The sequence below is a fragment of the Ylistrum balloti genome, unplaced genomic scaffold, assembly GCF_031769215.1.
Source record: "Ylistrum balloti isolate Yb309-2 unplaced genomic scaffold, AGI_CSIRO_Ybal_v1 Utg371224, whole genome shotgun sequence".
Classification (NCBI taxonomy): domain Eukaryota; kingdom Metazoa; phylum Mollusca; class Bivalvia; order Pectinida; family Pectinidae; genus Ylistrum; species Ylistrum balloti.
The window spans coordinates 1-134,840 of NW_026782663.1; the positions used below are offsets into that span (position 1 = coordinate 1).

At 34.5% G+C, this 134,840-nt stretch overlaps 9 protein-coding genes and 1 long non-coding RNA gene across 10 annotated transcripts; 5 read left to right on the forward strand and 5 right to left on the reverse strand.

Annotated features, from left to right (window-relative positions):
• Positions 1-22,983: 22,983 nt before the first annotated feature.
• Positions 22,984-24,610, forward strand: LOC132561521 (carbohydrate sulfotransferase 14-like). Its single transcript, XM_060226223.1, has 3 exons — positions 22,984-23,128; positions 23,404-23,438; positions 23,750-24,610. Exons 1-3 carry the CDS (start codon positions 22,984-22,986, stop codon positions 24,608-24,610), a joined length of 1,041 nt encoding a protein of 346 aa, XP_060082206.1.
• Positions 24,611-32,057: 7,447 nt separating this feature from the next.
• LOC132561537 (uncharacterized) lies at positions 32,058-40,805 on the reverse strand. The gene is made up of 3 exons (XM_060226239.1): positions 40,723-40,805; positions 33,560-33,864; positions 32,058-32,529 (listed from the first exon to the last, which is right to left on the reverse strand). The coding sequence occupies exons 2-3, from the start codon at positions 33,858-33,860 to the stop codon at positions 32,189-32,191; spliced, it is 642 nt and encodes a 213-aa protein (XP_060082222.1). The 5' UTR covers positions 33,861-33,864; positions 40,723-40,805; the 3' UTR covers positions 32,058-32,188.
• A 2,460-nt stretch (positions 40,806-43,265) lies between these two features.
• On the forward strand, positions 43,266-63,787 carry LOC132561518 (threonine synthase-like 1). The gene is made up of 10 exons (XM_060226219.1): positions 43,266-43,412; positions 44,908-45,048; positions 54,836-55,632; positions 55,933-56,003; positions 56,653-56,757; positions 56,901-57,000; positions 57,719-57,884; positions 58,224-58,475; positions 58,854-58,944; positions 59,499-63,787. Exons 1-10 carry the CDS (start codon positions 43,293-43,295, stop codon positions 59,813-59,815), a joined length of 2,160 nt encoding a protein of 719 aa, XP_060082202.1. The 5' UTR covers positions 43,266-43,292; the 3' UTR covers positions 59,816-63,787.
• Positions 63,788-63,802: 15 nt separating this feature from the next.
• Positions 63,803-69,541, reverse strand: LOC132561520 (pseudouridylate synthase RPUSD4, mitochondrial-like). Its single transcript, XM_060226221.1, has 9 exons — positions 69,492-69,541; positions 68,840-69,051; positions 68,477-68,521; positions 67,978-68,077; positions 67,367-67,474; positions 67,084-67,168; positions 66,434-66,572; positions 64,854-64,993; positions 63,803-64,142 (listed from the first exon to the last, which is right to left on the reverse strand). The coding sequence occupies exons 2-9, from the start codon at positions 69,048-69,050 to the stop codon at positions 63,903-63,905; spliced, it is 1,068 nt and encodes a 355-aa protein (XP_060082204.1). The 5' UTR covers position 69,051; positions 69,492-69,541; the 3' UTR covers positions 63,803-63,902.
• Positions 69,542-69,642: 101 nt separating this feature from the next.
• Positions 69,643-72,707, forward strand: LOC132561534 (18 kDa learning-associated protein of slug-like). Its single transcript, XM_060226234.1, has 4 exons — positions 69,643-69,686; positions 70,531-70,699; positions 71,640-71,684; positions 71,900-72,707. Exons 2-4 carry the CDS (start codon positions 70,555-70,557, stop codon positions 72,073-72,075), a joined length of 366 nt encoding a protein of 121 aa, XP_060082217.1. The 5' UTR covers positions 69,643-69,686; positions 70,531-70,554; the 3' UTR covers positions 72,076-72,707.
• Positions 72,708-73,264: 557 nt separating this feature from the next.
• Positions 73,265-82,293, reverse strand: LOC132561519 (actin-related protein 8-like). The gene is made up of 12 exons (XM_060226220.1): positions 82,206-82,293; positions 81,355-81,525; positions 80,834-80,944; positions 80,223-80,327; positions 79,065-79,238; positions 78,685-78,795; positions 78,087-78,202; positions 76,706-76,859; positions 76,241-76,471; positions 75,504-75,765; positions 74,734-74,897; positions 73,265-74,387 (listed from the first exon to the last, which is right to left on the reverse strand). The coding sequence occupies exons 1-12, from the start codon at positions 82,260-82,262 to the stop codon at positions 74,244-74,246; spliced, it is 1,800 nt and encodes a 599-aa protein (XP_060082203.1). The 5' UTR covers positions 82,263-82,293; the 3' UTR covers positions 73,265-74,243.
• Positions 82,294-85,559: 3,266 nt separating this feature from the next.
• Positions 85,560-99,333, reverse strand: LOC132561545 (cilia- and flagella-associated protein 100-like). The gene is made up of 15 exons (XM_060226244.1): positions 99,267-99,333; positions 98,680-98,760; positions 97,984-98,078; positions 97,347-97,527; positions 97,050-97,117; positions 96,682-96,845; positions 96,354-96,510; positions 95,746-95,924; positions 94,582-94,639; positions 94,112-94,263; positions 93,463-93,561; positions 91,202-91,318; positions 87,690-87,786; positions 86,688-86,807; positions 85,560-85,676 (listed from the first exon to the last, which is right to left on the reverse strand). Exons 1-15 carry the CDS (start codon positions 99,331-99,333, stop codon positions 85,560-85,562), a joined length of 1,752 nt encoding a protein of 583 aa, XP_060082227.1.
• A 3,047-nt stretch (positions 99,334-102,380) lies between these two features.
• On the forward strand, positions 102,381-106,898 carry LOC132561542 (probable imidazolonepropionase). The gene is made up of 8 exons (XM_060226242.1): positions 102,381-102,529; positions 102,953-103,059; positions 103,768-103,832; positions 104,384-104,661; positions 105,172-105,397; positions 105,827-106,045; positions 106,317-106,477; positions 106,811-106,898. The coding sequence occupies exons 1-8, from the start codon at positions 102,381-102,383 to the stop codon at positions 106,896-106,898; spliced, it is 1,293 nt and encodes a 430-aa protein (XP_060082225.1).
• A 4,010-nt stretch (positions 106,899-110,908) lies between these two features.
• On the forward strand, positions 110,909-115,498 carry LOC132561527 (uncharacterized). Its single transcript, XR_009554712.1, has 3 exons — positions 110,909-111,044; positions 111,814-112,326; positions 112,868-115,498. It is a non-coding gene; the product is annotated as an uncharacterized LOC132561527 (long non-coding RNA).
• Positions 115,499-117,773: 2,275 nt separating this feature from the next.
• LOC132561546 (uncharacterized) lies at positions 117,774-121,197 on the reverse strand. The gene is made up of 5 exons (XM_060226245.1): positions 120,944-121,197; positions 119,999-120,207; positions 119,214-119,378; positions 118,684-118,786; positions 117,774-118,494 (listed from the first exon to the last, which is right to left on the reverse strand). The coding sequence occupies exons 1-5, from the start codon at positions 121,195-121,197 to the stop codon at positions 117,774-117,776; spliced, it is 1,452 nt and encodes a 483-aa protein (XP_060082228.1).
• Between the last annotated feature and the right edge of the window lie 13,643 nt (positions 121,198-134,840).

The following is a 134,840-nucleotide window of genomic DNA, read 5'->3' on the forward strand; positions in this document are numbered from 1 at the left end:
ACCTCGGGGTTGCTAAGGTGTGAACACCGGAACTGCAAGTTACACGAGGTAAGGTAAAAACGTTTCCGTATCGCTCCTAAATGAGTTTTTTTTTCTTTTTATACCGCATGTTTATTTTAAACACTTTGACATAGTTTCGCCAGCAAATTCTGACATTTCAGTTTTGAAATGCGTATTTTTCTGGTAGCAATGACATGTATAAACATAATTCTATGTTGGGCATACCTACTTATTGATAAAGAATTCATTTCAAATAGTTATTCACATCAATTATTTAGCAGATAGGTTTGTTTATATTCACAAGGACACCGTGGACTGAGCATTTTAGCCACAAGATGGATTTCGTCTTGGCCATTTCACGCTGAAAGAAAACCCGAAATTAAATTTGACGCTTCTGTAATAGATCGCTCAAATTTACGGCATAATGTTAAATGATTACGCCATAAGTTTTGGTCGTAACATTCATTTTTTTCATTCAGAATAAAGGCTTTATTTTGCTGTTTTTTTTATTAATGAAGAACGAGGACATGCTTCAGCCCTAAAAAACAAATTTCGGGGTATTTTTGCTAAGGTATTTTTTGCATACAAGGTATTTGTTCCTCTCCCCCCCCCCCCCCACCCTTTCCCTCATCAGTCCATGAAGAACTGAAATCAACCTTCAATTCTTACATTTACAAATATGCTTAATGAAAACAATTAAGACAGTTCACATACCCCTTTATTATCTATGTAATGTACAGCATTGTTATCGCTTCGCAAATCAATGTCAGCCATATCGCTATGTGCGTTCGCTTCCAGAAACAACCATTGGCATTAACTTGAATTGTCTCTTCCTCAGTATCGGTTCAAAGCATAATACTTGTGAACTATATTAAACTTAAATTATATACAAAAATAAAACTTCCTTGGTAGCATGACATGCCTTTCGCGACTCGGGAAATACTAAGTATACCATGTCCTCGGATCTTTTTGTATTTGACGCTACTGCACATGGTCTTCCTATGAAGACATTATATATCTGTATATACTACGAATGTAGCAAAGAAAAAATACAGTAACAATAAAAGTGAAACCAATTAACGGAATTCACAAGTATGTAGTAAACGATACAAACGAATAATGAACAAACGTATAAACAAATCATAATGGTTAACGATTTACGTATAATGGTAACAAGGGACCCGAAACAAATGTGTTGGCATCCTCATTTGTCATGTATAATTAGGGTCTGAGGTTAAATAAAATAAAGAGGAAAGGAAAGAATTTACTCCGACCAGCGAAATTGTGTCGAAGTGTTTGGAATGACCTCGTAGTATCGCTAGGGTCCATGCGCAATATCAAAAGTCAAACAAACATTAATGAAGACCACTAAAGAAACATTTTCTTACCTGACGCTTTTCAAGCGCTTCATACTGCAGCCCCCTGTGCTCACACCTTAACAACCTTAGTTCGTAAATTGTTCGTTAATTAAATAATATGCCTTGTATTCCACATGTCTACAACTGTTCCATCCCTCGCGGGAAATAACGAACTAAGGTCACGGTCGACAAACAAAGAAAAACACAGAACAGGACATTATCTCCAGGGTACAAATTCCACAAGTAACACATGTACTCATACTGTACAACGTCATCAACTTTCAAACGTAGGACAATAACGGATGTTAACTCATTATGTTCTGATATACACAATAGTTAACATTAGGGTTTATAAAGGTACAATATCTACTCTCTCTCTAAGTCTACACAGACTGTATGAAAAGATACAGGTAAATAGACCAATTGGTGACCCTGGACCCTCAGGTGTGTCCTCGTGTGTCTAGGTGTTCACCCAAGCATACGTATGGCATGAAAGGGTCATCAGAACTTTTCGAAATTGATATGTATCTGAGGTTACATGTTGGGCAAGTATTGAAGAGTCCATCCAGTTGATTCTTTCCTTGTTCTTCTCATCTGTGTTGGGTTTCATATTATTTTGCATATCATTTTGTATGTAAGAAGCATAGATATATATGATTTTTCATTTGTTTTTAAATACCCCTACACAACAAAGTGTATCATCAGCGCTGAAATAAGACCAATTATAAAACGACCATATCATGACACTTCAACTGTGCTTACACCAGCCACCACCGCCTGGCGGAATTGACATCACAGATTTTGAGTTCTGAAAATTCCCGAAAGCTGTCGGGAAAAGCCGAAGCGCGGACAGGTAATCAAACTGACATCTAGCCAAACTCACTCGGCTACAACCGTATCGAGAGGTGAAAATGGATTCAAAGTATTACCACGAACTTGATATCTAAGTCCGTGGTACTATCATAATAATACCTATGTCAAAATATAGAGACCTGCAAAATGTATTGTCGGTGACCGTATTATACATAAATAGAATACATGGCACATATTTCTATTAGAAATGATGCATATGTAACGGTGAACTTAATCATTGGAAAATTGTTAGTGGTTTTTTTTCTTTACAAAACGCACGTAAATATATTGTGTACAGTGTTGTCAACCTCTCAGTAAAATATCGGGTCATGACCAAATAAAACAAGAGTGATAGTGCAAACACATGTTTCATGTGCTTCACGACCTTTGATCAATGACGTATTGTGTTGATTTTTACAAAATGATATTCTTCTGTCCGATCTGACCGCTCTGTAACATCACGGACTTAAATATATCAGCCAACGAAACAAGATTGATAAGGTGAAAACAGGTGTCATGTGCCTCACGACATTTTTCGCGCCATATTGTTTTACATGTACACAAATAAATAAACTTTACCTACCTACCTACCACCCACTTACACCTACCTATCATTTTCACATGATTTCTTACTTCATTCTTACATACATATATACATTTGTATCTATGTTATGAATCAATGTTGATTATATCTTAAGGTGTAATTCATGAACTATTTTGATATTTAAGGCTGTATCACTCTCCACAATGTTGTATAATTTATGGATCAAGTTTTATCAATATATAAAATCTGATTGGTCGAATTAAAGTCAAAGGAGTAAAGAAATCACATGTAATGTCTCGTAAAGACGTTTTCAGCAGTGTAGTGTGACGGTCCAGGTCGTGACGTCATTCGTGTGTCGTAACGTCAGTATATGTACATGTGTTATCATGTAAAAATCAAAATAATACTTCATTGATGTTGATGCACGTGCTAATATTGATGGCTATCACATTATGAAATATTACGTAATTTATTTTCCTATTTCTTTCTTGTTAATGAGGATAATACCTACAAATCAGGCCTTTGCTTCAGTATGTAAAACGGTGTAGTATTCAGTTGTCAAATTACACAATAACATATATTAACATTCTGACCGTGGCTTCTCTTAATTAATTTAACCATTAAAAGTGACAAACGTTATACCCTGAGAAACCCAATGAAAACATTGAATACAGTCGTCAACGAGAAACGATCAATTGATATTACACACACAAGATAGTCAGATGTATTAATATGACGAAAACTTTTTTTTATAGTAAGAGTGAGCTCCCTTCGTCCAACAACACCAAAAGTGATCAATACCACTTACTGTCCCTAAAAAAGTCATCAATCTAGACAAGTAAGAAGCCATTATTTAAAATATCTCGCGTTGCCAAATGACAGATCGACAGGATCACTTTTGTGATTTTATTCTCTGCGGGACAGTAAGAATTAAACTTTTAAAATAAGATGGAAGCGATAAGGTTCGTGCAAACAGATAGTTGACAAGTTTACCACCAGAAGTATACAGGTATAGCAAACACGTTGCAAATTGGGTAATCAATTTCCTGTCCATCGGAGGAATCAGTCGCATGTTTCTCGCCAATGTCGGCAATAATCGTAAAAACAAACAGCGTGTACCTTGCGTAGGCTTGTCGTGGATATTCAACTTTGATCGGTCTTATTTTGGAGGTAAGGTGTTTGATTTTCAGATCAATTGATTTTTAAATAGAATGTTAGATCTAAATCAATAGACATGCAAAGATTTTTCGTACATAATTCTCGCATTATCGCCTAAGGATACCAGACACACTATATATCTTTAAGCTTTTACTATAGCAGCTTTCATTATAATGAATAAATTATGTCCGGTACCTGTTCATCCAGAAAATATCATTCGGACAATGAGCACGTCACCATTATTTATTCAAAGATTGGATTTGGTTCAATCGAGCGTGACTGCTTAAACTGGTTTGTTCGGTAGGGGGCGTTGTACTGCTATGAAAACTTCTCTTTCGTGTTTTGTTCATTCCACATTCCTTAAAATGATTTGTAAATTAATCTGATAATTGAATTAAATATTTTATTATTATACCATTAAAACATGGCTTTCTGTTTCTGACATGCTATTTACACGCAAGATGTCTTCTTTCCCTCCATGGTAATCGTTCATACCGATATGTTATCGATGATCGTGGGGTTTAAACATTAATACTTTGATAATTATTTTTCTGCCTCCTACATGTAATTAAATTGAAAATTAAAGTATTTTTTATGCTTACATATTTTTCTTACGTTTTCTTGATGAGGATGAAATGTAAAAAAAAACAAACAAACAAACAAAACACAAAAACAAAAACAAAACAAACAAACTTTTACTGTGGACTTAATATATATTTTAGTCCGTCACTTTATAGAGCGGTCTGATCGAACAGAAGATTACAGAATTGTTATATACATACCCAGATGTCAAATTTATAATCCGACCTTTTTCCAATTCAGGAGTCAGAATATGAGTAACATGAAATAATTCAATTCCATATATCAGTTATATTTTTTCCCGAACAACAGACAGCCTCTGTTATATTTTGGCAATCTTTTTTTAAATAAAGTATTGCGAAAAATATTATGTGGAAATGAAAGTTTTTATTTGATTTAACGAGCCTTAAACTATATAGCAACCAAAAAAGGAAAATGTTCCAAACTGACATAAATCTTTGATTTAACCATCTTCTAGTATCAAACATTTAAGTTTAGATAGAGAAATGTTCGATGATACTTTTCAAGTTTAAAAAAGACAGAGTCTTTGTACTTTATTTAAACAAAAATTGCAATCATCCAAAAAGCCAGTTTTTTGAAAAATCAATTAAACAGCTAAAATTCCGAGAAAATTGTCACCAAGTCGGAATTCGTGAATTTGAAATTTGTCATTTGTGGTGATAATTCCTGTAAAATTGAGATGAAATCTACCGAAGACTTCCAAAGTACACTGTAATACCAAAACAAGTTCCATAGCATCCATGTACGGGATACCATGGGTCACCTCCCCTTAGCGCTTATCGAGTCTTAGGCACGCGAGCCCACGTGTAGAATGGGACCAATCATGATGAGTGTACTAATATCGAACTTTGTAGGTACTGCTTATATAGGTATCTGTTGTAGCCTACATATATGTTACACATCTGCTAATCCGTAATAGTACGGTACATATCGGACTCATTTTTAATTTGAATCCGTGATAGCATTAATCACGTGTTAACCAGTGTGAAGCCGCTCACCGCTACTGAAATATACCAAAAACTAAACATTTTCATTAAAACGAGTATCATTAGATTTCTTTTGCAAGAAAATATGTCACTGGTTTTAGATTTAAAACCCCGAGCACTCTAATTTAATTTACTTTAAGCCGTATGAACGAAAAAAACCTATTTTCGCACTTAAAACCAGAAACGTATGTGTTATATACGTCTCTGTTAAAACATATCTAATTGAGGGATTGTGCACAATTTATTGAAATTATGTATTTAATTACATATACAATGTACCTGTACCGATAATCTGCATTGTGTTTGGATATAATACAACTTGAAACTTGATGCAGCCATGGTTGTATAGGTACCTGTTGTAGCCAACATAGAAGTTATACATCTACTAGTCCGTAATAATACGGTACATCGCATGTCGGACTTATTTTGAATTTAAATCCGTGATAGCATAAATATCCATGCTCAAAATCACAAACAAAAAATAATCACCTTTAATTGTTATTATAAAAATCAGAGTGTAACAATTTAGTTCATCAATATCTGTTTAAAAACATTTTATTATATGAGTGCATATGGTCAGTTAGTTCGCGCGCCAGTAAAACCCAGAGTACCCCTTAGTTTACCTGGACAGGTGTGAACTATAGCCATCTCTTTAACGGGCTGATTTTGGTTTAAAACAATTAAGATCCAGAATTTGGAAAACAAAATATTTGAACAGACCAATTTATTATCACAGTAGCGATTAAAATTTGAAGATGAACAAACATCGGTTTTTACAACATCTACCGTAAACTATATCTTAAAGTAACCCATTACACTAGGGAAACAAGGACAGTGATTAGAAACTGATAAACCACATATGATCCTGGCTGTTGTTGTCCCCATATGATCCTGGCTATAGGTGTCCCCCTCAACATCCGCCCTCACGTAGTATCACTTGACGTTCACAATACTTAATTTGTTGAATTTAAACAATCGGTGCATCTTTGACGTATTTGTATGCATGTGTTAGGCTTCTTTTGTAGTTTGGGATTCGAGGGACTACCATTATATTGCACAGCGACTATTTTTCTCGTGTTGGTTTTGTTAAGAACATGGTCTCTTTCTCGAATTAGACATCTTAATTTTTAAAAAAAAATATTTATTCCATCACTATATAAATGTTTACATTTATAAGATTGGAGACTTCCTATTGGTCTGGTGTTATATTCCAACCGGTTTCGACAAACATTTCCTGTTCCGCATTTAGATTTATACGTAAAGAATAGTTTGTTTTCCTTTAGAAATGTTATAAGCGGACAAACTGGTATTTCTACATAATCAAACAGGCCCCAGGACATTTACATACGGTGTATGTGTATATAGATTTCAGCCATGGTATTGAGTACATGGAATGGTGTTGAGACTTCATCACAGTGGGCAAGTAGACCTTTAAACTATAGTGTAATACCTTTCAGTCAACCAGGTCGGGGGGCCATCGCAGAGTGCTATCTAAACACGCCTCAGTCGATTATCAGTGTGTAAAACGTACCTGTCAACCTGCCATGGATATTGTAGAAGGTAAAGGTAGATATAGAATATCAGTTAGTTTAGTTTAAACAATATTTTTATTCAATATTCAACAATTTTACACATACATATGATACGTATAGGAAGGGAAAATAAGCTTGGTGTTTATATCAATTCCTTTCCCAAAATTCATCTGTTAGTGTCAGAGGTGTCCGGATAATGCTGAGGTAAATTCACTCGACCGGAAAAAAGTAAACAAGGTAAGAAAACCTATCCATGCAATGCCGATATTTCCAAGCTAAATCAGAGGATACACTCTTAAGGGTAAAGTATGAACTGTTACTTCAACCTTGTCATTCTGTTTATAATGTACTTGATAATAATAATGTTAGATACTAACGAATCTGAAATCGTAAGAAGGTCTCAAGACGGGAGAGAGTACCAACAAGAAATAGCACGTGTGTATACATGTATTAGTTTTTATTTTCATGTATTGATCGCGTTAAGTAGTGGTGTCACGCTTTACGTTTGATGGATATTCATTCAACCGTATATTCTAGGTGATTCGCTTGGCTGTATCCCGATCTGCTCACTACTAAAAATAACATTGGCCGAAGAATGTTGTGATAAGGATTATAGTCTATTTCCTATCAATTTATCTGTTTTACCTGTATTTTACCTGTGCCATCTAGCCTTCTTTATGTTGATATATATGTCACTGAAAATTTTAACAAATTAAAGACTTTTTTTTCTTAAATACATAAATTTCAATTTATTTTAATTCATTATCATTTACGAGAGGAGGTAAACATCCACTTAAATATTACATTATATCAGAATTAAAGTATGTTAAGTTCTTCAGGTAAACCTGTCAAATATATATAGTGCTCAAAAGGGGACTGTGTCTCTTATGGTATCGAAATAGCTTTCTCTATATATCTCTGTTGATCTACACTTCATGATTAGATATTCTATTTCGTCTTTATAAACTTCATTACAGTAACAACATATTTTGTCCTCAGTATGAGGTATACACGTGCGTGTTTTTAACGCTTGTATAATACAGATAATATCTTTACCTGTGTTTCCGAGTCTAAGCAGACTATAAAGTTTACTGTATGTATCACGCACTTCTCTGTATCGAGTGAGATCTATATCACTGCTTATACGTCGCTTTAGTGTAAAGTTCTGTTTTTGACAAATATTTTCCGTTCAGGTGGGAAGTATCCAGTCTGTATGTAAGCAGTTAGATATTTTGTCAAATTGTATTTTTTATGTATTTCCGCTACATCAGGTACAAAGCCGCTGTGAGGAAAGCGCTGTCGTTGTTATAGTAATGTTGGCGAAGAAGGATATTTTTTGTTCGCCTGTGACGATGGCGGAAGCGATATAAGATGTTGTAAATGAGTTTTCTAATTTTGATCTCTGTGGTTATTGGGTATATTCCTAGTATACTTTCTGCTATGTCGGATCGGGTCCGTTTCCCAACACCGGGTATACGTTTTACTATATAATGCTGGAATTATATTATTTGGTTGTAGTCGGCGACCAGTACATTGTTCCAGAGCTCGCATCCGTATAATGCGATGGGAAGAACAACAAATCTATACTGTTTTGTAATAGTAATAGGATTACTATCGATGATGTCACTCCCAGTTCCATATGTGGCATGTAGAACGATTCTGCCTTTCCTGCAGCCTTTCTCTATTCCAGTAAATGGCCACAGTTTCGAATCCGTTGGAACTCCAAGATGTTCTTGTACATCTTTCGTGGATATTAGCTCGATATTCATCGACCATTCCATATTACATACTTGTTCTCTTTTACCGGTGAAAGCTAGGATAGAACATGTATTACTATTATATTGATATTTCCAAGTATTGCGTAGTTTGCCGTTACTTTCAACATTTTCTGGAGAGCGTTCGACTCGGTCCAATTAACGTCTTATCTCTTGTGTATGATTTCCACTGTCATTGGTGTACAAAGCAACGCCACACCTGAGCTCTTCTAGCTTAAAAAGTAGATCGTTTATATACGCCAGGTACAGAAATCCAGAGAATACTCCACCTTGTCTAACGCCGGATCCAGAGGTCGTGTAACTTTGGAAGCCAACACATTGTCACATAAGCGAAAACGTATGAATGTCATGTTTGGATTGTAACAATACGGATAATCTATGTGATTTCTGACTACATTAAGGCGTGCGCATTCTTTTTTTATGAGCTTCAATATCCGAATTTGCTCGAAATCTGAGCCTTTCATTGCGAAGCATAGTGTTAGTTCCGAAAACCATCGCAGGTAGACTCGACTGTTTGGTCGTAGAACAATGCAGATACTAAAGGTACTTCGAACACTGTAAATTCTGACAGGGGTTATACCTCTATTAGGCCTGACTTATCTCCGAATCGGCGACAGTCCCCCCACTCCCCTCAAAATGTGTGTAAACTACCTTCTAACGTTCAGTCCTATCCCTGTCATTCTTACTTTTTAATTTATCTATAAATCTAAGTAGCACAGTGTCGTATGTTTTGAGTCTATTTACGATAATGCGTCATTTAAATCTGTACTTCTGTATGTATCCTATCTGACGGAGAACCGTTTGAAACGAAATAAAAAATATATACACATTTATATATTTTCTCCTACATGTATCAATTTCTTATTTTTTTTTCTAAACAGAAGAATGATATTTTACGAATTTCGAAAAGGATTGCGCATTCCTTTTATTTCAGTTTTTACTTCACACCAATTGGTTCATCTGTACAGTGCATATATATAGTGTGTGGGTTTTGTGTGGTTTTTGTTGTCTTGATAGTTTACATCATACATGATTTGCTTCAATATTGAAATGTTATATTGTCGTTTATCGTGTACTTTTCTTCGTGTTAAGTGTACTTTTATCGACTATTTTCTGTTTATTGTGTAGATGCTGTATAACTGAAACGGAAAACCTCTGGTCAATGCCTATTGTTCAAATGTCTGAAGTTTACCGGGCCTCTGTAAACAGTAAATGTTGATTAACACGTGTAGGTGAGTATAACGACGAGAGTTTTCACGTTTAAGTAACGCTTCATAATAACAAAGAGCGCCCAGAAAATGCTAAGAAATTGAAAGTACCAATGTATCGACGTCAAAAACTCCAAAATAAAGGTACGAGTTTAGGAACGAGGACAGACACAAAGTAGGTGCTAAACAAAGAATACACAGACACACGGACTCTTTAGATGACATTAAGAATATTTTTATAAAGATAAGATCAGATACAACATACTTCATTAAATTTGAAAGCAGGATTATTGTGTGGTAGTGTAGTATCTGGATAGACCTCAGTATTACATGTAGTTTTCCTAAAAGCTGTACCAAATAAGGGTTTGTTATTTAAAATAATTCATACTCTGCCTCCTGTTTCCATTTTTCGGAACCAGGTACACTCCTATCTGCTTGCTAATGTAAAATTTCTTCTATTACAAATCTTAATCACGACAATAGATGAATGGACAATTAAACGCTCAGTATGTTTAATGCCACTTAAAAATGATATGTATTTTTCGTTTGTAAGATTGATATCAAATGATTCATGATTTCATATTACAATGAGCCTGTTTTGTTTGTTTCTAGCATTAATTTTTAACAAACAGCATTTGGGGAAAAAAGGCACACGAAAGTAATAATACTTAAAACCTGAAAATTGGTCTTGGTGCATTTAAGTAGCATATTTGATCAATGAATACAACCTGCCTTTATGTCCGCGAATACATGTTATAGGTTGATGACTTTAAGCTAAGACAGCTAGGACATTTTCTATGTTCAGTCAATCGTGTTAGGATCATGAACAAGTAATCCTACTTGATATTAGGTAACAAAACCAACCATCTGGATGGCTTCTTGTCCGTCGGTAATCTATTACAAGTGCTGATTCAAATATAAAAGTCAGTCGCATTAATGAATTCAGTTTTGAGCTTATCAACTTTAAAAGGAAGGAAAATAAACATTATCGTTTTTTCTGAAGTATTCTGCGTTGTTCAGTTCAGTCGTATACATAACTTTTAATTTATTTCTTTTCTTACAAAGATCAGGTTGATAATATTTCATTTTAAAACAGGATATTAACCTCCGGAACATAAACTTGACATTCCACATTCTGTCTAGAACCGTACAATATTCATACCTGCGTTATGTTTAGCCTAACAAGACGATTATTTTTTTTTCATTAAAAATTACAAAATTTTTCGTCCTGGTAAAAACACAGCTAATCTTTCACTCACATTAAGCATGTTTTATCTGTCTTAAAGTATCGGTATGTCCAGGTGGTATTCGATTTGATTTTTAAACATGTTGTTAAACGATTATGATGTTTTGGAGGCTTGTCATTGATTATATTAGTCATATCTGCACGAATAAGATTCACAGATGAATATTCGACTGGGACTGGGTATCTGAAAACTGTCAGTGAAGATAAAAAAAACCTAAACATTTCATTATTAATTTACAGCATCGATAATTGAGCTAAACAGTCAAAAATTTAATAGATGTATTACAAACAGATCTAGTATGGTATAAAGTATATAAAACCCAGTTTTTCTTACGTTCCATTACGCCAACAAGACACTGGATGGTGATGGCAAACTTTCAACACAGATCTACTGGAGAATTTGTTCAATGATCACAAAGTTAAGATGTTATCATGAAATTAGGTTGGAACAGTTCTGTGTAATATAAAGTTTTATTTGCACATGTATGTGTTATCATGGAAGACGATTTGGTTCTAAAGAAGAATTTGTCATTGATTACATCTTTTGAACACAGTAGGCGTAAACACACATACTTGTTGGTAATAACCATGTTTATTACATGTTGAATAATAATAATGTTACACGTACAAAAGCAACATCTCATTAACATACAGAGTTTATATACCCATAATAGTACTTCACATTGTGTCTCACAGAACTGTCACTGTATAAATACAGTACTTCTAAAGTATACACTAAAATAGCCACTCCTCATACCTTTTCATCATGGTGTATCCCGTCTGTCCATAGGGCTAGTGAGCTATCTCCCCGTCTGTCTCTCTCGCTCTCTCTGTCTGTCCACAGGGCTCTGTCCATAGGACTCTGTCACTGAGTCTTGTCAAGTCGAGCCATGTCCCCAGCCCCATTCATATTGCTATAAAGTAAACTGTGATATCGACTTTGAGTTCACTTTTGTCTGCGATACCAATTTAGTTATATTTACAGGAGCACGTCGCTTTATCGGTTTTGTTCAGATATCGGCAAAGTAATCAAAATTCATTCAAAACTTATTTCAAATGTTAAAGACACTTTATTAAAACGCGTTGGTTGTATATATTGATCAGCACGGTGGCTGTGTGTTATATGTATGGAAATTCAGCGATTGAGTGTGAAAATTATCCACAGCGAATAAAAGTTTGAAAAAGATATATAAAAGAATTAAATGCAAAATAAGGTGATAAAGTTGAAATTAGTGGCCTTGACCAAATTTTAACCAATTATTGGGACGAGCAGCATGCTTAGATGAATAGTTAATTTAATTCTTTATTTGTTTAAAGAGGATTGCAAACAGCCCTGGGACTACTAGTTGCTCTCCTCGACATGAAACACATAGTACAATACAAGAAAACATATTCGAAACTGACAAAACTTACTTACATTTACTCACTCCTTTCATTCATTAAATTGATACTCGCACACTCATCCACGCACACAGCACACACCTGCTCGCACACCAGACAGAGAGAGAGAGAGAGAGAGAGAGAGAGAGAGAGAGAGGGAGGGAGAGAGAGAGAGAGAGAGAGAGGGAGAGAGAGAGAGAGATGATTAGAATCGGTTTGAATTGATTATGAAATCGAAAACTTGATCAAATATAACTTTGTTTGATTGACAGTCTAAAGTTTCACATCCATGCAGTAATAAATTTACTAGAACATCAGGTATTAGCTCAACAACAAGAATCGGATTGACATTTGGAGCAATTTCATTACATACCAGACGCAACATCTTAAAACGGGATCCGTTATATATAGGGCAATATAAAAAGAAATGTTTCTCGTCTTCAGGAGAATGTATACACAAGTCACAAAATTTATTTACAGTTAAATTATAAGAAAATCTATGTTTGTTAAGGGCACTAAGTCCCATTAGTATTCTACCATGATTCACTTTGCCCTTTCCATGTCCATATGTATACAGGGATTTAGACAGAGGAGTCGTACTATTACACAAAGATTTTGAGAAAGATGCTAATGTAGAACTACAGCGAAAATGTACAGGCAGATTATTCCAGTCTCTTATTGACTTGGGAAAGAAAGATTGGTGGAAGAAGGATTTCCTAGATGTTATGGGAAGAATAGTATCAGAATTTCGAAAGCCATAATTTTGAGTGCGATGGTTAAGTAGGGGACATACAGATTTAAGATATGAAGGACAAAGATCATGCTTAATTTTATACAACATTTTTAGTCTACAATTTCTTCTTCGGTCACTAAGAGATTCCCATCCTAATTCATTTAACAGTTTAGTATATTTAGTTACCTTGTAACCACCAGTGCATATCAAAGCTGCTCTTCTCTGTACGCTTTCAATGAGGTCGGATTCAAATTGACTACAATTATCAAATAATACATTACCATATTCTAAGATAGATCTAACCATTGATTTATAGAGAGTTTCAAGACAGGCTCGTGGGATTATATACGATAGTGACTGAAGTATGTTTAAAATTTTATTAGCTTTACCGACAATTTCTGACACATGAGAATGCCAGCTCAGATTTCCAGACAATAAAACACCGAGATGTTTATGTGTATTAACATGTTTTATAACAACATGAATAGTTACCAAAGCTGTTCAAATTACTTATACTTACCTGGACCTTTTTCTTGGAATCTGGTCCAGTTTGATAAATACAGCCTTGACCTACTGTTTATGTACATATATTTACATTATTATGTTATCATTGATGTGAACATAGAGGCTTAATGCCTGCGTTCATTATGTATCATATTAGATAAAAAACAAAGGTGCCAAATAAAATTCAAACTGAATTAATATTGTAGGTCAAACTTTGAAAACATGTGAGGGTTGCAGACCCATTAGGCCTCTTCTTTAAATAGTCTCCATTCCGAGTCGAAACACAATGCTAGGTGCTTTATTCAGAGAAGGTTTTATTTTGTTTAAACACTGTTCCTGTATTGTGAGAGTTGTTCATTTACGTTTATATCCTCAGAAATAAATAGAGAGTTCTTCGTTTTGATGTGTGTAGACTCGTGAGATACTGAGTAGCTGTCGGAAACAATGGTTGTGTAGCACATATCAAGCTGTTACAACTTTCACCTTGTTGGTTTTCAAAGTATTGTCAACTTTCGAAATGAAATTTGTTCTGATACATTTTTGTCTACAGAAAACCCCCGTAAATGGTTTAAAGCTTAATTTCCTGATTCTAGATTCCTAATTAGTGTATTATATATATATATATATAATATAGGTCCGTGGCATTTAAATATCAGAGCGTGCTGATTTGGGATTGTTCAAATACAACACACATGTACGCTTTGACCCGAACTCGAAACAAACACCTGTACATGTACCCGATATTTTGAAACATATTTTAGTCTAAATTTAAAATCAATTATCAGTATGTATATATGTATTTGAAAAGTTCTATACGTAACACTTAATGGAATCCTTTCCACAAAGTGTGCATAATGTATCATTTTCAACTACAACAGTAAATGACAGTAAAAAATCAATTGTGTACTCGGAAGAGACAGAACGCACATGCGCGGCGCTCGGTGCTACCTTATAAATATCGAACACGTTCATTTGCTGACTACATTTAGCGGTATCTGTCATCCATGGTCACGGTTTAGGTTATACGGGATTTAAATTGTCTACCTATTGTGTTGGCTGGATATATCCTATGTAGACCGACTTCGATGTCGTAGTTGATGACAGCAGTCTAATTCACAAAATGAAAGCAGTAAGTAAAATCATTTTTCTTGTAAGTCAGCAGTCGCTATTTCTACCTTCTGGTGTCTGTCCCACGTCACTGTTAGTCGATCAGATATCACCGAGCAATAGAAGAACCATGGGCAGTAAAACCAATATCAGTATTTGTACATACACGTCTTACTGACAAGCTATACAAGACGGAACAGGTATAGACGAAAAAAGATATCATCTTAAAATATTTAAATAATGTTTGATTTATCATTTACTCCGACTGTTAAACAACATATTGATGTTTCGCTTGGATGGTGTTATTGATGTTAGTAGCAATGATTATTATAAAAGTTTTATTAAGGTCGTTGGAATTGTTCATCAGCGAAGTACCACCAGGCTTATAACCTTCTAGTACAGTATCATGTCCAGCGGCCTCACCCCTGTAATTTTCAACCGTCCGTTGTTGGCCTTCCGTTAATCATGGTGTTTGACCTCTTCATTTTGTTGTCTCTACTTTCGGTTACTTCGATATCAGAATCACACAGACGGGTGAATAACATCCCCTGAATATCAGGAATAAACTCACAAACCTACATGCCACTTTTTAATGACGAGTCCCAGAAGGGCGAAACAGCTGTATGATTAAATTTAATTCATTGTTTGGATGTACTCCACCTAACTCTAAACTTACATTAAGGCGCTATTCACTTGTGTGTCTTTTGTACAGTCTTTGAAGTCCATGTTCTCAGCATCCCTAAATTACTAGACCGCAAAACCTGAAAAATAGTTTGTAAATTAAAGGTGTGTTTTGATGTTCACTATTTCACCAAGATGACAAACGGATCTAAACACAAAATATTTCGTGTAATGTTGACCACGGCACCGTCACCACCGACGCCTCAGTCGTTACCGTCACCATCGTCGCCTTGGTCGTCACCGTCACTACCGTTTCCTTGGTCGTCACCGTCACCACCGTCGCCTTGTACATCACCGTCACCACCGTCACCACCGTCGCCTTGGTCGTTACTGTCACCACCGTCGCCTTGTTCATCACCATCACCTCCGTCGCCTTGTTCATCGCCGTCACCATCGTCGCCTTGGTCGTTACTGTCACCACCGTCGCCTTGTTCATCACCGTCACCTCCGTCGCCTTGTTCATCGCCGTCACCATCGTCGCCTTGGTCGTCACCGGTGTTTCCGCCGAAAAAGTGACAAGTTAACGCGACTCGAGAGACGAGACACTTATGTGTATTGAGTGCAATATTTTATACTGTAGCCCGCCTATGAACCACATGTGAATCAAGGTGTCAAAAGTTGTAGAATTTGGAAATATACAATAAGGAGAAAATGTAGGGCACGGTATCTTCATTAAGTAGAAATCCGTGAGGTCGAATGTTGACATTACACTGTCTGGTATCTGTCAATAGGACATAGAAAGGTTATCTGTTATTTTGTGTACATCATACCCTTTCTGAGGGTGATTGATATTCACACACCTTGTGTCTGTACACTGCGGGACGAATCTATTTATTTGGTGTCTATTGTTTGGCACGTATATTGTATTTTACCTCCAAATAAAAAAGCTTTATCTGTATACAATGATCATATTGAAAACTTCCTGGTCGTTCATTAAATCACAGTTTTGAAATTGGAAAACCAGAGTTTCTTAAGAGATTTTTTTTTCGAAATTGTGGTGTTTTCGTTCTAGGTGATAAAATGCCTTACTACTTCGTTTAATTATAGCCAATTACCAGTACGTATTCTTCATAATTTGTACTCTTTGACTGCTGTGGTTTTTGATTGTGTTGTCACACTGTACTGTAGATTAATTCACTGGTTCTTCCAATTATAATAAAAGCAGTTGTGAAATTGTGTTATTTGATCATATAAGTATATTGTTATTCATTTTGTACGATTATTTTTCCCAGTTTGCATCAATATTTTTAAAAATATCACTTCACCCAGCTTCTTTATCATTAAATATGTAAAACGGCTGAAGCGAAAGGAACCGGCACTCAGTAAAAGTAAAAAATATGTTAATTAGTTATTTGTTGTATGCATTAAGTGGTGTGTAATGTCAGAACTGGTCTGGTAACCACATATGAGACAAATTAAGCTAGAAAGAACAATTTATATTATGTTATTTGACAATGGTTACAGCTGAATTTCCAATGGCTTTACCAGTGATTAAGAATATGAGGATGCGCCGATTAAAACTGTATGATAATCTTGTAATCGAAAATTTCTGGTAAAAACATTCGATTACACTCTTTTCTTGACGGATACCACATGTGGTAACGGAAGACTTCTGAAGGGATACCACATGTGGTAACGGAAGACTTCTGAAGGGATACCACATGTGGTAACGGAAGACTTCTGAAGGGATACCACATGTGGTAACGGAAGACTTCTGAAGGGATACCACTTGTGGTAACGGAAGACGTCTGAAGGGATACCACATGTGGTAACCGAAGACTTCTGAAGGGATACCACATGTGGTAACGGAAGACGTCTGAAGGGATACCACTTGTGGTAACGGAAGACTTCTGAAGGGATACCACTTGTGGTAACGGAAGACTTCTGAAGGGATACCACATGTGGTAACGGAAGACTTCTGAAGGGATACCACTTGTGGTAACGGAAGACGTCTGAAGGGATACCACATGTGGTAACGGAAGACTTCTGAAGGGATACCACATGTGGTAACGGAAGACTTCTGAAGGGATACCACATGTGGTAACGGAAGACTTCTGAAGGGATACCACTTGTGGTAACGGAAGACGTCTGAAGGGATACCACATGTGGTAACGGAAGACTTCTGAAGGGATACCACATGTGGTAACGGAAGACTTCTGAAGGGATACCACATGTGGTAACGGAAGACTTCTGAAGGGATACCACTTGTGGTAACGGAAGACTTCTGAAGGGATACCACATGTGGTAACGGAAGACTTCTGAAGGGATACCACTTGTGGTAACGGAAGACTTCTGAAGGGATACCACATGTGGTAACGGAAGACTTCTGAAGGGATACCACTTGTGGTAACGGAAGACTTCTGAAGGGATACCACTTGTGGTAACGGAAGACTTCTGAAGGGATACCACTTGTGGTAACGGAAGACTTCTGAAGGGATACCACTTGTGGTAACGGAAGACTTCTGAAGGGATACCACTTGTGGTAACGGAATACTTCTGAAGGGATACCACTTGTAGTAACGGAATACTTCTGAAGGGATACCACGTGTGGTAACGGAAGACTTCTGAAGGGATACCACTTGTGGTAACGGAATACGTCTGAAGGGATACCACATGTGGTAACGGAGGATTTATGAAGGGATACCACATGTGGTAACGGAAGACTTCTGAAGGGATACCACTTGTGGTAACGGAAGACGTCTGAAGGGATACCACTTGTGGTAACGGAAGACGTCTGAAGGGATACCACATGTGGTAACGGAAGACTTCTGAAGGGATACCACATGTGGTAACGGAAGACTTCTGAAGGGATACCACATGTGGTAACGGAAGACTTCTGAAGGGATACCACTTGTGGTAACGGAAGACTTCTGAAGGGATACCACATGTGGTAACGGAAGACTTCTGAAGGGATACCACTTGTGGTAACGGAAGACTTCTGAAGGGATACCACATGTGGTAACGGAAGACTTCTGAAGGGATACCACTTGTGGTAACGGAAGACTTCTGAAGGGATACCACTTGTGGTAACGGAAGACTTCTGAAGGGATACCACTTGTGGTAACGGAAGACTTCTGAAGGGATACCACTTGTGGTAACGGAAGACTTCTGAAGGGATACCACTTGTGGTAACGGAATACTTCTGAAGGGATACCACTTGTAGTAACGGAATACTTCTGAAGGGATACCACGTGTGGTAACGGAAGACTTCTGAAGGGATACCACTTGTGGTAACGGAATACTTCTGAAGGGATACCACATGTGGTAACGGAGGATTTATGAAGGGATACCACATGTGGTAACGGAAGACTTCTGAAGGGATACCACTTGTGTAACGGAAGACGTCTGAAGGGATACCACTTGTGGTAACGGAAGACTTCTGAAGGGATACCACATGTGGTAACGGAAGACTTCTGAAGGGATACCACATGTGGTAACGGAAGACTTCTGAAGGGATACCACATGTGGTAACGGAAGACTTCTGAAGGGATACCACTTGTGGTAACGGAAGACTTCTGAAGGGATACCACATGTGGTAACGGAAGACTTCTGAAGGGATACCACTTGTGGTAACGGAAGACTTCTGAAGGGATACCACTTGTGGTAACGGAAGACTTCTGAAGGGATACCACTTGTGGTAACGGAAGACTTCTGAAGGGATACCACTTGTGGTAACGGAAGACTTCTGAAGGGATACCACTTGTGGTAACGGAAGACTTCTGAAGGGATACCACTTGTGGTAACGGAAGACTTCTGAAGGGATACCACTTGTGGTAACGGAATACTTCTGAAGGGATACCACTTGTAGTAACGGAATACTTCTGAAGGGATACCACGTGTGGTAACGGAAGACTTCTGAAGGGATACCACTTGTGGTAACGGAATACTTCTGAAGGGATACCACATGTGGTAACGGAGGATTTATGAAGGGATACCACATGTGGTAACGGAAGACTTCTGAAGGGATACCACTTGTGTAACGGAAGACTTCTGAAGGGATACCACTTGTGGTAACGGAAGACTTCTGAAGGGATACCACTTGTGGTAACGGAAGACTTCTGAAGGGATACCACTTGTGGTAACGGAATACTTCTGAAGGGATACCACATGTGGTAACGGAGGATTTATGAAGGGATACCACTTGTGGTAACGGAAAACTTCTGAAGGGATATCACTTGTGGTAACGGAATACTTCTGAAGGGATACCACATGTGGTAACGGAGGATTTATGAAGGGATACCACATGTGGTAACGGAGGATTTATGAAGGGATACCACTTGTGGTAACGGAATACTTCTGAAGGGATACCACGTGTGGTAACGGAGGACTTCTGAAGGGATACCACTTGTGGTAACGGAATACTTCTGAAGGGATACCACATGTGGTAACGGAGGATTTATGAAGGGATACCACTTGTGGTAACGGAATACTTCTGAAGGGATACCACATGTGGTAACGGAATACTTCTGAAGGGATACCACATGTGGTAACGGAGGATTTATGAAGGGATACCACATGTGGTAACGGAGGATTTATGAAGGGATACCACTTGTGGTAACGGAATACTTCTGAAGGGATACCACATGTGGTAACGGAATACTTCTGAAGGGATACCACATGTGGTAACGGAGGATTTATGAAGGGAAACCACATGTGGTAACGGAGGATTTATGAAGGGATACCACTTGTGGTAACGGAATACTTCTGAAGGGATACCACGTGTGGTAACGGAAGACTTCTGAAGGGATACCACTTGTGGTAACGGAAGACTTCTGAAGGGATACCACTTGTGGTAACGGAATACTTCTGAAGGGATACCACTTGTAGTAACGGAATACTTCTGAAGGGATACCACGTGTGGTAACGGAAGACTTCTGAAGGGATACCACTTGTGGTAACGGAATACTTCTGAAGGGATACCACATGTGGTAACGGAGGATTTATGAAGGGATACCACATGTGGTAACGGAAGACTTCTGAAGGGATACCACTTGTGTAACGGAAGACTTCTGAAGGGATACCACTTGTGGTAACGGAAGACTTCTGAAGGGATACCACTTGTGGTAACGGAAGACTTCTGAAGGGATACCACTTGTGGTAACGGAATACTTCTGAAGGGATACCACATGTGGTAACGGAGGATTTATGAAGGGATACCACTTGTGGTAACGGAAAACTTCTGAAGGGATATCACTTGTGGTAACGGAATACTTCTGAAGGGATACCACATGTGGTAACGGAGGATTTATGAAGGGATACCACATGTGGTAACGGAGGATTTATGAAGGGATACCACTTGTGGTAACGGAATACTTCTGAAGGGATACCACGTGTGGTAACGGAGGACTTCTGAAGGGATACCACTTGTGGTAACGGAATACTTCTGAAGGGATACCACATGTGGTAACGGAGGATTTATGAAGGGATACCACTTGTGGTAACGGAATACTTCTGAAGGGATACCACATGTGGTAACGGAATACTTCTGAAGGGATACCACATGTGGTAACGGAGGATTTATGAAGGGATACCACATGTGGTAACGGAGGATTTATGAAGGGATACCACTTGTGGTAACGGAATACTTCTGAAGGGATACCACATGTGGTAACGGAATACTTCTGAAGGGATACCACATGTGGTAACGGAGGATTTATGAAGGGAAACCACATGTGGTAACGGAGGATTTATGAAGGGATACCACTTGTGGTAACGGAATACTTCTGAAGGGATACCACGTGTGGTAACGGAATACTTTTGAAGGGATACCACATGTGGTAACGGAGGATTTATGAAGGGAAACCACATGTGGCAACGGAGGATTTATGAAGGGATACCACTTGTGGTAACGGAATACTTCTGAAGGGATACCACATGTGGTAACGGAATACTTCTGAAGGGATACCACTTGTGGTAACGGAAGACTTCTGAAGGGATACCACTTGTGGTAAGGGAATACTTCTGAAGGGATACCACATGTGGTAACGAAATACTTCTGAAGGGATGCCACTTGTGGTAACGGAGGATTTATGAAGGGATACCACGTGTGGTAACGGAAGACTTCTGAAGGGATACCACAGACGAATAATATTATAATAATAGGATACGGACATGACACGTTATACAAAATATACAGAAAATTAAAAAAAAAATCATTATCTTTCAGGGTGAACTGTATGTTCGTATTTAGTCTTCATGTTTAAGGAAATAACACACGAATATGTGTTCGATACTCGTTGTAAATCTGTATCTGGTGCATAATGAGGTAGAGAACACTAACCATTCTGGATCACCTTATAATTTTTTCAACGGTCTCCGATGTAAATCTTTCTTTTTATCATATTTCCCCATGTTCCATCGGATTTGAAGCTAAATTAAGATTGTTTGATGTAGGTTTTTGTTGAGGTTTTTGGTCTACATTGAACTTTCTTCGAAACGAATCTGATCAAACTATTGTCATGACGAATTCGAAATACGGGGCCACTTTACGAAATATAATTTTCTCCTATTGAGTGAAAGCAAAGCTTTCTCAAATTGTGTTAGTATTACATACCAGGTACCTATTGATACCACATTGTCTTTACAACACGCGGCACGATATTCGACATACCATAAGCGTCCAAATACAATTGTAAAACTTCGGAAATGAAATTTAAATGTCCCGAGTATATTTCTTTACAAATATAGTCACGATCAATCTGGTGTGTGTCTATTATATGTAAGATGAGAGATTCTAAAGCGGAAAAAACGTAATGTATCATTAACTTAGATCTTTTGTTGGAGTTTATTTGTGTAACACTTGTAGAGATCACTGGTAATGAAAATAGATCTTGTACTATTTTGGAAGGCATTTTTAGTTAAGAAACAGTTTTTTAAACCTGATAGTCCTATACATTGATTTTTAATTACTTCACAATATATCTACACTAATATCAGAACCATAACGTATGTATAATAGTCTTCAAATATTATTTGACAATACACACAAAACTTGTAATTATTATTTTGAATAACTGAATTATTTCCATTTTACAAATAACAACAGTTTTTAATTGATAATTGGTCCAGGTGGAATTAATGCATTAATTGATATGAAGATTGTAGAAAAGACACAACTGACTAGCTAACATCTTCAATACATCTTCAGAGTCAGATAGGGAGAATGAATTAAACAGCTGTTTCATCCTCCTAGGTCTCGTCAGTGATGCTAATGGCTTAAATTTCAAAGCCAAGGAGGAGACTGACGAAAGTTTATGTTACATTTATTGCACATTAACACCTACAAATACATATATTTTCTCACGTTTGTATCATTATAGATGCGCCGGAAGCTGTTTGACGTAATACCAGTGAAAATGATGAGACGGTGTAACGACTGGAACATTTTCATAGGAGTACTGTTGGTTTCCCTCACGCTGTTTATAGTTTCCTTACACTATAAATCGAAGCCTGTTATCAAACCCAGTATGTAAACATATTGTACTGGAATATCGTTTGTAATAGTTGTACTTGATAATTTGTCTTAACCAACTCACACCACAATAAACAGTTTAGAAGCGGTTAAAACGACATCAGTCTGGCCCCAAATATTACACCAGTATTTTCCATTTTTTATTTTGCGTTAATGTATTTTATGGCGGTCCCTCAGAAATTTATATAGATAATTATGGCAAATATATCCAGTTAATTGATTTTTAGATTGATCGGAGTTTAAACTAAATGGCTTTGTTCTTTTACAGCGGAGAAAATACCGGAGGGTATACCAGAAGTTAAGGTAGATATTTACTATGGAGGGATTGTTTCTCTGTAACGCTGCAGGGTGAATGTGGCTATATTTTGCAAAAATAAGACAAATGCATACCATGCAGGTGTATATTAAGCCATTATAAAATATCATTTACATTAGAATTCATTATACAACTACATGTATGATTGACATTAATTGAAATGGTTTTCTCCTGAGAGACTAACGTATTGTTAATTTTTTTCAAATTATTGAAAATATATAATTGTAATTATCTAAGATTGACTCAGAATGGAGAATGAATCTGTATCTAAACTGTTATTTATAAATATGTTTTTTAGCGGGACAAATACGGGAGGTCAGTGATGAAAGACTTTGTGTTGTCGAGGAGAAAAAGAAGAGCAATCTTGGAGGAAGCTTGTCTGAACTCAACAAGAGATAAAACACTGGACGTCAGCGATCTCGATCATATCATTGTCAGTGATAAGTATAAAACTCTGTTTTGTTACGTGCCTAAAGTAGCATGCTCACAGTGGAAAAAGGTGTTTATGTTGATGTCGGGAAACATAAGTGACCCTAACGATCTAGACGAATACAGTGTACATGTGACCTATAAACATTTGCTGCAGTACCTCAGCGAATATAAACCAGCAGAAATCAAACACAGAATTCAAACTTACAAAACAGTTTTGATGGTTCGAGACCCATTTGACAGATTGTTATCAGCATTTAAAAATAAGTTCCACGGTAGTGGAATCAAAGATGTTACTTTCAGGAATATCGCAAAAAATGTTGTACGTAAATATAGGAAAGGGTTCAAGGAACCAGTTGAGGGTGATGACGTCACATTCCTGGAATTTATTAAATACGTTATCGATGACAATGAAGCCACAAGTGACGAACATTGGAGACCTGTCACGAAACTATGCGCACCATGTCAAATTGGTTATGACTTCATAGGAAAATACGAAACAATAGACGAAGATGCTGATTTCATTATGTCACAAATAGCAGCTCATCTGGAGTTCCCGGCTAAACCTGAGGCATACGGATTGTCGAACACTACAAAACAAATACCGTTTTACATGTCACAGCTTCCTATGAGTTATATCGGGAAACTATGGGATATCTACAAAGATGACTTTACATATTTTAATTATTCATATGTGAAATTTATCAATGATATATCTTATCTAGTTTGATATTAATCGGTTTTGTTGCTGTTTTGAACAAGAACTATATTCAAAGCAAATATAGAAATGCCGACTACAGTTTATCGAAATATACAATATATTGGTATTGAGTACTTGTTACGAGTAGATACTGAAAGAAAACTTTTTTTTCAATTATCTAATATAATTTTTGATCAGTGTAAATTTTGTCTGAAGCATATATTGTGCCTTTGGTTGTAACTTGGCGCTGGAAGCAGTATATAAGCTTGTATAGTTAAAGATGGGTTGATTAACAATACAGTGTACTACAGGATCATGGGCAGTCGTGAAGCAACTGCTTAGATGGAATACTTGAAAATATTGCAACAGTATTAGCAAAAAGCTATTGCACTAGCCAATAGGGGTACCTCTCACCTACATTTGTTTATATGAACATTTTTCAAGACGGGTAAAACAAAAAAACTTGTATCTGTTGATGTTGTCGTATTTTAATGAAATGCTTAGATTCTAATGAAGCCACTAAGAGAATTGTAAATGATGATCGCCAAGGGACTTTGGTTTTAAACTACATACTGTTTGTATCTTTCATATGTGCGTTAAATGACAATTTATTCAACTTATGAATTTGAAACCGGCCATCTGATACCATAAAGTATCACTCCAATCGACAATAAGAACACTTATAGACGATGTCATTACAATTTTTGCAGGAAGAAAGCTGATATTAAATTCAGTGCATGTCCAAAAGAGCGTCATCCGGACCAAAATGCATGATGTCACAGCATGTTTTATTTATATTACGAAATCTATATTGCATGCACGAATTTTGTGCATTAAATCAAAATGCCATACAAGACATGATTTTGTTTTTAACCGATTTATTTAAACATGTTTTTAATGCGCAAAAAGCATGCTGTGTATACAACGGGTTGGGAAAGGGTACGATGATACAGGTTACCGGAGTAAGGAAACTTTGCCAGACAATAAGATATCATTATGTTAAGTTCAGATGTTAAGTAATTGTGTCTTTTAAGGTAGTGGAACATCAGTTAACCTCAATATTTATTATTCCATCAAACGTTAACAGAAACACAAACCCAACCATAATTGTAGAATAGTGAATTTTGAATAATTTCAATATTTATTGTTGTAAGAAGTTTTATTTGACTGGAGAAAACTTTTACATGTATACTTACTTACAGAAATAGTTTTCAAACATTTTCATTCAATTGTGTTGTGACTTATGAGAGAGATAGGGAGAGAGAGAGAGAGGGGGGGGGGGGGGGGGAAATATTAGCGAGAGGGAGGGTGAAGGATAAAGATAGGAGGGATGGATAACTGTTAATATTATATGAAGATAAACATAGGATTAACTGGATTCGGCTAATTCATCATAGCAGGGGAAACAAGTAAAGAATAATTTATAATGCAATAAGTTTTTCCTATTTTTTCCAATATTGATCAAACTTTTCCTTGGAGTTATCTCCCTTGTTTATTGCAATAAATCTTTGTACATTATAATAGTCTTTGATTGTGTTTACTAAGGCGTTGATATTAAGGGAGTTATGAAAACAACGCATTATATATATATAATGCTTAATAACAATTAGTATTACATTATCAATTTATTATATTATTCAATTTTTGTGTTAAGAAATAAGATAAGTAGGATTCTTTATTGAAGTTGAATGGGATAATAAGTGCATCTAATAGAACTTCCAAGCTACGAAGAAGATTTTGAACCTCAATGCATTCCCATAAAATATGAGTTATAGTTTCAATCTCAGAGTTGCAAAGAATACATAGCGGCGATATAGCTAATCGAGTTTTAAAAAGAAAAGAATTAGTTGTAAGAATGTGGTGATTAATTCTAAACTGGAACCATTGGAACTTTGTATTTATTGTTCTCAGAAAGGGTAATTAAACAATATGGTGCCATGTAGAATCATCAAAATCAAAGACTTCATTCCAATTTTTCTGACCTGAAGGAATAACCTTGCTCTTTATTAAAATGCTATAGAAATATTTTGAACCTTTGAGCTCTTTAAAGAAAGGTTCCAAGATCAAGGGGATAAAAGGATATTCTAATTTTATTTTAGGAAACTCTGGCTCAGGGTTAAAATGCTTCACAGCCTTTAGAACACTGAAAAGTATAGAATGTTCCAGAATTAATATCTTTTATCAGATCATTCACAACAACATCGACCTTTCTAAACCAGTCTTTAATAAAAATTGATTTCTTGTCAACAGTTATTTGATTGTTGAACCATATAGGGGTTGTCTATTCTTAAGTTATAAGCATAGTGTAGGTTTTCATATGCTTTAAAAACATCAGACCAGAACATGTGTTTACATTTATTTTGACAGCGTTGTATGTAATCAGTACCGCAATTGGCCATAAGGTCTAAGTTTAGATATGTTTTTAAAATTACTTGCCTCTTCGAAGTTGATTAAAAAAGTCTTCTAACAAAAAAAAAAAAAAAAAAAAAAGAACTGGCAGATATAAGAATTGCATATACAATCATCAACAATCATGAATAGTCATCTCTAAACTATATGAAAACAAGGATAACATAAATCCTACGCTGCTTTATTATCACAGAATTTTTAGTCATAGTCTATCGATGTACCATGATCATTCTAATTGATTCTTGCTTTACAATACCATTAGTCAAAACATGAATATAAATATTGTATTTTAAAGCGAATTGTAAATTTTTTATGCGACTCTGGTGTTTTGATCAATAACACTTGCTGTTAACAATAGAAGGCTGTTGAATACAACAGTTGATTGAACAAGTTGCATGATGTATTTGATTGTCTCGACGGTGTAATATTTATTGCGATAGGGCGTGTCGCCTAGTCAATTGAAAACTGTAAGGCTGCTATGTGTATATCGTGTAATCTTGTGACTGATAACAAAATTGCTTGTAAGGCGGAGAAACATATAGATAAATTAATTTCAGCAACAATGAAAAGGAATCATATTATTCAAAAGTATAGATTTATACCTCGTGTCCATTATGAAAAAAAAATTCAAAACCACTGATGTAACAGTAATGCCAAACGGACGCCAAACCTAAAAGTAAGAATACATCATTCTTTCACGAAAGAGTAATGTCACACCTATGTACCACGTTAATTCATTGCAACGCCGAATTCAAATGAGATGAAAGGAAAAAATTCAGCGTTTTGTTTTCGGCAGAAACAAGAGGTTCCAAAATTCCTCTGTAAACTCCCGATTAATCAGCGCCATCTTGCGTAGTTGTTTTTATATAAGTTTGGAATTTTTCATAACTGCCTTTTACGAATTTTGTTTTTAAATGTCTCCTTTGATGAAAACGTATTAACCATGATTCAGTAGTATATATGTGCAGAACATACAGGAATACCTGATTCTATAGGGCGGTCTAACACCTCGTTGCATCTCATTGTCGATATCGATGCAAAAATGTGTTTTGGTTGCGTTCTGCTAGAAATGGATACCTGTATATGTTGTGGCATGAATAATTTACTGACACTCGAAGCTTCGAGGCATTAGACCCAATGAATTATGTATGGAAATATGATATTAGGTATTGGGTGACAATCTACCGTGACACAACACTATCAATAACTGAAGTTTCTATACTATTTACTATTGTGAAATAGCGATAATATTTCGACGAGCAGAAAGTAACTGAAAATAATCAGCGATGATACTTTTTGGCGTTTTTGCGTTAAATGCCTGAGCGATTGTCTATTCTCAAAACACAGGTGAAAAAAATGTCTGTTACAATACGTTACAATAGTTGATAATTTGAATTAAATGTTAACATACTTTTTGATCGTAGTACTTGTTGATTTAGCGTTGCTTTACGTCATATTAACACATAATGTCATTTAAGGACGTGTTAGGTTTGGATGTTTCCGGAGAAATATCGCTGATCTGCGGCCTGGACTCGAACCGCGACCAAGAGGCTAGTGATAAAGACGGACAGGCGCCTTAGCCATTTAGGATAGAAAATGTGTAGTATGATAAATTCATCTCTAACTAGAATATAGAATATAGATGTTATTTTTTTAATGAAATATTTCATCTTCAATAATTTAAATATTAATCTTATTAAATTATACTAAATCCTATAAGGCATGTTTAGTTCATTTAAAAGTTTTTCATAATTTAATTAATTACAAATATACATTCAGTAGTTCGTTGACGAGTAAGAACAATTGCACATTAAAGTTGTAAAATTGGATAATAAAAAGACTATTTTATATGTAAATTATATTCTCGCTCATCAAAAAAAAAAAAAAAAAAAAAATAACAACATAGATTAAAAGAATAAGATAGTTCGCTTTAGGGGCAAACGCACTCTTTATGTTCACACTAAATGACTTTGAAGTAATCATAGAACAATTTTGCCATACAATAACAGTTCGAATTCTTCATGCTGTGATACTAATAACAGGAAAGACTTTCAGTATGAACACTATTTTATTCGAAATCAGCAAGTCATTGACATTGTCTGCATCATAAAATAATGATTAATTTTACGTTAAAAACAGTATTATAACAATATTGACTACATTTTAAAAGTTCTCCCTCTGGAGATACGTATTGATTTGCTGATTACTCATCCGTTGTACATATAGCCATCGTCAATGAAGGTACTAAATATTTATTGATACCTGGTCGAGAGAGAGGAGAGAGAGAGAGAGAGAGAGAGAGAGAGAGAGAGAGAGAGAGAGAGAGAGAGAGAGAGAGAGAGAGAGAGAGAGAGAGAGAGAGAGAGAGAGAGATAACAAATGTATGAGGGAGAGAGAGAGAGAGAGATATTTTCATTAGCTGGATTATTACAAATTTAAGATCGGGGTGAATTTTCTGTTGAATGTTACTTAGCTGACGTATATATCGCCGCAGGAATTTTAAGAAAGCTGTATGCGGTTGGGGAAATTGATCAAGAAAGAGAGAGAGAGAGAGAGAGAGAGAGAGAGAGAGAGAGAGAGAGAGAGAGAGAGAGAGAGAGAGAGAGAGAGAGAGAGAGAGAGAGAGAGAGAGAGAGAGAGAGAGAGAGAGAGAGAATTCTATTCAGAAAATATGGAGTAATACCGTTTTTCAAATTGCAAAGTAATTGAAGTTTCCTTCTTTTCCTTCTATCAGATAGTCTTTCTAATACTGTTTCGAAATAATGAGAGTCGTTAGGAGCATAGGATGGGAGATCAGTGATGATGCGAGCTGCCTCATGTTACCATTTTTCTCATCTTTCACTTTCAATAAATGTACATCCTGCCCATAATGATAGTGATAAAAAGATAAAAGACGTATAAGTTTTAAATGTTTTCAACATATATTTAAGACGCCTGAGAACATTATTTTCGTCATGACAGATGTATGAATAGATATTATATGATCTCCCTATTTACCTTCTGCGTTGAGAACTTCTCCCAAATATCTATGACTGTCACTAACATTAAGAATTTTTCACTGACATATAATTCAAAATTTCGATCAAGATCTACAGCGTTACCAATAGATAATACATCAGCTTTGCTAGCATTAAAATCAACTAAACAAGTCTTTGACCAATTACTTAATGAATCAAGATCTGTGTCGAAGGTATTTTCTAATTCATGACAGGAAGATGACAAGCGAAGAAGAGACGTATTGTCAGCCCAAAGTCTCGAGATGGAAAGCAGTATACATTAATGTAAACTAGGAATTAAAATGGTTCGAATATAGAACCCTGAGTCACTCCTGCTTTTATAAGACCAGTACAAGAAACAGAATTTGAAACAAATACTTTCTGCTACCTACCCGACTTCGGTGAACCTGAGGATTTCACGAGTCATTCGATAAATCTCCAGTAAGACCTGGGATCTGACGTAGAATATTGATCAGTGTGACCATTAGCATTATCGTAGAACTTTAGACAAGCATGCTTCTTCACTTTATTGCGTTGTGACTTGAATTTGTTAATATCAGAAGGTCTACCACGGGATCTACATAATTTTTTAAGTCTATCTCGGATTCTTATCTGCTTTTAAGTTCAGATGATATCCAGGGTTTGTCACTTCTTTTGAAGGTATACACACTTCGGCGAATTCTAAAAAATCAAAGTTAAATGATCACGAGCTTCTAGCTACTCTTTTAAGACATCCAATAAAAGAGGAATATGCGAATAATGTCTGTTCGTCAGCCTAATTCTATATAAAAAATATTCTAGACCTGATATTAGGACTTAAATATGCAGTGATTGATTTCCGGGTTACTTGACGGTTTGATATTAACTAAAACTGATTGCTGTTGGAGACATATCTAAGTCGCTAGTGGAAAACCAAGATTTTAACCATTCAAACGATCAACAATTTTTGCTAGACTAAGTTAATTATCACTGGATTGAATTCAAATCTCTCTATCATGATGACTTACATAAGACTTCCTTGTGATATCTGAATGGGTAATGGAAAGCATGCCTGAGCTTCTTGTATACCAGTTTTTAGTTGTGTTAGTCCATTATCTCAGCATGATAGTGATCCAATACTATGATCTCGGGTTATTGTGATATCTGAACAAACGTGGTAACCTTTTATCCTAGCTTTCAGCTAGCCCAATATGAGGGTCCTGACATTTGGATATTGAGCCAAAGATGTTTTAAAATTTTAACATTTTTTACCGTAAAAGTAGGTCAAGGATAATCATTTGAACGATTGGGTAGCCCAGCATGCCACTGACCCAATATCAGTGCACTGTGCCTCTTGGCTATTATGAAATAATCCCTCAGATTTGAACATTTTGGAGTCTTGCGACCTTACAAGTGGGTCATGGTATTTTAATTTGACCAAACCTCATTTCAGCATGGTGCTGGTCCCATATCAGGGCCCTTGGCATTTTGGTTATTGAGCAGTAGTCATGTAGACAGTTGAACGATGTGAAGTTGAAAGTCATTCATCTATCACGGGGTCTCATTGCTTTGCCATCGATGGCAATTTGTGTCAAGTTCCTTGAATGACTCGGCCACGACGGCACATAACTGTCCGCGATATCCGGTTTCCAGGGAAAATATATCCGTACATTTTAAAACATATTTCATTTGCATTGATATATACAACAGGATTCGACACCCAAGTTGTCCAGTACATATCACATCCGTTCCAATAAATGCATGGATATATTTTTGAATGTGTATTGCAAGTACTGTTAAACTGATATTGTTTTTTTCTAAAATTATGAGTCGATAGACTCGAAGTTAATAAAAGAAAGCTTGAACTTGACGGTCAAATATCAAGGTCATTATAAGAGCAATTGAATGTTATCGCGTTGTTTGTGAAAAGAAGAAGGTCTAAGTCGACTGTGAAAGTCAAATGTCACAGGTTAACAGCTGGATGTTTTAAATTACAACCACACTGCCAGCATAGAACTTAGTTATCTCCTAAACAAATTCAAACAGATGCTTCAACCATAAAACGTTTTAATGAATTCATTTTGCAAGGAAATAACCCGTTTGTAGAAGGCTGTTTTCTTTCATATTTTAATTGGTACAATATAAAGATGTCAACATGAAATTGATCACAGACTGGGAAGTCGCTGTGCCAGAAACCTCGCAGTCATCAGTATCTTTGTTGTCCTCATTCCATTATGTCCCAGTTAATGATCTTCTCCAATTTTTCAATATCGATGTATACACCATTTTCAATGGCCTCATCATACAGGTTCATAAGCTCACCAAGGCATTTGCCCTTTTTTTTGCTTTTCCAAAGAAATAATAATTTCATCATTTGTGCCTTTATGCTGCAAGGATCGTCACTTTCTATAACGTCAACGTCTATTGCTGTTAAACCTAAACACGTTGCCAATTCTCTAATGTCCTTTGGAGAAACAGTCTCAGAGAGCTGCTTCAGGTGTTTTTGGCTCAGGTTGATATTGCGTTTGTGTTCAGGTACAAGGATGCGGCGTGGTTTCGTTGGAGCTGAAAAGAGAGGGTAACATTACAATTTTTAGTGTGTAAAGTGAAGAAGATGTCGTTGTCTTAGATAAATTCATATTGACCTGAACCTAACTCATAGTTATGGTTAACATCACTGTTATAGTAACTTGAAAGAAATGAAGTTAATTCATCAAAGTTGAAATGAATTAGGTGATACAGTAGTGTATACCCACAGCTTGCTGTTTTGGTTTTTAGTCCATACAGTTAAAATAATAAGAAAACCGATAATATTACCATTTACTTTGAGACAAATCATTGTTACTACAATCTAATCACCTCATAAAGTGTATATAGTAATAGTGTAAAATCCTCATTCTAATGTCCTATGTCATTAGAAAGCGTGGACGATTATCAATTTCACGCATGCTTCCAGCAAAAAAGAAGGGGCGACCAGCCAAAAGAAGTAATGACCAGTCAAAAGAAGGGGACGACCAGCCAAGAGAAGGGGACGACCAGCAAAGAAAAGGGGACGACAAGCCAAAAGAAGGGAACCACCAGATAAAAGAAGGGGACGGCCAGCCAAAAGAAGAGGGAGTAGTCAAAAGAAGAGATACTAGTCAAAAGAAGAGACGAATAGTCAAAAGGGAACGACCAGCCAAAAGAAGGGAATGACCACCCAAAAAATACCAACCGCCTAAAGAATCCATCCAAAAAACAGGACCACCAGCCAAAAAAAGTAACAACCAGCCAAAAGAAGGGGATGACCAGCAAAAAGAACAGACGAATAGTCAAAAGGAACGACCAGTCAAAACAAAAGACGATTAGACAAAAGAAAGTAGTGCCAGCCAAAAGATGGAATGACCAACCAAAACAAGTAAAGACCAGCCAAAATGGAGGATGGCCAGATAAAAGAGGTGACGACCAAACGATCAGTATCTGGATTATTGTATCTGTAATTATTTCTTATTCATATTTAATTACCTTGTATTTTCGAGTAACTGAACTAAGAAGTTTTTGTTGCCTTTTAACAAAAAAACAATGAAGAATCTTCTACATCTAAAACAATACTCACCTTTCTCTGCTGTTGCTCCAGGTGGTAGGCCACTTTCAAGCTTCTTCACAACTTCCTTATAATTAAAATCATTCAGGATATTTATCAAAACTTCATAACTTGCGCATTCGTTTCCGGGTTTAATTAGACATTCCAAACATTTTCTGTTTTTCTCACGGAGTACAGTCTCCTTATCAAGCGGAGCGACATCTTCAAGTTTCAACCCCTTTCCTACTAAATGTCTCTGAAAAGCGCTAACGTCAATATTTTCAATGATGTACTCCATATGATGGCGTATTTTTGCCGCATCCTTACGGTCCATGGTCCTTTGAAAACAAAAAGATCTCATGAGCTTAAGACATTGATTTTCTTCATAACAGACATATATGTAGCATTGATATGATCTCCCCATTTTGCACTGGAATTAAAATTTACCCCCAAGTGCCTATGATGATCAGTAAAATTCAAATCTTTCCCGTCTAACTTCAGGTCTACATCATCATCTATGTCAATCGAATTAAAAATAAATTTTACCTCAGTTTTGTCTGGATTGAAAGTAACCAACCAAGTTTTAGCCCAAAAGTTTAAAGAATCAAGATCCCTATTTAAGACAGTTTGGATTTCAAGACATGATGAGGAAGACTTTAATAAAGAAGTATCGTCTGCAAAAAGACGAGCAGATGATTCAAGGACATCGGCAATATCATTTATGTATATAAGAAACAAAAGTGGTCCAAGAATGGAACCTTGAGGAACCCCTGCTGAGTTTGAACCTAATTGAGAATAAACACTATTTAGGAAAACTTTCTGCTGCCTATTAAATACATAGTTTTCTAGCCACGTAAATACTTCACCACAAAGTCCGTACGATTTTAATTTTGCCATCAAACTTTTATGCCAAACACGATCGAATGATTTAGAAATATCACAGAAGACCATACATACATGTTTTTTCTCTTCAAGAGCAATACAAATATTGTGATAAATTTCAATGAGCTGATATACAGTAGAATGCGCATGCATAAAGCCAGACTTGTGTTTATAAAATAATGAATTTTCTACGAAATAATTATGAAGATGTTTGAAAATAACACGCTCAAAGACTTTTCCAACAGTAGATAGAAGAGAAATCGGTCTATAGTTAGAGGGAGAATGCCTGTGACCTTTTTTAAAAAGTGGCATAACTTTTGCTACTTTCCAATTGGCTGGAAATATACCTGACGATATAGACATGTTAAAAAGAATTTCAAGTGGAATACAAACAGTTTGTGATGTATTTCTTAACATATGATGACTGATCCCATCCTCACCTGAGGCCTTTCCGAGCTTCAATATCTGTAAAACATCACGGATTTCATTTCTATTTACTCTTACAGAACTAAACGTTTTGTTGGTTTTAGACTCAACTACAGGAACTGCAGTGTTTCTATCATCGACTTGTGTAATATTACAAAAATAGTCATTTAATAAGTTAGCTTTGTCTTCATCATTAGTAACAACATCATTAGTGTGAGGATCTACAAGAGAATGAATAGATTGTGAAGTTCCAGTTGAATTCATTAACCTTTTAATAAGTCTCCAATACGAGTTGGATCAGAAGACACAAATTCTTCAATTATACAATGAACATTCTCATAAAATAATAAACGGGCGTGTTTTTTCATGTTGTTAACCTTATTTCGTTGAGACTTAAATTTGTTAATATCCGAAAGAAGCTTGGTTGACCTCGCAATTTTATGAAACCTATCACGACTTCTCAAATTTTTCCTTAATTCAGAGGTCATCCAAGGTTTATCATTAGGTCTAATAGTGACCACTTTAGATGGAATGCATGAATTCGCAAAATGTAAAAAATATCAGTAAAACGTTCACAAGCAATATCAACTGAGTTACAATTAAGGAAAAGATCATTCCAATCATAATTAGAAATGAGATTATTAAACGTTCGGAAATCAGCCCTTTTATATAGCCAAAATTTACGCTTATAAATAGATCTAAAAGCACATGGAAGATTAATACAAGCAGTACAGCTATCATGATCACTGAAGGATTTATCAACTGGTATTATAGAAGAATCAATACAAGAAATAGACTGAGTTAAGAGAATGGGATCCAGAAGGCTGGATCGAGTTGGTCCAGTACGAGTTGGTTCGTTTATGACATTAATCATACTAAAAGAACTTATAATTTCGAAAAGATAATGGCTAGAAGATGCAGTTAATAAGTCGACATTTAAATCACCAGTTACTATTATATTTGGTGTTATATCTAAAGCATTATTAATAGATGTACGCAAATTATCCCAAAAGGGTAACACAGAATTTTCTGGTCTATATGCTGTACCTATAATGAAAGACGAATTGGTTAGTGTGATTTTAATCCAAATTACCTCATCCCCAGGAAATTCTAACTCCGGTAAGCGGTTTACTTTTAGAAGATCGTTTATGTAGACCAGAACACCTCCACCAGCAAAATTCCTATCAAGTCGAAAAGGTTCATGAAATCCAGCTATAAGTAAATCATCTGTAGGTATCTGATCATCTAAATGAGTTTCTGTTAGACATACAATATCATACTCACCTGCCATATCTTCTACATAATCAAGTTTATTCCTAACACTTCTGATATTAAGGTGAAAAATCGAAAGCTCGTTAAGCCCCGGGCTAGGATTGGATTCCATATAAAGTAGCAACAAGATTACTGAAAATTCAAAATTTTGAAAACAGGAGAGCATTGATTTATTTAAATTATAGATTAACCAAGAAAGATAAAGACGACCACAGTCGAACATGCTTAAAATTAACCCGAGATTTAATGATAGAAATAGAAGTGATTTCAAAATAGCGAAACGGTATCATACATAGTAGGCAGGGTGCAAACCAGCAAAACCACGTGAAGCAATGAGATAATCGACATATCGAGTTTTAGTATAAATCTAAAACACAGTTCAGACGGGAATAATAATGTTATTAATTGATATAGCGATAGAGGATCAAATACAACAAGTAGATTTGGCAAAAAAATATGTTGACCTATTCAATGTATAATTATTTCAATATACAGTATATACATACACACTTATAATTACACATATTAATGTACAACCAAGTGTAAGCACACTCTAAGCAACAAGTACATGAAATAATCAAGTATATTGTACATATAGGGCATGTACACACGTACAAGCTATAATACATCCAAAACACAAACACGCGTCAATACCTAAGTCCATATATAAATATACATACATATATACTCAACGCACTCACACACACACCCTTACACACGCGCATACTCACCCTCTCTCACACATTATAGCACATACACGCACTTACATTCACAGCACATACTCACACGCATACACATGCATAACATACGCACTCCCAAACATATCCAAAATATACACGCATAGCTGTAAATATACACAATACACATACATACATATATATGTAACACACCATAGCGTACATACATGTGCATCACACACACGTATAAACTCACATACACTCTACACACATATATATGTAACACTACATAGCGTACATACACGTGCATCACACACACGTATAAACTCACATACACACTTATGAACAACACCCACATCCTTATATTTGCTCACTACACATACAAAAACAACCGTTATTAAACACTTACTGGTAAAGTAGTTTAACATATTGTACAGTGCGTAAACTTGTATGCACCATAGGTTATACTTTCATACATATATATTGTATACGACCGTGCTGTTTACTTAATATTGTGCACCGTATGCTATGTATTTACATATGATGTATCGGACAGTTCCCGGTCGACCGATCAATTTATCGAGAGCTCAGCTTCCGTGTTGGTCAAAAACGCTAGCCACGTCGACTGAACCATCGATACAATTGACCGAATACCGCACTGCCTCAACGTAAAAATATACACTAGCCAGGAAAAGTTAACGGACGGACGGACATATGCATAATATGGGGATACGTTAAGACGTAAGAAACAATATACTAATGGACTATCGTCAGTATAATGTTGCAGCAAGCACAGCATATAATCTGCCTGTATAACATACCTTAATCAAAGTGTAATCATTTAAAGGACGGCGAGCCGGACGAACGGACGGACTCATTAAAAAAAAAGAATTCGTAAGTATCAATATTCAGTATGCGGACTAAATCTATGTACAGATGTTAATTGTACCAGGCAGGTACCACATTACTTTGTACACTATGTAGCACCCCTACACAGTGTACAAAGTAGGATAATACTCTAAAGTAGCGCGTTTAGGCAACACGCTTAGGTGACCTGCTAGAATAACACGCTAAGATAACACGCTAATATAACATGGAAAGATATCGGTTCATATTAGTTACAATGTAGTATATTGTATATATGTATATATATATATATATATATATATATAACTGTACATAAGAGAAATGTTTTTTACACAACTCCTTAGTCCTCAAATTCCTTACTCCAAAAAAAGGAGAAAATAAGTATAACACACCTTACTGACAAATAAAAAAAAATACAGCCATGGAGATAACAGAAAATAATGCGAAAATACAGTATAATATTAGTGATACAAATGTGAAGCATACAATCAATCATCACTAGCATGCACGTTTAAATAGATAATCCATAGATAATGCAACAGTGAAAAGTTCTATTTTTTAAAATTTTTTACTTGGGCCTGTATGTATAGTCTGGAACTAAGGCATTTATATCATTGATTGTTTTTATTAGAGTTTTCGTGGATTCATTGGTTTTTTGGCGAAGATCCTGCCGTCTCTCGTCCAGAAGGAAAACAGTTTCTTGTCGTGTATTTGACGGTTTAGCTCATGAACAATAGTTGTCGCGATTTTGTCAAAGACTCGACAATGAGAATACCCGACTCCCTAAGTTCCTTTTTGGAGTCAAAAATTTGTTCCCTGTCAGTGTAACGAACGAAACGGATGATGACTGATGCTTTCCCGTTCCTGATAGGGCCTACCAGATGACATCTGGAAATGGAATGTTGTTGTACCTGGATTCTTAATCGTCGGTCACAGATATCTTGGACAGCACCTAGCGCTTTGAAGGTACGGGCGTCTTGCCCTTGGGGCACAGGAACATTGAGAAACTTTAGACAATTTCTTCGTGAATACTGTTCATGCCCGTCCAGTATATTACTGCGGGAGTATAACTGACTTTCTAGTTGTTGGATTTTATCATGAAGGTCTCTGATTTGATTGTTCTGGATTTCAACTGTGTTTTGTAGTAAAGTTAAGTTTTCATCAATAACTGGCCCTATATTTTCTTTTACACAGGAATTAAGTGTAGATTTAAAACATGATTTGTCACTGATGACATTTTTGAGAGCATCTTCAATTTGAGGCGCAAACTGGGTAGAGAGAGTCTTGGTTATGACTGAAGCGACAAGCTTGGATACAGGTCCGATTAACGCATCCACAAGACTGCTGATAAAAGTGGGATCAGAAGTATCAATGGCTAGAGCAAAACCTGGGTTACTGTCAGGCTGAGTGGGTGGGGCCGCGGCGGGAGTTTCAAAATTGGGTGTAACATTAAGCTGTTTTTTGGCAACAGATTCATCATCTATATCAGGTGATGAGGCAAAAGAAAGTCTCTTGATACCAACACTTTGAACAGGAGTGGTATAAGTTACGGCTTGGTCGTGAGATATTGTGGTCTCACTTACCTCACTCGGACGAGCCTTGGCGGGCACCTGGTCCGTGCTAAGTCCTGTATAGGACATATCCTTTGTTTGGGACCGGGTAAAGAAAAGCTCCAAATACTGGTATGAAACACAGTTTTCACACAAATTTCCAAGAGAGGTAACAAATATATTGTCACAAAACACCAAAATCCACAAAAGGAATGATCCATAAATTAGAAAAAAATCCCATAGATCTGAACTACGTCAACACCCTTACTCCATCACGTGACTGAAGATCAACCGTGATGGTTGCTTGCTTAGGTATTTTTTTCCTATATATTTTGTTGTTAATAATAACATCATGTAGATGTATACATTGAATACATATTAAGGTTATATTGCCAACGACAAATTTTATTTTGTCACATATTCCACCCGTTATCAAGTGAATTCATTCAATTGAATAGTTTAGTATATGTCTTTATTGTAATATACCCTGGGCAGTTCTCCGTTTTGCCTGTGCCAGGTTGAAATCGATTGTGATGTCATAAAGTAAAAAAAAAAGATGTTATGTCATGAATAGAGAATGACACAACAAAACGGTTGCCTCCTTTTGCTTTTGTACTCCATTTCGACCTTAAATCGTGTAGCCATGTAATCATCGAGCCACGGTCTGGCCATGCATTTCCGCTCATACTACTTTTAATGCTTGTGACCAACTCTTATTTCAAATAGTGAATGGTTGACACGGGGAAACCAGTCCGAGTTTTATATATAGTTGTATTAAGGAGCGGAGACTTAATAAAAGGAGGGAAGAATATAGCGAACTGAACTGGGTCGACCGTCGGCAACTAGGTAGCTCAAGGGTCTGTCTATAATGCGGAGGGTCCTGGGTTCGAACCCCGATCTGGTTGTGCATTCCCGCCACTTTTGTTACACATAACCATGCTAGCTTTAATTCATTTACACAATGGACAGCCATCTAGACTACTCTTCTACAATGACATCCTGTTTGCAATGTATACGAAGGGAGGTAACTCGAATCTAGCACTCGTCTCACTCCCAACAATACACACGAATGACATTGTAGTTCGCTTTCAGTATTTTTTTTTACAGACCCGTTTAAAAGCATTCCGCGTTTTGTCAGTGTGCAAAGGTTTTAAGGTGTTGTAGATACATCGGTACAGCCAAAGACTCGTTCATGGTTTATCGAATAAAGCTCTAACTGAATAAACACATATAGATCCTACCTGCAAGTATCAAACTGCTCCTGTTTTCTTGCTTCTTCTTACTTTCTATGTGACCCGCTTATCCCGATTGATTTACAATTAATCGTTGATAAGATAATTTTCTTCTACTTTGAAACTTTCATTGGATACATTAAAGAAGCATTGTTGATTTAGCGGGTCACTAAGAACATACTTTGTTTCTGTGGCTGTCAGTGGAGCACTTTCGTCCAAGAATCTGTCTTATTATGTAGTGAAGCTTATCAAAATCATACGTAATGAAAATTAAAACTTTATAAACTTACTTGTTATTCAAACAATTACAGAAGGTGCAGTTATCAGCGATTTTTGATCCGGTAGAAAAATACCAGCAGATTTAGACCTATTTTATTTCCTGGTCTCCTAATTGACATGCGCCCAGGGTTACAATAGTCTTACCCAAGTCCTATTTCTTCTTTTGTTCATTAACATGTATACATGATACCGGTTGTAATCGCTGCTGACGTAATTTAACAGACTACAAGTTGCCTATTAGCAATTCAAATTTCAGTCTTGTGCAAGGTGCATTCTCGGTAGGATGGTCAATGTGTGTGCTTTCGCTAAACCACGGACTTAAATTCGCAATGTGTATCACTTGTTCCCAAAGAAATTGACAAACAAACTGATAAGTTGTTAATACAATACAGTCCACTGCTTTGGATATATATAAACTGACGAATGTAATTAAATAGGCGTGAATCTTGGATGTGGCGAAATAGGCACTATACTAGTTCTTTATTGCGGTAGCGCACTACAACCTAATTGGCCGATCGACAGCTTTTGATTGACCATCAGATCGCGGGTAGTATACGCCTTTTTGTTTACGTTTCGCTACTCTGACATTCTCTGACAATGGTGATACGTTGCTGCTGGGGAACTTGCAACATCGATTTCGCTTCCTCGAGCGATTATAGGGAGGTGTTGTGTTCATACCGTTTCCCAAATCTCAGATGAAGCATGAGAAGTGCAAATCTTGGCTCCGATTGTGCGGACGGCCTAAGTATCAACTTAACGAGGAGATCCTGCGGTGTCCTAAAGGAAAGCATTTTTTTTGTTATGTCTGCGCCAAAGTGCGTAAATATTCACAGACTCACGTGTACAATATTGCAATGAACATCAGTATTTGTTTTTCACTCAAAATTTTGCTAGCATAAGTTTTATAATCCTCTCTCATGTGCTAATAAGTCGCATGTTAATGTGTGTATTTATAAACAAGCTTGATTTCGGACTGACCATTTTCGGATATTTATTGACTGAAGGGGAAGGAAATTATCTGGACATGTTTCTGCTCTTTTACAAAGTTTTACTTTGTGAATGGTCTGTGATAAAATGAGTGTTTACTGTTATAGTTAAACAGTTGAAATAAAATCTTAAAGTCTTCCAATAAGGTATTAATATATTCTTGATGAAAAACACCCCCATTAACATGATATAAATAAAACAAAAACAAAAATTTAAGAATTTAATGCCAGTTTAGAAAGTAACCATTATATCAGTGATGTATCTTGGTGGCCATTTTATAAAGACTTTATATGACTGTAAAAGTAAACTTGTTTTGTTTGTTTCTTTGGGGTTTACCACTTCCTTCCCACTTGAAACAGAGGTGAAAGAAATTGCTGCTGCCGGGATTCAAACCCACCCGGCCCTCTGCACCCTTCTGGTCGTGGAGCCTATGCTCTACCAACTGAGCTAACCCTGCATGGCGACTGTTTTCATTTTTATTTCATTAATTCTGCTCCATAGAAAACAATCACACCACTTGAACTTTGTTTTGTTTTTAATTATTAGCAAAAATGTGAAGAGGAAAAAACAAAAACAGATTAAACATTGTGTGTTTATAGGGTATCTTCAGCGAAATTTTTTTTATATATGAAAATATAGGTTACTGTGACCACTTTACAAGGTATAAAAATCTTCAAACATTAACCATAAAAGCGACATTGTTAAAATGGCAAAATTATCGATTTCACGGAAACAGTAAAAATCTGAAAACCCAATAAGTGACCAGTGACGTCACAGTATACCAAAAGAGACTGAAATTGACTCGATTTAACATGGCGAGTATAGGGAAATGAAAGTACGTGACTACTTAAATGGACTGTTTTAAGTCATTCAAGGAGGAAAGGGGCTAAAAAATATATATACATAATTTTAGGTTATTAAATTCCCAAACGAACGGTATATTTCATTATTTAATAATTGCACTGCTACCACATATAAAATTAGTTTAAAAAGTAAAAAAACCGTCTCAGAAATACTCGTCTGAAAAACGGATCGTAGTAATGTGGCGACTTACTGGGTTCTGACAATATGCGTCAAATGAAAAAGACAACGGAAAGGGCTGTAATTCATAGATACAAATTTAGTATTTTGAATTCCCTATTGATTGTTGTATAAATTGTCTTTTAATAAATGCAGTGATTTGCCATATTAACCTTATTTGAAAAGGAAAACCTCATAAATAATCGACTGAAAACGGGTCGTAGATGGTATATATCCCCAAATTTTTCCGCTGACTGGGGAAAACATGGTCACTAATTTCAACTGTATCATCGTCCCTTGTTTGGAAGGACACTCATTGAAAGTATGACCCAGACACGAAACCGTTCGCTTTTAATTTTTTCTTCAACGATACGTTAGAAGTATAATTAAGTCCGATATCATCGGGAATGACGTTCAATGCTGACGACACTTTGTTTGTCGGAGATGGTGAGAGTAGCCTCCCTTTATTTTCGGTAGGCGTGGTTATCTGCGTTGTCGATCGGGCTGTTGTCCTTGACCGAGGAACAACCGTAAGGCAAAAATAGATAACCTTTTAGCCTGGCCAATACAGAACATGTACGGTGTAGTCCGGAGAATATCCCGCTGTAAAATCCAGCATGCCTGGCAGAATCGACTCACTTCTGCAGGTGTGACCAATACATCCTCATATTGTACAGCGAAAGGAAGTGATCAGGTATCCGATAACGCACAGCCATAGTGTATATTGTTACCAGTGTTGTAAACATGATACATTCGTATTTCGAGCGGGAAATTGAAATACTTCATTCGATTTATGTATACAGTTACATTTCATTTAATCCCCAATACACGCTCTTTTTATATGACCGTCAAAAGTTTTGATGGGGGTGCATTGTGATAAAGCGGTGTTCGTCCTTCTGTCATAAATCTCGTAAAAAGGTATTGCCCATCGTTTTTTTCCGGTGTTCTAATCTTGTTCGAGAATCTTCCTAACTGTTTAACCTATAACCATGATGTAACGTGTTTTTTTTTTTTTTTTTTTGTAACCCATGTGTCCACATGTGGTATTTTAATAACAATGTAGCATAGATGCATACTCAGGTATCATATTGTAATGTGCACGTGACGTTACTAAATATATGTACACGTGACATGTTGTTTACGTCCATGTATTGTCCAGTGGAATGTGTGGTTTGTGGCCGAACTAGTCCGACGTGACACGGACTTCAACGTGAACGCAACTCAGCACTTCTAACACCTGCATTTGTACTGCATGCTAATTGCGTTCTCCACACCTGTTTACGTCACTTCCTTTGGTTTTCTTTCTATCTGTCTCTCTCTGTCCTGACACTCTACTGCTGGACGTCAGCGCGAGCGGTCCAGCAAGATCATATATCATACACATATACTATACGGATCACTTCGTATGGTGCGGGGCCAGTGAAGCCTGGTAAGTTGACAATGCTGTGGAAGTTGATTGTATCCGGCGCGTTCGTGATTGGTGAGTGTTTGTTTAGAAAAGAGGCTTGGAGGCTAAATGTTTGTCTTGTCTTTTCAGGTTTTTTTTTCCCTTCAGAAATAAATCATCGAACAAATTTGAAATCAGAGTGATTTGTATCTATATATATATACCCAACCACACCCCGGTGACATTTGTGAAAGGCGTCTTGCTGCGACAATATTTCAAAGAGGTAGTGCTCTTTTCCCTCATTTTTCAACTTTGTCAACATATTTATTCACCTTGTTTTCAACTGTTTAAAAATAGATATGCTGCGATTTATCATAAAAACATTGCTGTTTTGCCTGGTGGCATTTTGACTTTTATGTAATATGGTTTTACCATTTTCATATTGTATTCATTTCGATACAATACATGGTAAATATTGTTTGGGCTTGGAACGGGCGAAAATTGACCCGCTTGGCGGCAGTAGATTTCATGATCAAAAGAACACTGGACAACACGTACGTTCTAAATGGCCAGAAGCTAAAAAGAAGACAACTGTTTCTAGTTTGTGTAACACAGGTCATTTTTCATCTCAATGCCACCACTAGAAATCGAACCCGGGACCCCTGGCTTACTAGTCTGACATCAATCGAGCTAAAGAGAAGTTCTCTCTAGCCGAGTGGTATATTGCGGCTAGTATTTTACCAGGGTTACATTTGAACTATTCACTTCTACTGTTATAATAATGTATTAATGATAATTTCAGGGTAACGTGATTTTGATGGGGAGTCCTGGGTCCGGTAAAACCACGGTTGGTCGCCTGCTTGGACCTAAGCTAGGTATGGACGTATTGGACATCGATGATCATCATCTCGAACCATATTGGGGCATGACCGTAGCTGAAAAGGTAAGATGTATAGATATTAGATACAAGGTCCGGAGTGGGCATTCAAGATGGTGGCATGTAAACAACCGAGCAGCTATGCGGCACTGATTTTATGCATTCAATTAATTTATACCATAGTAAAGCTTGTTTATTCTTCTACCTAGCTATATGCGGGCATAAGGTAAAAAATATCAGTTAGTTTAATAATTTAACTTTAGTGCACCACTTTCGCGCTTCTCATACAGTATCTTATATAGTACCGTCACTTGGTTAACAGCGGACATAGCACACAGTGTTATCGAGTCGCGGGTATAAGGTGAGGAGAAAAGTTGCCCATGTATCTATTGTTTTGAGACAATGCATACATATACGAATATTTCTAATAAAATTTAAGGTTGCGTACTTACATTTACCCTGCGCATGTGGATTGAAGGAGATTAATTTATGCCAGTAGTTATATGATAAGTTGTGCTAAGATGAAATCATTAGTAAACGGAGGGGTCGAAAGAGTGTTAGTACTCATCTCACGTATTTCGAAGCTCGTTTGCGCTTTTCGCATAGGTGACCGTCTTCAAGGAATAAAGACTGGGGCCAGAATGTTGGCACTATCGTACAGTGTGCCACATCAACGTCATCTTTAAGTGTCACACCAGGAGCACAAACAACAGCGTTTACTTTGATTTGAAATTACAAAACATTTGCCATACAGCGTCACAGAAAGTTGATATGGATTAAGTTGTCCTTGCCTGTCTTCAGATGGGCCATACATACCTAACACATTCGTATATGTTGAAAGGCGGATGTAATCCTCGATGCATATGATGCGATGAGCCATTCACCGTTAAACATTTTTGTTGGACTGCATTGACCTTCTGTCTACTCGAGATGTTTTTATCGTAGCGTTTCAAGTTTAAAGGCCCTTGCTTGAAATCATATACGGGCATCCTAGGCTATAAAAGGCATGCAACCTGACAAACCGATTATCATTATTTCAATGTCGGCGTAATGCGGTACATTACACGAGAACATTTATTGGCTTCCATTTTTTCTGCTGAGTGACAAATAACCTGGAAATGGACTTAATACGTATCTGTGACAGACAAATATAAGTCGTATAACAGAAATACATATTTCTTTTCGTTACGATATACACACCTTGAGTCGTGCGTTTAAGAGGAAAATACACAACTTATCAACAAATGTTTAACTACTGCAAACCCTACTTTGTTTTTCCCGAGTGCTGGCATAAATTCCTACGTAATAAGCTTTACTGTTTTCAGTTATTTCCTTCAGAATAAGAGTTCACTTTAGACAATCTACGATAGGTCACCACCTTGCACGAGATTTTTTACTAGTCAAGCAACAAACAAATGATAGTCATATGCTATACAGTATTATTTCAATCGCTGCAGTAACATAGAAAAAATTGTTTAGTTTAAACATATTTATTGTCAAATACAGACAGTGGATTAGGCACAAGTTATTACAACTTATCAACGCCTTCTCCAAAGATACATTACATATGGCAATACAAAACAATATGACAATATAGTACAATACTGACAACACAATACAATACAACACTGATAATACAAATGTTGATATATATTTACTCAAAATCTGTTGCTGGTTTTAATAAAATTTTGCACATGTCTAAAAATGGTTGAATTAAGGTCCACAGAAAAATTACAATTACCATATAAAAGAAGTTCAATATCAAACGGAACATTCAAAATATTTAGATTATGTACCAAAACACGCCTTTCAATTAAGAACAGGGGACATTCAATAAAAAAGTGATAGGCATTCTCACAAGGATGACCACAATTACAGGATGCATTATCAACTAGATCACTCTAAATAGGTCATAGTTAAGGGAACTACACTTGTGTCGGAGCTTAGTATGCAGAATATTTCCAATCTTAAAGTAGGCTGGAGGACTAGACTGAGTAGTAGATTTTAAACATGATTTGAATGAATTAAGCGAGGGTAGGGATCGAACAGAATTTTCTAAGTTGTTCCAACAGTTGATAGTAGAAGGAAGAAAAGAAGAGTTAGTAAGAGAGAGTCTGAAAAGAAGAACCCTATAGTTGTTATTGTTACGTAAATTATAACGATTATTTTCACCAAGTAACGGTGGAAGAAGATTATTTAGAAATTGAAACTTAATGATATCAAATATAACATGGTTGCTGGAGGCAGTGAAGAAGTCAACATTTAAATCCCCAGTAACAATAACATTAAGAGACACATCCAGAGCGTTATTTATAGATAACCTTAAATTTTCCCAAAACGGTATTGTAGAGTTTTCTGGTCTATAAGCCGTTCCTATAATATAAGTCGAGTTGGGTAAGCTAATTTTACACCATATTATTTCATCACCAGGAAATTCCGGTAAACGATCAACTTTCAAGAGATTATTTATATAAACTAAAATACCACCACCTGCAAAATTTCTGTCATAACGAAATGGAGAATGAAACCCTTCAATACATAAATCAGTAGTAGTAACCTGATCATCATGAGTTTCTGTTAAACACACAACATCATATTCGTTAACTATGTCCTCAATGTACTCTAATTTATGCCTAACACTCCTAACGTTTAAATGAAAAATAGAAAGTTCGCCAAGTCTCGGACCAGGATTGGACTCAATGTCCATATACTGTAGTAGGAGCATCAACAAAACCACCGAAAACTCGAAGTTTCGGAAACAATGACTAAATACAATATTTAACTGAATAATTAACTAGCAAAGGTAACTGTACAAACGATGGAGTAATTTTAACCAATAACTTACACCAAAACAGAAAGTGATAAATGATTTCATCAAACATATTCCGTAGACCTTAGAATAAAAAATACCGATCGCTATTCTGTGACACATAAAATAATTATCCATTGTCAAGTATGTAACACAGACAAGATGTAGAACAGCGAATCGGTACCACTAATATCATAAATAAATTTCAATGTGCAAACCAGCAATAGAAATTGACTAAACTTATCACGACATAATTCAGCGAACAAACAGGACATGTCTTGCACACAAAAAAGATTGTACTGTCGAAAAAGACTGAAAAGAGCGAGATCACGTGAATTGTTAACGAGACCAACATGAATGAAAACGGTAACATATTGTCACGGTATTGGTCGTGTGGCGACTATAAATAGATTCGACATAAATTATAATAAATATGGATTATAAGGCGCTCAATGGATAATACTTATTATACATGATTTATATTTCATTCACGACATTATATTAGATCACTGATACTATTGATACATAAATTATATACAGTAGATAACATACTTAAGTTGTAGGAAGAATGTAAAAAAGGTAGATATACTTATATCTCGATATCACCAATATAACTAGTGTTCCCCAACCCAGAAGGCATATGTAGAAATACGATACACACATTCATAATCCATCAACTGATCAAATGTTCATATCACTCCCGTGCCTTGGTAGTCGTTCTCCTGGCTGTCCAATATCATTCATGAAAGACTGGTCACCTTGCCATATAGGTTGGGGAACCCTAGCACATATACCTATTATTTACCATTATAATGAAAACAAAATTGACGAAATAATACAAACATCATGCATACATAGTTTGGTAAGTAGACTTGACACAGACAAGATACTCGAATTTGTATGTCCATATTAAAATAGATAAACACGTATTACATACACACTATATACAACACATACAATTTACATATATAAATGTACACGCATACATACACACCCTCACACTAACACACATCCGCGCTCACACACCCACACATGCATGCATACACAACCTCTCGCACACTCTCACCCCAAGAAAAAATTGTCCTGTCTAGAGTTTGGTGCTCATGCACGTGTTTCAGGATATATGCGATGGACGCAAGGAGATTACTCTGTTTTCAGTTTTAGAACATTTTTGAAAATATGTTTTTGGATAGCTGAGAAATATTTGATCATCACGCGACTTAGAAGTCCTCAGGTGAGTGCACTCTTTTTTGGTCACGCGTAATCATATAATATGCAGATGACCCAGTTGGCAGACATACGTTGAATCGTTTCACAAATGTTGCAATCACGTAAGTTTGTCCATTGGGATAACGTCGTCCTAACATTATACAAACACGTTATTAAAACGTTAACCCCACGTTTTATACACGTATATATTTAGTTATTGAAAATAAAATGAATGCAATTAGACGTTTCTAAAACGATTTAGTAACGTGACCGAACTGTAAATAATATTTCTACAACATTTTGTGACGGTAATATAACGTTACTGCAACGTGTACCTGGCATATATGCAACGTCGCAAAGACGTAATTTTGAGGAAAATGGACGTTTCTTCAACGACTTCGTAACGTAATTAAACATTCATGCAACGTTTCAATACTTTAAGTAACGTTCATATAACATGTCTGCAACTTTACAAACACATAATAAATTAACAAATAGACGTTTCTCCAACGTAGTTTAATCTTCTACAATATTTTTGTAACGTTAATACACCTTATCTGCAACGTTGCATAAATGTTTTAAGTGGAATTTGTGTTTAAGTCCACTTTTCCCAGCCTTATTGTTGTCCGATTTAATTCAAACTTTGTCACATCAATTGTACAACTGTACTGAACACCTGCCCCCAACATAAAAGAAATTGATAGACAGATTTTGGTATTTTTAGGTGAAAACAAGGTATTTTTGATTATTTGTGTTAAATTGCACTTTTTACAGTGTTATGATATCCGACTGCATTTAAACTTGGATACATTACTGATACCACCATACTGAACACCTTCCCTCACTCTATAGGAAATCGTTTCACAGCTTCAGATATCATTTTGGTTTAAAAACTTTTTAGTTTTGAGAAATGGTGTTAAATTCACCTATACAGTGTTGTTGATATCTGACTAGATTCAAACTTTGACACCTTGCCACATTTTACAGGAAATTGTTGTACAGGTTAAGATGTTTTGGAGTAAAAACATGTAAATTTTGAGACTTAATGTAATATTCCACTTTTAACAGTGTTGTTGATATCCGATTGAATTTAAACCTGGACACGATACTGATTCCATCATACTGAACACCTGACCTCAATATACAGAAAATTGTATTACAGGTTCAGATAGCCGACAAAGTCAGAAAGAGGAGACAAATAATGACGCTTAATTCTTGTTTTCTTAAATCATAGTGAACTGAATGCAGCCGCGTGTTGTATTCCCCTCATTTGTTTTGCTACATGTGTACCTACACTTCCCAGTTTACACCAAACTGCCCTACAGGCACCTGCTGCCCACACTGCATGATCGTAAGAGGCGATTAAATCTGAAATATTTATCTTTTCTCTCTTTCCTAAAGATCTGTCTTCTACACTTTACATGCCTCACTTTTAGCTTTATGTTGAGCGTCGTGAGGAAGGCTTTGGATTCTGTCATTCACCTTGCATACACAGGGAGGCCGTCCTTAAACGACCCTGGCTGTTGATAGGACGTTAACCAAACTAAACCAAAGTGTATGCCAAATCAATGCTATCTGTTATACACTACAGGACCTGTTATATATTTGTGTGGTACATGTATTAATTTTGTTAACAAAAATATTATCGTCTTCATTTTGACTCAACGTCACTGCTTGAGTATGTATTTGGTGTTTCTAGTACTTCTGAAATGAAATAAAAAGTAAATACCTGGACATTTATGCTACTATATTAAAAACATTTTTTCCAATTCAAGGTTGTCTAAAACGATACACAATAGAGCTGTCACGATACATCGATACTATGGATACCATCGATATTTTTCATGACAATGCGGGTATCGTATCATCACTTGTGTATCGCGATACCATAAAATTGGTGGTGTGCAACTTAGAATTTTTTGTTTAGAAGTTACTTTCCTTACAAAGTCTCTCTAACGTTCCAAAATGGCGACGTCTAGTCTTATCATTGAAAAAAGGACTGCGATTGAAATCGTAAACCCACCAGCAGGATACAAATAAGATGTGTTGAAAATATTTGGTTTTTAAAAACAAAACAACAAAGTTGTAGTATGTAGACTATGCCTGACAGAACTAACATATTCGGGAAATACCACAAACATGTCCGTACGCCTTTGTTATACGTATTTTTGTTAATTGCCTTCAATAGCCATTGGACTTAAATTTTACAGTGTTACGAATGTTGTGTTTTACTATTATGTGAAATAATCAAATAAAGCACCCAGTTCATCAGCTTTCCCAGTTTGAATTATTCTAATAGAACTCTGCGTTATGTATTGTGATATCAATGTATCGTGGCTTAGGTATCGCGATACAATACCTATCGCGAGATTACTGACCATACACAGCACTAATACACAACTTCCATATAAGAATTACACGAAAATGTAATATGATTGATCTAAACTTTATCTACTTGTAATCTAAACATTAAATTGTAAAATTGCATATTGTTTGGTTTGTTACCTTGAGGTTTGGCCTTGCTTGTTTTCCGCCCATACAACTGGCGCGAGCTGTATTTTAACCAGTTTTTTTATTTTCTACTTGGCTTCGTCATGGGTAAGTCTGACCTTTTTGGCTGCACCTTCAAATACAAATTTATGTATTTTGTAAAGCTGGTTAATCAGATATTCCATCATTTCCATCATACTTCCAAAGTTCAAATTTGAAAAGTACTCAGTGATATATTACAACAGTATTGCCCAAGACCGATTTTGCCAGGTTGGTCCGGGATAATGCCCTTTTCCCTCCTCTCCCGCCCCAGTTGAATGACACAGCAACTTTATTTTTCATTGCAGCCTGCATAAGGTATGTAAGCTGTAAACAGTTTTTTTTTTTTTTTTTTTTAAATAGGTGTATCAATAATTTCCTGACAGGATTTGCATAATCAAAACCCACATTTTGAATCAAGACTAATTTGTGAAGTAATGTTTAACTTACAACAGCTTTATTTTGTTACTCTCTCGAAGGTCCTCTGCCTTATGGAAGGATTCCTCTGTTGATAGAGGAAATTTGTATTCTTCAACGCTTAGGTCGTCTTCTTTGACTTGCTCATGTCCCCTTTTGAGGGCGTGAAACAGAAGTGTATTCTGTCTAACATGATCTTTGATCTCGTGTAGGAGAGTTAAAATAGCTTTGTCTCTGACACCTGTAACAGGAAAAATAAATTCTTCGAATTCTTTACAGTATGGGAATGCATGTGGTAAAGGACAATATTTGTGTTCCTTTTTACAAAACACAATCTTTAATGTTCACTTTGTTCAAGGAAGATTTCTCTATAATTCTTCGAATCACCTGTTCGAGTGGGAAATTCAGCTTTCTAATCAACCATTTTATTGTCTTGAGGGAATTTTCAAACGGAAAGCTTGAAAAAGATTGTAGCTTGCAAAATTTCCCTATATCACATGGCAAATGTATCAGAGTGTGTACATTGTAAACTAAAAAATGACTTCCGTAAATCTGTTGTACAAAAAGGAACAAGCAATTGTTCATCGTAGTCACAGTAATCAGAACACAAATTTTCGCTGCATAATATTGTTATGGCAACGCGAAGCATAATGAAATGGCTGTAAACTGAATCATGTAGTTTATCATTCAGAGCGACTGGTCCAACATATAAGATAAATGTTCTAAATCCAGTTGCCTTCCGTCTATCTACCGGTACTTCTGATAAACTTCTACCCTTTCTTACAAAATCACATGGAAATGAAGATCTTAGTTAAATAAGGACGTCCAAGATCAGTTGTACTGTTCTACCCAAAAGTCGTGTTGGGAGAGGCTCACTGATCCATGACAACAACAATGTTTCACTACACCTAGACAGACAAGGTGCATGTAATCTAGAGGAAATTAAGTAACCATATTAAGATCAAGTTCTCTCAAAGAAGAAATATCTTTATGGTGATCCTCATCTGTCATTTCATCGAACATTATATCTGTTCGCACTGGCGCATTGCAATCTGGGAAGTCATACGATGATTGTTGTATGTGCCGGATTGTGTACATTTATCACAACCGTACAAACCACTGTGACCTTTGACCATCTTAACAAATGCCCTCGCTGGAGTGTCGTATACAACATTCACTCTGATATCTCTATTTTCTAGTGTAGGTTATCTACTCCATTGTCCTCAATATCTTTCATTTCGGATATGGATGGGTGTAAAAAAACATTTGCATTATTTGGTTTTGATGTGCCGACCCACAAACCAACGATAAAGGGTCTCCCGAAATACTCGTTTACAATACCAAGTATGGGCCAAAATTGGTCATTGATACTCTTAGGAAGTGGAAGTCGATCAATATTCAATTGTATAGTTATGTCTGATATTAACAACATTTCAGGGGAATGCCTTAATATTCTTCCCAGGTATACTTTAATTCTGAGATGGAGTGGCTAATAATGTTCTTACATCCTTTGGTAAAGTCGGGAAATATGGTTTTAATAATTTAAGTGATTTGTTACAGTGACATGCAGCAGTACCACTTTCAAGAATCCATAATCTGAGATCATCAGTAAAATTGTTTTGACTATCATCGTCGTCATCATCAGTATTATCTGAGTCTGACACATCGGTTTCCTGGATTTCTGACATTTCCTCACTGAAATCACTACCTGAAACCTGACCTCTTGTCTCAATATCATTTTGTAAATTAATTTCTTGACCATTTCTCGAAGTTGAATCGTCTGATCTATCTGATTCTCTCTCTCTCTCTCTCTCTCTCTCTCTCTCTCTCTCTCTCTCTCTCTCTCTCTCTCTCTCAATGAATAATTTTCATTTTCAAATATACTTTCGGAATTCTGGTCAAGCAAATCAAATTCGGATTCAGAACTTCCTTCTGCAAGACTGATCATTTCTAAAGTTCTTCTTATAGCACGGTGGCACATAGTTTGATCACTTACAAATCAACTTCACATTTTCCGACTTAATATCAAAGGAAGAAATGTGTAACATGATACGGCCACCCACTAACACCAAAAATTGAAATCTGAAACAAATAGTAACACAATTTTTTATCAATACTTAATATGTCATGATACAAATATACGGTTCTACGCGCTACACTATTGAATAATGTATAATGTATCAATGATATATATTATATGCATGTATTATATCCAAAAGTAACTCATTTGTACTACAAAGTTCTTTTTACGGACAACGTTTTGTCATTTGCTAGGGTATAGGTTATAAACATCAGTGCATAGAAAGGGATGTCATGATCGCATAGAGGTGAATTTTGTTGTTTTTGTTACCCCCAAGTAAAATGATTTTAACAAAAGGTTATTTAGCATCACTCAGCTTGATGTGGGAATTTGTGTTTACAAATTATTTCAATCGATTCAACGCCAACAACTTGTATGGGCGCAGCCATATTTGATTGCCGCATGTTATTATGGGTACACAGTTACTATTTTTAGCACACCTGCATGATTTCGTATCTAAATTCTTTTCTATACTATGATTATACTTAACTGCTAAATTATAACAGACGTATTTTCATGAGCTTACAGCAATTGAAACAACTAAAAGCACATATTTTCACCAGAAAGTGTCAAAATTGAAACTCGATCATCGCTCGGTTAGCGCTGCCGCTGGGTAGGCAGAGCTCCTACAGGTTTCGAGGAGGTGTGTAAATGAAAGATTTCAACTACATTATGTATTCATGACTGGCAACGATTACATTTTTGTTCTCCATCGATTGTCACATCATTTTCTTGTGATACAATGGATATAATTGTTTTCTTACCTATCAGTGTCAATAATCTCCGTTCTTTGACTTTTACATTTTTAGTTGGAGGAAGTTGGATCGGATTCATTTATCGAAGAGGAAGGAAAGTCACTGTTGAAGTTCAATGAGCGTGGTAAAGTTATTTCTCTCACAGGTTCGAACCCGATGTATAAACCAGCCATGGAGCACATAGCAAGAACCGGAACAGTAATCTTCTTAGATACTCCCTCACACGATATTGTTAGACGGTTAGAGGAAATGAAGGTGAACCGTATCGTCGGCCAAACTGAAGGGATGTCAATGGAAACATTACTTAAATACCGTCAACAATTTTACGAAGGGTCATACGACGTCCGTGTAATAGTTGAGGAAAACGAAACGCCTGATTCCATAACAAATAAAGTATTTTTGGCTTTAAGTAGGTTAAAAATGAAACCAGGATATGTCTCTACCCGACAGAGTGAACAAAATGGAAACCGGTCGTCCTTCTCAGACATAATTCTGAAAGGACTCGCACCTGATGGCGGGTTGTTTGTACCAGCTTCCGGTCTGCCTGCTATATCTACAGGAGAAATGAAACGAATGATTGAATGTAAATATCACGTGCGGGCCCTCCGTATTCTCGAGAAGTGTATCCAACCTTCCGATCTTCACCCGTCAATATTATCGAGGTTTCTGTCAACTGCTTATAGTTCTGACAACTTTGGATGCAGCAAGATGTTTCCAGTACGACATCTACACGATAACCAGTATCTTCTAGAATTGTTCCACGGACCCACGGCCTCCTTCAAGGATGCAGCCCTTCAGTTGATGCCACAGCTCTTTGTTGAAGCTTTGAGGGCTTCGGAAACAACATCAAAGTAAGTAAATTTGTTTAAATAGCTTCCCCATTTCTCATATACAAGTCAAAATAATCGAAAAAAATATCTGTCCTGCCGCCTTGTTAGGAATGAATGCATGGTTGGTGTTTTGTTTTGACTCTGAAGGGTGATATATACATGTATTTTTTCCGGTATGATCATTTGTTTGCGCTGTTATTGTATCATCGTTCATTTATGTTAACTTTGAGGTAATTTATCAAATACTGTTCGATTTTCAAGTTATGCGCCAATGAAATAACATTACAAAGTTCGTGGTTCAATAGTCGTATCCGTTAACAGGTACGTCATCATCGTAGCCACTTCCGGTGACACAGGTGGGGCAGTTCTTGATGGATTTACCCGGCATGCAGGTGTGTTATTGTATTTTCTTCAGACAAATTTATTGTCATTGCACATCTATGTCACATCATGTTATGATCAAAATGTAGTGGTTCTAGTTTAATGTTAAAAATGGAGTTGCTTAGAACGCTGTTTGTTTGTTTGTTTGGTTTTTTTTTTTTTTTTTGCGTCGGTCGGTTCGATTTTGCAATACAAATTTATGGTAAGTTTACAACTTGTTTACATAAAGGTTTCTGAATTTAAAAGTAATTAAACTATGGCTGCGCTTTGTTATTTTTCAACTCTTCAATTTTCAAGAAACATGTAGATAATGTGCTGGGAAATGGTGCCATGCGATAACACAAATACGCTATAATATTTCTAAAATTGAAAAAACAATAGTTGAAACATATTGTAAAAGAGGTGGTTTTTTTTAACAATTTGAAGTATTGCGATGTATTTTCTTTTCTATAACATAAATTTAATGTTACACTTTGGGCATCCTCGAGTGTAAATTTTTATTGAGACACTTAAATAATGCATTTATTGTTTCGTAATATAGGAATAATTTATTCTTCATAACTCCATAGGTAAATGTACAGATTTTTTTTTTGATTTTGTCTTTAAGTGAAGGTAAATATACACATGACATTTCATAATAAATGCAAAGATGTGTTCTAGGTGGCGCTGATGTCGGCGTTCTGGTGTTATACCCGGATGATGGAATCAGTGATGTACAGAAGCACCAGATGACGGCAATGGCGGGAAGGAACATCCAAGTCACAGGTCTGAGCAATTAATAATTTACCCATCACCCCCAACTTTCGTCGGACATGGTAAGGAGATATCGGAATATCGTATGACCATATGTTGTTACTGTTGTAAGTGATATCAGATTATAACATTCATTATCTTGTTATTTCATTAAGGTGTTCGAGGGGACTTCGATGCGTGCCAGTCTTTTGTCAAGCGTGCCTTTAAGGATCATGCTCTACAAAAGGATTTGATAGACATCAACTGTAAGCTAAGGTATGTTTTCGTGCGTTGTAGAATGGCAAGGAACTTTGAAAGTGTCACGTGATCAGATTTCAACAGCCTGATTTTAGAACGCATATCTTTTGAGGCAAATCGAGTGACAAATGGAAATAAGTCTTAACGTGTCTATGTAACATTTATTTTCATATGTCATGATCAATTAAAATGACAAAATGTATATTATAACACAAGAGTGAACCCTCATTAACGACCACTTACAATCTCTTGGACCGGCTATAATTGGTTTGCCATTCTCTTCATAAAACATGAACAGAAAACCTCCCAGTGTTCGTAACCCCTGGTATTTCGTCGATGTCATTTGCCCACGTGTATGACCACAGAGATAGCATGCCAATGTGTATTTTTATTCTACCGGGAGCGAAAGATCGGGGACATTTTGTGTTTGTGAGGTCTATTTGTTGTCAACTTTAACCTTGTCTATGACTATTTCACCGTAATAGGTAGGGCTTTCATATCTGGCACGTGTGTTCCTTGTGACAAGACCTTTCCACTGGTACCAAAAGTGTTTACTATGTGAACTTGACCATGACCTTTTAACTACATTTGAAAGTAAACAAAAAAAAAAAAAAAAAAAATCATTACCACAATGAAAACATACGTGTTTCACAGTACAGTTTTAATGTCTCACTTCAGAATTTTGTTGCAAGCGGAGACATGGTGTTTCATAAACACATCTTGTTTAATTTTCAAGTGCTGCTAACTCTATCAGCTGGGGACGTCTCTTACCACAAATAGTGTACCACATATCCTCATATCTCGATCTTGTCCAGAGTGGGGTTATCAAACTCGGAAATGAGGTTGATCTCTGTATACCCACGGGAAACTTCGGAAATATCCTGGCTGCGTATTATTCAAAGGTACCGTATTAAGTATTTTCAAGCAAAGAAATCCAATAAAGGTTTGATGACATCATCACCTATACAGTAAATGGGATTGTCCAAAGTAGTTTACAATCCGTGATATTTATAGGATTTTTAGAAAAAAAAGTTTATCAACGACAGGAATGGACAAAAAAAGTAAAGTTCACATATATAAGCACTGTAGAATAGTGTAGATGTTAAAGAGAAAGTACTGAAAGTGTAAATAAATAAAATAAAATAAATATAATAGATAAAAAATATTTTAACATGTAATATTAATAATGTTTGATTTAACAATGGATGTCAATTAAAATATGTTTGTACTATTATTTACAGCAAATGGGAGTGCCTTACCGACGATTGATATGTGCCTCTAATGCTAACAATATATTGACAGATTTTATAAAAACCGGAACTTATGATCTTCGGGACCGGAAGTTACACAAAACCACGTCCCCTGCAATAGATATCCTGGTCTCTTCTAATCTCGAACGCTATTTATACCATCTATCAGACGGATCTGGCGAATTCATTTCCGATTGTTTTAATCGATTGGAGGCGTCTAAATATTTTTCTATACCAGACAAGGTTGTGGTTCTGAACTGTTCTATTTCCTTTGTATTGATATACGACCATACTATAATTTTCACTGTTCGGAAATTTTGGTTCCTCGCGTATTGTAATGTTGTTTTCAAATGTATGGTTTTTTTTGTTTTTGTTAAAACATCACAGTTTGATAAAACTAAAACGAATATATTGTTCACAGTTTCCCTTGTTTTACTGAAAGTAAATAGAGTTTGTGTACATTTGTTTGAAAAACTATGTATCGTTACATGCTCATTATGCAATATTGCTGTAATTACCAAATTTAATGATAATGATTATCTAGAAATTCAATATGAATATTTTTTTTTTTTTGCAAGTGAAGGAGTTTTTTTAACATTTGTATCCGTATGTATTCTCTAGATGTTGTCAGCTATGAACGAACTATTTGTTGCGGACTGGTGTGATGAAGAGGAAGTGAAAAGGACAATTAAATCTTGCCTCAATAAAACAGGTAATTGTATTTCTACTCCGAACTACCAAATGTGTCAGTGTGAATACATGTATAGTAAGAAAACTGGGACAGGACCCCAACATTGCTCTTTATTTGATTATTTGTGGATTGGTCTGTAGTTGGTCTCAGCCTTAGCATTGTAGACTAATAAAAGTACTTACAGTTTTCAGAAACTAGAAAATATCTGTAAGACATTTTTGTGATGGGTGACTTTGACCTTGAGATTTGGGGACACCAACTCATCTGACTTACTGTCATAGTGGCCCCCTCCTCCACGTCAAAAAAACGGTGGGGCATAAAAAATGGAAAAGTGAAATTGAATTGGATCAGGAAAAAACCCCAATAATTTATCTGTGGCCCAGATTGTAACCCATATTTGGTCCGATCTGATCACGTCACGCCCCGCCATTTCTTCATAAATTCTTAATTGGTTAATAAGTACCCCTATACTTCTATACTTCTGTGTACATATAGTAATCCTACTGACCCTACTGACTGTATACACCTGTTAAATGTGTACAATTCACAGACTAATAATTTACCGTGATTTTTAGGTTATCTTTTAGATACCCATACTGCTGTCGCTAAAGCTGTTGGCGACCGTTTTAACACCAAAGATTGTCCAATGATCATAGCATCCACAGCACATTATTCAAAATTTGGGCCGGATGTAGCTAGATTCCTCGGACTGGATATTCCTAACGAACAGCTGAACATCATGTTTGAGAAACTTCAGGGAATGTGTGCTAGTCCCGTGATGCATCTTCCTCTTCAGGAATCCATCAGATGTCCACAACTCCACACAAAGGTTCTGAATTCTACATATTCTGAAGTACGGAAGGAGATTTGCAATTTTGCACGCTCGCTGTAACATCAGGGCTAGTATATAAACGATAATGTAATCAGATTGTCTTTTAATATTAGCATATTGCTTATCTCTTATAGTAGAATACATTATTTTTTAATATCCAAGATCAAAGCTGTCTTCAATATAAGAAACATGGTTACTTCCGCAAACTGGCCGTCACTAATGGACAGCATAGTGCATTCCAACAGATTACAAAGACTGCGGTGTTTGGGGCCTTGGCAATGAGAGGAGATAACACGTGTCTTCTGATCTTTTCACAGACATTTTATTAACAACTTTTTAATCTCCTTCCTGGAGAGTTCAACAAAGTAGAGTTAATTCTCCTGTACTGTGACTGTCTCATTTCGTGGTTCTCAATTATATATGTAACGTATTTATGACAAGGCGTGAAGATTGGAATTATATCACTGAGACAGGTTTGACCCAAACAAAAACTTCCTTAGTTTCTTAGGAACGTCACCAGCGATTTATGTTTAATGGGAATGGTATTATTTCTATAACTGACATCGTTAAGTATGAAAACGTGTCTGTGATGACAAGAAACGACAGCTTACCTCCAAATTTGCAAGTTATGAATGCATTAAGAAGTTATAGGATACTGAAGCTACATCATGAATACGATTTCATGTTCAACAGAAATCCAAAATCAATGGAAACGAACATGGACATACTGGTTGCCACGCTTTCACTTTGAAGTTAAAGCTAAGAAGTCATCCCGATGCAAGTTTATAGCACTAGTGTGGCCGCCTATTGCCAGGGAAACAAAATGACTTGTACAGGCTCGTGCCGTTTCCACAGAAACAAATCGTGTTTCTAGAAACCCCATTTAGCAGTAACCGAGACGTCTCCTACATCTGAGGATGAATTTATACAGATGTTAAAAGTGTTTTTTTTTCAATTAAAAATAAATCATAATTTGTTCTTTAGTTTCAAATTTTCCAAGTTGGTGACACTTCATCAATAGGTATTGTCACATCGACGAATATCAGTGAAAGAGCGGTGTGTCATCAAAAATGTGCATTTACAATAACCAACTTGCATGAGTGAACTTCTGTATTCGACACAGACATTCAGATTTTACGTGTTTCGTCGGCGACAACAAAAATATGTGGAATAATGCGACACGATTTTTACTAAATTGAAAACTAGTTTTGAACATGACTTTTATTATCAGTTATTTTGTTACTGGCAGCTGATTATAAATTATTGAACTTGGTGTAAACTATCCTATGTATAACATTATCTACTACCATTATACAACTATACCATAGACGGGTGTGTGATTTCCTCCAATCTGTGATATGCCTCGTAACGTTTGATACCGTGTATGTAAATGGAACAATAAAACTCTGCCAAAAAAGATATGTTTGCAGAAATTGAATTATCCACTGGTTCGAAGTTGACACCCATGCCCTAATAATTAGTTATTGACCATTCAGTTTCATTTTCATTATTTATAGACCCCATGAAATTTTAAACAAAACAATATGATTTGTGTACGCAGTTTATAAATCTATTTCTTCTATTTATATGAGGAACAATAATTGCATCCATTACTATGTTGACAGAAATATTATCAACTTTTTAGTCCACCATCATCAGAAGGTAGGCTATTCAAATCGGTCTGCGTCCGTGGTCCGTAAACAATTTTTGTTATCGCTATTTCTGGAGTACTCGTTGGATCTTTCTCAAACTGAATATGTAGGTTACCCTTGGTATCTAGTTGTGCCTGTCTGATTTTGGGAATGGTCAGAAATACAAAATTTTACATATAGGTTCCGTTGGTCCCTAATTGTGCCCATCTAATTTTAGGATTGGTCAGAAATACAAAAATACAGGTGGCCATCTTGGATTTTGACTGTGAAATTTTGTTATCGCTATTTCTTGAGAATTACTGGATGGATCTTTCTTTAATTTCATATACAGGTTCCCTTCAGTTCCTAGTTGTGCCCATTCGATAAATGGCTTTTAGGTGGCCATTTTAGATTTGGCAGGTAAAGATTGTTATTGCTATTTCTTAAAAGATACTGATCGGATGCTATTGTGTTCCGTGGGAGATTATGTTTGCACAGCAACACTTTTTCAAAGTTTCATTCATTCACACTTTTTGTCTTACAGTTCTCACTCACGGAATGAGCATTAACTGAGAACTAAACTACTTCCCCTTTGACCATGACTGTCATCATTTCATCACTCATCGTCATACCATTACAATGCATATTCATTAATGGAAAGAAACAAATATTTACCATTGTTTAGTATTGGTTGGTACCGAAGTTTATTCCATGCTCAGGCCAGGTGGGAATTGAAAATTAAAATTATAAGCATTAAACTGCATTTGGATGGCATTCATGGGCATTATGAATGCTAATTGGATAATGGCAAATTCTGCATGAAACACTGGTGTGCTTCATCAGTTTGTCCTTATCTTTGTTGCCATTCATATGACAAAGAATGCCAAGTGAAAGCAGTTCAATGCTTAAAAGGCACTACAAAAATTTATTTAGGTAACAAATTAAGGTTAACCCAAAAGTCAGATAAAATGTCTGTAATCTGCATAATCATAATAGAATCAGTTTTGCTTCATCATTCTACCAATCTCCTTCCTTCTGACCGGCAGATGAAATACACATTAATAAAAAATGGTTGCCTCATCACATTCATTGTGAGAGTAGACTTTATACACTGCACAAATAAACCTCAATTGTTAGTTCACCTTGTCCAAATTTGGTCACAAGCATTTTGGGGAAAATTTTGTATATAGGTGAATCGGTACTAATAAATTTAGATTTGTATGAACCATGTGGACAGACAAGAGGAACCAATTTGGGATATAAAGGAATGCCATTAAAGCACTTCTGATAGAATGGAAGCATCCTTTAATAAGAGGAATCAATTGGAGAAATTCAAGCAAATTCTTCTGTAGGAATGACATCATCTTGTCAATTTGGTCAAAGTATGAGACCATTTTCGGCTAATGGGGATTCAATTGAAGGGGCAGGCCCAGTAAGGGGAAATATAGGATAAACATGAAAATCCTTCTTCAATCAATGGGAACCATTGTCACATAACTAATAGGAAATTGACGTAAATCATCTGTAGATATGAAGGAATTTTGACAAGGGACCCAATTCAGTTAAAACAAGGGTCTGACCCCCTTGGAAAGTGCAGAGGGGACAAGTAGTAGAAATGGAAGTAAACCATTAAAATACATCAGTGTAATTAGAAGAAAGCCAAATCTAGTGAGACATTTTAACCCACTGTCATTCATACAAAAACAATTTGTGTTATTTGTGAAGTACAACATGGATTGTTCTTATATTTTAAATGCAGATTTCCCTTGTTTCCCTTTTTTGCATGTTTGATTTTGGGACTGGCAGTGGCCATCTTGGATTTCGACAACTGCGATGTAACACATTTTCTTGAAAAGTACTGGATGTATGTTTGATCTGCTGCCTTTCAGCCAAATTAGATTTGAATAGTAAAGTTCTCCCAGTTTTTAGGGAAGCATATAATTAATCTTTTCCCAAATGAAAGTCCCTTTTGTGTATGTTCAATTTGGATACTGATCAGGAATGAAGAACGCTTGACAGATGGCCATCTTGAATCTTAACAAGTAAACTTTCTTATTGCTATATTTTGCAAAGTCCTTGTTCTCAAATTTCATGTGTATGTTCTTGGTTGTCAGTTATGCATGATCCATGCTAAGACTGACTTAAAGGTCATTTTAGAAAAATACACTGGAAAGTATCATCACAGGACCATTCCTGACAAATTTCAATTATTCATTTTTAAAGTTTAAAGTAAGTGCATGGTGCTTGGCACATGAAGGGCTAAAGGAGCAGCATAATGGCTACTGGTCACCCTGACACTTCAGCTCAGGTGACTTTTTTAAAGCAATAAACAGTAAACTGGCTTTACAGAATAATTCAACATTTAACAAAGTTAGAAACTCAACATTTTAATCTTTTTTATCATATAATGTCATTATATTCAGAATATTATCACATTTAAAAAAAAACTTGTTTATGAATAAATTTCAGATCTAAATGTAACTCCGGATCTGTTCCTTTATTTAGAATTCTTTTTTTCAGTCTATGTCTGTGATTTCATCCTCTTCGTATGCATCAATATTTTCATCATTAGGTAGAAGTTGTAATTTCTCCATGGTATCCACAAAAAATCCTGGAAGCTGTGACTCGATCATGAAGGGTTCTGACTTTTTATGAGGAAATCTGTGCAAGATCAAGCCACTTTTATGGAGATGTAAGGGAACAAAGTGTGTATGTTTTCCTATCTTAAGAGTCCGCTTGACCTCAGATGGAATAATCTGCAAAAAGCAATTTTAATGTAATTACATGCATTATTACAGTTCTGCCTTATATGGAAGCCTTTACAAGCATTGTATTAACTGGCAACAAACATCTCTATATAAGCCTTCTTTTGCCTAACAACAAACAACTCTATAATTATAAGCTTTTTATTGCTTAAATTTCTATAAGCTGTTTGTTGCCAAGCAACAAAATTTCTAAAATTTTTCGGTTGTTAAATGAAAAAAACCTCTTTAGGCTTTCTATTGCCAAGCAACAAACATCTCTTCAAGCCTTCTAACAAACAACAAACATTGCTATCAGCCATCCTAAGCCAAATAAAAATCTCTATAGACATTCTATTGCCAAGCAATTAGCCTATCTATAGGCCTTTTATAGTGTAGCAAAAACAATCTCTATAAGTCTTCTTTAGCTAAACAACAAACCTCTCTATAGTCTAACAACAAACATTTCTATAAGTGTGGTTTTTCACACACAGTATGGTCTATATGGGTATTCTACAGACTTTCACCACACAGTATGGCCTGTATAAGGCTTCTACACACTTTCCAAAAAGGGGTGGTTTTTGGGGATGAGGTTATTAAGACTTCCAAAAACAGCAAAATCAGAATGTAGTCCTGGACAAACAAGCTTACAAATGATATTATATCATACCATAATATGTCAAATTGTCAAACTTTTCGATTGGCATAAAAAAGAGAACTAAATACCTGTGGACTTCTGATAGCTGCAGCTGAGTCTTGTTTGACTTGCTCGCCTGCAACTTCTACAACACGATGAGAATACACATGATCTCCAAGGATCGGACTCAAATGGTCAGCCATATACATTTCCAAACACTCCTTTTTACCTGTAAAGAAATATAAACAAAATAAGCAACAATTCACATAGATACATCATGTATACAGAGGACATTTTATAATCCGGACACTTTCTTTCTCTCCGAAATCATCTGAATTATGAATTTTCCAGAGTGCCCAGTTTAGTCAACCAGCCAATATATATGATTTATCTCCCTTGATCATTAATGATAAAGCTGTCAGTATGATACTGTTGTTTCCAGGATATCTATATCATGTTTGCTGTGAATTTATGTATTATAAATGTCTTTCAATGTTTAGTAAGTTTCATTTTCATTAATAATTGCATATGAATTAAAATTTCAAAATGAAAAATTGTCCCCCGCTTTATTCTCTTGAAGTCCAAAATCATGACGATTAATCAAATATCTGCTCAGTATTAACTGATGTTTTACTCAAAACTATTGAACATTGTTTCCTAATTAATGTGTCCACTGCATACAGTGTATTTAATTATCAAATATTTTAAAACAAGACTAAACCACGACTTTGACATTTCTTTAACAATAAATTCACTTTGCCTTTTTTTATAGTACCATTAACTCTGATACAAACTTGACACAAGCTCCACAAGAGAACATCTGGGGCCATCATCTTGCAACAGGCGCTATGACTACAAATGTGTCTAGCAGTATAGTGTATACCTTTGGCACTAGTGATCGAACACCAAAAATTTTGTAAAGTGGTAACAAAAATGTCTAGACTGTTGTGGGAATGTTACCATGAAAAGTCTATTCCATTCCCAAAAAATCTTTCGATGACTGGAATTTGATTTTCTAGAATAGTGTGTACAATTAATGTTGAAGAACTCCTTTCCCCAACATTCCCATATAAATAATGAGTTTTCGAGACAAACATCGTCCAGATTATCATGGGTCAACTATTACACCTCACATCCACTTCTGACCTTTAACCTTGACTGATGACCACTGAACTATGATCAGATGGTCTCCTGTCATTCATTTTATTTTTCTGATTAGCTCTAATCAAACAGGCATGAGTAGGGAGACAGGGAAACTTGAATATGAAATCTGAGAAAGATCCATCCAGTACTTTTCAATAAAGAGTGATAACAAACTTTTTCGTCAAAATCCAAGATGGCTGCTTGTCACTAAGCTATTTTGACTTTATGATCAGTTTCAAAGTTAAAAGGACAAAACCAGGGACCAATAGGACTTTAAAGGTAACATTTGAGAAAGATACATCCAGTACTTCTAAAGAAGTAGTGATAACAAGAATAGTATATGGATAGATGACAGGACATTAGGTGATTTGAGAAGTCCATCATCAGATGGTGGGCTTAAAAAAAACCCACAAGACTATGTCATGCCTCAAACTCATTCAAAATATTATAACTACAAAACGTATTTATAATAATTCAAATCATGGTACTATGACAATAGTTCCATATATGTGGACTTGGTCCTTACCGCTGTCACAAGTAATCCCAACAAGAGAAACCTTTGGAGATGATTCCAATGGACTCGTGGCTAACACCTCTGATTGAATGTTGAAACTTGATAGTGGTGCTTTCTTCATGGACTTGTGGAAGTGTGGCACCAGGACAGCCTACATAAATGTACACTGTTACTATTAATAAACTATCATTTTAGCATACAAACAAATAACTAACAAACAACAAATTACTGGGTTTTTTTTTCTTGAAATACTGGTTATGTTTTAAACATGGCTCCAAATGCAAATACAAATAACTTCAGATAATGTTGAAGCTGATGCATTTTAGAATTAACTGTTGCTTTAGGAACACCAACTCTTATCTGTGACTGGTATATTACTATAATCAGGAATATTTAACAGAAATTCAATGGGAAACTATGCCAGTAATAGAATATCAGTAGTTGGAAAAATCTTTGTTTTATTACACTTTGACATCATAATTACTTCTCTATTTATTTAAGATACTACAATATATATATACAGTATATTGTGTTTAATACTATTTAGGACAGGTAGACTTTTCCAGCACCTTTGGACATACGTATACTAATTGATTTCAGGTGATGATAAAAATTAAAACCATGAGAAGTCATCCCCTGTAAATAACTTTTTGTAGCAATACCTGTTGGCGCCCATTTATTTCTTTCCGCAGGTAGCGAATTTTCTCAACCTCAGGCTTAAATTTTGGTTCACCCAAACAAACACATCTATTGAGCAAAAAAATATGAAATTTCACATGATTTATTTGTGAATAACTCTTATTTTGGATTCAGAGGATGTTTAAAAAATCAATTAAACTTAAAGTCTTCCAATGATAGATATATCATAACTTCTATTTTTCAAGGTATTAACAAATGACAGTTTTTTAAGGAGTAAATGTAAGAGACAACATATCAAATACTTACATGAATTCATGATTAATTTCTCCATGTGACCTTTGACCTTGTAGTGACTTCTTTAACTTCACTTTTGCCAGGGCATGCTTGACCAATAGTATTATTCCACTCTGGTTTCTTAAAGAAAAATGTTCTTCATCACTTATTTCCCTTATGTGAAAGAACAGAAATCTTGTTTATGTTCCTCCATACTATTCAGAAATATATCTATAAAAGATCTGATGACCAGTCAGGGTTAGTCTGTAGATGTCTGGAGTAAAAGTAACTCCACAAGCAAGTTGAAAGGACAACAAGGATTACTCTCATTGAACATCTGGTCATCATTTAGATATTTTCAACCAATGAAATTCCATTTTGATCTGTCAATAAGCCAATGCCTGTTAACAATCAATATTTATTGGTGCTAAGTAGAATTACAAACTAATGTTATTTCTTTGCCTTGTAATAAACCCACCCCTCGACTTTTTAAAAATTGTATATTATTTGGCACCCTGGGCTTATCTTCGTATAAAAGTGGTTTGCATTTCATTTTCATACACAAAACTTCATACACTTATTTTGCAGAAGTGTATTAATACATTAGGTGATATTGCTACATAACTACTCTGTATAAATGTTACCTTGACAATCCTAGCATATATTCAAGTTCCGGAGCATCATAACATTCCCTCAAATCTTCCAAAATATCAAACATTGAGGGCACACCTTCATCATGAACAGCTGGAATATTAATCAATTTGTAAAAACATCACTCTGATTTCATTCAAACATTTTCATGAATAGCTACCTACTTATTTGATATTATCATCTTTCGGATTTCTTTTCTAATGTAAAAACTTTTATATTTGTGTTCAACTCCTAAAATAACATATAAAACATTTTGTATTTGTAGCTTAAAATATGCATAATAAATTAGGGCAGGAAGCTCTTTGAATAGGGAAATCAGCTGGACAGTCAACCATTTGTGGGTCGATACATGTAAATACAATAACAACATATGTCAGTGAAGTAAAATTTAGGAACGATGTCATTTTATTGATATCACAAATCAACTGCAGACATTTCGTGATTTGGAGGCCGGATATCCAAATTCATCTTCTATTGAAAAGGTAACTTTACCTTTCATAGGAACTCCATTAGGTTTATTCAATGCCAATATGTTTTCTGAAAATAAAATTTATCAAAAATAATTTTGTTAACCAATTGATGTGTATAAAATATATTTCAAATATTATATTGATTGTATGAAATAATACAGAACTGAATAGCATCGAGGATGAAAACATTGATAAAATTATTCTATATCAATCAGAAATGCACCAGGATTGCTGATTCACAGAATGGGAATGGGAATGTAATTTTACATTGTTTGCCTATTCAAGGAAGTAGTAATGTCTTAATGATACAACAGGACAACTGTTTAATTACTGATAACTGCTTTCTACATAGAATTAATATAAATATGTCTGTTCTAGTACATACCATCATCATAAAGCACACTTTTTTGGATATGATGAATTAATTCTTTTCTATCCGCAAAGACAGGTGCATGCAGTACGTCGAGATTGTAGTATGGTTGCTTCCTTTCAGTGGAAACACACCTGGTAAAGGTGTACATAACATGCATTTTCTTTATACTGCGGATAGTTTTCATCATAGAGTAGGTCCGCAAACAACTGTTGATGGCAGTCATTCTATTAAATAAATCATGACAGAATCTTACTTGTTATGCTGTTACTGATGTTTACAATTTAATTGACTAGTATACTCATTCTAACATGTGAATATTGAAATGCAATTATTATTCTACTTCTAGAGACAAAAGTTCTCGGTCTTGGGATAAGAACACGTGTATCTCATGTTCAAGTATTTAATAATATGCAACGTGTTCCTTATGCAAGCGATACTGTATATCAGTTCAAAAAAGTTGTAATTTGCATATGTACATAGGCTTTTCATAATTTTAGATGCATGCATTTGTTCATCTGCATGTTGTCGTGATCGTTTATTAGCATAACAATCATTACTATCTGGCAGTTCTTGGTGGTTCAGTTTTCTGAATTATCAATATTGTCTGATTGCAAATTTATTTAAAATGAATCGAAAAAAAGATAAACTAGCCCATTCGTCTTACCTCACCAACTGATTTCACCTTTTCGGTCAAAAGCTCAATGTGGAGATGCAGGATACGGAGGCAATCAAAGTCTATATAGCGTTTGTTGTACACCTCGCTTATGCTATTTACAAGCGTTTGTCTAACTTAGATATAAACACGTGGTCCGCGGCTGTGAAAACCTGACAGATCTAGAAGCGGGCACTAATTCACAAGGTAAACTGGTTTTGTTGTTTAATGAATTAACTGACGATAAATTAATGTTAACACTTTTATTCTTTTTTAATATTTTTAGTAGTGGATTTGTGGACATTTACTTGAACACGTGGGGAAATTGTTGTTTATACTATGTATTTTATTCAGGTCGATACATACTATAGCCCTATACATTCAATCACACGTATACGTACTTGATCAACGAAATATATCCCTTACGAGATTCCTTCTTGGGATTCTTTTACATCTGACGTTTGAAAATGTCACTCGTTGAACTTGTTTTGGGTTGAGCAAAGTGTCTGGTTAGAGACTGAATGGTCACCAGTTTGAACTCCAACGGTGGCAGGGTATTTCATAACTCCTTCCTATTCCAAATGCATAATTCGGTGCCGTTGCTAATGAAGTTTGCATTGAATAAAATGTATATAATATAAGCTGTATTGATAGAAGAGCTCAATACTACTACATATAAATTAGTGGGTCAAATAAAAATTATATGGGTACCTATGTAGCTGCAATATTTAATTGTTTGATAGTACTAAGAATTTATGAGTATAAGAACTGATAAAAAATCAACAACAAATATTTGGTCATATAAAACGGGTATGATCTAAATCCACATGTAGGTAAAATTTGGAGAATTATTATAAGTTGTGCGTTTACTTGACAGCAGTCCTTATAAAATATAATTTAATCAGTATTCTCACACTTCCATGGAGGATGCATGGTTCTTGAATCTTTGGGTACAGCCATATAGGAGAACCAATTATTATTAAGTTTATTCTGTATTTTTACTCGTCAATTATGTCTTGTCTTTAGACTTACGGTAAACATAATTTTTCAGACTTGCCAATTGAAGTTCTTCACAATGGCCAAAGGGCTTCGCTGTAAGTTCCGTAAGAGGATGAGAAATGTGAAAAGGGAAAAATATGGAAAGAAAGAGCTTGAAAGATTGAAGACAATTATCGCAACAAAAGGTGGACAAGATCAGGAAATAAAGGAAATCTACAAAGGTAAACAATTTTGTAACAAATTTGATATGGTTGAACAATGTTTGGTTATCAAATGTAAATTATCAGAAATACATTTAGAACCTCCTATAATACTGCAGGACAATGACATTGTATTACAATGGTTTATAATTTTACTGAAAAGTGATACTAATACATGTATTGATAAGGCTAACTTCCTGCTGGCCAAAATATGATATACAAATATATATATAGTCTAAATTTGTAAATGAAATTTACATGTCTATCTGCATATGGATAATGAAGGTAATGTGAATGATCGAATACAATTAATGGGTGTTATTCAACGCTCAAGGCATCAATTAATCATTCTAACCATTTTTTAAACATGTTTTCATTGGCTGACAGGATGAATTTTGACCAAAAGGGTATCCAATTCAGGCATGTGCAAAAAGTAGTTCATGGTCGCTTTTGTAATAATTTGATTAATATTTGGATTTCTATTTTATTTTTATTTTTTGCTTTGAAGATAATAAAACACTTTTTTGATAGTTATAATTTGTAATGAGTTTTGATATCTCCTCATATTATTAAAATGATCAGTTTTGCATATTAATTAGTAGAATTTCATTCCAGGTCATATCAATGCACCCCAACTTACGATGTAAATAAAAATTCATGTGGGTGCAGAACATGTTAAATTTAACTTTGGAATTGTGGTAGAAACAGGTCACATAAACCCAGGGTTGTTATATTTTGTTATTTCTTCATCCTTAATAATTATCTTCCAAAAATTACAAAGACTCTCATTAAAGAACATATAATGTTTTTTGTAACTTTTGAAACATAAGTAATTCAAATGAAAGAAATACCAAATACTACAACCACTAGTGTGATCACTGTTTTGATTCACTTGTGATCATGAAGATTTCTGGCTTGTTGGCAGTATGACAACTTACATAATATCATCTTTTTATTTCAGTAAAAACAGAAGCAGAACTGAAGGCAGAAATGGAAAAGAAAGCAGGTAAAATTTCTTAGCCGTAATTGCTTTTTGATATCTTTGAATTTTCTTTTCTAAATACTCGGTAATTATGGTGATGTGTTCAGAAAATAAGCAATTACATGTTTTGAAGACGGTCAAGATTAATTTCCATTACTTGATAAAGATTCAACTAAAAATTATACTTGAATGTAATTGGTACACAAAAGTTTCATATGTACAACAAATTGTGCTTGTAGAAGAAACCATGGAACATAGTGGGAAAACCTTTCACCCGGTCACTCTAAAAGATGAAGATGGACATTACCCAAGTTGGATGAACCAAAGAGCTATAAAGAGACACAAGACATATCTAAAGAAATCTGGAAGGGTTAAGTCGAAGGCTAAAGGCAAAGGAAAAAAAGGAAAAAAGTGATCTGGACCTGGTGTGTGCAGAACTTTTGTTACTATAAGTTGTTTTGCTAATGATAGTATTGTAATGCAAGATAATAGCAGAGAGATTGATAGCAAAGAAATATATCGAGAAAAAAATTGAATGTGTTTCTACTTTTGATGAAAATAATTCGGTGCTTTCAAGATACGAAGGATTAAAACATTGTAGATGTAAAAGTTATTCTAATTGTGTATAAAACTGATTGGTAACTTGTTGAAATTGACATATTGAAGTTGACTGTTAAAAACAGTGTCAAAACTGGTTTGAAATTGACATACTGAAGTTGACTGAACAAATTGTTAATACTGGTTGATAACTTATTTGAAACTGACATACTGAAGTTGACTGTGAAAACAGTTACCGTATATATTATTTATGTGGAAAGTATTCTTTCAACACATACTGTGTCTATTAATCTTCAGTATGAGAAGAATTTGTCATCTATTGTATACACCGTCTTAAAGTCTAGTGATACTTTTCAAAAAGAGTGTGTATATGTGTGATAGTGAGTACAAGGATAAATATGTAAGCATATGTATGTATGAAAGATTTTGGGAGATTGCGTGGGCCAGAATGAATGAAATGAAATCATTATTGTTTTCAAAAAAATAAATAAAGGCTAATCATGGCTCCTTTCTGTCTTGGACATTTGTTTAACTTACATAACTTAAGAAGAAATTACCATTATAGATGCCAGAGTTGAAAAAAAAACAAGGGCAATAACCTATCAATAATTAGACTCCATTGTTCTGTGAAAGGCAAACAATTTATCATGACATTAAACCCTACAATGTTACAAAAAAGTTGCAGAAATATGAGAGAGATAATTCCTTTGACAACATAAAGAGCCACGACTCTTACAAACATTGTTAAATTAAATTGTATACTAGTATTTCACAAGGAAAAAACAACTACCTCTCAAGACGATACAGCTGACCTAGAGTATTGGTAAAAATTATCTGAGCAGATGCTCAGAACAAAAAAGTTACAGTTGAAATGATAATACCAATTCATTACATGTAGAGTCTCTTCCCAGGATTACATACAATGAAAACCGTAAATCTAAGCCCTATCATTAGACTAAAAGGAAAACCCACCAGGCCTCACAATTTTTTCCTGCTTCCTAACAGTCCATTATTTAAAAAAAAAACAATAACTTTTTTTCCATCAGTATATTTAATTTATTTGGACATTTCTTTTTCAATTCATACATAACATAACATCTTCATCCAGATCTGTCATTCTTCCTCTCAAAATATTTTAAACCACAGCACATCTACATTTGGTTCCTGTATCACACATCCTCACTTAATTCCTGTGTCACACATTTACACTTAATTCCTGTGTCACACATTTACACTTATTTTATGTATCACTAAAACCACATACGTTTGCACTCTTACACATTACTGTATCATTCAAACTTATAACAAAAATCTGTCTTCATGTTGTGCCAAGTAAATGTGCATACAGAAAGTAATAATTATCTTCAGCCCTTCTGAGGAAGTCAAACTCCTGAAGAGATATCAATTTAAAATATTATATTGCTGTGAGCTCTTTACATTTGTAATAATGCATGTCAATTTTTTTTTACATTCATCAACATTCCATAACTCCTTTTTCTGTAAAAGGTGTTAAAAATGCTTCTTAGCTAGGATTGCATATGACTTGGTATTCAGATGAATATTGAAGTTTAAAAGACTAGTCTCTCTAAAGACCATGTAAGCTTGAATGATCTAATACAATCTGCCCTGCTTTAATCTATTTTAACTATGTAGACTAAATAAGCTTATAAGTCAAACCCATGTGACCTTGACTTCTGAGGTTTCACCAGCACTTGAATCCAATTATACATTTTAGCCATGATCAAACCCTAAGTGACCTTGACCTGTGAGATTTGTTTTAGTCTCAGCAGTACAGCAGTAACGAGCAAGAATCCACGACATGAATTCAATTCTTTCAGAACAAACAAATAATTATATCCCAAACATTCATTGACCTTTCACTTCGATCATTGTGGTGTACACTCAAGATTCTGTCAACTTTTTTTCGATTCAGTGCATACAGATGTATAATGGTGACATTCTGGATTTTATCTGGCAAACAGATGCTTTCTTTTATCTGTCTTCAAAATGGAATCTGTGTGATTATCACCACATAAAGGGAGCTCTTTCCCGTAGCATGCGAACACTGAACTGACGCCACTCGTGCTGTTTGATCCAGAGTTCCTGCGTTGTGTCCAGACAGGCTAATACAGATGCTCCTTTCCAACAGGTGATGGTTGGGTCCATGTCCTACAGTGCAGGAAAATATGGAGAAACAATGTGGTACAAGTACAGTACTACAGTGTATCATAGAAGGCCTCCAATTTTATTGTATGAAGTATTCATTTTTGTTGTAAGAAAGTGTTAAAGAAACACGTTTGTGAAATAAATAAACTGGTCACTTGAATGAAGGGTGGAGTCTTATTACAAGTTGGCATGAAAAACATGTTACTTATAGGTTAAATTGAGGCGATCCCATATGCAGGATATGAATAATCATTCAGGACTTCATTCTATAACAACTAAAGAAAAATAACTGAAGTTTTAAGTATACATGTATGTATTGTATGATGACAGAAGGGTATGATATAATCACCTTCTGTCGTGTGAGGACATCCATTGTCTCTAACATGAGTCTGTACTGAGGAGGCATGCCCACCCAGACTCTGTACTGTAACCATTGCTGGGCTTCCTCAAACATCATCCCCCCTCCTACTACAATGATACAACTGTACATCTTTTTCTTCACCTCATCACTCCCTGAGAAATAAATGATAAACATACAAACAGCTTTTAATTTTCCAAGTCATATTAAATACATGTAATAATTAAACAAAGAATGAATAAATTGACCAATAAACATCCTCTTTAGTTCACTTTACTTCCTGCTTTTTGTATGTGGTTTTCTCATTGTAATTCAATTTTTCCATTTTATCTTAAAGAAAATATATAAAACAACAGGCATACTGTAAAATTTTATATTTTGTGAGGCTCAACTTTCATGGTTTTTTCAAAAAGTAGTGATTTCATGGGCACTTGATGTTGTAGATTTATTAAATGAAGCCCACTATTACTTGTGCTAATCTTAACAGTTCTTGGGCATATACATTCATTGACTGAAAGTACCTAAGAAATGAATGAAAATAAAGACCACAAAAAATTAAAAACTTAACAGTAGTCTGTAACAGTTCTCTTGAACAATAAACTTCTTTGTAATACTTCATTACTATTTTTCAGAGTAGATAAATTGAAAATTTTATTTTAACAGTGCTGAAAAAGGAAGGACATAGGTAATACTATAAACCTCCCCCATCCATAACATAGCAGGAGCATAAAATTGCCAACAACAAGTTCTAAACTTCTCACCACATCTGTCAATGCTTTGTAGGATGGCCTGGTCTACTCCCATTAGTTGTAATACTGGCTCAGACTCCATCTCCTGTTCCTCCTCAATGTCGAGTCGTCGTGTTCCCTTGTTGATGTCACCAGTTACTTGGAGATTGTCTGGAGCATCATTGGAGTCCTCATCCATCTGTTGTTGGACCTGTGCATCATCCAGTTGTCCTAGGTTGGCCTCAGAGTTGTCTCTACTCATCTCTGTATTGTCTTTCTTCTTCGCAAGCTTTGCCTGAAATATTTTTTAATAAAAACCACTTTTTTATGAGAAATGAACCCAGGCATTTGCCATATTGAGAGTTTCTAATTAAAGAATAAATCAAATGCATGTATGAGTTTTCAAAACTGAACAAATTCTGATGCATAGGTAATTTTTTTAATGGAAATCAAATCAACATAAAAACATGTCTGAATTTGTTGAAACATTTTCTTTTAAAATATTAAGAATTTGAAAGGGTCTTTTAGATAAAGAAAATACCAAATTGCATTTAAGTGGCTTCCCTAGTTCATAGAAGTATTGTTTATATCTAAAAAAGGAAACATTTATAAATTCTTTATAAATTACAAAGTATATCTATTCTTTATTTTGAAAGGTATTTCAAAATATTAAATAAATACAAGAAATGTTTTTAGAAAATTGTGCACTTAAGAAACCTTCAAAAACCCTTCCAATGAAGTATGAATCAAGAGAAGATGAGTTCCATTACCTCCCTGGAAGTGGTCTGCCGGAGAAAGAACTCGTCATGAGGATCCTGTGGGTCCCCATCTGAGCGACTCTGAACATGGATGAGATTTGACCCTTGTAGACCCAACATGTCTGGGAAAAACAGACTCATCGGGGCCAGTATTGTCTCATCTCCAAATTTCATGGCATACTTAATGATATTCTGTTCTGGTTTTCTAATCAGTATTGACCTGTCCTTCACTCCGAAATTGTCCTGAAATAATTGATTGATTTAAAGAATTGCAAATTTTCAGTCTTAAACATCCATCTTTTCATGTTTCTTGGAGTAAATTTCACACTTTAAACACAGTTCATTAAATTGTTACATAAAACAAAGGAAACCACCAAATCAGAGTAGAGAGGGCTGTGACCTTAGCTTTCTGCAAAACCACACTGGGTAAGGATCAGACAACACACCTGATACCTTCACTAAGATTGTAACACTAACCTGGTCTAAATGGCAGTAGGACTCTTTGTACTCCTGTAGTAGTAATCCATCTATTGTATTTCTGGGGTCAAGTTCACGTGGGCTGAAACCAGACTTCCCTAGTAACCAATGAAAACACCTTGTGATGTCACTTCCTCCATACTCCATTGTTATTCTGTCACATAATATAAAAAAAGTTAGTGGGATCCTTTTAAATGGGAAAACAAGATGAATTACAACACAACAACAGAGTTTCATCTTTTGTTCAAGTATAGCAGTTATTAAATGCTGTTTTCAAAATATTCAAGACTGTCAGATAGCCATATCCCAATTTTCATATCCCAATCTTAGTTGCCTTTATTTCACACAATTTACAAAGGCATTACACTTTATAGAAATTAGAACACCAACACATTCTGAAGTTATCACCCTGTTTCACTGTTTATGACCAGATATATCACTTCATCTTGCAACTGTCAGAATACACCTGCAAAATATTTTTGCTGTATTCATTGCATGTGCATTAAATTGACAAAGTTACTTTCTGATTTACTTAAAAGTTTCATTCACATGTATTAATAACTGCTTAAATAAGCTATTTTATTTCCTGTTAAATTTGTGTAATTGCTTTTTATATCCACTGATGTGTGGAAATGTATTTCCAAGCAAGCAATTATTTTGAAATGTGTCATCAGGTGCAATTCCGTGTAACATCAATGACAGGTTAACAAATACTGCATAGTCCTAAAAAACCATTGAAGTTTTGTTAGTCTGAATTTTAAAGGTCAGTTTCTTAAAATATATACCAAATTTTAGCTTGGGACAGAAAGGCCAAAGTGGCACATCAAAGGCTTGCAACTTGTGCAATTTTTCACCCTCACCAACTATGTATTCTCTATCTGAGAGGTTAGCACATAGATGGTGTCTAATATTTCTGGTTACTTAAGAATCTTAAGAACTGCCCTCTTTAGCTTTTTTTCTCTCTGATTTCTCCTATATTTTTCTTTTAATTTTCTCTAAAAAGGTAAGATAAATCATTTCAGAATATGTGTCATATTCATGGAGGAAGGTATGAAATATAGAAAATGTGATCCGGCAGCTGGATTCCCAAAGGCCACCTCAGAAGATTTCTTTGTTTCTCATGAAAGAGGAAATGCTATCTGGTTCAGTATGCTCTGATATTGCAATAAACTTCCACAACTTTAACATAATATACATGATATACATATGTATTTTACATCTGATATACATATAAAGTTAATATATAACTTGACTTTACATAATATTTAAGGTTTGAAAATAATTATGAATAGTAAAAGCACATTAATATCTGGTAGAAATAAATTCCACAAACAGAATCTTAAATAGAATGTTCAGGGCTTTAGAGAGCTAAGCTATATACCTTGTGTTTTTATGAGATATTCCATCCTCCACACAACATACACTGGTCTTTTGGTCACCCACATCTACTACACAGGCGCTGCCTACCCCAGCACCAAATGTGGCACACACAGACTCCTGTTAAAACGCATCATAATGGTGTAAGTTTGTTATCTATCTACATCAATCATATTCAAAAGGACTTTACATAAAGATAAACAGATCTCCTTTTTGATGATACATCGTAAATTGTCTTTTACTTCTGGAGAATAAACAGCAGCATCTTATCATTATCATATCTATCCAAGGAAAGAACATTTATGGTATGTCTTTGCAAAATCCTCATCTACAGAAATTACAAAGAAATATACTCTATATATATACATGTATACTGAATACCACCATATCCATTGATAAGTCCATGAATGGTAATAAGCCCATCAACTTATTTTCAATTTTCACAAAATATACTTATATTTAAATGATACATTTTCATCCTGTAAAAAGTCAACCTTCCTTCAGGCAGGGGCATTGTGTACTACTATCATTTTTGGATTAATACAGAATGAACAAGGTACTACATTTCAATCTGTTTAGTTCATTTGTGAATTATTACTAACTTGATGTACAACTGCTGCGCCAAAGCCGAGATTGTCTAGCAAAACATTCATCATGTGTTTGACATGTTGATGGTTGTACACATCTGGTATCAGGAGGAGAGCTTTATAGAGCTGTCAACAAACATTGTTGATAGATTATGTAATGTAGTACAAAAACACTTTTATATTTAGCAATTAAAAAATAATGCATTTCTAATATTAATTTACATAATACATGAAACCTGTTCTTGTAATCTTAAAACTTTTTAAATCATAAACATACACATTTCTGTCGCTACAAACAATATGCATTTTATGAGCAGACATGACAAGAAGCCAAAAGCAAACTGTAAAGAGATTGCGTGACTTTGTATGAATATTCTTGACAGGAGTATAAAAACCTTGAGATCTTTCAGAGGGATGTCTAGCAACGTTTGGATGGCCTGTCCCCATATCATCTCGATATCGGCCATGACAGCAGTCAGTGTTCCTCCTGGTCCATTGTGGACATTTAATTGTCCCCCACGCATCGGCCAGTGAAGGCGATAGTTGTCTGATGGGTTCAAGTATAATGCCTGAAAGGATATTAACCATGATTCAAACAAACATTCTAGTGAATAAACAATACATCATTTGTGCACCTGTCATATTTTATGAGCTCATTTGAAAATCTATAAAACTTGATGCAAGATGGTAATTACTTTGTGGCATATTTCCATCTTTGTTATAATATTGTATACAGGGAAATTGTACCACAGTCACACTTTGACCTGTTTCACTCTCTTGCCAATAGGCAATAGAAATATCTATTTATGTATTTAAGGGTGGCTTTAACCCTAAGTGAAAGTAAAGAGTTTTGTAAAAGGGCAAAAATAACCTGGACAAATGTTTCCCCACATAAAGTACTTAAGATAAATAAAATTCAATATATATGTATGAAAAGAAAAGTTTACGACAGTCAACAGGATTCATCAAAACATATAAGTAAGTAGTTCATTTGATTATTGATTTATTTCAGTTCAGGGTTGTTAAAAAATTTTGCAATATGATAAAAAAATTCTTTTTTAAATAAACTGTACCTTTGATATGAAAATTGACCCCTTTACAGTGAATGTGTCTCTATCACTGATGAGTAACTTTATTCCAGATTATTTTGAGGCTGTAATAAACTGCAGTTATATTTTGCTCGGGAAAATTTTTACAGTTATTAACCTCAATGAACTTCACTGTACTTACCAACTGATTTTTTGTATATATGTGATACAATGTATACTACTACTATTGTGTAGAAATACAAACTGTAATGGCTGCAGTAATTATGTAATGAAGTAAACAAATCTAAAGTTATTTGAAAAATTGAAAAAAAGAGAGATCTCAGAAAGAATAAATTTCAAGATACATGTTAATGCAAATGTATATTTAAAATACAAATAGAAGGGAAATATATATATATATATATATAGGTGTATAAATTTCTAGTAATATTCGGACAATTCTTTGCCTAATTCTGTTTTTATGACCAGGACAAATTAAAGATAACTTGTCTCCTGTGTACTCACCTCTTCTCCTATTATATATGGTAAAGTCTGGTCAATAGTAGTCCACTTATGAGGACAGATTACTTCAGTCAGCTGTCCCCGTACATTACTGTTGTGTGAATATAGCTACAAGGCAGGAAACATAACCATGGATAAAATACTCATTCTATCATGTATGTATTTTCTTACAACATTGGAAGATACATTGATGTCTTCATAAACATGTATAGTTTTTAGAAATAGCAATATAAAAGTGAAACTAATGCGTATTAGCAGTTTCAGTTTAGTATTCTAACAAATAAACATAAATATTTGTTTATAAACACATATAAGAGTTTTTCAACAGAAAATCCAAATACAAAGCTCAGTTTAGCCTGTACAAACATCTCACCTTACAACCCAATTTCACTTTACAAGTACACACAGATATATAAGGCTTTCAATAACTTTCATGAATTCAACAAAAATAGAGTTATAATAGTATATCATATTGCTTCCCTGTTCTTGTGTAAACAAATCTTCTCCTCTGAATAAAAACACTTGTTCATGACTACTACATTGTGTGTTTTCTGGTTGTTCCACATTAGAAGCAAATATTTTCTTCTAAATAGATCTACTTATTTATTACCAACCAGTTTGTGTGATGTAGGCTGTCTGTATTCCCCTGTAGAAGTTGGTTTGTAAGCCAGGGCCTCCTCAGCTTGTTTTAGTCCTTGTCTTTGCTGGTGTTTACTATCTGGATGCTGTGGACATTGAACGGAGAAAAGAATATATCTCAATTTTCTATCTTAATTATGTATTCATAAGTAATAAACCATATCTCAAGTAAGTTATGAACTAGTCTCTTATGTATGTATCTACCAACTAAGCCGAAGAAGTAAACTCAATGAGACAGAGACTCTCCAGACAGTAATAAGTACAGTTAGTGTATCACTAAGGGAAACATCATTATCTTAATAGAAGTTATAAATTCCTAAATAAAATACTTAACAGATGTTCGGATGATAAGAGACCATTATTATTTACAAGTACATGTCAATGTTAAGTTGTACATTTGTGTATGTATTTGTGACAGTAAAAGCAACGGACAGACTCCCTTCGGTAATTCAACGGCCATAATTACAATGTAGCTTATACCATTTGTTTAAATTACCTGGCATTCTGGACGTAGAATCCAAGGTGTAGACTGAAGTGGTTTACTGGGGTCCTTCTTTTTACGGGCAATACAGTGCGGAATTGTGATAGGAAGTCCATCTGCAGCTCTACCAATTCTTAAGTTGTAAGACCCCGGTTGAATAACAACAATGGTTGCTGTTTGCACAGGCTGTAAATTCAACATATTAACAAATAAAAACAAGTCAACGAATTTTGGTGAACACATAATTGAACCATTGAGTCAAGATTTCTTACACACACTGATTACATTGTACTTGTTTTAATTTAGCTTTTAAATTTTATGTTTGTCTCGATTTAATTATTTTTACAATATATAAATTGTAGATTATAGTGACAGTCAAAGGTAGTTAGACTAGGTTTTACTCTGTCTCACAATATGAAACATTTATGCATGAAATTCAGTCGTGTACACAAGTAAGTTTTTCGTTTAATTATTTATGTATATATAATAAATCATATTGTATATTCTACAAATATACCTGTACACCTACATTCATATGTTTGATAGGTGAATGCAAAAAGTACACTTTTTCATACATGCTGTCATTTTGTCTAATTTTTTGTTTCCGTATTGTTTTTTTTTTTTTTTGTGGTTTTTTTTTGGGGGGGATGGGTGGGTGTTACTTCCTATAATATAACCTTGTCATAGTGTAACAGTAAGATATCATAAAGAATCAAAGGACGTTGTAAATTATCATTTATCGGCTTTCTGCTGTAAACAGCTACAATGTATATGTTTCAAGTATAGATCAGAGGTATATACCAGCCTCGTCTGACAAGCGCCGTTATGTGTACACCTACATTGCAGTTTAGTAATTCATGACATACCTCTGAAGCAGGATCTGGTGCCTGTGTGTAAAGTCGTTTTGCAGCAGGAGTTGGCATTTTATTTGCGTTTATTCTTCATTTAATCAAACACATGTTGCTGTCTTTTTGCAGTCAATAGTGAAATACGTCATCAGTTAATGTGCACTTACAAATGAAAGTGGGGTGAAATCTTGTACACTCCTTCTACAACCGGACCAGACCCGTACCATAAGAAATAGTTATCAGGTTTATTTGTTAAAAAAAACGGCCTCTTTTCCGTTGAATGTTTTTGTTTACATAAATTACATTTTAAATATATCACTGAATATTTTAATTGGCTGTGCAAAATAAAAACTCCAAAGCGTCATTTCATAAAATCCCACTAATTTACTCGTTTGTCACAATAAACTTCAAGGCACGTGAATCTTTAAGCATATTGTCAATAAATCTGTCGTTTTAATCAAATATTCATTCTCTATACTATTCAACATATCACAAACTCAAAGTTACCAAAATAGGACACTTTTAATGTATTTGATCCAGATAATGAATGTTTTGAATAAGTTGTAAGCAAGTTGAGCAATTTCATGATACCTACTTCTTGTACCGCGTACTGTTGCGTATTAGACTAACTATAAACATTTAGAGAAGGGACAATGATTTGTGAATATATGCGGGAAATGGTACCGTACACATAAAAAACAACCTGTAATTGGGAAAATAGCTACCATTAATTATATTTAGAGAAAGGAGGATGAATAGCTAAAATTAATTTTATTTAGAGAAGGGGAAATTATATGCGAAAAATACGTGGGAATTGGTATCGTACAAAAAACCCACTATGATTGTGAAAATGCTAAAATTTATTATATTTAGAGAACGGAAAATGATTGGTACCGTTCACAAAAAAACATGATGGGGGAAAAATAGCTAAAATTAATTTTAGAACGACAAAATGACTAAGAAAAAATACAAACATTTCCAAATGAAATTGTCAGTGTTTTTGTTTTTCTTTCAAACAAATTTTTTGTAATGAAGTGTTCGATTTCCGGTACTGTCGCCATCAAGTCACGTGGCTTTATTAGCCATAAGGCTGCACAGATGAAAGCAAACTAATGTACTATTTCATGTTAGTTATATCCCTTCAAGGGATAAATAAACAATTGAAATATTATGATTTTACTGAAAAGAGACCCAATTTTTCAATTTGAACTTGTTTATTTACATTTAGATATTATTATAAATATGATGTAGGTTTTATATATCTTTTACTATCTGAAAACTAAGTATTATCTTAGATACTGTAAACTTCTGCCATCCCTCTCACCCCCTTCCACCCCGAATATATTGGACGAGTCTGTTTTTGGCCTTTTGTTTGTTAACCCACATTTTGATAAAAGTGTTATTCTCTTATGACCGACGTAATCGATAGAAACTGTTGATTATTTATAAAGTTATGTAAATTATCATTGTGTATAAATGTTTAGTGTATATCGGTATCAAGGATAATCAGACAGATACATATATAAAATGCAATATCAAGCAATTTTGAAATATCTTCATTTTCGTTTGGAAAGTCGGACTTGATTAACTACCGTTAGTTTTATAGTATACAGTACAGTGTGTAAATCACTAAATACTTTATTTCAATAAATTGTGTAAACTTCACCAAAATAAGATAATTTATTACATAAGATCGACGAAATTGTAGTGAAGTCGGTATATTCTTTGGAGTTTTTGAAGAACACTGTAATTAGTTTTTTTCCATCTATGAGCTCTTCAATAAATTCAGCCTGGTATAAAACAGCAATAGGTCAGTCAGGAGAGGAAGACAGTAGTTTAGTTTAAGTAATGTGGACCAGTTTAGTCGCTAAGCTTAACGAATGTACATTCGTATATATTTCCTAATCATACATCTATACCGCGGTGCACCCTTCATGAGTGCAAAGGCTCGCTAAGATATACAACAAACTCTATAATATTTTCATTTCACTCCTGTTGAAGGGTTCATTAAAAACCTAATCAGGTATTAAACTTGATATTATGAACTGAATTAAATCTATCCACGAGCTCAACAAAATTCCATTGCAATAGTGGTAAAAAGTGTCCTCTTGAACATTGGCGGATAACTTAAAAATGATTTTAAAAAGTACAGATTGATAGCTTGATCAATCTCTGCACGGACGTATGGACAGAACGATTAACATAAACCTGTAACTAATCAAGTGAGGGTAGACAACAATCCTGATTTGATAGCGTACTAAGAACAGTAGTAAGAAGTAAAATAAAACGTTAACAATGATATATTGCCGTGGAAAGTTAGCGACCTTATAAAGATGGATGTCGTTATCATAATCCTTTAATTTTAAAGATTGTTTTACTGAAGTGACCTATTGACCTTTAGTATTTCGTCTTTGAAATGATTGGATAATGAGTAGACGGGCTTTCGTTGTAGACAGGGAAGGTAATAGTGTTTACAGATCAAGATGTTAGATAACGTACCTGCAGAAACAAGAAAGTATCTGTAATACAAATTGTTACAACTAGGGTGGTCTTCAAACTAGGATCTTACTATATCAAAAGTAATTATCAAAAACTAGATATCACTTCTAGTTACAAAGCCAGATCCTTCTCAACCAAGAAATCAATATTTCACATAGCAACGACATGGTATCAACGATTTTATGTAAAAGAATTACATTAGTCTGCCATGTCACATTTTACTTCTGATAAAAATCGTTGCGAGTCGTCTTAAAAAAAGTCATTTTAAATCTAAATACATATCCCAACACCCATGATCAAATACATATCTAACACCCATTATAAAAGTATTTCTGTTACCGTGTGTAAACATTAAAAGATCCACTATCCAAATTTCAAGTGAGTAATTTGAAAATGATAGCACACAAAACAAAATCGTCACGAAAAGTTTTATTATTTTTTATTTCCTTTTTTAACTGTTCTTTTAGTATGTATTTTATGTTTGGCAGTACATAAATATTAAAGATGATGCCTTTTATAGACAACCACAAGACATTTGGTATGCAGATAATACAATATCATCATCAACACACAATCACATACAAAAAGTCATCATCACGGAGTTCCTAAGAAATGTTCCATTTTAATCATTTTTATATATAATATAAATAAAAAAATTAATGACTTGCATATATAAAATGACCATTCTAATGTTCCAAATTCAACCCGTTCCATAAACTAGCTGCAAAAAAATGTCATCTGAAACTGTTTTGAGCAATCTTATGTACCAATTTCAGCACAGGTTTCCTCGAAACTTTCAAGATGGCAAGATTGTCCAGTCCCATTTGCGTTGTTAAATTACATTCACATTTTTAAACATAAAAAATACGTAAATCAATATTGGAAGAAATATGCTAGCTCTTCCTCCTCTCTCGATGCCTGGTCATCTCTTTCGTCCTCTTTCTTTTTGTGTCTTGGTGGTTCTGATCTGAACACAAGCTTCCTTCCAGTCTAAAAGAGAAACATGATTTATAAATATTCAGCTAATTACTGATAGTGTACATGAGTATGAATTTTACCTGGTTTTGCTGGGTTTAACGCTTTATTGACAGCTAGAATCATTTTGAATCGGTGTCTCCTTGTAGTAGCTGGTAGCTACAACAGTGAACAACATGCAGAAGGCCCGTTGAATACCACACATGGCAATCGGGGTGAAATATCTTTCTCAAGGTCACAACTACTTAAGCACAGACATGCCTGTTTCTCAGCTTCCTGAGAAACACAAACAAGTACGTGCAACGAACGTCGTACCATGCATCTCGGATTCTTAACATGTGATTGTGTAGGTCACACGTTACAGAGCTATCGTATACAATAATTCGAATATTAGTGGTCTATTTAGGCTACAATAAATCAACAAAGATACCACTGGAGTATTAGGATAACACAGGACATCCCTGTGCTCTTTATATCAAACACATCATGCCGATGACAAAAATGACATTTCCTTGTACATGTGTCCTTTGCCTTAGCTAAGTCAGGTGTACGTAGCCGTACCGTCTTGAGAGACCACCCTTATTAACAGAATGCATTGTTCATCCTTAAAAGCGGTCAACAAACATTTTGTTAATGGATCATTTCTATTTCGAGACCTCTATTAAATACTAACTAAATGCAAATACATGGACATTCCAGAGAATGCACAGAGAATGTTGTTTCTTTCGAGCAGTCTACTGTACATTAGTAGTTTATATGCTATCTCTGTTTAGAGAACACTTTGAAGCAGCATATAATACATATCTATATACCATGCGCACATGTTGTTTGTCGCCTATTTTAAAAGACCACTTCACAGCAGTTTACAATCTATCTCTATCCTCTCCACCTCTGAGAAACCTGTGTTGTGTTAAGAGATATAGATGATAGAAACTACTTTTTAACATTTCCTTGTTTGGTCTCTTTATAATATTCCATTATCAAAAAGAGTGTACGATTGTACTTTATCTGCTACAACAGACCCACCTGTTTCTTTGGTTCTGCCTTGGCTCTCTCCAGTGCTTTCCGGACACGTTCCTCCTGGTGAAGTCTTTGTTGTTCCATTTTCTCCTCTCTCAGCTTCAGTCGCCTCTCCTTCTCCTTAGCCTGTTGTGGATAAAGACACAAACATCTCAAAGCATAACCAATGGTTCAGTGTAGCTAGCTATGACATTTAGAATTGGTGTTTCTAAAAGTGAACAGACATGCTGTGGTACAAACGTCTATGGTAAAGCACAAGTTATAGACTTTCCTTTCGTATATACTATTGGTATGTCGAATGATTATCTTATTCTGACTCAGACACTGACGTTATGATTTTGACCCTAAATTTTTCCGTATCTTTCACAATGTATGGTGGTAATGAATGGATTGTTCCTATAGTAAATATACAAGAGATTCTGACACAGGTGTGGATTTTTAAAGAACGTTTGGACGCAAGGATTCTGATATGAGACATACAGCATTTGAAACAAGCATATTTTAGTTTGACTTTTTCCAAAATTGTCACTAATACATTTGCAAAAACGTATTGGTACTACGCATATTAGATTGTATTCATTAGCCTGTAGAACGAAAAGGAACTTATTCAAGACGATAAGTTTCCTACAAATTGATATGTCATACAGATATATAATTAGGTTCCGATGATAGTCTGATTGAATCCGGTTTTAATACAGTGTGCGGATGAGCAGCAATAGACCATACAGATGAGATATTGATGACGTACAGTATATACAGGATACTAGCTTCCTTGTATCAACAACTGAAAAATAAGCTTTATACATATCTCGCCTGATTAAAATCTGCATGTTAAAAGCAACATTCAGAGAACCTGAAATAAATACAAATGACCATCGCATTGGATACGATAACGTAAGGAAGACTACAATTATCTGCCCACATTTTCAGAAAATATTAAATAATTTATACAAAAAGAACAAGAACCAAATAAGAAGTGTGTAAAACTTGAGGCTATTCTTGTCCTACCTTTTCTGCTGCCTCCACTTTGTCCTGAGGCATTGTTTCAATTTGTTCAAACAATTCCTCGAGTCGATTTTCTATGTTGGTAAGCATCTGTAATGTACTATAGAACACCCACACTTGGGTTCATTAGACAGGGTAAATGTGTTACACACAAACACATACTAGAAAAGCGTAAAACGCGCGTGTATTAAGATAGTTTAAGATCAGAGTAATCCATTATACCACTTTTGTCATATACTTTGTAAAATCAAGGAAGACCTCAAAATATGAAGTTGAATTACGTTATAAAATGCAAATTTTTGAATGTCATTAAAAGCTGAGAAAACTTAATAGTATATAATACAGTATATGCGCATAACTATACAGCATAATGAGAATTTTACATCAAACATGGAAACAAAAATATATAACAACCAACACCATTCCTTACTTACTAATACTAGTTATAACCATATATAAACACCAACACAACAACTATACATTACCTTCACAATATTTCTTCAAACATTACTACTGTTACAATTAGCGAACTATTTATATATCAAATATCATGATTAATACCATGACCGGAAGGTCCCTCCTCCATCCTTTATGTTTTAAAAAAGGAAAAGACGAGAAACAATAAAAATACCAATGAATTTGGGTTTTCTTCTTGTACATTTGAAATAGGCAATTGCATTACTACTATGTGTGCGTATTTATATGATAAATACATATATCTTAAAGTTTGTGAAGGTAGTGTACAGATCCAAATTTGTTCTATATCCAAAAAAACCGTCAATCACAGTTATATTACCAGGAAAACGGACATGGTCCGCCACAGAGGTGTGGCTTTCCCTGGTGTCAATGAAATATTGACAGTCAATTTCCCTGATAATACACCGGATCCAACAAGACATAACACAATAGTTCAGTGAAGATTCTGTCATGACAGTGGGATAGTTGAAGAATAACGTAAACAAAGTTTCGTCCAGTTACGTAAAAAGTAAATATTGAATTAGACATGTAGAAACATTGAGGTTTATATCAAAATTTTGTCACATAACGAACTTATTCGTTATACACTGGATAAGAGATAAACCCCAGAAGAATGACAGCTGTTTATCCTCATTTCTCGTTGGAATTCGGTTTCGTAAGTCACCATTCCCAGTTGGTGTTAACTATCGAATCAACAGTAAACAGCTGTCATCCTGTATCATGTTTCCCAATGAAGCAGTAAAGCAATCAAGCGGCAAAGCATCCCTACAAACCTTAACGTAAATATCATACTTATTACATCATTGTTCATTTTTTATCGTTTTTCTGATCTACAATTGTGTTAAATGGTACTTACTATACCACAAGGTGGTACACTTCATTTTATAGAAAATGTTTATTTTTTTTTATGTATTAGATATATCATTAAACATGCTATTAGTATCATTCATTTATTCAAGATTCAAATGTATTATTTGATTTTATAATTTTATAAATTTTCAACAGTTTCGATATATATTAAAGACAGTTTCTCTCACAATCAGATAATTTCATGGCGCTTAAGTTTCGTGGTTTTTTATGCCCGCGGATCGAAAGATCGATGGTATATAGCTTTTGTGCTGCATGTTTGTCTGCCTGTTTGTTCATCGGTTGTTAACCTTGACCTTGCCCATAAATATTGCACCATAAGAGGCAGGGCATCATATTTTGCATGTGTGCTCCTTGTGACAAGACCTTTCCTGCAATCATGAACACATCTTTTTTTTTTCTCAAATCACTGTTTCGTGGACACTTGATTTCGTGGATAAACGCAGCTCAAAAAAATCTGCTTAAATTGTTTTGACAGTTCGTGGACATATCAGTCCGTTGATTTAGTGTATCAAGGAAATTAACACAAATAAAAGCTCCACGAAAACTAATTATTTTACAGAAATGCAAGCAGATATTGATACATGGCCTTGAACAATTACAAGTGTTTTCAGCTTGGTATTAATGCTGCTGAGGATCAAACTGCGAGCGAATATTCTCTTGGATTTGACAAAGAAGACGAAAGACAAGACATATTGTTTCACCACTCACTTTTGCTCATTGTTTCTAGGGGAGAGGCTACGCCTCATAGCTTTTAATTCATAATCCTATATAATTGTACTATATTTACAGTCAAGTGTGACAACGGAATAGAGAGTGTCTCGTAAGTCTCATAGTAGACTGGAGAAAAGGGTAGGTGAACTGTCTCCAGACCTCCCGAGTTTCTGATGTTGATTATACCGACAATGATATTTGTATGTGAGTGTGTTAATCATTGGGATGTGTCAGTTTAAATGTTTTACTATCACCTTTCGCCTTCGTTCACCTATATAAGACTTCAATCTCCATCTTTACGAGAAATCTATGATCATGATAAAGAACTACAGATAAGGAGAAAAAGAAATAAAATATGATAATGAGGATCTGGTTAGTTATTAAATAGCTTCTGCAGCAAAATGGCACTTTTAAAATTTTGGTTATCGGTGTCTCTTATGGCGGCATACAAATATTCAAAAACAATTTTAGCAAGATGTTATAAATGTGTTAAAGCATATGATTATTTTTCTTTTGACATGATTGCAAAATTAGCAAATAAACATTTGAAATCAATTTAAGCATCAGGATGAATCAAGCGTATTAAAACAAACACTATTTTTTGTTGTGGCATAACTGTTTGAGTTTAAGCATGACGCGATAATTGTGATAAGATCAACTATATTGTTATGACAAAATTGATTAAGTTTAAGCATGACGTAATAAGCACATTATAATAAATTGATATTCTCCAAATAAGCAAATATGTCCGTGAATAAAATGGTGATACAATTCACATTTTTAGAGCTAGTGTAATTCTGTAAGTGTGTGTTAAACACATATTTAACATATATTTAATGCCAATTTCAAGCATTTGCTGACATTATTTTTATTACTATATAATGCTTTGTCTCTGGATAAGCTGAAATGCCAAAAGCAGTATTGCGTATGTAAAATGGTCGTAAATTGCATGTTTGTAAAAAGCATTAAAAGTTATTAATAACATGCATGCACGACTGAGTTAATAAGAAATTGGTAAAGGCATGCTTAGAACAAAAGCAAAGCAGCAAAACAAGTATAAATACGGTAGTTAGATAAGCATGCAGCAAAAGCTGGAGTAACGTAATGATGGGAATACAATACCTGGACAAAACCTGATATCTACATCCGTGTATAAACCCTCAAAACATCGTACATAGCAAATCACACCGTTTTTTCTCCTTTCAAATTCTTGTCTGAATAACCCATGACAATATATTAACATAAAGATCGAAAAACATTGCCCATTGCTTTTATTTAAACGTTTAATTCATTTACTACAATATTTATGTATTATCTTTGATGAATAAAATGGGTATTGAAATTACACACGGTAGTATACTCAGGTCAAACTAGCGAAATTTGCTATACGTTGTTTCAGAGTTTTGTCACGGAATTCTCAACTAACCAAATGCCATGAAAACATTAAATTCACTAACCTAATGTTTGCCTCATTGTCACCAATACAACTCCTGTATACTTCTTCCACCTTCTTGTTCAGAGCCTGTAGCATCTTCTCCTGGTCCTCAGCCTTAAACTCACCATATGAAAACATTCTGTAAAAAAGAGGTGAAGATCCTATTGTAATATGCTGTAATTAATATTATACTACAATGCATAAATTTTGTATAAATGTTTTTTTTTTCGAATTAGTTATTTTAGAAAATTCATTTTCTAATGGTTTAGACATCATTTTCATTGTTTGCTTTGATTGTTTGCCTGATATTATTACAGTTTACCAACTGTGGTATAAGTGTATGATGACTGTAAAATATATTCCCAAGTCAGCAATGTTTGACAAGGTCTAAATTCTGGATTATAGAGAACACATTCACCAACGCAATCGAATACCGATATGATATTAAAAGCTTATTTTCTATTCCAATTCTTGAAACGCTATTCAACAAACTTTGATATTAACTATTCTATCTCAATAAATGGTAGTATTTTACCATTATATTTGATTATGTTAAAGATTCGTGTATAATTTTGGTATTAGACTTGTATCACTAATTATAAGCTAGGACTTAATGAAAGTGTAATGAAGACAGCCGGCACAGATAGGCTGTATGACAGTTCGCATGCATTTTGTGTATGTGCAGATTCACAAAAAGCTATGTAAAGGTAATGGGTATGAGAATATATATGTAAAGTTTTGAAGTAAGTAAGATCCCATTGCCAAAACCTGAAAGAAAAGGATATTTAAGTTCGGGTATTTAGGATTGGTCATGAAGGGTAGAAAACAGATTCGGGTTGGGGAAATTGAGGGTGATTAAATATAAAGGTAACGCAAAAAAAAATTTGTTTCTCTTTCTACTCATGCTGAAAAGGAAACTATTTATTTAATGATATTCTCTCAACTAACTAATTTTTCTATTATTTGGTTACTAATTCTTGAAGCTGAAACTTATAAAATTGCCGATCTGGATTTTCGAAGAATAAGAGGTGTATCAACATTTTTAATCGTCACTTATTACACAAATATTTCAAATGATTTTATTATGAATATGATAAATGATAAATATGATAAATGCTATTTTGATTTAAAAGTTTCAGCTTCAAGTTGTAAATTCAGTAGTAAAAGAGTTGAGTTTCTTGTACAAACCCCCATTGTTCTACTTCGTCTAACATTGAACTAAAAACAAACATATAGTATACAACATCAGCACCAGTGTACAAACATACATCTTCAATTCACATAAGACTGCTTCATAGGTGAAGGAAGGGATGTTTTCTCTTTTCAGTTTTGATGATAATTTTGAAAAAAATGTTTGTAATTTTGAAAAAATGTAGCGCATACACCTACAATTTCTAAATCATTTGGAAATAAATTTACGTCATGTTTCTCAAAACTGAAGTGTGACTGACAAGCAGTATTTATTGAATCTTACAATTTCATTGATTTTAATTTTAATCAATAAGTTTGATGGTATTGAAAAATATTTTGAAATATTTAGTAGGTGATGCAAGAATTACATAAGTGAATAGTACAGTAACTACTGACACAATCTTTTTTTTTTTTTTTTTTCAGTTACATATATGTAATAAAAAATGAAAATTTCAAACTTTGTTAGTAAAATAGCTATATTTATACAAATATGTCATTTCCATGAAATGTAAAGCTATTAACATATATACAGGCACAAACACATTATTAATAACCAGAACCAAGGCTGATTATTTACAAGGTAGACTATCGTGTAATAAGCTATGTCACTCATGTAATGTGTTAGTTAATAGTAAATTATATAATAAACAGCAATACATATATGCACAGCAATATGATAAACTATGAACTACAAAAATCACGGCATTTACATATATAATGAAATTATTAGTTTTTTTTCTGTAAGTTAGAACTATATGGAAGTACTGTTAGCTTGTAATAGGAAAACTTGTGTGCTAAAACAAGGAATACACTGTAAATAACAATATAATTACACATAATTATTCCCATCATGAAAAGTAACTTCCAATCTGCCTTGAAGGTTCAAATGATAAAAGACAAAATTTTGATAACAACTAGTAGAACATATTGTTTACAAATAGGCAGCTCTGACTGACATCACAGGAACAAATGAACATTCAATTTATCAGCTGGTATAAACAGTTAAGTGAATCAAACATGTTTTTTTGTAATAGACCATGCTATGAAATCATTGTGATTAAAAATAAATATCAAATAAATAAAGATACTTACTTGGCTTTGATTTTTAAATCCTCAGCTCGTACTGCTTCTTTATCTATCTGTGAGTTTAATTTGTCTATTTGATCTTTTAATATTTGCGTTTCTTTCTCCCTGAAATAAATAAATATATTTTTATTTTAATGTATTTTTGTTGTACTCTTCTCCTTTCAGAAATATGTAATTAACCGATAATTAGGTTAAAATATGTAAGGTAATTTCAGCTTGGTGAATATTTTTTACACTGGCAAAAGTTTCTAATTTTCTTGAAGACATACATCTGTAATTTAACACGACAACTTTGACAACACACTCTTTATGTACTTTTTGGAAGATCAAATTAAGAAATGCTGCTTTCCCAAATGAGAGCCTGGTTTATAACTAAAAAACCACCTTGCAAACTGATGAGCATCAAACATAACTGACTTCATATTGCAAGAAGAAATTAAATATTTCCAATGACAGTAAAACTTCCTTAAAATAAAACAGCACCAAACCTGTAATTTCAATGTAACAGGATAGGGCATATTTTATCCAAAACAATACTGAAGCAAGTCATAGTTGAGCACAACAAGCAAAATTAAAACTCTCAACAGACTTTTCTATCCAAACAGGCTAAATGTCAACTTATTTCAGAGTTATTTTTTCAGAACTGTATACTTACATTTTAATTTTGGTTTGTTTTATGGTTTGTTTCATTTCTTCTAATGCTTCTTCTGTTTCTTGACTATTTTGAATTAATGATAGATTCTGCTCCTCTAATTCAGCAAATATATCTAATAATTGGTGGGGGTCATTGAAGTACAAATCCAATTCCTGAAACAAAAGAAATAGAAATACAGCATTTGTACATTTTGTAGGAAATATTTTTTTCTTATCATGCAATATTTTCAATTTCACAACTTGATTTAATCATTTAGAAAGAAAATTATCAAGATGTAAATACTTTTGAATGAATTAGCTAAAGTAGGATAAGATATCCTTCAGTAATTGTTATATTGTTATTATGATACATTGTAACATCTAAAAAACTGTTACTGTTCCTTCTACTTAAATATAACTAGAGACAGTTTCAAGATAATCAACTGCTGTTAAATCTGTAACAATAACAATATTGACAAAAAAATATCATACTTCATCACTATCATCATCCGATTCTATCATCGCTGATATCACACTATCCTGGTCTGATCTAGAAAAAACAAAAATGACAACATTAATACACAGTTTCCAACCACAGAGAGTGACATGTCTAGATGTCTTTCAAACCTTAATAATTTTATTGATGATTATAGTATAGTTAGTTATTCAGAAAGTTACTGTCAGTCTACTGAAATATAGAGAGTCTATCAAACTGACATAGGGGCCTTGATTTTAACTCAGTCCTTAACCAATTTGACTCCTAATTTAAATAATACGAAGAATATGGTTCTGAGGACGGCATACCTAGTGTGCCGAAACTAGTCAACTAATAAAGTTACAGAAGATCTTCATTGGCGTTGTCTGGTCCTGCTTACCAATTTTTTTTTTTCCTCTTTTTTTTTTTTTTCCCCCGTTTTTTTTTTTTTTTCCTAATGTATATGTAAATCTTGTTGTTCAGGTTCCGTTAACATAACATACCAGTGTATTAATGTAAAGATGGCAAAACATCCGCATAATATTGTCAGCAAACAATAAATATTAATTTTATACAGAAAAAAAATCTACCCATCACTTTACTAGAAACGTGACCATAGATCTATATCCACAGTCCATAGTTGTCATCACATGATGATCACCTACAGAAATGCCTTTTATAATGTCAGTAATAAGACCATTAGGACCCATAGAAGAGATTTTATCATAAACATCTAACTACACCTATATCCATGTAGTCAGTGGTCAGAGCACCTGCCTATAAAACAGTTAACCACAAACATTTCAATGGATGGTACTGCAGTTTAATAGTCGTAGGAGTAAGTTTTGGATTAGTCCATCCCCAACCCTGAGACCTAGATATCATTTCTACATAATCTAATGAAATACTGAAAAACCAATAATAAGATCAACAAAAAGAAATGATAATCAACATTTAAAAACCAATTTTCTGATCTTCAATCGCACATTTTTTCATGCAAAGACAATTGCTATGTTTTAGGTAATTTTCATGCAGTATATGGTTTTTCTACCTTAATATTGATATCTTACCTATGTGATATAGTAGAGCCAATATTGCTCTTAGTATAGGTTAATTAAATATTTCTAACATAAATGTCCATCATCATGAGAGTTGAATAGCTTAGCAATCGTGTCACCTACTTTTTGATAGCTGATCCTGTTTTTGGTACACCATCTGTTTTTGATGGTACCTTCTTCTTCCCTTTGTCACTTGCTAAGGCTGCGCCACTTTTCTTCATAGCCTGCATATTCTTCTCATATTCTCGTTGTTTTTCCTCTCTTCTCTTCTGTCTCTTGAGATCTCTCTCTTCTCTTATTTCCTGAAAACAGTCATAGGTCTTGGCTAAAAAAATGCTATTTTTTTAAATACAAAATCTTGGTGAAATAATTCAGATACCTAAATCAGATAGCTCTTAGTCACTATCAGTTTTTGGTCTGTGTATATACTCAATTTTTAAAACTGAGTATTTAGATGTAAATAGTGCATACTTTTTAATGTTATATTTATTTACATAACACTTGTCTTGATATCTATATTGGAACCTTAAGCCTGGTATAGTCTGACAAATACTTTTTCATTCATACATGTATTTCAATTTTGTTATATCACTCTTGGATGATACAATAATAAAGAATTTTTGAAACCAAAGTTTATCAAAGCTCCAGCTTAAACATTCACTTGGTACTAAACTAAACCATTAATAAATACAACAACTGACAACTGTAGCCTATCAGTAAGACTATACTACCTGAGGTGTAAGGCTGTCCAGAAACTTCCTGTAAAGTTGATATTCCTTCAACGTATCTTCATTTTTGGAAATTTCAGATTTTATGGTCATCATCTGTGTGTTAATTTTCTTGACCTCTGCTACTTTTTCCAGTTTTGCTTTTGTTTCATTCTCTGCTCTGCACAACAAAATATATAATTTAATTGCTAGATTCAAATTTTCCATAAATCTTATTTGTTAACAATTATTTGATGGCTTGTTTTCTATGACAGATAGTCTTCCTTTATTTTATTTTTTCCACAATATTTACTGAAATTAAAATTGAAAAAGAGACTGTTGACATACTTACTCTCTCACTGCTTCTGCCGAGTTGGCATCATTTTCTTTGAGAAATTCATCAAACATGGCAGCATCTTCTTCTAGGTACTGTTCTGCCAGCTCTAGTTTCTTTTCCTCCTTTTGTGCCATCTCTTCAAGCTTCTTCATCTCATCACGCTTTACACCCAGTGAGTACTACAATAAAGAACCAGTTATACAGCTATGTAGACTTAAGCAATTCAGGAAGGCTTAAATCATATGATTTGCTTTTTTACAGGAATGAGAATCATACGTATGTAAACATCAAAGAATTCAATGTCTAAGTATATTTCTTAAAAATTACAGCAACATTTCATATCAATATCAACATAAACAACAGTAAAATGTTTCAGACCATACCTGTACAAGAAACATTTCCCTTTTCTTAGCAATATACTCTGCCAGGGACTCCTTTTCTACATGGCGATCTAGGAAAAAAAAAAAAAAAAACAAATTAGAAAAAAAATAATCATACTTGTACATTCATGTTTGTTTTACAAATATTAACCATCTCTAAGACAATATGTCCATACTTGGTATTTAGCCTATTTATTACTAATGCTGTTACATGGAATTATAAAATAATGCTTTTCATCACATTCTAACATTTTCTATCATCCATTTCTAAAATCCTTTTAGTCAAATTTGTAATTATACCTCTGGTCACTCTGATTGTGTATTGTGGGTCATCTTTAACGGACACAGTTTTGTCACCATCTTCACCATCTTTTTCCTCATCTGAGTCAGCTGGTCGGATCATGGAAGCTGTGCGGAAGTTCACTTTTGATGAATACGTTGTTTTCTCATGCACATGTAATCCTCTTTGTCGTAGTCTTTCCTGTAGACCAAATATTATGTCTTTTATTTTGGATTAAAAATCAATATTAATTGTTACTGGTTTAAAAATAAAGCTCATAAATTTTTTTTCCATATTTATACAATATCAATTATCATTAAGGCAATTAAACAAGTGAATTTTAAAAAGAGCAGCATACAAAAGTTGTAACCAAATACAGCTTATGGACCAGTGGCATAAAATGCTATGTATATTTCCTTATAAAGCTCCTGCTAATGAGTTTGAGTTAACATGCCTTGTTGTATTTACACACCATTTTTCTCAAAAAATACATAACTAATCTTTAAAAAATAAATGGTAGCAGACAACTAAATAATTTTCAAAATGAACATGCTATGCTAAGTGTTTACTTTTGATATATTTGAAATAAGATACATGTTTAAGATATTTAATTTGAAAATTTAAGAATATCACCCTCATTTTGTATATACACAGTACCTGCTTTTTTCTTTGTCGCTCCTTGTCTCGCAAAACAAAGATGTCACTATCTGGGGCCATCTTGAATGGGTTCCCTTGTGTGCCTGGGTCATCCACTGTAAAATATTTTATTAAAATAATTTTTTTCATTTTCTGAAATCTGAAATATGTCATTTTAAAATTTGTGATAGATCGCGCTAATTATAGTTCCTAAATAAAATGACTAAATCATGTATTTCGTTTAAAAAATAAACTTAGTTTCCCATTTGGTGTGTTTATATAAAGCCTTGTAGAGAAGATATTTCTGATATTCTCACAAAATAAAAACAAATATATTTTTCACAGGCGAAAAAAAGCAAAATATTGTTTAATGTAGTCATCCTTCACATTGGACAGTGAGTATTTCTTAAAAATTCACCAAGCAACAAAACTAGAACTTCATATTCTGTTTCATTTATTTATCAATGAGAAAAATATATTGGCATTGGTGCATGTGTTAGGTATCATTGTCAATTGTGTTATGAAATAAGATAACAAGATTTTATTCTATTCATTATTTTCACTGTAAATGTGGCTCTTTGATCTGTACTTATTTTCACATTGAAATATACAACATAGCTTACAATTATGCTACTTTAAAATCCATAAAGATATTGGGAAATGGAACAATAAATAAATAAAACAATTAATTTATCAAAAAGCATAGCAATCTCATACCTGACATTATGGAACGACTTGATCCAGATTTTGCTGAGTTAGGAAAGGTTACCCGTCCTGATTGTCCAGAAATAGCTTGCCCTAAAACACAAGAATTTACTTAGCAGTCGGTATATTTAGATGTGCTTGCAAGCAAAATCGGATTGAAAAATTGTATCACCTAACAAATCAATGCAAAAATAGTAGCAAAATATTTAACAATTCACCATTCACTTGATAAAATCCTGCATGTACTCTTGATTCTTAGGAATATTGTTTTGATAAATATTATCATGGACAGATTGTACAGGTTGCCATACAGCATTAGCCTTTGGGGTGATGCTGTTTAACTTAGTCCAAAGGGTTCTGACTCTATCCGTGAATTTTTTTCTTGGTCGCAATCAATAGATTATTGATCGCGACAGAAAATAAAATTACTAGATAGCTAGAATCCTTCTGACCAGTTAAATTCCCATCACGAGGAAGGGTATAATTTGTCGTTCCTTCCTAAGAGTATGAGTCCGTGTTATTGTAGTTAACATCATGGAATGACCTTATATTTTTTGTTTTGTTTTCTTTACTCCTTATTTCATCCCCTAATTACTCACGTGATTTTTTGCCTGAAGCATCTGTATCTGGAGATCCAGCATTGGACCTGTTGGGTGAGTCAGCCATGATGTTAATTTCGTTTAAGCCAGATCTGTAAACAAGAACAAATTGAAATGAAATTCGTCTCATATCATGTACATGTATTAAAGTATTTATATTGCAAAAGCTATTACATGTGAAGTGTATCTTGATATTGTATAGATAGACTCACACTGTAAGCCATACATAACGTCTCTGTTGTATTATTCACTTAAATGTTTCTACAATTGTACATGTTCAGTAAGGCACACAAATGTGTGCATTTAATGCATGGTGCCGAAGGCGTGTTTCTTTGACTATTTTGTTCTGTTAATCTGTTTAAATGTTATGGCATTAAGGAGACGATATAAATTAACAACATAACAACAGTTCAGTACATTTTGAATTAGCAAACGACGATCGTCAAAGATTACATTTATGTCTCACCTGACAAGTAAGAAACGGGAAAACGATTCCTTGTTTTCCCTTCAGATTCTGTTTACAATTTCCGTGGCAACATCATCTACGTCTACAAAACGCTTTGAATCGTAACAATTTTAAAACGCTCAGCGGATGTTGATGTCATATACTGGAAGGGTACGTAACTCTTCGTGCATTAAGGTAACACATCCTTATTGACATTAAGGACAGACGTGAGCTGTACTACAGTGTACATGTGTACATTTATGGAAAGGAAATGTAATCATTTTAAGCAAAATATATTTCAATACCGACAGACAGATTAGATAGACCTTAAAATCAACATAAAATTTAGTTAGTTTAGATTTAAAAAACCAAGTTAATTTTTTTATTAACTGTTACTAATGAGTTGATTTTTACAAATTAAGTTTAGTTTATTAAACTGAGTAAAGTTAAGTCAATCTCAGTTCAGTGCAGTTTAATACTTGTACCGGACTTACAAATGTTCTCTTTAATAGACTGTACATACCCAATCAATGAAATATAGTCATATCTGGCCACGTTTACGTAAAGACTGAATTTGTGCAGGTTTATTTCATGTTTGTAAAGGGTTTACATTGCCCGGATGCTTTTTCAGGTAAATTATTCAAAATACCTCTTGTTACAGTTTTATTGAAACATGATATGAAAAATGTGCCAGTTGTATCCCGGTGTGATTAAAATTGAATTTCATGTTTATTAAAGAATGATTTTTCTTTTGTTAAAAATGACATCATATGTGACATATGCAATGATGTGTTAATACTCAGATAGATTATAGAATATGTCATGTGATCATAAAGAGCCGTGTTAAGATATCTGAATTACACGAAAGAAGGGCCAAAACTCCGACAGTACACACATTGACGTCATCGAGGTAAATCCTGCTTATATCTCAGAATGACAATTTAGTCACCTACTGATTTTAAATCGATCAGAAAATGAAAGTCTATCACTATTACTGATTTGCCATAATGATATGATATGTTCACGATAACGTTGTCAGATTTGAAGGTGAAATGTACTAATTTTAGGCACCTGAAAACCAGAAAATTCAATTAATTCCTGTCTAATGTCGATTGAAGATTCAAAATAACAACTAGTTAGATGGCGGACAAAAGTTAGATAACTATAGCCATGCAATGTGTAGATGTAGTGATGATCACTTTGGCTCCAGTAGGTCATAGTGCAGGACATCTAGCCACACACTGAAGAAGATGTCCCCAGTTATACTAATTTAAGTCCCACTTAGATCCCTAGGTCAATAAAAAATAAAATAAAATAAAGTTGTATGTTTTATATGGTGAGAAATTCGGACTATCGACCACGACCAAAACAAAAATGAAATCGCCGATAGATAATCAGAACCCTTCGAACTTGATAAATATATCATAATTCACACATGCAACAATTACAAATACCTGACATATGGGCATAATTATATCCTAATTAATATGTGATGCTTGAGCAAACATTAATTAAATAAATAATCCCTAACTACCGACCATTTCTGTTAGAAACCGGAACTTTTTTTTTCTATTTTTGTTTTGTTTTTTTTTTCTGCTTAGAAAAGGTCCTTTCTCAACATTTCGGCACGAATCGTAATAAATAGTTAATGCCATATTGACTTTGTGGAAACTTGTTAAAATATCTGGCGATTTTTTTTTTTGTAAATTGTCCTCTGACATGCTTGTTTGGTTTTTGTTTGTATTTTTCCTCATTATTGAATTCTGCCTCACATTTATGACATTTGTCCTTTTTGATCTGGTATAATTGTGTATAGCTAATATATGTCATATCTCCGATCACCATTTGTGATTTACCTTCAGCATAATGAATACCCACATCATAGATAAACATTTACTAGAAATCACAATCATGAAATGGAACTGAAATACGCAAATCTAGTATTAAAATCAGCTACACCCAACCCCACTTATCAAGGAAATCAAGATCTATATTTAGATATGATGATGAGAGATGTGCCATCCGTAGAAGTTCTGAAATCTGAATATTTCCGAATCATTTAATCATCAAAATCGTAACAGTATGACTAACACTAAAATACTGTTGATATGTCACGGGCCACGAAAATGTGTGTGTTTCTTTATCCAGCTGAATCATTTGGCACAAACCACACTGATGTACAAAACCACACTAGGAGACATACTTGGCCAATGCAATGTACATTTCAAGTTTAAGGTGAGATTTGTGAGGGCAGTGACCGTCGTGTCAACAAATCAGATAAATTGCGGTCTTTGGTCATCATGATCTATTTTTAGCATGACAGCCTTTCGCTGGCCTTTTTATTATTGTTGATTACCAGTTACGACTCACTCATCATGTAGAATTAGCTTCCTACCAGTAAGCTTTATTTTCTGAATCTAGTATTGTCTAGCTTTAAAAAAAAACGCCACTATCTTTTGCCCCTGTTTTTATTCTTTCTCCTTCACTCCCCAAACCCCTTCTATGATAACACGTCTTACGTCATCACGAAATCCGAACTTCGTAATAGTAGATAAAAGAGGGAGTAGAACCGCGTAGTTTTAAGATCGACCTTTCAAGGTTATCGGGAGCTTATCTCGACTAACCGACTTACCACATGTTTATAAACAACCCATTACACTGAAATCGGCATGTCTGACGTAAGGCTCATCGTCAAGAATGCTCGCCAGGTGGTGCAGGTGAGGAAGTACCCCGTCCTGAAGGTATGTGGAGAAGGGATGCAACGGGTAGACACACTGCAAGAGGAAGGTGGAGACGGGATCAGTGTCGTGTCAAACAGGTACTTTATCGGTTAGAGGGGTCAGACGGTTAAACTATCAAATATCAAGTGAATCACTGGCGTAACTAAAATTCAGGAAATTATTCGGTTTTTTTTTTGCATTTTCATATTCAACAGCTTAACTTATCAAAACTGCGCTCCTTTCACAATTTCTTTAGGTAATATAAAGCTGTGACAGATACTTTATTTGTCTTGTATACGAGTCACTTTCCTTGAGTTGTGTCTGTAGATGTTTCATCAGAGGAAAATATCCCTTTCATTTGGTTATTGACTTGAATATGATAATTTTATAACACGTTTTACAACAGTTCAGAGTTTTTTGGAGATCTGTACTTACTTAACTTGAATTTCAATATCGTTTATCATTTCAATGACAGCTGTTGCATAACGTGTTCTTTTCATTATTTCAAATTTTGAATTCAGTTGTGGAAAGATCATATTTATTGGTAAAGAATCAGAGCGGAAACAGAAATACATCGAGAGTGAGAGTACCCGTATCATAGATGCTTCTGGGAAATGCGTGTTGCCAGGTAATGTAAACATTCCAGTGACGACAAATGTTGCTTTCTTCAGACGACAGTACAGGACGTAACTGCTAAGGTAACGTGATAAAAACAGCCAAATACTGCATGTAACAAATGAACTTCATTTTAAACGTACCAAAAAGGACCCATGGGAAGTGTAAATCACCGGCCATTGATGATTATATCCTCACTGCTATTGCTGGAATAAATCTGCTACATGTATTTTTGCTGTATTTGGCAATGACGGGAAACAGCTGTATTTTAGCACGTGCGGTAATTCGACAGAATTACTTTCTGAATTTACTTGAAAATTACATTTAACAATATAAGTAACTTTTAGAATAAGCTGTTTTATATTATTGTAAAGACCAAGTTATTTACGAAAATTAATAAAGTCGCTGTCATACCCGTTGAAGTTTGGAATTATATTTCTACGCGGAACAATTATTTTGGTGTACGTCATCAGGCAAAATTCAGCGTAAAGTCAACGTCAGGTAAACAAAGATTGGACAACAAAATTGTTGAAGCTTTGATTGTCTGAGCAGAGACGTATATATCACATGAATACGTCTCTGGTCTGAGTTTCGATCCATGTTGCAGGATAGATAGAATAGGTGAAAATTGAAGACGCTGACCATGTTTTCTGTATGTTTGCCATATTTACATAATTATGCATATATAATTCATTGTATCCGTGTTAAATGCTTTCTACAGGGTTTGTCGATGCACACACACATCCCGTATGGGCTGGGGATCGTGTCCACGAATTCGCGATGAAGGTAAGCAAGCATTTAACTTGATTTATTTCTATAACATAGACTTTGTATGCTTGTTTTGTTTTGATATTATTATTCAAACACCACATTACGTGTGGGTGGGGGTTGGAAGGAGAGAGGGCGCGGATGGTATGGAAAGGAAGAGGGCTGTGGATGGGATGGAAGAGGAGGTCTGTGGGTTGGGGTGGAAAGGAGGAGAATGTGGATGCGGCTGAAAGACGAAGGGGTGTGGATTGAGTGGAAAGTGGGAGGGGTGCGGATGGGGTAGAAAGGTGGGGTGTGTGAATAAGGTGGGAGGCGATCAGAATTAGAATCAATTTACAATACACTGCTAACAACACCACAATATTCCATTTCATGTTAGGTCATATTAGATACACATTACAAATAACTGGCGAAGCGTTCCATTTGTCATCCCATGTTCAAAATATTGGGGAAAAAACAGTTTCAAACACCAAATGTTTTGTCCACCATATTGGTTATTACAGAAACAAACTGATACCAATACTATGACTTTATATCATGTATTATGATACAAACCTTATGATCAACAGCTTGCAGGTGCTACATACATGGACGTTCACAAAGCTGGCGGAGGGATACATTTCACTGTAGAACACACGCGTAAAGCGTCAGAAGAGGAACTATATCACGGATTGAAACAAAGACTTAATTCAATGCTAAAGACGGGGACTACATTAGTCGAATGTAAAAGTGGTTATGGACTGAACAAAGAGACGGAAGTGAAGATGCTAAAAGTTATTGAAAGGGCGAGAAGGGAAATGCCAATAGGAATATCATCTACATTCTGTGGTGCCCATGCTGTGCCAAAGTATGCAAGTCTTTTTGGTACCTTTTGGCTAGTCCTCTGTACTCACTTTGATGTGCTTGCAATAACATATACATTGAAATATTTTTGTAACTAAATCTAGATTGTATTACCTTGTAACAAGAAGACAATCAAAATATAGATTATGTGTTACGTTAACTCCAAGTCGACGAAAAGAATAGAGGCAAATGTTCAAAACTGCAAAATAAGCCGTATTCCATCGATCTATATTGTTCCTGTTGGCTTTTAATGTTCTTTATACGGAATGTTTTATCTTATGAGGGAACAACTAAAGCCTTATTTTCTATAAGTGCCAGATGTTGCGAGTGGCAAACAACTGTCAGAAACAGTTAGGGAATTCCCGCCATTACTTGACTTTGTCGTTACGTCATAACAATTTTATTTCTAGAGCTATGACAACAAGACTCGAACCTTTTTTCTTTTACTGGAAATAAATCACAAGCAACAATTATTACAGCTATTACAGGAAATAACAACCTGTGATATTTTCAGAGGAGGGCATCCAGAAGACGCCACAATTGACGTAATTTCCGTCCAGTTGCCCTGTATTCTAGACATGATGAAGAAGAAAGAGCTAGCCGTCGACAACATAGATGTGTTTTGTGAACAGGGAGTATTTGACATAGATCAGTCACGTCGTATTCTTACCGAGGGCAAGAACATGGGTCTTCAGATCAATTTCCACGGGGACGAACTTCATCCATTAGAGGGAGCTAAGGTAGATACTGTTACCTTTTGCTTCGGTTTTGTTTATACACTGAACTTGGTGTTATCTGCTTGGATTCATCACAAAGGAAGATGAATGACAAATGAATTCCTATGGCTCATTGGGTAAGGTTAATTAGTGGCGACGGTTTCAATGAAAAGAGATGTTCAATCTGCTGTTGATTTTTTTTTTCATTTGTAGAGTCTAAAATATTTTACATGCATGATTTGGGATAAAGTAAACTAAATATTTCGTATACTTAAATAAATACTTATATATGTTGATTGGGCGCCAACCAATGCCAGTTTGTATGCTGTTAACAGGTACAATCATGTAAGTCAATTCAGTTCGCTAGTAGAAGATTATGATATTGAGGATTTATTTTCAGTGCATTCTGAAAATGGTAATTTTCAAGAAATGAAATCATACCTCTTCCATTAGATGGGTGCAGAACTTGGGGCACTTGCGATAAGTCATTTGGAGGAGATCTCTGACAGTGGAATATCTGCTATGGTGGAAGCAGGTTCCATCGGTGTCGTCCTCCCTACAACGGCCTATATTCTGCGACTGAAACCACCCCCGGTCCGGAAAATGATAGAGTCTGGGATGGCAGTTGCTCTAGGCTCGGATTTTAATCCAAATGCATTTTGTTCATCGATGGTATGTCTAATATACCCATAAGATAAACAATTTCTTATGCATTCATTATTCAACATAACAAGTTCCGAAGAGAGAGAGAGAGAGAGAGAGAGAGAGAGAGAGAGAGAGAGAGAGAGAGAGAGAGAGAGAGAGAGAGAGAGAGAGAGAGAGAGAGAGAGAGAAAAAATCGGATTTTTTGCACCTCAAGATTAAAATTTTTTAAGGTCTTGGAGTGTGTCTTATTTTAAACATGCAAATGATAGTTAAATTGTTCTTTAATTTTGTGATTCAGCCACTCGTTATACATCTGGCATGCGTGTTATTGCGCATGTCAATGCCGGAAGCATTGATTGCAGCCACTTTAAATTCCGCTGCCGCCCTGGGAAAGTCCAACACCCACGGGTCCCTTATTGAGGGAAAGTGTGCCAACATGGTAATCATCGACGCTCCGAGGCAAGGAAACATTTTTCTTCTCATTCTTATCTTTTTATTAATGCTCAATGCTTAATGCGTTTTCCCGCTTATATTTATCTGTCGTCTAATATCTCACCTTTAATATTTGTAAAATTATGCATTTTTCTGAGTACATTGTAGTCGCTTTGAAATGACATGAGGTACATTTTGTTTTTCTGCCGTCGATAGGATTTCTGTGATATCGTGTTCAACGACTTGATATTTTTCATGATGTCTTGTTTCGCTATTTCTATAATGTTTGTGATATCTTTTCCAGTGCATTGTGATTTCCTGAAAAAATTACACATTGTCTTGCTTGTTTTCTATTTTCAGATGGGAACACATTATATACCAGCTTGGTTTCCATGACAATCTCATTGATTTTGTTGTTTGTGACGGGAACGTCGTGTATGAAAAGTGACTTACGTAAATCTGTAAAATGGACGCATTTATTTGTGTAAAAATGATGAAAATTAATAGAGAAATACTTGTACGCTAAATATGGATAAAATTAATATTTACATAATAATACATAACCTTTATCTAAAACAGGTCAACACTATACTTTAAGTATGTATAGTGAAGATATGAATTTAAATCATGTTGACATGAGTCGAATGTATATTATATATGGCTTTTACATGAATAAACAATGGGCATATTTTCGTAATTCACTGAGATTATATTCGACGACTTGATTTGAACTTATTAATTCATACTTACGAAATGCGATATCGTGCCTATTGCGTGAATAACAAGGGGTAACATTCGATATGTACTCGAAATGGTTTTGTGGTTATGATTTCATATAACCCACACACCTGCGAAGTATTCACAGGAGTATAAACTTAGTAACTTGAATTACGAACGCCATATGCTTCAATCTCATATATCTCGAAGATATTTGTACTTATAAACCTGTAAAGTAAAAATCTATATATTACTCTTATTGACTTCAGGATACATAGACACGTATCTCTGATTTTGGTATGATTGGTTTCACATACATTTCAAGTCAAAAACCGTTCGAGCATAAAATGTCAGGTGTTTTTTTACCCTCTGGTATAATCCATAGAATACTGATCAGGGCATGTGTCAATGCAGCAATGATCTGATATAACATTACACCATTGTTGAAATAAATTAGATATTGAATTGTTAAATGTTGACAAGGCATGGTATATCATACCATCTTCCAGTGGATACACATGTATTTACTCGTTGAAGGATTGGGTAGTCTTGATTTTACACTGTACTCTAAAATACTGGTATCGATCTCCGAGCTTTTTTAATCATTTGAGTCTGATACGTCTCCTATTTTGGAAGATGCTGCATGTTTTACCAAACTTAAATTTCGACGAACTTTCTGATACTATTACACTGACTTGCAAAATCAAATTTTCTAAAATATTTTATGACACAAGGTTGATTTCTTTGTTTTAATTCTCTTTAATTGTCCCTGAAAAAATATCAATTTGTATGTAGAAATAGTCTGTGGTTTTTATAATCTAGTCAAAGGGTGGATGAGTAGATTGAATGATAATAGGAGAAAACTTATGGTCCTGTTAAGGCAGTAGGCAAGTTAAATGTAACCTACATGGAATACTACTTTTCCACATTTACATTAGAAAAAACCCACTAAAACTGCTGACAAAAAGTACATCAATTGAGCCATAACTTTCCTTATAATCTTTCTAATACCACTTTTGAAACAATTTCTTGGCGTTTCTTCAACATGATAAAATATTATTTAATACAATTAAGAAATTAGACTATGCCACCAGTAATATTAATATGGCAAGAAACTTGAAATCAAATTAGCTAAGCAGCAAAATGTAATATCAAGTTACACGTTTGACCCCTTTTTAATAGCCATGAAACGACGTCAAGTTTATCAGATAGGTCAGAGGTTGATTAAATAAGTATCAAATTATCAAAGACCTGTCACCATTAGAAAATGTGTTTATGCACGGACACGTTTAAAAAGTAAAGGAGCAGTCTTTTAAAATTTATGTACTGCTATGGTTAAAATTCAATGGCTGCTCTATTAGTGCTAGCTTCGACATAATACAAAAAAGTATAGGATTTTCAGCACATGCGGTAAACGATAATAGATGGTAACATGAATAATACATATATGGTCGTCCTAGTTGGATACATGTTATTGTTTAATATTCTAATTCAAATCTTTATGTCGGTATAATGTAAAGATATTGTACAACTATGTTAAAGATCAATTCAAGATGGGTACATTTCTGACATTATCTTCCTTAGATTCAAAATAGCCCCTGCAAGGTCTTCAAAACATCAATTAAAAAACGTGTTCATAGGTTAATTATCCCATCTCCCACGGAGTGTTCATACCACAAAGATATATGTTAAATATGTATGATTTAATATATGGAATACTTAATTGACACCATAATGACAGCATTGAGAGAAAGACAGGAGATAAAGATTCTTTTTATACTTCCACACCTGTTCCAACATGTTGACTTATGAGGATAATGTTTTTCATGGAACGATAGGTAGATTGAAAAAGAAGCGGAAAGTGTGTGAAATCAACTGCTGTTCTTTACTGATTGAATGAAATAGCCGATGCAATCTATCTAAATGCCATCACTTTAGGTCGCGCGATCCCCGCCATAATCTGCTATTTAACAGTGAGCTTATCAATGTGTACTTTGATTAGATGACATATTTCCTAGATCGATGTAAATTAATTTGGGTATCACATGTGTATTAGTTTCAACACACCAGGATTCAGTTACTGAGCTCCTTGGGTTACGTGTACATGTAGGCTGTTTCGTTTCTGTGACATTTACAAACAGCTTTTACATTTCTAGTATTCAGAAATAAGATAATGTTCCCCTAATACTATCAATGGAATAAATGTGAAATAGCTTTATACTTGAAGTAGGTCCAACTTAAGTAACCTCTATAAAACTCGATTTTTAGTTTGCTTGTAATTCATCAAAAGTTCCCAAACAATAATAATATGACAAGGTCACAATATAGTGACTATGTGTATGCATCTTATTCTCTTAAATATTCACCTTCGATGTGCATACACATGTAGGTAGTGTCTGTTGCTACTTAAACTACCCTGTATAGTATAGTTTATACTTTGCAAAGCCGATAATCTGACGGAAATTGTATTAACATCAAGGAAATCAAAATTATACACCCGGTTTTTTTACTTCAAAACCTTAAATCTAATAACGAGTACACATAAATACGTAAACTATACATTCAAAATATCGCACCATCTTCCCAACTTTGTCTTGTTTATATGCCTCATTTAGATAGTTAGAAATATATTATGATAAGTGTAACAATATGTATGTATACTATCTTAACTATTTGCTACTCAACATTAACAATACATACAGGTGAGTTGGATTATTGTGGAAGGTACAATACCCTAACAGAAAACACTGCCACACATTATCAAATGTCTACAAAATTATTAATCTGCTTCAATATATCTGACTCCGCATATTCAGCAGAAATTTTATCTACATCTTAAATCCACATAGTGGGAAATATTACACTCCACCGTAAAATGCATCTCACCATTTAAATTTATCGGTTATATCTTTCTACTTCGTGCCCCGAACAAGCCATATGCCAAATGGTATGTAATAGTATTCATAGACCACAGAATGCAATGAATTGTATTTTACGTTCAATTGTCAAAAGGTCGGGATAATGTAATATATTGGACTAGGAGATGGTCATACTTTATTATTCTTCATATCAGCAAATGTTGGTCTTATGAATGGGTTTAGAATCCAGGGGAGCGATATGACTGACAAATGGATATGATTTTAACAATGATTTCATTTAACTGTTGCCACCGAATCTGCACTTTAGTGTGTTACGTTTCGTATCAGATCATTCCATGGTGGCGATAATATTGTATTGTCACGTTCCACTGGGATGCGTTTTTCATTATGTTTTGTCTAGTCACAACACATACTTGATTGTTATCTTCGCTAGTGTATCCTATATCTACTCGAATTTATCGATCATTTGACATCAGCTTTAACACGAATTCTTCTTTTCAATTAAAAAAATATGTATACCAAATCAATCAATTATTATTATAACGAATAAAAGTGATAATGATTTTCAGTTTTTGCATATTCATTTAAAGTACGTTAATAAACATAAAACATGAAAGAAGAAAATGATTCATATATTTTCAAGCTTATCATACATTTACGTCTTGGCTGGTGGTTGTTTAGTATGCTCACTGAAACGTAATGTATATTCTTCCTCCTCGTTCATTACATTATCACACATGAGTAAACATCGCTGACCTGTCTTGTGACCTACATATCTTAGACGTATATATAGGGGGGTATAAACCTCAACCCAGCACACACACATTAGACGATCACCATCACTCTCGCATACATCACACCTCCACACCAACACACATCACACTCACATCCATGTAAAACCCGTGAATGGATTATCACATACCCAATATACTGTGAAAATGAGCAGATGGTTTGCAGTCTTTCCATTGAAACAGTACGGTGTTATGGTATACGCTGATGTAAGTAGCTTTATTTTCTTAATAGTTATATTATTTTGAAAGATGTTTTCGATGAATTTATGAAAAAAAAACTAATTCATTTCATTCTGTATTGTTATGCGACGGTTCTAATGCTCCACTAATTTAATAAATATGACATGAAGATAATTGCTCTTTGTGTATATCAATATTAAGGAAATATTAAATATTTTACGAATATTTTCCTTGTGTACATGGAAAGACTCAACATACGGAAACTTAAGCCAATTGATGACAAACTTTCATAGTTTTGATCAAAGAACGAGGTATAGAATGTTTCCTGCGGGAAGTTTAAAGTGCAATTTTCATTTTAAAACACACATTCAGAACAACGAGGACAACGAGTTAAGTTGAACTGTTAACACACCATAAAATATCTATACTCTTAAAACAAGTGAACTGTATACATCCTTATCAGTGCATGTCGACACTCGATGTATCATCATCTTTCACGTTAACAAATGAAACAAAATATTTTTGTTAAACTTCTTTTTTTGTTAAAAGCAGAAATTAGACAGATTCAAAAGAAGTTATCTTGATATATGTTGTGAATGTTTATAAATCACTTTTAAAATCATCCATGCGTCGAGATCTTCTTCTGGTCTCTTTTCTTTGATTTGTTTTCAATATTTTCTTTGCATATCAAAGTTTGATCATTCAACAATGTCTTTTTAAATTTGAATTTATCAGGTAATTAAACATAAATGTTCATACGTACTCTTATATTACAATTATATTTATGCGGTTTCAGATCGTAAGAGCATGAAACAGTACATATGACCGAAAGAGACGGATTATCGTAAAATCGTCCTGTTACGATACAGCACCTCATGACTACTATCACCATTGATCACAGGCAAGGAAACATGCCACTCTTGCCAGGATGTCATGTTCGGTACCTCCAGCTAGATATCACAGTTCATTGGATTCTGCACAATATCGTAATCCGAAAACATCTGTAACTCGTTATCCCTTACTATTCCACAAGCACCGTGCATGAACTCTTGAGACAACAGATGAATGCAATTATTATATTCCGTCAGACACTGTTTTTGACATATGGATTTGTCATAAACGGGAATACTTCGCATATCAACTTGCCACCTCATAGGAAGATATAGTCGACATCTTCATCATGATAAAGCAGCTACATTTTCCGCGCCAGAAGTCGCCATCAACCCTTGGTCTCTTGATTGGTAAAGGCAGTCTCCATATCAGACACTCTGATTTCAATAATATCACTTTGGGGACGCTAATAACTTCGGTAAGTATATGATTAATTGTTGGCAACGAACAATAGCTGTGGAAATAATAGAAATAAAGCTATGGTCCACCTTATTCTGTCTGAATGTTATTTAAAAGCATTGTCGGTGTAAATTATATAAAGAGCTTCTATAGAATACCATACAAAATGGTTGCGCCAAACTGTAATGTTACAATTGGCTTTTCATTAGTGTACGTTCTCCTCGTAGCAGAGTCCTTTACTGGTCAATTATGTGTGTCTCACTGCTTATTTTCATAATGTACATGTTAATTAAGTGAGAAAAATGATAAATTACCCATGAACGTCATCTTCCTTCGTTGTGTATACATTTCTTCTAAAACCCGACAGTTGTGGCACTTGATTTAAAATCGTGATGCACTAACATACATTTAACTTCAAGCAACAAGAAAATATATCTGCCATGCTCATTTTAAAAACAAAAAATAGGATAAACATAATTTTCTTATTCAATTTTCGAATCCTGGATAACTGTAAGAGTTTTAACAATTATGTTAGTTTATGAACTTTTCCATTCTTTCAGCAATGGGTATGCAAATGGTGTCGGGATTGGAAGACACATTAAAGATAAGGTGGACAACAGATGGATGTTGACTGGTGGAATATACACTTCAATACAAGAAAAGAAGATTTTTGAAAACGCCATCACATTGAAATGCACACTACTTTTATCACTTCATGATCGATCTTCTATCGGTTTTTCCATTTCTGCATGCATGATATTATTGTGGTAGAGTAGTAGTAGTAGTAGTAGTAGTAGTAGTAGTAGTAGTAGTAGAAGTAGGTTGTAGTAGTAGTAGTAGTAGTAGTAGTATGTTTGTTTTGGTGGTGGTTTTTAACAAATTATATCTTATAAAGTAGTATAGAATTTATAGTGTTTACGTTTGTGGTGGAGGCTTTACAAGTAGCAGTACTAGCAGCAGTAGAGGTAGAAGTAATATTAATTAGTAGTAGTAGAAGTAGTAGTAGAAGTAGCAGTAATTAGTAGTCGTAGTAATAGTAGTAGTAGTAGTAGTAGTAGTAGTGTTTGCTTTCAATATATTACTCGAGAATTTGCATGGATTTGATTTTGTTACGATAGCTTGCATTCATATAGTAATACAAGTAGTGTGCTTTATCATTATCATCATTCAGTATAACAATTACACTTTAAGTCATAGATACGTTTTACAACTGCATTGACATACATAAGATTTACAATAGGTCTAATGTTTTATTATAAAATTTGAAGTAGAATTCTAAAGGTCATCCAACGCAGAAGATATAAAGCAAACGAATTCTTTCATCGACAGTCTTTCACCAAGATAACATGCATAATTTATTTTGTCTTTTCGACTCCATTTGAAACAATAACATACCCATATATGTATTGGAGTCTAAGATATTCTCTCAGATAATATTTACCGTACATCCTACCGCGTTACTTAAATACAAGCAGAATGAAAGTTTCTTTAAAGGACTTGATTATTGCATACATTAACGATATTTTATCAAAATTCAGATAACTTTGTTTGGTTTATTACTCCAAATCTATTTCGATTTTTAACAGAACATGAAAACACAATGTACAATATCATACATATAATTGCGTGACACTTGTTTGGTTTTCTTTTGTAGCAGTAGTTTTAGTATTTTAACAGTAGTTAGTAGAAGGTGTGGTTAGTAGTGTTGGTTGTGTTTTGTAGACGTAGTTACTAACAAAAACTAATACAAATATAATAACAGTTTGAATGTACAGCATGTTTATCATTCCGATGTCAAACATCATTTGATTAAATCTACGGATGTGTATTTACTAATATGATTTGTAGTGCAAGTAGTAAAAGTAGTAGTAGTAGTAGTAGTAGTAGTAGTAGTAGTAGTAGTAGTAGTAGTAATAGTAGTAGTAATAGTAGTAGTAACACTGTATAACTGGTATTACCGCGAGTTTGTGCGGTAACCATCATACACTGACCTCGTAGTGCAAACAGGCTACTACCTTTTTTCGCTGGCGATTTATCAAGCAATTAAGCCGTAAATTACGTCAGGGAGGATATATACGCAGACGTGAATAGCGCCTTTCCGATACAAATTAAGAATTAGACAAAATAGATCCAAATAACAAATTATCCTGAATCTCACATCTGTTTCCTCCTTCTGCAACACGTCAATGACCTGTTGATAACCGCACTTATTTCGTGTTACGAAAATAGTGAAAGTGAGCAGCGAATGAAATGGTTTACAATATCTTGAAAAATGACAATATATATATTGAATAAGGAATTTTCACACGGATTAATGTGTATATGCCCAGTTATACAGTGTCTACAGCGTTGGTATGATGTGTCTTTTATACACTCTTCAGTTTAGCACTGTTCAACGGAACATGCAATGTTCTGATATACGATTGAAATCGTTAGTTCATTAATGGTGATGGTGTTAAGTATCTATGTAACTGATTATTTCTGCGGACAACATTTCCACAATAATGATCAGATACATAATTGTGTGCGTGATTGCGTAGGCCTATTTATTATTTATTTATTAAGCGGTAGTTCTAGTCAATAGTTATTTACATATGTTAATATGCTCAATTAGTTGTTTATTAGCTAATATATTTACTATTATAGTGTTTTTGTTTACTTTTCTGTTATTAGTGATGTAGATGGTTTCTTTAATTTCCAAAAAACAAAACCACTCCACTGGTTCTTTTTGATATTGAATATGACAATATTGAACTTTATCGTTTTGGTTTCTAATTTCCAATTTGAAAGTATATGTCAGTTATCTGATTTATTGAACTAAGCTCAACAACACCTGATTAAACGTTTATTTTTTAGCGCATTGTTATATAACAGATATCAACAAATAATATCGAAATAATAACGAGTTAATGCTGATTCTGATAAATGTTTTTCAGTTAATTGTATACATAGAACGCACTGACGATAAAATTTGTCCCAATTTATATGTCAGAGGTGTGAACGACCATTTATCATTATATGAGCTACATTTAGAAAGCCGTGGCTACTTGGACGTTAGACAAACGATGATTTATTTCTCTCTATTGTACATTATGTATCTGTGTTTAGTATTTACATATCTTAGTTAGTTAGATGCTAGAATATTTATTAATGTTGAATATTGCTTTCTAGAATTAAAAGCTTTAGTAGAACCATTATGTCCGTTTTATTTATATATGAAACTATTTCTATTACAAACTACAATTCATATTAATAGTATATTTAATTTAAGATATCAACACATACATAAGACAAAGTCATGATTTACATTAACACTCATTGAAAACCAGGTGTAGGACCAGGTGCTCAGGTAAGCTTTCTTGATTCATATACCGGAGTATTAAATTCAGGAAACCTCAAGGTTATATTTGTTTAAGATAAAACGAATGGGTCTTTACAGACACTGAGCTTTCAACCTGGCAGAATTTCTGTCACTATGACCAATCTTTGTCACACCTAGATTGACAAAAAGTAGAAAACTTTGCCAACATGACTATTTGATCAACAGGCCTTGTACTTATATTGGTCTCTGGATGTCTAAATCCACTGTAACTTTATTCTGTAACAAACTGAGCTTGAATGAGGTAAATAAAGTTTATGATGAAAAAAACTTGCCGACTAATTATACAAAATTCATCAGAAAATAATGCACGTATGCTGTGATGGAAAACTTAAATCAAGATATTTTTTCACATTAAGTGTAGTAGCGAGAAGAGTGTTACTGTCATACAAGGAGATTTCTCTACAGAAAGAAATTCTGCTATGATATCAAGCTAACATAATTAAGTGGAAAGATTTCAAACTTTTTTTCAGAGAGTAGGAAATAAAATACAAAGTCAATACAAATACACTGATCTATAGATTTGTTTTTAAAATGTATCAGGGGGCGCAACTCGTGATTCAAAACATAATAACTAGGCTTATTACAAATTGAAATTTATTCATATTGAAGCTATCATTCACTGTACTCAAAATAATAAAATCGCAGCAACATTCAACTACACAATTCTTTCTAAAGCTAAAAGTATTATATCAAAATGAACACATCTTACAACTACCTTCATTTTAAATGTAACACAAGTGATGTATGAAATATGTCGATATTTAATTAAATGAATATATAAAGCATCCCAAAGGACTTTAACAATAAAATAAACTAACATCTTTTCCTCTCGAATGAAATAAATTTAATAATTAATTGTAATCACCAATACATTCTTTCATCCAATTATAACAAGAGAACAGAAAGATATGAATGAAATGAACAAGAGAATTAAATGATATGATTTACGCTTGTTGCTTGATTTGACAAACGATACATGACGATCAATTAATAAACATAAGTTCAAATCATATGTGGGATAATTAAAGGTCAAAAAGTATAAATCATCCGGAAATTTGATCGACAGGGTACGAATCATATATATATATGATTTATATAAAACATTTTTGATATTTGATTACCATATTTCATATAACATCATCAGATGGTTTTTAGCCCCTTATAAAGGACATTTGGCGTCCATAGGGATTATCGAGACACCTAAATTTACATTACCGTTCCCGATTTTTATTTATAACTTTGTATATGTTTTATGTTCTATGTATGTGATGTAATTTATGTAATATTTGTGTCTTGATAAAGGGGCAGATTGACAATTCACGTGTCCGTATTGTCGTTATTACTTCATTGATCATATATATACATGAAATACATCTAATAGCACCAGCGTCATAAAACTTATATAAAATATAGAAAACAAGACGTATCTAGTTATTGAAGGAGAACTAGATGTAAATACAGCACGATAATGTGTATGTAAGGAAGAGCCTGATTCGATGTGTCGTTTCCTTTCTTGTAAAACAATAAGAATATCAGTAGGATTTCTAACAGCGAAAGAACAATTCCAGATCGATGTACTTTGAAATCAATACCGTGATGGGTTTTTGTTAAATGCTACGAATTTGGCAAGTTGTTTTACGGTGCTATACATTAAGTCTATATATGATTTGGTTTGTAGGCGGACCAGATATGCGACATGTTTTAATCAGCTATTGGTAGCTTTATTCAATTAAATAAATGTTCTATTTATGAATTCAAAAAGACACGATACATTCCACTTTCTTCTGTCTGTAACAGCTGAAGATTTTGTTGAAATACATTTGTACTGTGTTATTTTGCGTTTCGATATTAAATTTGCAAAGAAAAGTTTAATTCCGGCCTTTATGATGAAATCAACATAACTACAAGATCCTCAAAGAAAAATTCTTGTCTGTGTTAAAAATTCTCTTATACATACATATTTAGGAGCAGATTATTTCAATCATTATTCACTTCACAGGAATGAACAGACAGATGTAACTTTGCTTAACAGCTTTTCACAGAAAAGAATAATTTCTTGTGATGGACATGCCATGCAATTATAGTTACACTTTGTTCCCGTTCATGTCATCCACCGTGTCTACATATTCAATATCATCACAGTTCATCAGACATATCCGATTAGAGTAGTCTGGAGTTTTATCTCCCATTTTTAAAGTACCGTTGTCGATGTTATCCTTATCGTTTGTCGTTTGAAAATCTGATGTAACAGATATCAAATCCTCCTCCAAGTTGCTGCTTCCACTTTCCTGAGAGCACTCCTCAGCGAAAGTCCCAGAATCCTGCTCGTGACCGGAAGAACTTGACTGGGAACAATTGTCGGATTTAGAAACACTTTTATCTGAGACACTAATCAATGGTTCACTGTCAGGGTAAGTATTTTCCTGAAGGCAAGAAGTGACATTTTGATATACATTCGTTTTATTTTGTTCTTCTTCAGGAGCAACAACACATACTGATTCTGTTTGGCACTCTTCTTGATTTTCTGTATTGTCGTTATCGCAGGGACGTTCGATACACACAACTGTTACCCTATTCATTGACCGCACTGAATATGGTGACCCCTGGTTGTCTGAACGGGGTAGTGTAGACACGATGTCATATGCAGGGGGAGGTTCCTCATTCTCGTCCTTTCTAACGACATCCTCATAAGTGGGCGGGGCGTATATCTTAGTGACCCCTAACGTGTCGATGTTATTCCCGATTGTCCAGTCCCCGTTGGCCTTTCTTTTGGCATACATTTGGACACTTTGTTGTCTAATATAGCTGTAAAAGGAAGTATAATTCCTGAAAGTTTGTTTCATTGGATATCGTTAATTTCTGTACATTCACGAACTTTTTGCCTAATGATAATCATACTAATTTCATTTTATGTAATTATTTGTATAAGTAACGGACTGTACCTGTGTCTACTTAATAGAAAATGCAGGCTACAAAAGTTTTTTAACAACATACCTTCTCCTGTTGTATTTCTTGAGGTAACAAAAGACAGCAACAATCACCAGAAGGAAAAGAGATATGGAAACACCAGCAGCTACCACAGCTGTAATGGTAGCCTCTGTAATGTAAACCATCATACTGTTAGAGCATGGACAGACAAAACACGTGGTATGGCACAAGAACGTTATTTCAGAAGATTATAGTATAGCATAACATGCCTAGGAATACCTGAAAAGTGTGCAAGTATTTCTGAAGTTAATGTCACAATATTACATCGTATGTTTAGAGTCTACAACATCATTATCTATGATCTATTTCGTTAAGATCCAATGTTGGGTTCACTTAAATTAAAGGGAAATGAAATTTACAATCACAGTTCATGAGATATGTCAATTAACTAATTGAAAGAAAACAACTTGACTTATTAGCAAATAAGGTTTCATTGAGTTATAAGTTGGTGGTGATTTAATTAGAATAATCTTTTAAAGCTTAAAAATTGCTCATTTTCAAAGTCTCAGATGTTTGAACATTTTTTAACAACTTACCCGCCCCTTTCCACTCAGAGTCCACCACCAGGTGGCAGGTATTTTCGTCGGTCTGGTCGCCGTCGCCACAATTATACTCAGTGTCACACATGACTGACAATGGTACACAAATTTGGGTCCTCCCGCAGTGGTGATGTAGACGATCACAGTCATCCTTATGCGCGTCTGGTTTGTTAATTAGAAAATGATAAAGCAATTGAGAGCATTCTATATCAAGCACTGGTGACTATGTATCTTACATTCTTGTATATTTGCACCTTTCCAAGCAGAGAAAGGTTCATATAGGTATTTTGAAAAAATATCAGCATTGATAATGTAAATGGAAATGGTATTTCAATAATGTCATCAATATCGTGACATTTAAATGCTTAAAGCTTCTAGACACAAAGAAAGTGAAAGTGACATTCAAATATTACCAGTGCCAAATAATCCTGCATTTCATTATGGAATAAAGATAACAAAGCATTGTTCACTCTGATTTAAGCATGCTGTACAAGAAATAACTTCCGTTGGAATTTGCTTTCGTTAATTTCGTAGGTACTTTAATAAATCAAGGAACAGATATGTCTAAGAACTGATAAACACTTATGTATATAGATATAGTTATTGACAAATACTTGATTTTACGAGTAACATGTATCATTTACAGTACTCTGAAACTTCATTTACCTTTAGATAACGTAATGGATTCTCTGAAACTCCACTTTCCTGCAAAATTTGTAATTTGTACTGTGAAACTCTATCTACCTGTAAATGAGTTATTAATTTTCTGAAACTCCACTTACCTGTAAATGACGTAATGAGCACTCTGAAACCGCTATAAATAAGGTTTGGCTTGCCCATGTAATCCAGGCGGAGTTTATTACGGGAGGATTTGTAATCCATGACCCCCGGGCTTGTGTCCTTAAAGTAGGAATCGTACACGCCAAATAGACCCATCACAGGTGTCACCTGCTTCACCTCGCCACCCAATCGGTAGTCGTATATGTGTAGCCTATAATTGTTAAAGATGACCAACATATTACAAAGCGCAGCTTTATGTTTCGATTTTCTAAGAGTTATTTCCCCTTAATTGCTTACTAAAATGTGTTCACTGTGACAGAGGTCTGCAAGAATGGCAGCCTAAAGACGAAATATGTAGATAGAAGCAGTGCGCCGAAATAAGGAGGTCACGGAACTGTAAAAGATGTGTCCATACCAATGAAACACTGAAATGATTAGCGATTTAGAAGGAAATATGTCATCAGACCGGCCGAAACTTAACAAATCATCTTTTTAAGAACACTTTTCCGAGCGGAATGATTAAATAAAACCAGAAAACATTCCCATATTCATTTACTTTTCACCAACAAATGCCGAAGACAGAGTGGAGGAATGTTATTGAATGTAACGTTGATGATGAGAATGTTGGATGGTTTGAATTAAAACATATTGCAGTAACTAGTTTGTCATTTATGGTAATGAAGAGATAATTTTTCACAATAAACTGAGTGGAAAAAAGTTGTTTAAAAGACATGGGAAACAGAATTCGCTGGAAAAAGAGAGTGTACGTTTCAGAAGACATGGGAAACGGATTTCGATTGGTGGTGGTGGTGGGGGGCGGGGATGGGGGGGGGGAGGTGTGTGTACATTACTTCAATAGAAAATGGCTAAATCTTGCATTCAATTATTATCCTTTTTGTAATATGGATATTTTCATATGAATAGTATAAAAACATAAAAGACCATACCTGTCAGGGGTCAAGTTGTCCTTGGATATGTCTATAGAGAGGAAGTGGAGAAGAAGACGTCTTGAAGGGTCGGTGATAATGTCGACAGCACAGTGTAGAAACTTGGCGGACCTCTCCTCCAGTATCTCCTCTGTCAGTTCCACAATCACACTGTCGTTGACGTGGATGGGAAGATTCGCCCTCGATAATGCTGCCATTGACTTGGTACTGGTCATTGCCGTCACTCCTGCCAAGATAAATCCAGAATGGGTCATATAGTATTATTTTCATTAACATACAATTGATGTAATTATCACCATTTGCTTGGAATAGAAATTTGGAATTTGCGGATTAAGTTTTTATTAAATTGTTTTATCAGTATATAATAATTTAAGACGCAACCTTTTTTATTCTAATGTTCTTGTAACTCGTTTAGAAATATGTTTGAAAGCAGAGGTAGTGTGCTAAAGTTCACATAATAGCTGAAATTTGACATGCTTATTACACAGAACATTACTGATCAGATTAAATACTTGTGATAATTGCTTAGCTTTTTAAGTGTGTCATAAGAAACGAACTTGTTCCCTTGATGTTATTTCAGTACTTGTTCTGAAAGCATTCAAGTGTCCTTTCAGTTTGTGTGTATCATTGAAAATAGCATAGTATCTTTCTATTGTAACCGATATTATGTTTGATTCACTGCTAAAGCAGAATCGAAGATCAAATATGTTGAAGACGATAAAGGTTATATATAAGACAAGATGATACTTTGAAATATTTTTATTTCAATTATACGTACTATGTAGTTTTCTGGTATTTTTAGAAACCTTGTCTATAACATCGGGTCATAACTTATTGAATAACAAATGATTATGTAAATTATTTATAAAGTAAATCCGCAAACATCCTAATTGCCATCAACAGCATATTTTGTATATTTATCTAAACTTGATCTTGGTAACCATAACAACGTGTGTGGTTTACTTTTTCAAACTAAGGATGCAATGGCAATATGTTATATTTCATATTCAAGGAATTTAAATGAGTATGGGAGTGAATACACACAGAATTAAAATAAATGTCTTTATTCACACAAATAGGAATTCAGCTGATATAATAAAGTAACATGACCTCTATTATGAATGTAAAATGATTGATAATAGTAAATAGTAGAGAAATTGAATAGTACAATTCTTAATAAATGATAAATAAATAATAATAAATAATAATAAATAATAAAAGTCAAATCGCTGGACTTTATTCATTCCTCATGTGACAGTTTCAATAAAGCTTCGAGGCCGATCCTTTTAAACCGATTGAATTTCACTTTACATACGTATTGATACTTGGACAATGTAGACACAAGTTAATGAAAGTCAAGTGGACAATGAAGTCAATCAGACGAGAACTAACAAGATCTAGATGGGGTGTCACTCTATCATATCACAGAGACCTACATACGTCACACGACCATGAATATACCTACATGGCTGAGCACACAGGATCAAGTCTTGTTAGATTAAAACGGATAGTCACACGTATTAGTTATTGCAACTCATTGCTCGTATAATGTTCTTAATGTATTTTCAAATACACAATATTTGTGTGTAATTACAGTAACAGGCTCTTCTTCGTTAATATCTGGTACCTTCTAAGGTGAAGTCAAGGCAAATAAGTCATATTACATCGACCGTTGTCCTCTGGGAGGTATGTAAGTAAAATGATCCTATTTGAAGAGTAACAGCACTACAAAACAAGTCTTATGTGTTAGAGATTCCTAATCCTGCCTCGAGTCAATCTCGTCTAATTAGTCAGTGACGTCATCAGGTACCCACCTACTTTGTGATTCATTTTCTATATTGGCCAACACATTTCATAGATTATCCAAAACCTTTTAATCTTATAAGCGTCTTGACAGAAATCATTTCCTTTTGTTAAGTTTAAAATTAAGATAAATTAACGTTATATTTTGATACATAGTAATACTTTATCACATGAATATATCTGTTGCAAAGTTAGCATATAAAACTAACATATACTCATAAAAAAATAAAATAACGATCTGAAATTAATATCTCTCGACACATATAAACAGAAATTGTATAAATATGTTCTCAATATTTTGAGTAATTTAAAGTATTCTTCAACAGGTTGTACCTTGCTACACCACTAAAAGCTTGCAGAACATAAAATAATTTGGACGGGTTTCTTAATAATATATTGATGGAAACACTATATATACATAGATAGGCTTATCATACATGATTGAGCACAATCTCAATTTTCAAAATGAAAGAAGTCTTTTCTGGTGATGTAAATGTAAACCATGAACCTAGTGAGGCTTGAACGAGGCGCCCAGTACTTTTAAATGAAATGTGATTTCTTAAAGGATAATTCAGTTTTGAAACTACGAAATAAACCAGTGTTGATGACAGACAAATGACTTGAAATAGAATATATTATATTATCACAATACATGTAAGGACATGTACAGGCTAATGTTCAGGATATGTTTGATAGGTTTTGTGGAAAAATCTTGTGATTGCCTTTTCGTAGATAATAAACAAACTAAAGTATAGAATCGTTTATATACAGGAACGTGTTTTAAACATATACTTTGTACATTCAGTATGATATAAGAAACGTTCGGTGTTTACCACACTCTGCTTTCTTGTCGATATGAAATATGTCCTGCAGTACACAAGATTTTAAGAAAAAAATAACTGAATTTTGTTCATTCCATTTCCATATTCACATTTTGTGACTTGTGTTCCTTGTGCAAAGTTTTTTAACCCCCACACGCCACGTTTCAATCCATATGAATAAAGGCACAATTCAGAATATAAAGAATGTACAAAACGTTATTTAGAAATCATTTATAATCCAAATTTACGATAATGGGTTATTTTAACATTTATTTTCATCAATTTTGATTGTCTATGGTGACCTCCTAGTTTTAAAGTCGATGGGACCTACATTATTATCAATGAGAAAAGTATTTCTTAAAGCGTTATATCATTTTGTCTTTCGTTTAAATAGTAAGGAAACTGTTCGCCTGCAATATAGTATATTTTTAACGCAGGAATTTTTCTGTGATCAAATGTTCCACGACTCATGGGCACGTATACGAAAGAAAACGAAAAACATGCATTTTACTGAAGACACCAATCAAATCGGGTATATTTTCCATTGGTGAAGAGAGGACGTGATCTCATTTATATCGTATAAGAATACTTTTGATTTTTATCGTTTTTAAAGTGACATTTGCCATTAAGTTACGATAAACGTTGTCTTGCACAAGTTTGTCATATGTGATCTTTAAACTTGTTTTTTTATTGGAGATGTGAGTAGGTTGAAATTCCATCAAAGATATTTTCTAATTGATAGTATTTGGAAGATAAAAGGGCTTTCTCTTTAATCAAAGCTGATATCTATAATTGGAGTAGGGACAAATCAACCTAGGGCAACCACACATAAAAAGGTAATGTATGAACACATTTGTATTTATACTTTTATGTACTAATATATTTTTATTGGTAAATTATAAACATTTCCGGAAAGTTAGATACGAGGAGAGGAGATGGGAACAAACATGACCTAATATTTTAGGAATTTATCAAACACACCTCCGACTCGAAACTTTTCAATAAAGAAAACATCCAGTAACCAAGCAACTCAATACATTTGCTGCTAAATTGCCTGCCTTTGTATACAGTTATAAGATATGAATTTTTGTATAGAAGGTTATGGAGTGTCAGAGTTCATCTGGATTAACAAATCAAAATTTGATACCCATCGATAAATAAATTAACATCCAGATACGTTTACAATAGAGTTTACAATACTTTAAATTCCTATAAAATTGGCATTGGTATAAATGCAGAATAAATAAGTTCGTTACTAGTGTAGTCAATAATAGAATGTTTACCTAAAAGTCAAAGATATACAAAGCATACACTATTTGTTATCTAGGATTCTTGTGTCACTCGCTTAGCCTTAACTGATACGCTTTCAACCAGTAACAAACCGAAATATCGACAGGAATGAAGTTTATCGTTCAATCGTAAAAGAAAGAGGTTTAGTCGTCGATAGCAATGAAGTATACAACGAAAATCATCACACGCCACCTACTTCTCAGTATTAAAAGGCCGCGGTACCTCACTTCCGCTTTTGTTGCCACGTGTAATGGGTTGCCATGGTGATCGGTTCAACTATTAGCATTGTTTTGAAGACCGGAAGTACGCTAATCGAGATTTTATTTTCAAAGCGGAAGTTCACTCCATTTCCGGCTGTTAGGGCTAGACAATTTACTTTGAATACCAGGCAGTAAAACACCGACTGATTGGTCATTATACGGGAAATTGTTACTCTACTTTGTTATTGGGCTCGCTCCAGAAGATATTAATGACTTAACAATGATGTTTTATTATACGTCTTCGCTAACAAGCATGACTATTTTGTTTCGGTAAATTCGATTGATTGCATATATTTATTTAGCCCTTATTAATTGAAGTATCAAACGTTAGTTCTAATCACAGGGCTGAAGTAACGTTCACCAACACACATATTTTGAGAGTTTTGCTAAGATAACAAATACGTTGATTTTGTCTGGAGCGTCTGTTTCTAGTCCAAGTCCCTCACTGACTGAAATTGTTCAAGTACATATAACAATGGCGAAATTAATTAACAAGGTTTATATGCAACCTAAACATCAGTCTGGAGAAATATTCGTTTGTCGAAAGTGTAAGCAACACAAGACACTGCCGTTTTCTAGAGACACTACTACGTTTAGATATATTGATTTTTACAGGTAGAAATAACACCGAAAGCGCTTTATGAAAAATGCGTTCAATGATAGAAGATACATGAAACTTATATAGAATTTATTAAAAAAACAGCTCTGAGCTTTATGAGAAATTGCTGAAATGAACACACAAGGGAAACGCCATGTCACGATGTCGTGCTGTTAAAACTTGTCAGTAGAGACACCTGTCTTGGCTTTTCTTAAAATAATTACCAGATAATTATATACCATGATTTAAAATTCCAATCTTATAAACAGACCGAGTTTACCTTCTCTTAGATTTGTTTACTTTTAATAGAGTTGGCTATTGTAGTTTGACCAATAGAATATTAGAGATGATTTTATTGTTAAATGTTAAGTACTGTCAGTTTCATATCTTGCACAAGGTAAAGGAGATATCCAAAGCGCTAGACAGAACTAAGCTGACAATGCTTTAAACAAAGTGAGCCTTACACAAGACACTTTTGTTTGATCGAGAGAAATCTCCATCTGTTCCATTCAAATGCTAAAAACACCATTAAAGCATATTACAATATACATAGTAATGATCATTTCAAGAAATGATTCAATACAATACCTAAAATAAGAAAATCTGGTTCAACGCTACAAGATAACAGAACCCGAAATTGAATGTATTTTTACAAATGACTATAGGGTATAATTAACATATAATATCATTGTATAAATGGTAAATCTTGCACAGAGAAGTATTTACATATTCCTTGCCAACAAAACCTTTACTGACGTTTGTCCACATCAAAATTACTACGTATGTATGAAATATTTCAATAGTATTGCTAAGTATATTGGTTCAGGGATGATTTTTAGTCAAAGATTCATATTCCTCACGCCTTACACCGAATATAAAGCCTCTACAACACGCATTCTAGACAGCTCAATTCCTACACCAATAAAATCAATAAGTTCGAAATAGATTTATATATACATATATAGACATCTACATGATATCTTTGACTCATTCGTTTCATCTAGAATACTGAAGCAAAAAATCTTACTTCACTAATCGAAACGAGGGGGTTCATTTTTCATATCAGTTTATTCATTTAATTTTCATCGTTAATTTTTCATTATTTTTGAGGATATAATCAAATCTTGAAAACGTAACATCCTTTTATAGTAAGCAACCGATAAGAATGGTACAACGGAATGCAAAACGAGTCTCTTTGATGTATTGTAGAACACTATTTTAATTTTCCCCCAAACTTCATAGCTCGACCTGATCAGAACATAACATAATAAAATACAACACATGAAGATTAATCAATTAACAAGGAGACAATAGGTTTTGAGATTGAAGATGTAATCAAGAGGTTTTTATGTACATTAACTACAAAAACAAATTTCCATAACACACAGCTGAATCTGTCGTAATAGGGATTCTTAAGCTTATTATCCAATACTGTCTCATCATTACGATTTTAATACTGCTGTACACTAACTCGATTCAGCTTAAATAAATAGTGTACCATTATGGCATGTGTACATACCTACAAATCAATGCAATGTGCGTGACATGATCCCATCGTTCAGGTACGTTGTAAAAGTAGCTAAAAGACTATGCGTATTTAACCTAATGTTGAACCGTCAATGTAAATGAACGGTGGCATTCTGTCTACACGAAGCCAGTATATATATCCCCAATCTCTGTTACACCTGTCTTTATAGGAGCCGTATGTAATAATGTACTGTTTAAAATATATCGAGCAGTTTTTCGAGATCGTTTTCTGAAGACGTACCAGGTAATATCAGAATTTCATATAAACCCTGTCTAAGGACCTTGATTAATTATTTGTATTGGTTGGAATGCCTCTCCCCACGCGCAATGACCAAAATGTCAAAAATCTCTATACAGCTCTCTGAACTTTCCAAAGTGGCGGTAATTTTTTCTACGTGTACTTTATCACTGGAATTGTCAGAAACTTAATCATGGAACGGTACAAGAGCTTAAGTTTAGTACTAAGTAAAGACATTTGCCAAAAACCTTAGAATAGACCAACCACTTCACAACCTGAGAATTACCAGATCGAACGTTCTTGAATCAGGACTGAATATTCTTCATCTCAGAACAACCAACAGCAGCGCCGCATCTTGTTGTATGAAGCAAAGAATGGCGTCCCCCACTCCTCCCCCCATATTTTATATTCTAATAGCGCTCCAATAAAGACATTTGCTATGGAAGAATTGAAGAGGCGTGATGGATTTCATGACTTTTAAGAAGTCTCACTCTCTTCAAACACTATAAAACCCTTCCAGATTTGTTTACCATTGTTTGGTTAGAATTGTTCTCGCTAGATGGCGATATCTGCCTTGAACTGTTGCGTCAACACTTTAACTGATTAAAGCCTCTTAACAGTAGAAACCAGACACTGTTTACACAATATTAGGGTACCCGACTTTTAACTTCCAGTCGAGTTAGGACAATCACGGCGGAACTCTTGTAGCGCTAATCTTTTGACATGGGAAATATTTACAAATATCTTAAAGGGAATGACAATATTCATATCTGAGTGCTATTAAGAATGTTTAAGTTACGTACGAACAATATGGAAATGTCTAGAATCCCTCGTGTGTATACAGGGACGCGAATTAATTCGGAGACATGGTTCAACCTTATTCAAACCACCATTGTGTATTTACGATCGAGGGGCGTTAAGGCATCTTCAAATTGATTAAAGCTCTAAAAATATGAAAGGACAATACATGAATATTCATGCTATATAAACTATACAGAACAAATGAAGTCGAGTAAGTGATTATGTGTGAGTATAGGTATATACCGAGAACTTTTGTTATCAATGAATATCTGAGATTTTTACTTCTAACAAAAACACATTAAAACATATCTTAAAGTGTTTGCTTGTTAATTTCAATATTGACAAACACTGCAAGTAACAAAGTATTGAAAAGCTTATTGATTGTTACATTTGTAACAACGTTTCTAAACATGCTGTCTTTCAATTTTAAGTGTACTTTCCAATGGAAAAAATCAGATAAGCACACGGAATTTAGGTTGTAAAGTGTGATGCCATAAGGAGTTTAAAATAAATTGAGATGATTATCTTGATCAAACAGAATTTACGTAATGGTACATATTTTTTTTTAGATATTGGTGTTATTTTTCGTGTTTTCTATTTTAAATTGCTCGATTTATATTGTGAAATATGGTCCAAATAAGAACTACTTTCTGTAAAAGCTGGATGACCTACCTCTCCAGTGGAGTTCAACACTGAGGCTAGATGCGACATTTTGGAATTATAAGGCATTCAAGAATAAAAAATAACTTGAAAAGAAGGAAAACGTAACACACTCCGGAAACCAGTACCATATATGGTACCATTAAATGGACAGTGTACATATAGGTGATACCTCATCCAACAAAATTCCCTGATGAACACTGAAAGAGGTATCGGGAAGCTTCAGAAAATTAATCTCATGCTAAAAAAATACTACCGTAGTACAATCAGCAATAAACATGTGCGGTCATTATTTTTCTTTTCTTTCCTGGTTTTTTGTTCTGTATTATTCGCTAAAAACCTGTCATCACAAACAGCAGTATTATCTCGAAACAGCAGTATTATCTCGAAACAGTAGTATATATGTGTTTGTCGTGTACAGAGCAGGAAAGTAAATCCCAAATTCCAAAATGGTTTCCCGCCTTACTCGTCACGGTGATTTCAAAATCTTGAACTTTCTTCAGTCCGAACCGAACATTATGAATCACACCACGGGGAGATTAAGGTAAGCCTCTGATCCCCGAATTAATACAATAAGGTTGGAGTCATGGAGCTATACGGTGTTGTGATGTATGTGATATTGTTGCGCAACGTTCCGACCCTAGACAAGATTCCAGGAGGTGGGGAGAAATTCGCGGTACCACAAGCCGGGGTATATACTAACAACTGTAGATAACATATCGAGTTAGCAGTGTACCCGTGCGGCCTGTATATACATAAGTATTGTCAATACTTACTGTAACAAATACATGGCAATGTATTATCGGTTTATAGCGGTTCTTAATCATGGTAATCCAGCTATCTTGACATACACTCTGAAAGATCCGATATAGCTTATCAAATACTTCAAACAAATACCCCAAAGACCGTCTGAAATTTACCTACATACCAGTTAAATACATCTACAATAAAAAAACTTTTGTATTTCCAGTCTTGAAACTTTTATAGAGAAAACAAATTACAGAGAAAATCAAAAGAATCAAAATTCCTCTCATTTCTTAAGTTCTCTTATCCACGTATTTCATATTTTGCTATGATTAAAAATTAATCTGATATTTAATTTCATTTTGTTTTTTTTCGAAAGATACTTCATCCTACCCCGCGGTTCTATTTATTTCCTGTCGCTTGTCGCCCTCAGTCCCCTCCATTTCTCCGGGTATGGATGACCCTATCATTATCGATCGAAACTATTTACACAGACTATTAGCTGCGGGTGTCAGTAGTTAAGTCGTTAAGTACATGAATGAGTTTTCATGTAACAACTTTATAGATTACCGATAAAAATCGTTCCCACAGCCGTGTTAATTGTACATACATTGTCACACACACCCGTCGTCCACTGTACCAATTAATCTCTTCATTATCATCCCATTGAGACTGGTGTTGATTTTCTTTCTCCGCCAGTATGACGGAAGCTGACCAGTGGTGCTCGGCGTGGAAAACTGGTTTTTGAGAAAGTGGTGCATTCATACGAATCAATGGTCTAAACACGAACTACATTGTTAGAACCACAGACGATTTGTGAAATAAGGAGGTAGATTTTTAGGGTAGGAAATATAAGAGTTCCTCACTTATCATTGTTCTTTGTTGTTTAATTCGATTTTTTGTTCTATAGGATTGTACTGGCATTGGTACATTGTAGCTATCTATCAAATTCAATTATTTCCACATCGTCAGAGGAAGGCTACCATAGCATACTGAAGCAAATTTCCCACTCCCTATCAAAAATTTCCTACACCCTGCCAATGACAATTTACCCCTATCCGATCAACACGTCAATTTCCAATCTTTTTACAGAATCCTTTCTCGACTCCCTCTAACCTATCATAAAATACCGTCATCTCTTCCAACATACCATTCACCAACGAACCAACCCACCAAACCAGCTTCCCTCTTATTCTTATTTATTGGATACCGGTTCAGACTTTACCATCCCAAACAGAACATCTCGTCTGATTCATCGGTGCGTTTGATGTACTCACATAAAACCACTTTTACATGCTTTCTCCATTAATACCTCCCTCAGAGCGTTTCCGTGACATGTTCATAGTCTTTACACGGGAATCACAAATGACATTTCAATGATAAAAATTCAAGCTGTAAACATAAAGATAAGTTCAATTCACACTTCGACTATAAAATGACATCCATATGTACTTTTTTGTATGTTTATCTTTTAATTTGGGTTATAAATGAGCACTATTCGGTATGAAATAACATTGATTTTCAAAGATCATAAATTGATTTACAACCCACATGATTTGGCAAATCGAACATTCAAAAATATTAACTGTACATGTGTGGACATATTCAGAGGTCCGTTGGTATACCATGAAATCTATATAACGTATTTAGATAAACAAACATGAGTTTCCATGGAGCTGTTTAAAAGTCGAGGCACAAAATGATGGTACGTCTGTTTTATATATGTCAATCATTTATAAACTAAATCTGGTTTGATTTTGGTGAAATAATTTACTCAATATGATTCATGGGTCATTTAATATTCTTGGCGTGCTTATAAATATCTTTTTACTACAAATCAGTATGATATGTCTCGCAGTCTACAACACGCAGATACAAAATTAATCTACATTGATATGCACATCTCTACTTTTATATCTTTGATTTTTTTTTTTTATATAAATTATAAGTCACTTCGGGGTGTGCTAGCAAGGATGTGTTTGTCATTTATTTACCGGTTTACCGGACTTTCGGTAAAACGTGAAGTATAGATCTGTTTGTTACATATATCTAACGGTTCGAGCATAGCCTGATATCTTTAAATTAATTATTTGTAAGTTAAATTAAAACCAATCAAAAATTATATTTCCGTTTTCACTAGCGTAATCTTACTTACATTGTAATCATAAGTAATGCTTATGAAATATTTGTAATTCTCAATGAGAAACAATGGCATCGTTAATTCTATAGAGAAGGGGATTCCGCTACGGTTGATCCATATGTATCTATTTTTTCATACTCATTTTATTTTGATTTGAAAAATGTCATATTAAAGTGTCATTGTGTTTGATATGAATACATATTATCTCTGAAATTAGTTTTCAATTTTTTTTTGGGGGGGGGGGAGGGGGGGGGGAGGATCAAAACAGGGTATCCCTAACATAGTGTATACATGTGTACTTCATAACTCAAATTACAGCTCAATTATAATGAGTTTATATTCCACTCAACAGATTAATATTGTAGCATTACATAAAACCTCATAACCCAAATTGCAGCTCAATTATAATGAGTTCATATTCCACTCAACAGATTAATATTGTAGCATTACATGAAACCTCATAACTCAAATTACAGCTCAATTATAAGAGTTCATATTCCACTCAACAGATTAATATTGTAGCATTACATGAAACCTCATAACTCAAATTACAGCTCAATTATAATGAGTTCATATTCCACTCAACTGATTAATATTGTAGCATTACATAGATATAAATTACCTCCACTTAAACAATTTATGAATCCACACTGGTCGCATACGACTGCACGTAATTTGATACACCAGTGCTGTCTTTCGGCAAGTGGTAAACGGTACACATCTCCCTCGACCCACAGAGGTATCTCTATGAATAATTAATTGAGACCCGTGACCTCTCTGGCGCGATTAATTTTGTAGAGACAGAATGTAAACGTGTATCACAATAAGCTTTTGTTTTGTACTCAACACATCCTCAAACACCGATCCTATCTCATATTTTAAAACGGTTCGACTCGGTCTCATTGTTTTAATACCAGATAAATATTCAGGTCGGATAAAGCTTTTGTTCAACATTACTTTGAAAATCGTCACGTTATAAGGAGATCGTATTAGGAATTAACTATGATTTAATCTAACAGAATGCAATTTTGTTAATGAGTTCCCAGCGAAGTATATAACACTTTATAAAGTGACTCGTTATTCGAACATTTGTGAAAAGTTGTTCGTTGGCGATTAATTGATGATACAAGCTTACAATTTGTTTCCGAAATAACTGTAACGTCGAATGAAAATATCGATTAGATTTGAAAGACATTTTTTTTCTGTTAGTCTGCACTCGTTTCAAAACATTCCGACCTATTTGTTTTGGTGAAATATGTAAAGTACGCTTCAAGTAAAACAAAAAAATATTTAAACTTCAACTTTAAAATTTTGAAAATGGACCAGTTGAACTTTTTCATACCTAGATCTCGATGAAAGTAGAAATCTAGTAGTCATAGTGCTGCTTGTGCGTTCAGTACTAATTTACCTGACTTCAACCATCCAGCCAAATACTGAACATATTACTCAAATATACTACTAGATAAGGTACACAGTAAGTAAATGTTCCTTGAATGCTTGCACAGGCTTTCACGAGACAAGTTATTACTTAACACGAATGTACTTGGTATTATACACTGGTCAAAGTATGACGTTTACATGAGAAACAAGGCATATGCAGAGAATATACATGGATATACACAACTTGGTTTAGTGAAGTTAAGGAGAAACTACTTACCGTGAAACGTAACAACCAATACAAATATTACTGTGAGAGCTGACATGATTCTTTGTAGAAATACCGAAATCCAAAGTTGATTAAGAATATCAGAAATCATTAAAATCCTACAATGTTACCACTTCCATGTTTACTAGCTGACACTCCAGGTTATAACTAACCCAACTTTATACGGAATCAATGAAAATCACGACAGGCGCATTGTGAAATGTGTCGACGGCATTGATTGGCTGGAAGATATTGTCAAAAGAGATAATGAGCACGCGATGACAGAATCACGCTGTGTCGATTTCAGGTAGTTTTATAAATGAACCATAGTAAACACATAATGATATTTTCTTTCTGGATTTAAATTTTCTTATTCATGAAGTCAAACGTACATTCATATAAAGCCGACCACAGCAATAGTGTTTCTCGGTCCTAATCTGTTTAACGGTAATGGATAATCAAAGGATATATACACTTTTAATAAGCATAGATTGTCTTCAAAAATTGAAAAAATAGTAATAATAATACATAAGATATAGTTGAAAACAAGACAAAATGTGTATGTATGTGTAATACGCGTCTCCTACATATATTCCTTATAACCAACTTATCAAATAACTGGCGGTATCAAATTTAAAGGTACACATAGATATGTTTTTATCTAGTTAATTTTTTCAAGTTGACAAGACTTGCGGTAAGTAAAGTGATCAGTACTTTTAAATGTGATTGCTACGTACAGGGGAAGACACAAAGGTAAAGCTACATTTCTTTGACGTAAATCTATAACACTAAAGATCTTAACTTATGGTCAAATGGAATTTTAATTACTACTTTATGAATTTCTTAGATATCTATAATGAATGGAACAAACAACAGATGGATTCATGTAGGAAGTAAACAGTATGCCACTTATTTCAAATAGTATGAAACTAGATTTCTGTTTAAAATATTATAATTGAACAGCTTAAATAAGGAAAATAATAAAAATCTGTTAGATCAGCTTATCATCTATTTTGCATAGATTTTCAAATCTTGAGAATGGAACTTTATGTATTTAGCACGACAATGAAATAATTGCTGTCAGAACACCAAGAAACATCAATTCCCAGAGAGTGGACACACTGATGCTAAAGAAACATCGATACCCAGAGACTAGACACACTGATGTTAAAGAAACATCGATACCAAGAGAGTGGACACACTGATGTTAAAGAAACATCGATACCCATAGAGTGAACAAACTGATGTTAAAGAAATATCGATACCAAGAGAGTGGACACACTGATGTTAAAGAAACATCGATACCAAGAGAGTGGACACACTGATGTTAAAGAAACATCGATTCCCAGAGAGTGGACACACTGATGTTA

Bases quoted from the DNA above. Each gene is read 5' to 3' on its own strand.
- LOC132561521 (XM_060226223.1), top strand. From the start codon at position 22,984: ATGCGCCGGAAGCTGTTTGACGTAATACCAGTGAAAATGATGAGACGG. The intron at 23,129-23,403 runs GTATGTAAACAT...GTTCTTTTACAG, and splicing joins GAAGCCTGTTATCAAACCCA to CGGAGAAAATACCGGAGGGT. The intron at 23,439-23,749 runs GTAGATATTTAC...TATGTTTTTTAG, and splicing joins AGGGTATACCAGAAGTTAAG to CGGGACAAATACGGGAGGTC.
- LOC132561537 (XM_060226239.1), bottom strand. From the start codon at position 33,860: ATGGACCGTAAGGATGCGGCAAAAATACGCCATCATATGGAGTACATC. The intron at 32,530-33,559 runs GTGAGTATTGTT...CTCTCTTTTCAG, and splicing joins TGGAGCAACAGCAGAGAAAG to CTCCAACGAAACCACGCCGC.
- LOC132561518 (XM_060226219.1), top strand. From the start codon at position 43,293: ATGTACGGTGTAGTCCGGAGAATATCCCGCTGTAAAATCCAGCATGCC. The intron at 55,633-55,932 runs GTAAGTAAATTT...ATCCGTTAACAG, and splicing joins GCTTCGGAAACAACATCAAA to GTACGTCATCATCGTAGCCA. The intron at 58,476-58,853 runs GTTGTGGTTCTG...TGTATTCTCTAG, and splicing joins ATTTTTCTATACCAGACAAG to ATGTTGTCAGCTATGAACGA.
- LOC132561520 (XM_060226221.1), bottom strand. From the start codon at position 69,050: ATGACTGCCATCAACAGTTGTTTGCGGACCTACTCTATGATGAAAACT. The intron at 68,522-68,839 runs GTATGTACTAGA...TTTTATTTTCAG, and splicing joins AAGTGTGCTTTATGATGATG to AAAACATATTGGCATTGAAT. The intron at 68,078-68,476 runs GTAAAGTTACCT...TTAATATTCCAG, and splicing joins TAATGGAGTTCCTATGAAAG to CTGTTCATGATGAAGGTGTG.
- LOC132561534 (XM_060226234.1), top strand. From the start codon at position 70,555: ATGGCCAAAGGGCTTCGCTGTAAGTTCCGTAAGAGGATGAGAAATGTG. The intron at 70,700-71,639 runs GTAAACAATTTT...TTTTTATTTCAG, and splicing joins AATAAAGGAAATCTACAAAG to TAAAAACAGAAGCAGAACTG. The intron at 71,685-71,899 runs GTAAAATTTCTT...TTGTGCTTGTAG, and splicing joins AGAAATGGAAAAGAAAGCAG to AAGAAACCATGGAACATAGT.
- LOC132561519 (XM_060226220.1), bottom strand. From the start codon at position 82,262: ATGCCAACTCCTGCTGCAAAACGACTTTACACACAGGCACCAGATCCT. The intron at 81,526-82,205 runs GTATGTCATGAA...TTGAATTTACAG, and splicing joins CACCAGATCCTGCTTCAGAG to CCTGTGCAAACAGCAACCAT. The intron at 78,203-78,684 runs GTTAGTAATAAT...GCGTTTTAACAG, and splicing joins GCGCAGCAGTTGTACATCAA to GAGTCTGTGTGTGCCACATT.
- LOC132561545 (XM_060226244.1), bottom strand. From the start codon at position 99,333: ATGGCTGACTCACCCAACAGGTCCAATGCTGGATCTCCAGATACAGAT. The intron at 95,925-96,353 runs GTAGTATAGTCT...GACTGTTTTCAG, and splicing joins TGGACAGCCTTACACCTCAG to GAAATAAGAGAAGAGAGAGA. The intron at 94,640-95,745 runs GTAGGTGACACG...TGTTTTTTCTAG, and splicing joins ACAGGATCAGCTATCAAAAA to ATCAGACCAGGATAGTGTGA.
- LOC132561542 (XM_060226242.1), top strand. From the start codon at position 102,381: ATGTCTGACGTAAGGCTCATCGTCAAGAATGCTCGCCAGGTGGTGCAG. The intron at 102,530-102,952 runs GTACTTTATCGG...TTTTGAATTCAG, and splicing joins ATCAGTGTCGTGTCAAACAG to TTGTGGAAAGATCATATTTA. The intron at 104,662-105,171 runs GTATGCAAGTCT...TGATATTTTCAG, and splicing joins GGTGCCCATGCTGTGCCAAA to AGGAGGGCATCCAGAAGACG.
- LOC132561546 (XM_060226245.1), bottom strand. From the start codon at position 121,197: ATGACCCATTCTGGATTTATCTTGGCAGGAGTGACGGCAATGACCAGT. The intron at 118,787-119,213 runs GTAAGTTGTTAA...TTTACATTACAG, and splicing joins CTCTGAGTGGAAAGGGGCGG to AGGCTACCATTACAGCTGTG. The intron at 118,495-118,683 runs GTATGTTGTTAA...TTCCTTTTACAG, and splicing joins AAGAAATACAACAGGAGAAG to CTATATTAGACAACAAAGTG.